This window comes from Oncorhynchus mykiss, chromosome 19, assembly GCF_013265735.2.
Source record: "Oncorhynchus mykiss isolate Arlee chromosome 19, USDA_OmykA_1.1, whole genome shotgun sequence".
NCBI lineage: Eukaryota > Metazoa > Chordata > Actinopteri > Salmoniformes > Salmonidae > Oncorhynchus > Oncorhynchus mykiss.
In genome coordinates, this window is record NC_048583.1 from 34,145,147 (window position 1) to 34,289,325 (window position 144,179).

Here is a 144,179-nt window from a genome sequence, read left to right on the forward strand (position 1 = left end):
CCAAAAGTAGTGCACTATATAAAGAATAAGGTGCCACTTGAGAAGCAGCCTCAGCTATCAATGATGATGCCTTCCAGACAAGGAAAATACAGGCTGGTACAATATTAGGTATAGACATTGGCATACTAACTTCTTTCTTTACTGTAATGTAGTTAAAGGAAGTAACGCTGTAAGCAGTTTTCATTGAAAACTATCACACGTGTAGCCCTTTAAGTGAAAATACACAAATGTGTTAGTAATGTTTAGTGTGGATGAAATACATGTATGTTTGAGATATGAAAGATTTAAGAGCGGGAGCAAAGAGCTGCATAGTTTGCCTGTCTGCTAAAGAATGTTTCTTTGTTCTGTTCGCTAGGTCTATAATACTAGTTTATGGAAATAGTGTTGCAGTCCCAACTTTATTCATCCCAGTCATTTTTAAACAAAGCATGACATATTATCCATCATGTTCTTTGTGTGCAGGTAGGAGCGCCAAGCTCAGAGCCACTGATGGGGCGGGTACTGAACCAATCATTAATCCTCCATCAATCACAACCTTTGATGTTTAGATGTAAGTGTGTAGGCAAGGCTTGATGGGTTTTTCCTTTTGTTTAAAACTATAAATCAAGTGCTGGAAATCAAAACTTTGTAAAATAAACATTTGTTTCACTTGCTGTATGTTCTATCTGCCTTATGAAGAGCTCCTAGCTCTCACATTTCCACAGTGAAGTTGTAGAGGCCTTGTCTGGTTGTCTTTGCTTAACAGAGGTGGGCAGTCCTCCCTAACAAATGTATTGGTATCAGGAATTTAATCAAAAGATCACTATGAAGTCAAGAAGTCTATATCTTTGACCTTTAGGTGAGGCAAATGAAAGTGACCGAATCATCACAAATGACTCTGGTTGAGTTACAGTACAGCTACGTCAGAGAGAGAACAGAACAGACCTGTGAAGAGAACAGAAAGAGAAAAAAATAAAGAAATCCAGGAATAAGTAGAGAACAGAGACAGGAACCTTAGTTTGAACTCTACAGTCGTGCCTGCCCTGCCTGACAACAAAGACCAGTCAGTCTGTACAGGGTGCTTATCCCTGGAGCAGTTTTACTGTTCAGTACTGACTGTACACTACAGCTACATGCCTCTATTAGCCCCTGAGCAGGGTACAATAAGCAGGCCCGGACAATTTAAATATTTTTACGCAATACTCCCAGGCCAACTTTTGGAAGTGCTGCCCTTCGTACATAAAGCAGACCAACCAGCCCCTGACGTCACCCTATGCTTTATGCCTGCATGCCTCCCTCCCTTCACTGGCTCTGGCTCTTGGAAGGGTGAGCAGAACAGAACCTCGACCCCCCCCCCCCCCCCCCCCCAAAAAAAAAAAACAACAACTCCTGAACCAACACTTGCAGTTGAGCCATTTTTACATTCATCATCACTCCATCAAGGGAAATATCTATTCTTTATATATAAAAATATATATATCTACATACGCTACAGAACACCCACTCATTCAAGGGTTTTTCTTTATTTTTCCTATTTTCTACATTGTGGAATAATAGTGAAGACATCAAAACTACGAATTAACACATTTGGAATCATGTAGTAACCAAAAATATTTTTTTAACAAATCAAAATATATTTTATATTTGAGATTCTTCAAACAGCCACCCTTTGCCTTGATGACAGCTTTGCACACGCTTGGCATTCTCGCAACCAGCTTCACCTTGAATGCTTTTCCTACAGTCTTGAAGGAGTTCCCACATATGCTGAGCACTTGGCTGCTTTTCCTTCACTCTGCGGTCCGACCATCTCAATCCCAAACCATCTCAATTTGGTTGAGGTTGGGGGATTGTGGAAGCCAGGTCATCTGATGCAGCACTCCATCACTCTCCTTTTTGGTAAAATAGCCCTTACACAGCCTGGAGGTGTGTTGGGTCATTGTCCTGTTGAAAAACAAATGACAGTCCCACTAAGTGCAAACCAGATGGAATGGCGTATCTCTGCAGAATGCTGTGGTAGACATGCTGGTTAAGTGTGCCTTGAATTCTAAATAAATCACAGACATTGTCAGCAGCAAAGCACCCCCACACCATCACACCTCCTCCTCCATGCTTTACGGTGGGAAATACACATGCGGAGATCATCCGTTCACACACACCACGTCTCACAGACACAGTGATTGGAATCAAAAATCTCCAATTTGGACTCCAGACCAAAGGACACATTTCCACAGGTCGATTGTCCATTGATCGTGTTTCTTGGCCCAAACAAGTCTCTTCCTCTTATTGGTGTCCTTTAGTAGTGGTTTCTTTGTAGCAATTTGACCACGATGGCCTGATTCACACAGTCTTCTCTGAACAGTTGATGTTGAGATGTGTCTGTTACTTGAACTGTGAAGCATTTATTTGGGCTGCAATTTCTGAGGCTCTAATGAACTTATACTTTGCAGCAGAGATAACTTTGTGTCTTCCATTCCTGTGGCGGTCCTCATGAGAGCCAGTTTCATCATAACACTTGATGGTTTTTGCGGCTGCAGTTGAAGAAACTTTAAAAGTTCTTGAAATGTTCCGTATTGACTGACTTTCATGTCTTACAGTAATGATGGACTGTTGTTTCTCTTTGCTTATTTGAGCTGTTCTTGCCATTATATGGATTCGGTCTTTTACCAAATAGTGCTATGTTCTGTTACCCCCCCCCCCACCTTGTCACAACACAACTGATTGGCTGAAACGCATTAAGAAGGAAATAAATTCCACAAATGTACTTTTAACAAGGCACACCTGTTAATTGAAATGCATTCCAGGTGACTACCTCATGAAGCTGGTTGAGAGAATGCCAAGCGTGTGCAAAGCTGTATTCAAGGTAAAGTGTGGTGTCAGGAGTGCGTAACTGGTGGCATGGAAGTCAAACGCAGGAGAGCAGAGCTTGGTAAATAGCCGGAGCCGTTTAATGTACATAACTACCGGCATACAAAAATAACAAAACACATGGCCAACAAAACCCGTATCGCACCAGTCACATAAAGCACACGTACTTACAAAAAACAATTCCCAACAAGGACATGGGGGAAACAGAGGGAACATATACAACATGTAATTAGGGAATTAAAACCAGGTGAGTGCGACAACCAGACAAAACAAATGGAACATGAAAAATAGATTGATGATGGCTAGACGTCCGGTGACCGCCGTCGTGACAGGTGGCTATTTGAAAATATAAAATATATTTTTGTTCAAGACTTTTTTGGTTACTACATGATTCCATGTGTGTTATTTCATAGTTTTGATGTCTTCACTATTATTCTATAATGTAAAAAATAGCACAAATAAAGAAAAACCCTTGAATGAGTAGGTGTTCTAACATTTTTGACCAGTAGTGTATATTTCAGGATAATGTGTATCCCTGGAAACAATCAGAATTCATGTAAACATTACAGTTTTGAAAATGGAGCTTGTCCAAAAAAGTGTCCTCTTGGCACAGTTTACCGGGTATGGTGTAAATTGAGCCAGGGAACAGGGTAAGTGATCTACTTTGGTTTATATACAAGCATCATGAAACTGCTAAGAATGCATAAGAATGGTGCCGGAGGAGATGGGTGCCGGAGGAAATGGCTGCCGTTTTACAGGCTCCTAACCAATTCTGCTACTTTGTGTTTTTTCAGGTTGTTTATATGTAACAAACTTATTTTGTACATAATGTTTCTGCCACCGTCTCTTATTACCGAAAGAGCTTCTGGATATCAGAACAGCGATTACTCACCTCGAACTGGACAAAGATTTTTCATTAATCAATCGGATGCAAAGAATTTACTCCAGATATCCGACCAGGCCCAAATCCCTGTCATTCGCATGAAGAGAAGATGCCGATACAGGGGACACAGGTCCGGGTTCCTTGTGAGAATTTGTCGGCGAGTGAGCAAACCCGCCTCTACCATCCGTCCTATTGGCCATTGTGCAATCATTGGAGAATAAACTGGATGAACTTCGTTCAAGACTATCCTACCAACAGCACATTAAAAACTGTAATATCTTCTGTTTCACCGAGTCGTGGCAGAACGATGACATGGATAACATACAGCTGGATGGATTTTCCGTGCATCAGCAAGATAGAACATGTGCCTCCAGTAAGACAAGGGGAGGCGGTATGTGTCTATTTGTCAATAACAAAATCAAATACAAACAAGTAAATGCTCATCCAGAGGCGGCACTCCTAGTGGCCCGGGGAGTTTAAAGCAGAGAAAACTTGAATCCGTTTTACCTAATTTCTACAAGCATGTTACATGTGTGACTAGCTTAATACGGAAGTGGTCAGATGACGCAGATGCTAAGATACAGGCATATTTTGCGAGCACAGACTGGAACATGTTCCGGGACTCATACGATGGCATTGAGGAGTTTACCACATTAGTAACCGGCTTCATCAATAAGTGCGTCGATGACGTTGTCCCCACAGTAACCGTACGTAATACCCCAACCAGAAGCCATGGATTACAGGTAACATCCGCACAGAGTTAAAGGGTAGAGCTGCCGCTTTCAAGGAGTGGGACTCTAACCCGGACGCGTATAAGAAATCCCGCTATGCCCTCAGACGAACCATCAAACAGGCAAAGCGTAAATACAGGACTAAGATTGAATGCTACTACATGACATGGCTTCTAAACTATTACGGACTACAAAGGGAAGCCCAGCTGCGAGCTGCCCTGTGACACAAGCCTACCAGATGAGCTAAATTACTTATATGCGTGCTTCGAGGCAAGCAACACTGAAGCATGCATGAGAGCATCAGCTGTTCCAGACGGCTGTGTGATCGTGCTCGCCGTAGCCGATGTGATTAAGACCTTTAAACAGGTCTACATTCACAAGGCCGCAGGGCCAGACGGATTCCCAGGACGTATACTCCAAGCATGCGCTGACCAACTGGCAAGTGTCTTCACTGACATTTTCAACCTGTCCCTGGACGAGTCTGTAATACTTACATGTTTCAAGCAGACCACCATAGTCCCCGTGCCCAAGAACACCAAGGTAACCTGACTACCGACCCCGTAGTACTCAAGTCTGTAGCCATGAAGTGCTTTGAAAGTCTGGTCATGGCTCACATCAACACCATCATCCCAGAAACCCTAGACCCATTCCAATTTGCATACCACCCCAACAAATCCACAGATGACGCAATCTCTATTGCACTCAACACTGCCCTTTCCCACATGGACAAAAGCAACACCTATATAAGAATGCTGTTAATTGACAACAGATAAGCATTCAAAACCATTGTGCCCTCAAAGCTCATCACTAACCTAGGGACCCTGGGACTGAAGACCTCCCTCTGCAACCGGATCCTGGACTTCCTGAAGGGCCGCCCATAGGTGGTAAGAGTAGGCAACAACACATCTGCCAAGCTAATCTTCAACACGGGGGCCCCTCAGGGCTGCGTTCTTAGTCCCCTCCTGTGATGTGTATGCCTTCCTCGGCATACACATCACAGACAAACTGAATTGGTCCACTCACACAGACAGCATCGTGAAGAAGGCGCAGCAGCGCCTCTTCAACCTCAGGAGGCTGAAGAAATTTGGCTTGTCACCAAAAGCACTCACAAACTTCTACAGATGCACAATCGAGAGCATCCTGGCGGGCTGTATCACCGCCTGGTATGGCAACTGCACCGCCCTCAACCGTAAGGCTCTCCAGAGGGTAGTGAGGTCTGCACAACGCATCACCGGGGGCAAACTACCTGCCCTCCAGGACACCTACACCACCCGATGTCACAGGAAGGCCATAAAGATCATCAAGGACATCAACCACCCGAGCCACTGCCTGTTCACCCCGCTATCATCCAGAAGGCGAGGTCAGTACAGGTGCATCAAAGCTGGGACCGAGAGACTGAAAAACAGCTTCTATCTCAAGGCCATCAGACTGTTAAACAGCCACCACTAACACTGAGTGGCTGCTGCCAACACACTGACACTGACTCAACTCCAGCCACTTTAATAATGGGAATTGATGGGAAATGATGTAAATATATCACTAGCCACTTTAAACAATGCTACCTTATATGTTACTTACCCTACATTATTCATCTCATATGTATATGTATATACTGTACTCTATATCATCAACTGCATCCTTATGTAATACATGTATCACTAGCCACTTTAACTATGCCACTTTGTTTACATACTCACCTCATGTATATACTGTACTCGATACCATCTACTGTATCCTGCCTATGCTGCTCTGTACCATCACTCATTCATATATCCTTATGTACATATTCTTTATCCCCTTACACTGTGTACAAGACAGTAGTTTTGGAATTGTTAGTTAGATTACTTGTTATTACTGCATTGTCGGAACTAGAAGCACAAGCATTTCGCTACACTCGCATTAACATCTGCTAACCATGTGTATGTGACAAATAAAATTTGATTTGATTTGATTTGATTTACTCTGTTCACCCATGACTGGGTGCCCAAGCACGACTCCAACACCATCATTAAGTTTGCCAATGACACAACGATGGCAGGCCTGATCAACAACGAGGCAGCTTATAGGGAGGTCAGAGACCTGGAAGTGTGGTGCCAGGACAACAACCTCTCCCTCAACATTTTTATTTATTTATTTTTTTATTTTACCTTTATTTAACCAGGTAGGCAAGTTGAGAACAAGTTCTCATTTACAATTGCGACCTGGCCAAGATAAAGCAAAGCAGTTCGACAGATACAACAACACAGAGTTACACATGGAGTAAAACAAACATACAGTCAATAATAAAGTATAAACAAGTCTATATACAATGTGAGCAAATGAGGTGAGAAGGGAGGTAAAGGCAAAAAAAGGCCTTGGTGGCAAGGTAAATACAATATAGAAAGTAAAACACTGGAATGGTAGTTTTGCAATGGAAGAATGTGCAAAGTAGAAATAAAAATAATGGGGTGCAAAGGAGCAAAATAAATAAATTAATTAAATACAGTTGGGAAAGAGGTAGTTGATAGGGCTAAATTATATGTGGGCTATGTACAGGTGCAGTAATCTGTGAGCTGCTCTGACAGTTGGTGCTTAAAGCTAGTGAGGGAGATAAGTGTTTCCAGTTTCAGAGATTTTTGTAGTTCGTTCCAGTCATTGGCAGCAGAGAACTGGAAAGAGAGGCGGCCAAAGAAAGAATTGGTTTTGGGGGTGACTAGAGAGATATACCTGCTGGAGCGTGTGCTACAGGTGGGAGATGCTATGGTGACCAGCGAGCTGAGATAAGGGGGGACTTTACCTAGCAGGGTCTTGTAGATGACATGGAGCCAGTGGGTTTGGCGACGAGTATGAAGCGAGGGCCAGCCAACGAGAGCGTACAGGTCGCAATGGTGGGTAGTGTATGGGGCTTTGGTGACAAAACGGATTGCACTGTGATAGACTGCATCCAGTTTGTTGAGTAGGGTATTGGAGGCTATTTTGTAAATTACATCGCCAAAGTCGAGGATTGGTAGGATGGTCAGTTTTACAAGGGTATGTTTGGCAGCATGAGTGAAGGATGCTTTGTTGCGAAATAGGAAGCCAATTCTAGATTTAACTTTGGATTGGAGATGTTTGATATGGGTCTGGAAGGAGAGTTTACAGTCTAACCAGACACCTAAGTATTTGTAGTTGTCCACGTATTCTAAGTCAGAGCCGTCCAGAGTAGTGATGTTGGACAGGCGGGTAGGTGCAGGTAGTGATCGGTTGAAGAGCATGCATTTAGTTTTACTTGTATTTAAGAGCAGTTGGAGGACCACGGAAGGAGAGTTGTATGGCATTGAAGCTTGCCTGGAGGGTTGTTAACACAGTGTCCAAAGAAGGGCCGGAAGTATACAGAATGGTGTCGTCTGCGTAGAGGTGGATCAGAGACTCACCAGCAGCAAGAGCAACCTCATTGATGTATACAGAGAAGAGAGTCGGTCCAAGAATTGAACCCTGTGGCACCCCCATAGAGACTGCCAGAGGTCCGGACAACAGACCCTCAGATTTGACACACTGAACTCTATCAGAGAAGTAGTTGGTGAACCAGGCGAGGCAATCATTTGAGAAACCAAGGCTGTTGAGTCTGCCGATGAGGATGTGGTGATTGACAGAGTCGAAAGCCTTGGCCAGATCAATGAATACGGCTGCACAGTAATGTTTCTTATCGATGGCGGTTAAGATATCGTTTAGGACCTTGAGCGTGGCTGAGGTGCACCCATGACCAGCTCTGAAACCAGATTGCATAGCAGAGAAGGTATGGTGAGATTCAAAATGGTCGGTAATCTGTTTGTTGACTTGGCTTTCGAAGACCTTAGAAAGGCATGGTAGGATAGATATAGGTCTGTAGCAGTTTGGGTCAAGAGTGTCCCCCCCTTTGAAGAGGGGGATGACCGCAGCTGCTTTCCAATCTTTGGGAATCTCAGACGACACGAAAGAGAGGTTGAACAGGCTAGTAATAGGGGTGGCAACAATTTCGGCAGATAATTTTAGAAAGAAAGGGTCCAGATTGTCTAGCCCGGCTGATTTGTAGGGGTCCAGATTTTGCAGCTCTTTCAGAACATCAGCTGAATGGATTTGGGAGAAGGAGAAATGGGGAAGGCTTGGGCGAGTTGCTGTTGGGGGTGCAGTGCTGTTGACAGGGGTAGGAGTAGCCAGGTGGAAAGCATGGCCAGCAGTAGAAAAATGCTTATTGAAATTTTCAATTATGGTGGATTTATCAGTGGTGACAGTGTTTCCTATCTTCAGTGCACTGGGCAGCTGGGAGGAGGTGTTCTTATTCTCCATGGACTTTACAGTGTCCCAGAACTTTTTTGAGTTAGTGTTGCAAGAAGCAAATTTCTGCTTGAAAAAGCTAGCCTTGGCTTTTCTAACTGCCTGTGTATAATGGTTTCTAGCTTCCCTGAACAGCTGCATATCACGGGGGCTGTTCGATGCTAATGCAGAACGCCATAGGACGTTTTTGTGTTGATTAAGGGCAGTCAGGTCTGGGGAGAACCAAGGGCTATATCTGTTCCTGGTTCTAAATTTCTTGAATGGGGCATGTTTATTTAAGATGGTTAGGAAGGCATTTTTAAAAAATATCCAGGCATCCTCTACTGACGGGATGAGGTCGATATCCTTCCAGGATACCCCGGCCAGGTCGATTAGAAAGGCCTGCTCGCTGAAGTGTTTCAGGGAGCGTTTTACAGTGATGAGAGGAGGTCGTTTGACCGCTGACCCATTACGGATGCAGGCAATGAGGCAGTGATCGCTGAGATCTTGGTTGAAGACAGCAGAGGTGTATTTAGAGGGGAAGTTGGTTAGGATGATATCTAAGAGGGTGCCCGTGTTTAAGGCTTTGGGGAGGTACCTGGTAGGTTCATTGATAATTTGTGTGAGATTGAGGGCATCAAGTTTAGATTGTAGGATGGCTGGGGTGTTAAGCATGTTCCAGTTTAGGTCGCCTAGCAGCACGAGCTCTGAAGATAGATGGGGGGCAATCAGTTCACATATGGTGTCCAGAGCACAGCTGGGGGCAGAGGGTGGTCTATAGCAGGCGGCAACGGTGAGAGACTTGTTTTTAGAAAGGTGGATTTTTAAAAGTAGAAGTTCAAATTGTTTGGGTACAGACCTGGATAGTAGGACAGAACTCTGCAGGCTATCTTTGCAGTAAATTGCAACACCGCCCCCTTTGGCAGTTCTATCTTGTCTGAAAATGTTGTAGTTTGGAATTAAAATGTCTGAATTTTTGGTGGTCTTCCTAAGCCAGGATTCAGACACAGCTAGACATGATAAAGACAAAGGAGATGATCATGGACAACAGGAAAAGGAGGGCTGAGCACGCCCACATTATCATCGACAGGGTAGTAGTGGAGCAGGTTGAGAGCTTCAAGTTCCTTGGTGTACACATCACCAACAAACTATCATGGTCCAAACACACCAAGGCAGGCGTGAAGAGGGCACAAAAACACCTATTCCCTCTCAGGAGAATGAAAAGATTTGGCATTGTCACGTTCTGACCTTTATTTCCTTTGTTTTGTCTTTATTTAGTATGGTCAGGGCGTGAGTTGGGGTGGGCAGTCTATGTTTGTTTTTCTAGGTTTGGTTTCTGTTTCGGCCTAATATGGTTCTCAATCAGAGGCAGGTGTCGTTAGTTGTCTCTGATTGAGAATCATACTTAGGTAGCCTGGGTTTCACTGTTGGTTTGTGGGTGTTTGAGCGTCAAGTCAAGGTTCAAAAGGCTTCTTAACAGCTTCTACCCCCAAGCCTTAAGATTGCTGAACAGCTAATCAAATGGCGACCGGACTATTTGCATTGACCCCCCCCCTTTTTTTACGCTGCTACTACTCACTGTTTATTATCACTATACTCCTACCTACAGTACATGTACATATTACCTCAATTACCTTGATTAACCTGTACTCCAGTACATTGACTCGGTACCGGTACCCCCTGTATATAGCCTCGTTATTGTTATATTATTGTTGTTCTTTTTTTTTTTTTTTTTTGTAAATATTTTTCATAACTCAAATTTTTCTTAAAACAGCATTGTTGGTTAAGGGCTTGTAAGTAAGCAATACACGGTAAGGTCTACTACACCTGTTGTATTCGGGCGCATGTGACAAATAAAATTTTATCTGATTTGAACACAATAAATGAATTTGACTTGTTGAAATAACCCAATTTGCTTACCACTTTTTCCATGTGGTTTCATCATTCACAGGCTCCATGAAATTATGACCTCTTCCTAAATATTTGGTCAAATTATACATTTTGTGTATGGCTTCCTATAAACAAGGGTGGTTCAATTTAGCCCACTCATCCTTACATAAAAGGAGCAAAAAAAACATTTAGGTCTAAAATGCTCCGCATGAACAACCAGCTACTGTCATGATTGTAATTCTGCCGCACAGTTCTCATTCCAACAGTATTCCTACAATACCCTGTAATTCTGTCTGTGTCCTGTTTTTGGCTAAATAAATCACGTTACCCTTCCCCAATAGCTCCCATCAGCGCTGCGAAACTTGAAACTCAACTTTGACATAGTTCTCCATGCATAACAGGTTTTCAAAGACTTTTCACATCACCTTTTAATTACCTCACTTTATTAACTGTAGCCACTAGCTACATCTAGATGTATTCTATTTTATTTTATAAACTGGGTGGTTCGAGCCCTGAATGCTGATTGGCTGACAGCCGTGGTATATCAGACCGTATACCACGGGCATGAAAAAACGTTTATTTTTACTGCTCTAATTACATTGGTAACCAGTTTATAATAACAATAAGGCACCTCAGGGCTTTGTGGTATATGGTCAATATACCATAGCTAAGGGCTGTGCCTAAGAACAGCCCTTAGCCGTGGTATATTGGCCATATACCACACCCCATCATGCCTTATTGCTTTAGTATACCACGGGTACGACAAAACATTTATTTTTACTGCTCTAAGTATATTGTTAACCAGTTTATAATAGCAAATCAAATCAATTCAAATTTTATTTGTCACATACACACGGTTAGCAGATGTTAATGCGAGTGTAGCGAAATGCTTGTGCTTCTAGTTCCGACAATGCAGTAATAACCAACGAGTAATCTAACCTAATAATTTCACAACAACTACCTTATACACACAAGTGTAAAGAGATGAAGAATATGTACATAAAAATATATGAATGAGTGATGGTACAGAACGGCATAGGCAAGATGCTGTAGATGGTATCGAGTACAGTATATACATATGAGATGAGTAATGTAGGGTATGTAAACATATAAAAGTGTAATTGTTTAAAGTGGCTAGTGATAGTATATACGCGTTGTATTGTGCCTAAGAACAGCCCTTAGCCGTGGTATATTGGCCATATACCACACCACCTCGTGCGTTATTGCTTAAGTATACCACGGGTATGACACAACATTTATTTTTACTGCTCTAAGTATGTTGGTAACCAGTTTATTAAAGCATTAAAGCACCTTTGGGGTTTATGGTATACACGTGTTGCGTCGTACCTAAGAACAGCCCTTAGCCATGGTATATTGGCCATATACCACACCTCCTCGGGCCTTATTGCTTAAATATATTGTAATGAAACAGCAGGGAGCAGGTCTCGAACCCTCGACCCGAGGTCCGGCGCGCTATCGACTGTGCCGCAAAAGCATGCTCGTGGGGCAGGGACGATTTCCGCGCTTATAAACCCAGGGTCGTTACACTATAATTCTATTATATTCTATACCATATATATGCCTGTCAGATGAAGATGTCATGTTGATTTGTCACATTGTCTTGTAATCTAGGCTCTCAATCAACCATTTACACATCTGCTTTTTTTCACCAAGTGATAGCGGCGCACCATTCCTCTGGAACGACATTTCCCATGAAAACATGAGCTTTGTAATTAATCGTTGGTCTGTGAGCGCTGACACCAAGACAGTACCAAAGACAGTACCAAAGACAGTACAGCAGAAACAGCTTCTCCATTAGAAATACCAGATCACGCTTGTAGGCGATGTCATGGTGACGTTAGCTGGCTGAAGTTATGCGCAGAAACACGTCTTCGGTCTAACGGGTCGTTTTGCACCGAACTGCGCATGTGCAAAGGCACTCGTTCGATATAAAGTTGTTTTGACAAAAATGTAAACGTGTCAGTTTGTCACTTTCACGAGGTTGGAGTAATAACATGTCCAAGTAGATAAGATATTGGCTCGAATCTAGATTGTGCCTTTAAAATTCGAGAAAATTAACATCTAAAGAAGAATTGTTCACTTCTCTAACTTCTCAATCCCAAAACCCCTACCTATCCTGCTTGGTCTGCTTCACAAGCATTCCCGGAAGCCTCGCGATCTTGAGCCTTGGGTTTAGACTCTGTGCTTACACAATGGCCTGTGCTGACACGGGCTAAAAGGGATGATGTCACCTGCAACAGCCCTATGATTATTGTGTTAAAGGGGAATACACAACCATAAAGCACCGATCGAACTGCTTCAATTATGGATTTGTTTACAAGGTAAGCTAAATCGATATTAGATAACTAGCACGATGACGGTGGTGTATTTTTTTCCCCCACATACAAATATATTCCAGATACATTTTTAACATATTTACGGCAACAGATCGACACAGATGAGACCCGATGACCGAGGATCAGCTAGATGGGTGGGACGAAGGGATAAAACATGCAAATTCGATTGCAAATGAAAGATCTATGTATACCGCCGCCACATTTTGGATGCAAAACTGCACAGTTAAAGGCGATTTGATTACCTCGGTATGTGAAGAATGTCTTTACGCGGTTTCGAGTGTCGTGTGTCTTTTGTATCAGTTCGTGTATTTATGCGGGCTTGTGGCGAAGAAGCCGGTGTTATATCTCTGGAACTGGTGTTCGCATGCGATGCAACTATAGTAGGCCTATACAAGTGAATGCTTTGATCTGTTGTAATTTTATTAATGCAGTGTAGCCTAAACCTGTTTTTTTGTTTTGCAATTAGGCCTACAGTGTGATTATGGTGTGAATGATCGAGATTGGGAACAAGTTAGATATATGCATTCACAACGTGTATTACTCTACTGTTCCAACTGTAATTTGCCTATGTATGTAATTTCCCTTGAACGTCAGTTAGAAGCTACACTACATTACCAAAAGTATGTGGACACATGCTCATAGGACATCTCATTCCCAAATCATGGGCATTAATATAGAGTTGCCCCCCCCCCCCCCCCCCCCCTTTGCTGCTTTAACAGCCTCCACTCTTCTGGGAAGGCTTTCCATTAGATGTTGGAACATTGCTGCGGGGACTTGCTTCTGTTCAGCCACAAGAGCATGAATGAAGTTGGGCAATTAGGCCTGGCTCACAGCCGAAGTTCCAATTCATCCCAAAGGTGTTTGATGAGGTTGAGGTCAGGGTTCTATGCAAACCAGTCAAGTTCTTCCACACCAATCTCAAAAAAATATGGACCTCGCTTTGTATGGACCTTGCTTTGAACGGGGGCATTGTCATGCTGAAACGGGAAATGGCCTTCCCCAAACTGTTGCCACATAGTTGGAAGCACATAATCGTCTAGAATGTCATTGTATGATGTAGTGTTAAGATTTCCCTTCACTGAAACTAAGGGGCCTAGCTCAAACCATGAAAAACATCCCCGGACCGTTATTCCTCCTCCACCAAACTTTACAGTTGGCACTATACATTCAGGCAGGTAGCGGTCTCCTGGCATCCCCCAAACCCAGATTTGTCTGTCAGAGTGCAAGATGGGAACGCGTCCAATGGACTGCTCCAGAGTCCAATGGACTGCTCCAGAGTCCAATGGACGCAAGCTTTACACCACTCCAGCTTGGCATTGCACATGGTGATGTTAAGCTTGTGTGCAGCTGCTCGGCCATGGAAACCCATTTCATGAAGCTCGCGACAAACAGTTATTGTGCTGACGTTGTTTCCAAAGGCAGTTTGGAACTCGGTAGTGAGTGTTACAACCAAAGGCAGATGATTTTTACGCGCTTCAGCAATCGGCGGTCCTGTACTGTGAGCTTGTGTGGCCTTCCACTTCGAGGCTGCTCATAGACATTGTCTTTTCACAATAACAGCACTTACAGTTGATCTTGGCAGATCTAACAGGGTAGACATGAACTGACTTGGAAAGGTGGCATCCTATGATGGTGCCATGTTGAAAGCCACTGAGCTCTTCAGTAAGGCTATTCTACTGCCAATGTTTGTCTATGGAGATTGCATGGCTGTGTGCTTGTTTTTATACATCTGTCAGCAATGGGTGTGGCTGAAAAAGCCGAATCCACTAATTTGAAGGGGCGTCCGCATACTTTTGTATATACTGTATGGTATATGTCATTCCTATTCCAATATTTGACCAAAGGAGCCTAAATTTACTCCGTGCAAGGATCTTACATGTTCTGTTTAAAGGGCGAATTGGCTCTGGAAGCCAAAACAGCAAAATACTCCATCTGAACTTGAATCGATTCTCAATTGCAGTGCGGTTCTAGAAACATAAATCCCTTTCCCTTATTTAACTAGGCAAGTCAGTTAAGAACAAATTCTTATTTTCAATGACAGCCTAGGAACACTGGGTTAACTGCCTGTTCAGGGGCAGAATGACAGATTTGTACCTTGTCAGCTTGATGATTTGAACTTGCAACCTTTCAGTTACTAGTCCAACACTCTAACCACTAGGCTACCCTGCCGCCCCTTTGACCTTGAGTTCATATCAAAATTATTACACAAATGCAAAATACACATTTAATCCACACTGTTTTTACCAGTTTTAATATGGCTGTGACAACATTTTTCAGTGACATGTTTGTGGCGTCTGTCTTCCGTGTACTCACAGGTGTTCAGAGACGCAGATAGCTAATTAGCACAGGTAGTTCACTGTCTTCTGTCTGTTTTCCGTAAACAAGCGCTGTATAACATGGAAATATGGCCGTGTGGGAACCCTAACCCTATAAAGGTGTGTATCTATTGAACCTTTTTGTTTTTTGAAAATGTATTTCTCCCCAATTTGAAAGATAAGATCCTTATGTTTCCAAAACTGTACGGCAAGCGACGCGTGTTAATTTTTCAGACCGAGAGTCTCGGCTCTTTAAGTTTTACCATCAACAAGCAAACAAGTTTCTCTCAATGATATATTGTTGTTAGGAAACTGTCTGTAGTTTGTATTCTATACTCTTGCCTTGGGGTCAGAGTAGCAGTGAGGGACACACAAGCAATTCCACAGTAACAGTGATGCTGAGACTCAGATTTTTCACTTTAAAATGCATGTTTGGTAGCAGAATGAGGGCACAATCCGTCATTCTGTCTGTTCTTTAGATCTGCACTGTTCAAGTAAATGTATTTTTGTCAAATTTTCTGTGGAGGTTATGAAAAGTAGTTATTGGTTTAACTTTGCTACCATTTGGTTTTTGTTTGACATAGATTTTAAAGTGAGAGTCTCAGCATCCCTCTTATCGTGGAAGTAAGCATTTCACTGTTAGTCCACACCTGTTGTTCACGAAGCATGTGACAAATCAACTTTCATTTTGATTAAAAAAGGGCCTAGAGGACATTACAACTTGTTTACATGCATCAGTTTTGCCCCTCTAATCCTATCATCAGGTGAGGCATTAAAAATAAAAGATTTAACCAATGTTTGCTGAACCGTCTTGAGCGCAATCCACCCCTAATTGCTGTGTGTAATGATGTAGAAGATGGGTGATGTCTTGTTTGCCTCCATGCACTGACGTCTGTGATGTTAGACATGCATAGGCTTGAATGTTCTATCATACGCAAAATAGTCTACATGCTACCCAGAGGTCTCCGATCAAGCCCAAGTCATGCTAATGACAACAAGCCTAGTAGCTCAGTGCTAAATTGTTCTCGTTCTGAAATATGACGGGTATTTTGTAGGGCTGACACAAATCACATGCCTCAGTCAGCCTCACGATCACTTAGATTACTACAGTGCTGTTAATCATCCATTCCAGACCAGGCCCCTCTGTGTGTGTTTTTGTGTCTGTGTGCGGCACTGGATTCTCAGCCTTTTTAATAAGTAATACCTCCGATACTTAACACGCTGAGCACCGGGCAGAAGCCCAAGTCTCTTCCAGGCATCATCAGACCATTCCGTTTAGATGGGTTCCTGTCTGGCTGCCTACGCTGCGCCCCCAGGCTGACATTCCCCCTGGTTCACCAGCCCTGAATCGCAGGTTCCTACTACTGACCTCTCTGCATTCCCCTGTCTGGGGGACTGACTGGGGCTCTAATAGCGTATAGAATCCCACCCTCCCCCTCTCTCTTGTGTGGGTGTGTGTGTATGCACACTTTGTGTGCGTGTCTGGCGTGTCTATTTTGTTATCCAGCAGACAGCCACAAGGGGATTTTATTTAGCTCAATTAGTGAGAGATCTGGAATCGCTGACATGAAGTGTGGGAGTAGCAGAAGCCTTAAATTAAAACCAATGAGGTCATACTGATAGAATACCATAAACACTGTACTGTAGGAGCTATCTCAACGTGAGGGAATGTCACAGCTATGCCAAGATGTGATACCAGAACTTCTTTCCACTACAAGTAACCGATACTGAGCAAGGAGGAGATCTGTGAGAGATGTTTGTGTTCCTCTGTGATGTTCCCACCCCCCCTCGAACTCATCTAAATCTCTGCTCACAGCAGCCCCAGTCCCAGACTCAGTCATGCACAATGACACCATGACGTATGGGTAAAGAGTCATTAATACCATTAGTATTTGAAACATATTAATAGAACTTAAGTGATGAATGAATGACTGACCTCTAGTCTACCTCTGTGGTGGCAGATGCAGTCTGAGGAGAAGTACAGATGAGCTAGATGGGTGGTAGAGAAATGAGGTAGAGCATTCACCTCTAACTGGGCTAGGTCTAGTTGTTCATAACACGTGCCGGTCTTGAGCTAACTCTATGGCAATTGGGAAAGCCTTTCAAAAGAGCAACATTGAAGCTCTTCCACTAAATGTGTGCAGGAGCTACCTCCGGATATATATATATATATATATATAGCGTTTGGCACAGTTCTGGTTGGCACTGTTCTTTCCTCCTAATTTAGTTATGATGATTTAGTTTTTGGAACAGTTTTGTTGCTATGTCAAAACATTGCTCAGGTGAGGTGAGGATAAATGAGGTAACTCACTCAGTGAAACCAAGCCAGTTGTTTTCCTTTCGGTGCTCGCTCAGCTTCCGCCTTTGCCTGTGAACTGCTCTGGAGAATGATTTACCAGTGTACTCTATGCTCTGCTAGACTTTATTGTGTGTGTTTGTGTTTTGCTTTGTGTGTGTTCTAGACTTGCATATTTGCATGTGGTGGAGACAGACATAGCATAAGACAGACATTGCATAAAGGTTGGTGGGTGGTAACACCCTTTGTACCACCCACATTAAAATTAGGCAGATAGAAGGAGCACCAGCATGTGCGGTCGGTGCACCGGGCACCATTTAGTTTTCTGCGTAGGACTAGTATGAAGTGGATGGGACTATCCCAGAGGCCTCTGTAGCCCTGCCCTGCCTGCCTTGCCCCACCCATTGAGCCCAGCCCTCTGTCCGGTGAGGCTCAACAATGGTCCAGTGTAGCTGTTTGAACAACTTCCCATTCTCTGCTTGTGTGCTTCATTGGGGCTGGACAATGGTGTGTCCCGGTGTTATTCATTCTCAGGCAGAGGCGCAGCCAGCCAGTCTGTCTGTCTGTCACCCCACCCCACTTCCTCAGTGAGCCTCAGCTCCCCCTAACTCTGGTCCTCTAGCCCAGCTCCCCCTAACTCTGGTCCTCTAGCCCAGCTCCTCCTAACTTAAACCCTCCAGAGGGCTGCCTCAGTGAGCCCAGCTCCCCTCGCTGCTCCCCTAGAGAAGGTTGTCAGCACCCACACAGCATACACAAACGAACACCCCAAAGATGGAGAAGCTTTGCAGACTGTGTTGATAGTACTTTATAGCCAACGGGCAGCTGGAAAGTGTGCCTAATGCATAAAAGGGTTTTTCTTCCTCTCTCTCTTTTTAACTTATGTTAGTCTTTGAGTGGTTGTGACAAGCAAGCAGCTTTGAAATGTTTTCTGCTTTGAGGCTTGTGTGTATGCTTTGAATAATCTTCCGTATTTGGCGAGTGTGTTACAATACTATGCTATGAATCGTCTTGTTTGGCAACAGGGCAGAGAGAGTGTGAACAGGCATTCATCTTAGAGGTACACATTACATCACCACACTCAGAAACAATGAGACCCTCACGTACAAACTAAGCCGGCTCCTACTCTTATCCCTAACCATGAAGTAACAAGTAAGAACTCTGAAAATCGTAGTTGGGGCAGGAGTGAAACTATGAGCCAGAATGGTTTTCCACAGGGGAAGGCCTAAATGGATTCATGTCTCGTTTGCGACATGCTAACAAAGAGCCCAGGCGGCATTCCACTGTGAATAAGCTTGAAGAGCGTCTCTTGTTTGTCATCAACATTCCACATCACTGACACTGTTGTTCCAAATGGCTGGAAGGGTTCCATGAGTTGAAGCAATGTGCCTTGTCATGTTGCAGTGATACGTGATCGGCATGAATGATTGCTACAGTGTTGCTTCAGTAATGTGACATGCAAAAGGTGACCAGATTTTAAAAAGCGGTGATGTTCATAGCTACCTGACGGCTACCGGTTTGAATGAACAAACTCCCATGCCTGCCTTAATGCTCCTCACTCCGTGGTTGCTGTTTTCACAGACGACTACAGCATTTGCTCACCTATCAATGTTATTGTGAGTGGGGCAGTTTCTGATATGGTGTGTGAGTGATTGTACTATAAATAGTGATGGGGTTTCCAGATGAAGCAAACCAATGGGATTGTTTTTGTAATGTTCACAATAAGAATTGATTTCCCATGGCACATCAAATGGAACCAAGTATTTTTTTTTAACCGTCTGACCATAGGCCTATATGGGCTGTAGGTTCTTTGTAGTGCTTCAAAGGACTCATAATATTGTGTAAGATCATTCAATATGGACATGCTGTGCTTTCTATGCCTCTCAGCCTCTCTGTTCCCTGAATAAGATGATTTATAAGAAATGTTTTCTGTCATATTGGTACTTCTTGTCTGTCTCCTTTGGCTAGATTTTAAACAGAAGGGGGGGGGGGGGCTGACCTTTCACCATAAAGCACAGGTCCTCCTCAAAGAAGATCATATCCTGCTGACTGAGGTCTGAGACATCCAAGCCTGGGTATCTTTCCAACATAAAACTTACTGTAGTTATAAATGTTCAAATCCTGGATCGGTGAGGAGGATGTCCGGTAGCTCTGATCCTTTCAACAGATGGAAGGAGAATTGATGGCTACTGTCTGGTCTCTGAGTCAATCAGAAGAACTGTCCATGTTGGTCAGGCGTATTGAAATCTTCAAAAGAAACTTGACCTCCTGAGAATTGAATTTTTAACTACCTCAAGGAGGACAATCTCTGTCTGATCTGTCTAAAGTGTACTGGGTACTAGCCAGCCTCCGCCCAGTACCCTGCCCTGAACTTTAGTCACTGTTACTAGCCAGCTACTACCCGATACTCAACTCTGCACCTTAAAGACTGCTGCCCTATGTACAGTCGTGGCCAAAAGTTTTGAGAATGACACAAATATTAATTTTCACAAAGTTTGCTGCTTCAGTGTCTTTAGATATTTTTGTTAGATGTTACTATGGAATACTGAAGTATAATTACAAGCATTTCATAAGTGTCAAAGGTTTTTATTGACAATTACATGAAGTTGATGCAAATAGTCAATATTTGCAGTGTTGACCCTTCTTTTTCAAGACCTCTGCAATCCGCCCTGGCATGATGTCGATTAACTTCTGGGCCACATCCTGACTGATATCAGCCCATTCTTGCATAATCAATGCTTAGACTTTGTCAGAATTTGTGGGGTTTTGTTTGTCCACCCGCCTCTTGAGAACCACAAGTTCTCAATGGGATTAAGGTCTGGGGAGTTTCCTGGCCATGTACCCAAAATATCGATGTTTTGTTCCCCGAGCCACTTAGTTATTATTTTTGCCTTATGGCAAGGTGCTCCATCATGCTTGAAAAGGCATTGCTCATCATCAAACTGTTCCTGGATGGTTGGGAGATGTTGCTCTCGGACTGATGTGTTGGTACCACTCTTTATTCATGGCTGTGTTCTTCGATTGTTCTTAAATTGTGAGTGAGCCCACTCCCTTGGCTGAGAAGCAACCCCACACATGAATGGTCTCAGGATGCTTTACTGTTGGCATGACACAGGACTGATTGGAGCGCTCACATTGTCTTCTCCGGACAAGCTTTTTTTCCGGATTCCCCAAACAATCGGAAAGGGGATTCTGCAGAGAAAATTACTTTACCCCAGTCCTCAGCGGTCCAATCCCCGTGCCTTTTGCAGAATATCAGTCTGTCCCTGATGTTTTTCCTGGAGAGAAGTGGCTTCTTTGCTGCCCTTCTTGACACCAGGCCATCCTCCAAAAGTCTTCACCTCACTGTGCGTGCAGATGCACTCACACCTGCCTGCTGCCATTCCTGAGCAAGCTCTGTACTGGTGGTGCCCCAATCCTGCAGCTGAATCAACTTTAGGAGACAGTCCTGGCACTTGCTGGACTTCCTTGGGTGCCCTGAAGCCTTCACAACAATTGAACCGCTCTCCTTGAATTTCTTGATGATCTGATAAATGGTTGATCTAGGCGCAATCTTACTGGCAGCAATGTCCTTGCCTGTGTAGCCCTTTTTGTGCAAAGCAATGATGACGGCACGTGTTTCCTTGCAGGTAACCATGGTTGATAGAGGAAGAATAATGATTCCAAGCACAACCCTCCTTTTGAAGCTTCCATTCTGTTATTTGAACTCTCCAGCCTTGTCCTCGTCAACACACACCTGTGTTAATGAAAGAATCACTGACATGTCAGCTGGTTCTTTTGTGTCAGGGCTGAAATGCAGTGCAAATGTTTTTTGGGGAAAGTTAATTTGCATGGCAAAGAGGGACTTTGCAATTAATTGCAATTCATCTGATCACTCTTCATAACATTCTGGAGTATATGCAAATTGCCATCATACAAACGGAGGCAGCAGACTTTGTGAAAATTAATATTTGTGTCATTCTCAAAACTTTTGGCCACGACTGTACATAGTAATTGAACACTGGTCATTTTAAGAATGTTTACATACTGTTTTACCAACTTCATATGTACTGTATACATATAGGCTCATCCTATATAACTACTGCCGTACACACATTTTCTATTCATATACTGTTTATAATGTCTATAACACTATCCTATACAGTGCGTTCGGAAAGTATTCAGACTACTTTACTTTTTCCACATTTTGTTACGTTACAGCCTTATTCTAAAATTGATTAAACAGGTTTTTATAAATTTGGGAAAATGTATAACAAAAAAACTATCACATTTACATAAGTATTCAGACCCTTTACTCAGTACTTTGTTGAAGCACCTTTGGCAGCGATTTCAGCCTAGAGTCTTCTTGGCTATAGCGTTACAAACTTGTCACACCTGTATTTGGGGAGTTTCTCCCATTCTTCTCTGCAGATCCTCTCAAGCTCTCAGGTTGGATGGGGAGCGTCGCTGCACTGGTATTTTCAGGTCTCTCCAGAGATGCTTGATCGGGTTTGGGCTCTGGCTGAGCCACTCTAGGACATTCAGAGACTTTTCCCGAAGCCACGCCTGCGTTGTCTTGGCTGTGTGCTTAGGGTTGTTGTCCTGTTGGAAGGTGATCCTTTGCCCCAGCCTGAGGTCCTGAGTGCTCTGGAGCAGGTCTTCATCAAGGATCCCTCTGTACTTTGCTCCGTTCAACTTTCTCTCCATCCTGACTAGTCTCCCAGTCCTTGCTGCTGAAAAACATCCCCACAGCATTACACTGCCACCAGCATGCTTCACCGTAGGGATGGTGCCAGGTTTCCTACAGATGTGACGCTTGGCATTCAGGCCATGGTCTGAGAGTCTTTAGGTGCCTTTTGGCAAACTCAAAGCAGCCTGTCATGTGCCTTTTACTGAGGAGTGGCTTCCATCTGGCCACTCTACCATAAAGGCCTGTTTGGTGGAGTGCTGCAGAGATAGCTGTCCTTCTGGAAGTTTCTCCCATCTCCACAGAGGACCTATGGAGCTCTGTCATATTGACCATTGGGTTCTTGGTCGCCTCCCTTCTCCCCCGATTGCTCAGTTTGGCTGGACGGCCAGCTCTAGGATGAGTCTTGGTGGTTCCAAACTTCTTCCATTTAGGAATGATGGAGACCACTGTGTTCTTGGGAACCTTCAATGCTGCAGAAATGTTTTGGTACCCTTCCCCAGATCTGTGCCTCGACACAATCCTGTCTTGGAGCTCTACTGACAATTCCTTCGACCTCATGGCTTGGTTTTTGCTCTGACATGCACTGTCAGCTGTGGGACCTTATATAGACAGGTGTGTGCCTTTCCAAATCATATCCAATCAATTGCATTTACCACAGGTGGACTCTAAGTTGTAGAAACATCTCAAGGATGATCAATGGAAACAGGATGCACCGGAGCTCAATTTTGAGTCTCGTAGCAATGGGTCTGAATGCTTACTTAAATAAGGTCTGCAAATGTATTCAAAATAACACATTTAAATACATTTCTAAACCTGTTTTTGCTTTGTCATCATGGGGTGTGTAGATTGATGAGGAAAAAATATAATTGAATCAATTTTAGAATAAGGCTGTAACATAACAAAAAGTGGAAAAAGTCAAGATTTGATTTGAACCAGGATTCAGACTTTGTTGATGCTACCATACATCATGTGTTTGCACTTTGTATCCTCAATGACACTGGTTTCACCCTCAGTCTGTAGCTTGATTTACTTACATTTACTTACAGTAAATAGGCTATATAAGGGAGCTTCTGAACAATAACAACATGGAGAGGTACAGAGGGAATCGTCAAGTTTGTCTCTTGCTGACTATCGCCAATCAGCTGAGAAATGGTGTGATCGGATGATCTATACATTCCTTTGAATGTTTGTATCCTGCGCACAAACAGGGACTGTGTCCCGATTCTCTACCCTTATGGTGCACTTGACCTCTTCCCATTAAAAGGAAATGACTGATGTGAAGACGTGGTGGAAACTCCCTATGGCCCATGCTTACACCAATCAAATGCTATTTACAGTAAATATGTGCTGAGTGCATAAGTGTACACATCCCAGAGAGTTGGATGCAGGAAGGCTAATAATATTTCTCAGTGGGAACAGTGTTGTTTGGTTATTTAAGATACTGTACAATGCCTTCAGAAGTATTCATACCCCTTGACTTTTTCCACATTTTGTTTTTATAGCCTGAATATATAAAATTGATAACATTTTGATTTTGTGTCACTGGCCTACACACAATACACCATTTAATGTCAAAGTGGAATTATGTTTTTAGAAATGTTTACAAATTAATACAAAATGAAAAGCTAAAACAAATAAGTATTTAACCCCTATGTTATGGCAAGCCTAAATAAGTTCTGGAGTAAAAATGTGCTTAACAAGTGTCATAATATGTTGCATGTACTCACCTTTGTTTGCAATAATAGTGTTTAACATGATTTAACATCTCTGTACCCCACACATAAACTCAGCAAAAAAAGAAACATCCTCTCACTGTCAATTGCATTTATTTTCAGCAAACTTAACATGTGTAAATATTCGTATGAACATAACAAGCTTCAACAACTGAGACATAAAGTGAACAAGTTCCACAGACATGTGACTAACAGAAATTGAATAATGTGTCCCTGAACAAAGGGGGTGTGAAAAGTACCAGTCAGTATTAATTCTGCAGTGCATCTCCTCATGGACTGCACCAGATTTGCCTGTTCTTGCTGTGAGATGTTACCCCGCTCTTCCACCAAGGCACCTGCATGTTCCCGGACATTTCTGGGGGGAATGGCCCTAGCCCTCACCCTTCGATCCAACAGGTCCCAGACGTGCTCAATGGGATTGAGATCTGGGCTCTTTGCTGGCCATGGCAGAACACTAACATTCCTGTCTTGCAGGAAATCACACACAGAACGAGTGGCATTGTCATGTCAGGATGAGCCTGCAGGAAGGGTACCACATGATGGAGGAGGATGTCTTCCCTGTAACGCACGGCTTTGAGATGGCCTGCAATGACAACAAGTTCTGTCCGATGATGCTGTGACACACTGCCCCAGATCATGATGGACCCTCCAAATCCGCTCCAGAGTACAGGCCTCGGTGTAACGCTCATTTCTTCGACGATAAACGCGAATCCGACCATCACCCCTGGTCAGACAAAGACGCGACTCGTCAGTGAAGAACACTTTTTGCCAGTCCTGTCTGGTCCAGTGACTGTGTGTTTGTGCCCAAAGGCAACGTTTGTTGCTGGTGATGTCTGGTGAGGACCTGCCTTACAACAGGCCTACAAGCCCTCAGTCCAGCCTCACTCAGCCTATTGCGGACAGTGTTTGCACTGATGGAGGGATTGTGCTTTCCTGGTGTAACTCGGGCAGTTGTTGTTGCCATCCTATACCTGTCCAGCAGGTGTGATATTTGGGTGTACTTGTGCGAGGACAATCAGCTGTCTGTCCTGTCTCCCTGTAGCACTGTCTTAGGTGTCTCACAGTACAGACATGCAATTTATTGCCCTGGCCACATCTGCATGCCTCCTTGCAGGACCCTGGGCATCTTTCTTTTGGTGTTTTTCAGAGTCAGTAGAAAGGCCTCTTTAGTGTCCTAAGTTTTCATAACTGTGACCTTAATTGCCTACCATCTGTAAGCTGTTAGTATCTTAACGGCCGTTCCACAGGTGCATGTTCATTAATTGTTTATGGTTCATTGAACAAGCATGGGAAACCGTGTTTAAACCCTTTACAATGAAGATCTGTGAAGATATCAGGATTTTTAACTTTTTGTCCTGAATACAAAGCATTATGTTTGGGACAAATCCAACACATCACTGAGTACCGCTCTTCATATTTTCAAGCATGGTGGTGGTTGCATCATGTTATGGGTATGCTAGTCATCGGCAAGGACAAGGGAGTTAAAAAAAAAAAAAAATGGAATAGAGCACAGGCAAAATCCTAACTGGTAACCTGGTTCAGTCTGCTTTCCAACAGACACTGGGAGACAAATTCACCTTTTGTCAGGATAATAACCTAAAACACAGGGTCAAATATACACTGGACTTGCTTATCAAGACGACATTGAATGCTACTGATTGGCCTAGGAACATTTTACACTGCAATTTTAGTTTTAATACTCTATGGCAAGACTTAAAAATGACTGTCTAGCAATGATTAACAACCAACTTGACAGAGCATGAAGAATTGTACAATGTATATTTAGTATTGTACAAAATCCAGGTGTGCAAAGCTCTTAGATTTACACAGAAAAACTCACAGCTGTAATCGCTGTCAAAGGTGATTCTAAAATGTATTGACTCGGGTGTGAATACTTATGTAAATGAGTCATATTTCATTTTCAATAAATTTGCAACAATTTCCAACAACATGTTTTCACTTTTCCATTATGGGGTGTTGTGTGTAGATGGGTGAGACAAAAGGTAGATTTAATACATTTTGAATTCAGGCTGTACCACAACAAGATGTGGAATAAGTCAAGGGGTATGAATACTTTCTGACGGCACTGTGTCTGACCGCTCACTTTAGCATGCTAATGAGGCAGCAGCCAACTGACCAAAGTGCCCTGCTGAGGACAGAGAAAGGGCACAGCCTGTCCCAGAGCACGACTGGGACCCAAACAAAAGCAGTGCCATGTGTTTCAGCCAACTGTAATTCTCACAGTGAGAGGGTTTTCATGTTCTGATGTTTCATGAAACTGTTGATGATTAGTGGTGACATCCTGGTGATGTTTTTCCACCATTTTAATTGATGTAATCCTATAACTAACCAAGCTCTATCCACCACAGCAGACGTGTGTCATCATGTTTGATACAGCTGAAAGTGTGTATGAGTGATTGTGACATTTAAGCGTTATTGAATGTGTCAGATCATGACTCTTAGTGAGATTCGTCTCCAGGGTGTGAAGGTACTCCAGAGTGGTATACTACGAAGCAAGCTAGATCTACTTAGGATTTTAGAAAGCTAGCCAGCTTCAGTTAACTTCACATTCCAGGTCAGGCTTCGTCCGTACTACGACGGTGGATATTGCTCGTCCGCCTGCTGATAACTCTAGCAGGCTTGTAACTGTGCGTGTATGTCGCACATGGCTAGTCGAACACCAGACTTTTATTTGAGACAATGCTTAAACATGAATCCAGTGCCACATTTTAGTTGGTGCCAAAATTTGAACCAAAGAAAAGTTATCTTGCAAATTCAGCAGGCTAAGGTGTGAAATAGGCTTTTAGATGTGCCGTCTTATTTTATTATTTATCGTTAAATGCAGTCTTTAAAAAATATATATTTTTAAATTAACTAGGCAAGTCAGCTAAGAACAAATTCTTATTTACAATGCCTACACCGGCCAAAGCTGGACGACGCTGGGCCAATTGTGCGCCGCCCTATGGGACTCCCAATCATGGTCGGTTGTGATACAGCCTGGATTCGAACCAGGGTGTCTGTAGTGACGCCTCTAGCACTGAGATGCAGTGCCTTAGACTGCTGCGCCACTCGGGAGTGCTTAGCAATGCAAAAACACTTTCCTACTTCTATCCCTACTTCTTCTGTGGAACAGCTTGTTGCGTTGTGGCCATAGACCTAATCAATAGGAGGGTTTTGCAACCTCTAACCCTGGCAAGTTGACTGTTAAACTCATGGGTACACTAGCAATGGCTGCCAGTCTCAACTTGAATGGGAACTGCCATCTATGGATTATACACTGAGTGTACAATACATTAGGATCACCTTCCTAATATTAAGTTTTGCCCTCTGAACAACCTCAATTCGTCAGGGTATGGACTCTACAAGGTGTCAAGCTTTCCTCAGGGATGCTGGCCCATGTTTACTCCAATGCTTCCCACAGTCAAGTTGGCTGGATGTCCTTTGGGTGTTGCACCTTTCTTGACACACGCGGGAAACTGTTGAGCGGTAAAAACCCAGCAACGTTGCAGTTCTTGACACACTCAAACGGGTGCACCTGGCATCTACTCCCATACCAAGTTCAAAGGCACTTAAATATTTTGTCTTGCCTATTCACCCTCTGAATGACACACACACAATCCATGTCTCAAGGCTTAAAAATCCTTCTTTAACCTGTCTCCTCCCCTTCATCTACACTGATTTGAAGTGGATTAAACAAGTGACATAAATAATAATACCTTTCACCTGGTCAGTCTGTCTTGGAAAGAGTTCATAATGCTTTGTACGCGCAGTGTATGTCTGGTTGGTTGCAGCTGTCAGTTTGTAAATTTCAAAATACAATCGCGTGAAAAACTTAGTTTGTAAAGCAAATGCTGTGATCGATATTTTAACATAAAAAAAACATTTTCACAGAACTTTGATATAATAAAATATTTAATCAGTCCTCAAATTTAAGGGGATTATGATGCAATCTTTGCGAGGGAGAGGGTATCCTATTTCATTGGTCCTCAACTTGTGGCTCAGACACATTTCAGGATAAATAGAGTTAGCCCTGAGTTAGCCTGCCCCGGAGCAGGTTAGTTCTGAAGGATTCATTGCCATAAAATGTACCTAGCTAAAAGGTGAGCAACTTTCGTGGTAACGGTTATCCAAAGTTGCCTTGCTAACTCCAGAAACTTGATTCGTAGTATAGGGCTCATGCAGGGTTACTGAGGTGAATGTGGCACACCTTCGATGGGTTAGCCTATTCTGTCCAGGCACGCCGAAAGGGAAAAACAAGACACTCCCTTCAAGGAATTGTTTGCAAAAACACAGCTTAGGTGGTTCCAAAACAATGTTGGAATGTCTGGGAGCATGCATAAATATGACTGTGCGCATTCGTCCATCAATGGCGTTCATCTACAGTCTCCACAGACATACTGTACACTGACAGTGTGTCAGTCAGTCCCAGAGAAGGGAATATATATCAAGGCTGGTTTGTTACATTACAACGGTGATGGTGGCCATGTTATTTACTAGGATCCTGGCAGAGAGCAGGCTGGGTGAATGAGACTGAGGGAGAGCTGTCCATAGCTGTCTGGCTATGGACAGGGGAATGTGAGTCTGTCTGACCACTGACCAGTTTGTATCAGCCAGCCACTGAGCCTCTGCAGAATGGGCAGGCAGCCTGAGATAGCCAGACCAGCCCAGGGTGGTGACTGCTGGCAAACACTGGTTCCCTCTCTGAGGCAGTCCAACCCTGCTCTGTGTCTCTATGATGTGGACATAGTCATTTTTCTAGAGGAGAGAGGGGTTTTGCTTAATCTATAGAATAGCTCATGGTTTGTTGATTGCTGACAAATGGCTCCAGTGCCTTTTGATATCATGGGCTACATTTCAATGTAATTACCTTTTTTTTATGTCCACATACTAGTGTAGGCTAGACCACCAGTTAGAAGAGAATGTTGCAAAAGTTATTAAACAGGAAGCCCTTCTTTTTGTGTACGACCACTAATAAATGCTTCGTTGCACAGTATGCGCAGACGAGGTTGCTCTCTGGTGGCCTAGTTAGTTGTCAATTATACGCTGTATTAGAGGTTGACCGACTATGATTTTAACGCCGATACCGATTATTGGAGGGCCAAAAAATCCGATACCGATTAATCGGCCGATTTCTAATAAAAAAACGAAGAGCTGCTGGCAAAATGCACGAAAGTGCTGTTTTAATGAATGTTTATGCGCCTGCTTCTGCCTACCACCGCTCAGTCAGATACTTGTATGCTTGTATGCTCAGTCAGATTATATGCAACGCAGAACACGCTAGATAATATCTAGTAATATCATCAACCATGTGTAGTTAACTAGTGATTATGGTTGATTGTTTTTTATAAGATAAGTTTAATGCTAGCTAGCAGCTTACCTTGGCTTACTGCATTCGCGTAACAGGCAGTCTCCTTGTGGAGTGCAATGAGAGAGAGGCAGGTCGTTACAGCGTTTGTCTAGTTAACTGTAAGGTTGCAAGATTGGATCCCCCGAGCTGACAAGGTGAAAATCTGTCGTTGTGCCACTGAACAAGGCAGTTTAAAATAAGAATGTGTTCTTAACTGACTTGCCTAGTTAAATAAAGGTGTATATATATATATATATATATATAAATAAAAAAATCGGCGCCCAAAAATACAGATTTCCGATTTGATATGAAACTTGAAATCGTCCCTAATTAATCGGCCATTCCGATTAATCGGTCGACCTCTACCCTGTATGTGTTGTGATCGAATTATACTGTATTTTTCAACAGCCTAATGAATGTGGCTTTGTACATCTAGAGGGCTTTGTAGAGAGAGAAAGAGAAGCATCTAAAATATTCTGGTAGCAGGAGAAACTCTTTTTTATTCCTTTACTTGGCAACTATCTGAGAAAATAAACATGAGTGTGAATGCTGCTGGGTATTATCTGGGCAAAGGTCTGTCATCCACAGAAACACTAGCATGCTGTTTACTGATTGGAGTGGATGGAGACTTCATGCCAAATGGCACCATATTCCCTATTTGGTGCACTACTTTTGACCAGGGCCCATAGGGCTTTGGTCAAAAGTAGTGCACTATATAGGGTGCCATTTGGGACAAACACAAAATTACTTACTAGGGCTGGGATGATACCAGTGTCGCGATACTTGGTAGGAAACAAAACACAAAGGGAATTTAACTTCCACAGGCAAACAGTCCTAATGTTGGAAAGAAACATCATTATGTTGTCATCCAGAATCACATTTATTTATTTTCCAAGTTATAGCACCCACTATTTTATGTAAAGAAGGTTTTTAAAGGTGCAATGATTTTGATCTGCTTCGTGTAAATTTTACTACTTGCTGAGTAGCCCCCCGACTTGCTGAGTAGCCCCACGACTGTATGTAGCCCACTGAGTAGCCCCCTACTTACTGAGTAGCCCCCTACTTACTGTCGCCCACTGAGTAGCCCACTGAGTAACCCCCTACTTACTGAGTAGCCCACTACTTACTGAGTAGCCCCCTACTTACTGAGTAGCCCCCTACTTACTGAGTAGCCCACTACTTACTGTAGCCCACTGAGTAGCCCACTACTTACTCAGTAGCCCACTACTTACTGTCGCCCACTACTTACTGAGTAGCCCACTACTTAATGAGTAGCCCACTACTTACTGTAGCCCACTGAGTAGCCCACTACTTACTCAGTAGCCCACTACTTACTGAGTAGCCCACTACTTACTGAGTAGCCCACTACTTACTGTAGCCCACTGAGTAGCCCACTACTTACTCAGTAGCCCACTACTTACTGAGTAGCCCCTTACTTACTGTAGCCCACTGAGTAGCCCCCTTACTTACTGAGTAGCCCCCTATAGTAATTATTGAGTAGCCCACTACAGTACTTACTGAGTAGACCCACTGAGTAGCCCACTACAGAACTTACTGAGTAGCCCCCTACAGTACTTACTGAGTAGACCACTACTTATTGTGGCCCACTGAGGAGCCCCCCTACTTACTGAGGAGCCCCCCTACTTACTGAGGAGCTCCATTTGCTTGCTGAGTAGCCCACTACTTACCTTGTAGTCAGTATAGTGGAGTACTCTACATTTACATTGATATGAGTCAAGTGGGTGAGGTACACCCATCTAGAATGATCCCAAAGGTGCTAGGTCTCAAACAAAGGAACTGTCCCTTTGTAGACATTTAAAATATTGTAATTTTTCTGATTTTATTTTTCTATTTTTATGTTAACAACCATCAGAATCAGATGCAGTGTTTCTTGACAGAGGACAGAGAAGAAACATCAACAACCAGAACTTCCCTCACCACACAACATCTATATAATGTGGTGTATAATTACAGGGTTAGATCAAATAATGTGAATACTGCCAAAGGAGGACAGAATTACAGCCATGGATGGAAAGAAACTCTGTCTGTGTATGAAATTTGAAATGATGAAATAAAATAAATGGTAATGGCTATGATTAGCCCAAAGTGATTAACCACTTGAATCATGATCTAAGTCAAAACATCAGTGGTGGTGGTTGGTTGGAAATGTAGTCTTGAAGCCACCTAATAGAAAGGATTACCTCAGAAGCAGATGTGTGTGTGTGTGTGTGTGTGTGTGTGTGTGTGTGTGTCAGACAGACTGGACGGGATGGTAATGTGATCTGTTCTTGGAGAGGAAAGCCCTCATCACTGCCTTGATGGGTAAGTATTCTGGGAAAATTATAGGACATGAACTCTCTGTCTGGTGGATGGAAGGCAAAGGCAGGACGACAGCCATTGTAGCACAATGTACAGTATGTTATGTACAGTAGGCCTAGTCTGTGAAATGATTAATTGTTGGTGATAGTATTGTAGCTCAATATACTTTAGACTGTAAAATGATTAATTGTCCATGATAGATGTACGTTATGGTGTGTGATTTCAACCTCTTACAAAATAGTTCCTGCTTAGTGAAACCCAATATGAACAGATGGATGATCCGTGTCACTAAGGGTATTGATCTTTCTCTCAGCAGAGTCAATCGAGTAGGAAATGGTTCAGACTCACAACACAACTGCCCTTGATTCTGGTTATAATACTGAATACACTGCATGGACTATCATCAGCTGTCTGTTTTGAACTGTCTGTTGTAAATATCCACATTCCTTCCCATTGTCTCATTTTAAAAGCCTAGTAGAAGTGTGTTATGTCAGTGAGGCCGTCCTTTTCAGTGATGGTCGTCAGTGGCATATGAATACAAATAATCTTGAAACTATTGGGATAAAAGCTTTATATTATCAGTGCACATCGGCTACCTTAATGTTATCCTCTCCAGGTGTTGTCCTAAGCTTCCGTTTGTAAACTCTCTTCATGAAACAGGGCTGTGCATGATGAGAACAATGAAATGACGCTGAGGAACACACACAGAAGCCTGTGGGAACATTGCATTTGGAGCTATCAGCTATCCTATATCACACAGACATGCAAACATACGCACACACACACACACACACACAACCTCTCTAAGATATCTCTCCCATGATCCAACATTCGTACTCACTCGGAACTCCACTTGGAACAGAAAGAAAGCTGAGAGCAGTGGGAGGAGCCCAGCTCTGACTCTCTCCAATAGAAATACGGCTGGTCACTGGGGGGTGTGGCAGGCCCGGGGAGGAGGGCTGGCTGACAGAAGCGGCAGCAGGAGCCAACATCTGTGTGTTTGTGTGTCTCTGTCCATAGTCTCAGACCAGTCTGGACTGGCTGCCTCTGTGCTCTGTGTAGCCAGTTCGACAGATTGTTTCACTGTGGAGACTTTACGGGATTGGAGTGAGACTTTTCTTGGATAGATTGATAGATCCCTGTGAGACAGTTCTGTGTGATGGATAGTTTGTGACTGATCGGGAGATCTTTTGGGAGCACACAAGGGTCCTGTAGCCTACAGTACGAGGCAATCTATCAGCAGGGAGAGGAGTTGGCTCGACTCTACAGCTACGTGACCACGCTTCACTGACTCAACCCATGGATGTCATAATGCTATGTCCAAGCTGAAGAGGTCTGTGTCTTTTCTGGATAAGGCTGGAGCTGGATGCGTTTCTCTCCTGTTCTGTGATGGTGTGATCTCACTGCTGGAGATGTAGGAAGCCCTATATTCAGCGCCTTTCACACTTTCTAGTCTCTACTATCTCTGTCTGCCTGCCTGTATAGAGCAGAGCAGGCCTCGCTCTGTACTGTGGAGCTTGCTTAACTGCCTGGACGGGACATTATATCATGGCTGTTTAATCATATAAGTGGATCTATTGCTGTAGGGTAAAAAGGTAAGATTGTTAACATCTTTCTAATTGAAAGAGAAACAAAACTCTCCTGGTTGTATCTTATTCTAGGCCAAACAACAAGGTAATAACAACCACTAGTAGCATAGTAATGGGTCACAGTGGAAATCTGTGGCTGCTTATGTTTCATTATGGACAACTAACTGTTAGGGAAGTATGAGTAGTAGGCTACAGGCACAGTGGAATTTAACTCCCTCTGTATTTAGGCAGGTTTGTGCTCAGAATGTGTGTGTCGTGTGACTCAATGGAAAACAACACTCCGTCTGTCTCTATGAGGTGTAAACTGTGAACCCTGAACAGAAAAACTATTATGAATGGAATGAGACTCGTATACATGACAGCCCAGGGTGCCCAACAAATGCACGCACACACACACAGCTTGCATGTCAGATTGTTTATCATAAGTGCACCACTGCACTGTTGATTATTACTGTTTTTAGGACATCTGGGTGTCATTGTGGTTTTCTAGGAGTTTTTAGCAGTGTTATGTTTGACTGGAACTCTGGTCTGGCAATTGCCATGACTTTGTGTGTTTAAATAGAAGGTGGAGTTTTTCATAACAGCAAAGTGAGTACTAGGGCTAGGCTGTGAGAAAGGTAATAAATGTCAAGTCAATGGGGCCAGGAACTTTGGCCTTGTTCTGGCCTGACTGTTCTGAGTTAGTAGTTGGCATATCCCTACTTTCCAAGGGCAAGGGCCAGCTGGCTGTGTCATGGTTGAATATATCCTCCTTAGTTGCTTAATAACACATCCGTTTCCATGTGGATGGACGGCTGAATGGATGTCGTTAGACGCTTAGCCCCTGTATGATTTTGCAGGAAGCAGCTACGGTCGGTCCCCCCCCCCCCACACACACAGCCCAGAGACTCCCACCCATCTCTGATTGGCAGCTGGGGGCCCCATGCATCCGAAAGCTTAGTCTGGAAAAACTCATTACTCACACTGGTCCCTGTTCAATCCCAGCGACTCATCCTGCTGGATTAGCACATGTAATGCAGGGCACTGAATCGGAAACAGCCCTGGCAACAAGGGAAGAGGGCGGGGGTTATCCAAGGTCCTGTGGAAGAGGATGAGCTCAGAAAATCGAATGAAATTAAATATTATTCATCACATGCTTCGTAAACAACAAATGTACACTAACAGTGAAATGCTTACTTATAGGCCCTTCCCAACAATGCAGAGAGAAAGAAAATAGAGAAATAATAGAAACGTAATAATAAATACACAATGAGTAACGACAGCTTGGCTATATACAGTTGAAGTCGGAAGTTTACATACACCTTAGCCAACTACATTTAAACTCAGTTTTTCCACAATTCCTGACATTTAATCTTAGTAAAATTCCCTGTTTTAGGTCAGTTAGGATCACCACTTTATTTTAAGAATGTGAAATGTCAGAATAATAGTAGAGATTTATTTCAGCTTTTATTACTTTCATCACATTCCCAGTGGGTCAGAAGTTTACATACACTCAATTAGTAGGTAGCAATGCCATTAAATTGTTTACCTTGGGTCAAACGTTTCGGGTAGCCTTCCACAAGCTTCCCACAATAAGTTGGGTGAATTTTGGCCCATTCCTCCTGACAGAGCTGGTGTAACTGAGTCAGGTTTGTAGGTCTCCTTGCTCGCACATGCTTTTTCAGCTTTGCCCACTAATTTTCTATAGGATTGAGGTCAGGGCTTTGTGATGGCCACTCCAAAACCTTGACTTTGTTGTCCTTAAGCCATTTTGCCACAACTTTGGAAGTATGCTTGGGGTCATTGTTCATTTGGAAGACCCATTTGCTTTAACTTCCTGACTGATGTCTTGAGATGTTGCTTCACATAATTTTCCTACCTCATGATGCCATCTATTTTGTGAAGTGCACCAGTCCCTCCTGCAGCACTGCACCCCCACAACATGATGCTGCCACCTCTGTGCTTCACAGTTGGGATGGTGTTCTTCGGCTTGCAAGCCTCCCCCTTTTTCCTCCAAACATAACGATGGTCATGATGGCCAAACAGTTATACATGGCTCAACAAAATAAAGGGAACACTAAAATAACACATCCTAGATCTGAATGAATTAAATATTTTTATTAAATACTTTTTTCTTGTCATAGTTGAATGTGCTGACAACAAAAGCACACAAAAATGATCAATGTATATCAAATTGATCAACCCATGGAGGTCTGGATTTGGAGTCACACTCAAAATTAAAGTGGAAAACCACATTACAGGCTGATCCAACTTTGATGTAATGTCCTTAAAACAAGTCAAAATGAGGCTCAGTAGTGTGTGTGGCCTCCGCGTGCCTGTATGACCTCCCTACAACGCCTGGGCATGCTCCTCCTGAGGGATCTCCTCCCAGACCTGGACTAAAGCATCCGCCAACTCCTGGACAGTCTGTGGTGCAACGTGGCGTTGGTGATGGAGCGAGACATGATGTCCCAGATGTGCTCAATTGGATTCGGGTCTGGGGAACGGGCGGGCCAGTCCATAGCATCAATGCCTTCCTCTTGCAGGAACTGCTGACACACTCCAGCCACATGAGGTCTAGCATTGTCTTGCATTAGGAGGAACCCAGGGCCAACCGCACCAGCATATGGTCTCACAAGGGGTCTGAGGATCTCATCTCTGTACCTAATGGCAGTCAGGCTACCTCTGGCGAGCACATGGAGGGCTGTGCTGCCCCCCAAAGAAATGCCATCCCACACCATGACTGACCCACTGCCAAACCGGTCATGCTGGAGAATGTTGCAGGCAGCAGAATGTTCTCCACGGTGTCTCCAGACTCTGTCACGTCTGTCACATGTGCTCAGTGTGAACCTGCTTTCATCTGTGAAGAGCACAGGGCGCCAGTGGCGAATTTGCCAATCTTGGTGTTCTCTGGCAAATGCCAAACGTCCTGCACGGTGTTGGGCTGTAAGCACAACCCCCAACTGTGGACGTCGGGCCCTCATACCAGCCTCATGGAGTCTGTTTCTGACCGTTTTTTGCAGACACATGCACATTTGTGGCCTGCTGGAGGTCATTTTGCAGGGTTCTGGCAGTGCTCCTCCTGCTCCTCCTTGCACAAAGGCGGAGGTAGCGGTCCTGCTGCTGGGTTGTTGCCCTCCTACGGCCTCCTCCACGTCTCCTGATGTACTGGCCTGTCTCCAGTTGGCGCCTCCATTCTCTGGATACTACGCTGACGGACACAGCAAACCTTCGTGCCACAGCTTGCATTGATGTGCCATCCTGGATGAGCTGCACTACCTGAGCCACTTGTGTGGGTTGTAAGACTCCGTCTCATGCTACCACTAGAGTGAAAGCACCGCCAGCATTCAAAAGTGACCAAAACATCAGCCAGGAAGCATAGGAACTGAGAAGTGGTCTGTAGTCACCACCTGCAGAACCACTCCTTTATTGGGGGTGTCTTGCTACTTGCCTATAATTTCCACCTGTTGTCTATTCCATTTGCACAACAGCATGTGAAATTTATTGTCAATCAGTGTTGCTTCCTAAGTGGACAGTTTGATTTCACAGAAGTGTGATTGACTTGGAGTTACATTGTGTTGTTTGTGTTCCCTTTATTTTTTTGAGCAGTGTATTTTGTTTCATCAGACCAGAGAACATTTCTCCAAACAGTACGATCCTTGTCCTCATGTGCAGTTGCAAACTGTATTCTGTTTTTTTTTACGGCTGTTTTGGAGCAGTGGCTTCTTCCTTGCTGAGCGGCCTTTCAGGTTACGTCGATATAGGACTCGTTTTACTATGGATATATATACTTTTGTACCTGTTTCCTCCAGCATCTTCACAAGGTCCTTTGCTGTTGTTCTGGGATTGATTTGCACTTTTCGCACCAAAGTATGTTCATCTCTAGGAGACAGAACGCGTCTCCTTCCTGAGCGGTATGGCGACTGCGTGGTCCCATGGTGTTTATACTTGCGTACTATTGTTTGTACAGATGAGTGGTACCTTCAGGCGTTTGGAAATTTCTACCAAGGATGAACTAGACTTGTGTAGGTCAACAATTTTAATTTCTGAGGTCTTGGCTGATTTATTTGGATTTTCCCATGATGTCAAACAGAGGCACTGAGTTTGAAGGTAGGCCTTGAAATACATCCACAGGTACACCTTCAATTGACTCAAATGATGTCAAATAGCCTATCCGAAGCTTTTAAAGCCATGACATTTTCTTGAATTTTCCAAGCTGTTTAACGCACAGTCAACTTTAGTGTATGTAAACCTCTGACTCACTGGAATTGTGATACAGTGAAATAATCTGTCTGTAAACGATTGTTGGAGAATATACTTGTGTCATGCACAAAGTAGATGTTCTAACCGACTTGGCAAAACTATAGTTAGTTAAAAAGAAATTTGTGGAGTGGTTGAAAAACGAGTTTTAATGACTCCAACATAAGTCTATGTAAACTTCCGACTTCAACTGTATCTATTGCAGTGGCATTCTGTATAACATTGGGAGTTAGCTAGGATATTGCTGAACAAGAGGGAGGGATCAGGTAGGTGTGTGTGTGTGTGTGTGTAACTGCATTCCTGCAGGGACCAGACTCTCTGCCTTTTTGGTTATTTAATGAGAAGGATGGAGGAGGGCTGGAGGCATCCCCCTAGGGGCTTTAAACTATGACCCCTTTAGCATTGCCCAGGGGAAATAAGGGCAGATTAGCCTGTCGGCACCCTGCTAATATTGATCTCAGCAACTCTCTAGACCTGGAGTGCTCCACTTTGTAGTCTGAGTGATCTGATCCCAATTGCATTCTGTCAGGAGAGCCCCCAAAACACCCCGATCAAAATCAATTCCAAATGGCCCCAACTCCAACCAAAATGTAACACACATGTCACTAGCTAGGCTATATGACTTGTATGTCTGCGTCCCAAATGGTACTCTATTCCCTATGGGCCCTGATCAAAACGAGTATACTACATAGGGAATAGGGTACAATTTGGGATGCTGCCCTGGTTTGTTTTCATATCCTGTGAATGGGAAATTGCCCCTTACCTCAGATACAGACACACACGTGTCTCTATTTCTGTCCTTGTTTCCTTTCCTCACCCAGTGGTTCCAATGTTGGTGTCCAGATCATCTCCATTATAATGGGATCTGACAATCAGATGAGCTAGTTTTCCATCCATGCAGTGAGTGAATGTGTCACATGGTAAAATGTGCGTGTTTTATAAATCTGGTATCTACTGTTGTGCCGAACTACGAGTACTAGGTAGACACACTTTGCTTCCATTTGATTACATATTGATGCCGGTTAAATCGTTTAGTGGATTTGCTGGGTTCATTAAGTAAAAACCCAGCCCATGGTGTGATTGACTAACCTCATTGAACTGTACTGGACAGCCTGACTCTCTCTTATGTGAACCTTAAAAGTTTGTCCTGGGTTTCGCAATGCTGCTGGATCATTGATTCCACTGAAACGTTCTGATTTCTAAGAGCCCTCATGTGCTGCGCTTAATGCTCTTACAGTACCCAGCTTATCATTCGATCCATGTTGGTGATGTTGACATGGAATCAGAGGGGTCTGAGCTTCAGATCTCTTTTCTCAGATGACAAGGATAAGTCTGTCGGGTAGGATTGATTAGATTAATTGCAAATGTAAATCATGTATATGTATGAATCACTATCAATCAGTGCACCTCCATCTCAACATAGATGAAGTGTGTCGGTGATGATAGCTAAGCACATCTTACATTTCTCCACTGAGGCAGGGCCAAAAAGACTGATGATGAAAGGAAGTAAAGCCCACACACATTATGTGTTTTATTCTCATCCGTTGGTATGGACTTCTAGCAGTGAAGTGCCTATGGTTGGATAGAGTTCAGTACATCATTGGGCTAGGAGTGCGAGCTTGGCTCTGGTTTGCCTGTCATTAGCAGACAGAGACAGGCATGTGACGGGGAAGCCCCAAGGGATAGGCTGCTCTCTGTATGGGTTAGCCCAGCCTAGTGAGCCTTTACTGTTAGCACGCTGCTTCACATATTTTGCATCCCAAATGGCACCCTTTTCCTTGTCTAGTACACTACTTTTGAACAGGGCCCATAGGTCAAATCAAATGTTATTGGTAGCATACACATATTTAGCAGATGTTATTGCGGGTGTAGAGAAATGCTTGTGTTCCTAGCTCCAACAGTGCAGTAGTATCTAACAATACACAACAATACACACACATCTAAAGTGAAATAAGAAATTCATAAATATTAGGACGAAGGTAGGAAGTTAGTGCACTATGTCGAGAATAGGGTGCCATTTGGGATGCAAACACTGGAACGTGTTCACAGTAGTATAATGGGATTCCTGTCTGTGCTATGATCTCATCAGTTTAAGTGTATTTTTTTTAAATGGTTGGTTGATTTTCCTCTTCCAGTTTTATATTTAGGTCAGAAGTTATATGTCCCAAATGGCACCCTATTCCCTATGTAGTGCACTACTTTTGACCAGGGCCTATAGGGAATAGGGTGCCATTTGGGACAGAACCATAGATCAGTATTTGACTTGGCGACGTCGAGGGAAATAATAAACACGCGGGCTGAGATAGATTAGGACTTGTTTCTACATTCCACATCATCATAATAAAGATACATCTACATGATTGCATTATATTGTCTGCTGTCTGGCTGTCATAACTTCAGGTCTTTGGCAACTCAACTTGGACTTCCTGTGCAAGGCGAAGGGGAGAACACGGGAGGAACTCATGTCTTGCTATCGGTAGAACACGCTTGAACAACTCAGCATTTTTCAGATGGTTGTGCACTTGTTGATGATTCTGAGAGAAGGAGTAGACTGTATGATGCATGTTTACTCCTTGTCATTATTCATCAGCCAAAGAAGCTTGTTTTCCTCTTTGTATATTAATCATACTGAAAGGGTTGAGGTTGTAACCTCTTCTACGTGACATTTAAGTTGTTGAAACTGATTGTTCTATAGCAGGGGTGTCAAACTCATTCCATGGAGGGCCTAGTGTCTGCAGATTTTAGTTTTATCTTTTCAATTAAACACTAGACAACCAGGTGTGGGAAGTTCCCCACTAATTAGGGACCTTAATTCATCAATCAAGTACGAGGGAGGAGCAAAAACCCGCAGACACTCGGTCCTCCGTGGAATGAGTTTGACACCTGTGTTCTATAGCTTTGTTTACCTACAGGGCATAAATGTTACGGAGGCAGAACATTGTTATTGTATTGTTGCCCTGAGTCTGACAGCCCTGAACTATCATAAGGTAAGGCCATGAGTTTCTAAGAATATTTTAATGCAGACTTTATTTAGGCAAAATGGATGCTCAGACCAAATGGTCCTCACACACTTGATGAACAGATATTCTTACTGAATGCAGTGTGTGCCTGGCTGTACAGTATATGTTGGTTTGGTCCAGCGGGTCAATGAGCAGCAGCAGGATGTGTAACATGTGGTTTACAGTCTGTCTCTAATGTCTAGATTAGAACTACACCCTCTTTGACTGACCGCTGGGCTGCTGAGCAATACACTTCTAAGTTACTTTATTTCCTTTCACACTTTCTCTGTCTGCAGTCCTCCTATGCTGCTGCTCATAGTGCAGTGAGTTTGTATTAGTGGTTATCAAGGCCAGTTGCCCAATCCCAGATTAAGCCTATTCCTGGACTAAACTGCTTGGTCAATGGCGACTCAATCAACTCCCTTGAAAGTGCTTGTTAGAACAGGAATACACTTAATCTGGGTCCAGGAAACCCGGCCCATACTGCAAGTGAACAATGCTCCAATCAGTCAGATATAAACATAACATAATCAGAAATGGGAGCAGAGGAGTGTCTGTATGTGTCTGCTTTTATCAGAAGCCCTAACTCGGTGCAATGGCAGAGAGAGCAAGTGAGTAATCTTTTAGTGTTGTGTGTACAGCAATCAGAAGTTTGACGCGGCTGAGCACTGGAGAGAATATCAAACTGTCCTGCCTGTCAGGAGACTGATAAAGATCACGAACATCCTGCGATTGTTCAGGACTTTTAATTGCCAGATGTTCTCAGATGTGTGCGTGTCTTTGGAAGAAAAAAAATGAAATGTTTTTTTTTGCAGAGGGGTTACAGTGCAACTCATGGCCCTGTATCCAATATGACATCTGTACCCAATATGTGTAAACAGCTCTAGCTACGAATAATCCAATAATTACTTCTTGAACACGTTGAGCGTATCTGGTTTTGCTTTAAGGGCAACAATCAGCCTGGTATGTTGTCTAAGTACACTTTGGGATCTCGAGATCACTTAATTTGATTCTGCACATCGTGAGTTGTATTTGTTCAAACATTGTTTTAGGGTTTGCCTCAACCCAGTGCTACGCAATTATAGCCTAGTAATACTCGTTGTTATTGGCATTGTTAGTTAGATGCCTGTCATAGGAATCAGCAATACCAGTCAAACTACAAGACACAATTCCACTTCAACTCAGTCAATTTCCTTTAATTGTTTGAATTTCAATGGAATTGATCCCAACCCTAATTTGAATGACTGTCAGCTCAGTCGCTGTGTTTTTTTCAGCTGGTACAGCGTAACCAGAAGGGCTGTTACAGTAGGAACATGTGTGGGTGTGAATGAGCGAGTCTATGAGAATCAACCAGTGGCACTGCACACATCCTGTTTTCTCCTGCTGACTCACCTTTGGTACAACAATCAGAACAGATGTGGCTTCCGAAGCTCAGTGTCTCAGAGGGAGGGAGGCACGTTGGTGTATCAGCATGTTTGTGTTGTGAATTGGGGATTATGAATTCATGGATGTGTAATGTATGGGACTGTGTGTTGGATCATGGAGGATCATGATTAAATTGAATTCATGTATAGCTCAGACATGCAAACATACAGGCTATACCCCCCACTCATGATAATCTCCCAAAATGCTCTCTGATTGCCTCTTTTGGATGTACAGTATACTCCCTTTGTCATATATCACGGATAAACAGGAAATAGGATATGAATGAGACTGCTAATAAAAGTAACTGCATCAGTTGGTATCGCTATCAGCATCCTGACTATTACAAGCTGCTCTTTGAAATGGAAGATATTAAAAATCCACATCCCTCAAAGTTTTCCAGTCGGACTCTTTGTGCTTAGTCTTTAATAAAAGTAAGGAAAAAAGAAAGGAATGAGAAAGAGAAAGGAGAGGAGAAACTCTGTGTTTATTGATGGCTGTGCTTCAAAGAGTATCGCTTCCCTGAAGTTGTCCTGTGTGTGTGTCTTTCCTGAAGCTGACCTGGGTAAGAGGTGGGAATGGTTTCTCCAAAGGGCTCTGATCCAGGTCTTAGTACAGCTCTTCTGCAGTACCTGCCCTCCTTTTCCTTTTCTTCTTTAGTTCCCTGGAACAGAACATCTCCCTTTCTAAAGATGGATCGTGTAAAGTTCACAAGGACATCATCTGCTGTTGTAGGAACCGACAGATTCACTGGAGTCCAGCACATGTGGAAAACACTCAGTTTGCGTCCCAAATGGCATCCTACTCCCTATATACTAGGGGCCCTGGTATAAAAAAAAAGAAGTAGTGCAGTAAAAAGGGTGCCATTTGGGACTCACTCTCTGTGCTGATGATGGTAGTCCATTCAGGAAGGACAAGGTTGCACATAAATAAACAGACCGCTTCATGTGTTTTTAAAATGACTGCCGGGGAGGGAGACTTATTTTAATTTGATTTCCTGGAGAGACATCTTGGTTTTATGTCATGTTTAGGTTAGGCATCTCTAGATGATGTGTGTTTGTTTTATACTTTGTCGGCAATTGTTTTTATTGCCATATAATGTTCAAACTATCTGCCTTTTGTACGCTGTTGATTCAGTGATGAAACAATTAAATTAGTAAATATTATACATATCATATCTTACAATATCCTATACTAGCAAATATACAACATACTGGATATAGGCCTACCTGCTGCAAAGAGTGGTCATTCACCTTTCTAGTCTTGTTTGGTCTGTTCACATTTGTCCATACCTACTGTAAGAATGTGGTAAAGTTGTTCTCTAATAGGCTACTCCAAGACTTCAATGGTGTGGATTGTATGAGTTATGTGTGTTCCACAACCACAGGATTTAGCCTAGCTACACAATCACATGATTTAGCTTAGTTACACAACCACAGGATTTAGCCTAGCTACACAACCACAGGATTTAGCCTAGCTACACAACCACAGGATTTAGCCTAGCTACTCAACCACAGGATTTAGCCTAGCTACTGTACAGATCCACAGGATTTAGCACACCCACACATTCTTAGTTCAAGAAAAGCCTCTTTATAGTAACTGAAGATGTTGAATGATGATGTTTGCTTAGTGCTTTGTGGAAGGTCAGAGTAGTGCTTCCTTGGGAGTTTTGGAAGCTGATCTTTCTCACTCTGGCCTTGTGTAAATCGACCTCTCAGAGGAGAAACATTGAGAGCATCTAACCTTGTGTAAATGATTCACTGAGATTTTTGTGAATGAACCCAAAACAGAGTAGACTGCCCTCAGTCTGACCTTAACCTCACTGGGGACCACACTGTCTGCTATCACAGACTGCTGGGTTTCACTTTCCTCTCCTGCGGTTGTTAGATTGGCTTCTCAGGCCAGTCCTGGTTTCTGTTAGCTAACCCCAGGACCTCATTTACAAGTTAATATTCATGTCACTTTTCAGTTTAGCAAAATTCTGAGGTGATATTGTTTTCTTTTGCTTTTCTCTTTTCATTTAGATTCTTAATCTTACTCTCTCAACAGGAGTTGAGTCTCTGGTTCCTGCTTAATCAAAGCTCATAGATACACTCATAACATCCACATCTCTCCCTCTTCAAAGACTAACATACTGCCATTTGTCTTACTGGCCCAGTCTGGAACTTAGAAATCACTTTGCTTAAACTCAGATTCAATCTGTGACTTTGCTGTGAAATGCTTACTTACAAGCCCTTTCCCAACAATGCAAAGTTAAAAGGTAAGAAATGTAGCAAATAAAAATAGTAAGACAAAAGACAACAACGAGGCGATATAAAAGTAGTACTGGTACCAAGTCAATGTATGAGGTATTAGAAGTAATATATACAAGTAGGTATGGGTTAAGGTAACTAGGCAATCAGGATAGATCATAAACAGAGTAGCAGCAGCGTATGTGAAGAGTGTAGAAGTGTGTGTGTGTGTGTCTATTGCCTGCTGCTAGTACATGAACATGAAAACCAGGAACCACAGTGAGTTGAGCTGAGAAGCAGCGGGTCTTCCCAGTCAGTGCACTAATCCCCACAGTGCCCGTGTTTGGATATAAATCCTGGTCCTGTTGTGTAGGGTCACTGAGAGGGATGCGGCAGGCTGAGGCCCCGCGGCATAATATCGCTTCCTCTCTGTCTCTCTCTCTGTGTGTGTGTTTTATAATCATCAAAAGCCACTGTAGCTAGGCCCCTAAACCAATCTGAGGATTGTGAGGGGAGACATGTTCTGGTCCGTGTGGTGAGGTAGCTATCTACCCATATATTTTAAAGCGGGTATGTTTGCTTTTATCTAATTCACTGAATTAATCAGACACTGCCGTTTTAACTGTCCCCACCAATAAATCCACTATAATGGAGAATTTCATAAGCATTTTTCTACGACTGGCCCATGCTTTCCACCTGGCTACCCCTACCCCGGTCAACAGTCCTGCACTCCCCACAGCAACTCGCCCAAGCCTCCCCCATTCCTCCTTCACCTACATCCAGATAGCTGATGTTCTGAAAGAGCTGCAAAATCTGGACCCCTACAAATCAGCCGGGCTAGACAATCTGGGCCCTCTCGTTCTAAAATGATCTGCCGAAATTGTTGCAACCCCTATCACTAGCCTGTTCAACCTCTTTCATATCGTCTGAGATTCCTAAAGATTGGGAAGCTGCCGCGGTCATCCACCTCTTCAAAGGGAGAGACACTCTAGACCCAAACTGCTACAGACCTATATCTATCCTACCCTACCCTTCTAAGGTTTTCAAAAGCCAAGTTAACAAACAGATTACCGACCATTTTGAATCCCACCGTACCTTCTCCTCTATGCAATCTGGTTTCAGAGCTGGTCATGGGTGCACCTCAGCCATGCTCAAGGTCCTAAATGATATCATAACCGCCATCGATAAGAGACATTACTGTGCAGGCGTATTCATAGACCTGGCCAAGGCTTTCGACTCTGCCAATCACCACATTCTTATTGGCAGACTCAACAGCCTTGGTTTCTCAAATGATTGCCTCGCCTGGTTCACCAACTACTTCTCAGATGGAGTTCAGTGTGTCAAATCGGAGGGCCTGTTGTCCGGGCCTCTGGCTGTCTTTATGGGGGTGCCACAGGGTTCAATTTTCGGGCCGAATCTCTTCTCTGTATAGATCAATGATGTCGCTCTTGCTGCTGGTGATTCTCTGATCCACCTCTACGTAGACAACACCATTCTATATACTTCTGGCCCTTCTTTGGACCCTGTGTTAACTAACTTCCAGACGAGCTTCAATGCCATACAACTCTCATTCCGTGGCCTCCAACTGCTCTTAAATAGAAGTAAAACTAAATGTATGCTCTTCAACCGATCACTGCCCGCACCTGCCCGCCCGTCCAGCATCACTACTCTGGACGGCTCCGACTTAGAATATGTGGATAACTAGAAATACCTAGGTGTCTGGTTTAGACTGTAAACTCTCCTTCCAGACTCACATTAAGCATCTCCAATCCAAAATTAAATCTAGAATCGGCTTCCTATTTTGCAAAAAGCATCCTTCACTCATGCTGCCATACATATCCTCGTAAAACTGACCATCCTACCGATCCTCGACTTCGGCAATGTCATTTATAAAATAGCCTCCAACACTCTACTCATCAAATTGGATGCAGTCTATTCTTTTCTTTTCTTTTTTTCCACTGTATTATTGACTATGTTTTGTTTATTCCATGTGTAACTCTGTGTTGTTGTATGTGTCGAACTGCTCTGCTTTATCTTGGCCAGGTCGCAGTTGCAAATGAGAACTTGTTCTCAACTAGCCTACCTAGTTAAATAAAGGTGAAATAAAAAAAATAAAAAAACAATCTGTAGTGTTGCACTGTGTTTTCTCTATACAGAAGACAATAATCCAGTAATGGCTCTCTCCCATTGACATACAGGACTCTCTGTCTCTTTATTTGGAGTCCTAGGATGTCTGGATGTATAACAGTACATTTAGGCCTCAGTTGTGGTTAGTGTCGTTTTAAGGTGAGGGAGAACACATTTATTTCTTAATGAGCATGGCCTTATTTCTATTAGAGCATGTTGGATGACGCTCATTCATAGTCCATTCACCCAGTTCAATGTAACAACGATAGGTTTAGGCTACTACATGATACTAACATTTTTCTTATAGCCAACCTGAGGTTGCTACAACCTAGCCTATGAATGAAAGTTTACAGCGTAGGTGACCACAGGTCGAGAGACATTTGAGGTGAGACATTGACATTCAATACCGCCTTGCACACTCTTGCCTGCATCTAGCTGATATAGGGTGTAATCATTAGTCCGAAGTTGCAAACACGAGTTTCTATTGGAAAAATTCAGGTATGTTTATCCTCGTTTTGTTCCGTTTACTTCAGTTTTAAGAAATGTTTTTTTTAACAGAATCGGAGGAATGAATACACCCCCTGATCACGCATAAACAGAGTTCACTCTCGTAACAGCCACGTTGTATTAATTCTCTTCCCTTCACTTGTGGACTTCAATGCACAACACAGCTGTATGTGACCAGGAGAAAAAACCTTTCCAAGCCAAACCGCTACACACATCGTTATCACCATATTAACTAAAGTAACGTCAAAGTCAGCATTGTTAATAGAGCTAACGCATTAGTAAACTTGCTACAATCATGCAGTAATGTTATTGTACAGTCAGTAAGCAGTTACACCGGCGGGCCATGATGGCAATAAATTAGTAATACCAAAAGCGTATCTTCCAGTGTTGTGTTGGAAACTCAGCTAGCTAACATAGCATCCCTCTGTTTGATCAGGGTGTTCAGTAGGCTAAACTACCTGGCTGCATTTGCTAGCTAAGTAAGTGAAACTGAAAGTTAACTTTTTGGGGGGCGAAGAAATGTGTTTGTTAAACTATTGTCTTTCTCTCTCACTTTGAGTCAACTACTCACCACATTTTATACACTGCAGTGCTAGGTGGCTGTAGCTGATGCTTTCAGTACTAGATTAATTCTCTGGTCCTTTGATTGGTTGGCCAACATATCAGTTCATGCCTCGAGCTCTGATAGGCTGGAGGACGTCCTCTGAAATATATAATTACAAGTCTATGGAAGGGGGTGAGTCTATGGAAGGGGGTGAGAACCACGAGACTCCTAGGTTTTGTATTGAGGTCAATGTACCCAGAGGAGTACAGAAACTAGCTGTCCACCGGCTACATCATGGTGCTACCCTACAGAGTGCTGTTGAGGCTACTGTAGACCTTTGCAAAATAGTGTTTTCAATCAGTTATTTGGTGACATGATTATGTTTAGTATATTTTTTTCTAAAAATGATAACTTTAAGTTTTACAATTTTTATTTTTTATGAAATTCACTGAGGAGGATGGTCCTCCACTGTTAGGCCTGTGTTTTAACTCAGCCACCTACATTTACTTTGAGAACAATGCAGATGCAAAGTTTGGTTGCAGAATGACCGTTTGTGCGATTTGTTCCGTCATTCTGCCCTGTTCAAGTAAATGTGTTTTTGTTAAATTTCCTGTGGAAATTGTTAAGTCATCCTAAATGTCATTAAAAGCTGTATGGTTTGTTTAACTTTGCAATCATTGGTTTTTGTTTGACATACATTTTTAAAGTGAAACATCTGTTACAGTGGGGCAAAAAAGTATTTAGACAGCCACCAAGTTCTCCCACTTAAAAAGATGAGAGAGGCCTGTAATTTTCATCATAGGTACACTTCAACTATGACAGACAAAATGAGAGAAAATATCCAGAAAATCACATTGTAGGATTTTTAATGAATTTATTTGCAAATTATGGTGGAAAATAAGTATTTGGTCACCTACAAACAAGATTTCTGGCTCTCACAGACCTGTAACTTCTTCTTTAAGAGGCTCTTCTTTAAGAGGCTCTTCTTCTCTTCACTCGTTACCTGTATTAATGGCACCTGTTTGAACTTGTTATCAGTATAAAAGACACCTGTCCACAACCTCAAACAGTCACACTCCAAACTCCACTATGGCCAAGACCAAAGAGCTGTCAAAGGACACCAGAAACAAAATTGTAGACCTGCACTAGACTGGGAAGACTGAATCTGCAATAGGTAAGCAGCTTGGTTTGAAGAAATCAACTGTGGGAGCAATTATTAGGAAATGGAAGACATACAAGACCACTGATAATCTCCCTCGATCTGGGGCTCCACGCAAGATCTCACCCCGCGGTGTCAAAATGATCACAAGAACGGTGAGCAAAAATCGCAGAACCACACGGGGGGACCTAGTGAATGACCTGCAGAGAGCTGGGACCAAAGTAACAAAGCCTACCATCAGTAACACACTACGCCGCCAGGGACTCAAATCCTGCAGTGCCAGATGTGTCCCCCTGCTTAAGCCAGTACATGTCCAGGTCCATCTGAAGTTTGCTAGAGAGCATTTGGATGATCCAGAAGAAGATTGGGAGAATGTCATATGGTCAGATTAAACCAAAATAGAACTTTTTGGTAAAAACTCAACTCGTCGTGTTTGGAGGACAAAGAATGCTGAGTTGCATCCAAAGAACACCATACCTACTGTGAAGCATGGGGGTGGAAACATCATGCTTTGGGGCTGTTTTTCTGCAAAGGGACAAGGACGACTGATCCGTGTAAAGGAAAGAATGAATGGGGCCATGTATCGTGAGATTTTGAGTGAAAACCTCCTTCCATCAGCAAGGGCATTGAAGTTGAAACGTGGCTGGGTCTTTCAGCATGAAAATGATCCCAAACACACCTCCCAGGCAACGTAGGAGTGGCTTCGTAAGAAGCATTTCAAGGTCCTGGAGATCTCAACCCATAGAAAATCTTTGGAGGGAGTTGAAAGTCCATGTTGCCCAGCAACAGCCCCAAAACATCACTGCTCTAGAGGAGATCTGCATGGAGGAATGGGCCAAAATACCAGCAACAGTGTGTGAAAACCTTGTGAAGACTTACAGAAAACGTTTGACCTCTGTCATTGCCAACAAAGGGTATATAACAAAGTATTGAGATAAACTTTTGTTATTGACCAAATACTTATTTTCCACCATAATTTGCAAATAAATTCATTAAAAATCCTACAATGTGATTTCCTGAATTTTCTTCCTCATTTTGTCTGTCATAGTTGAAGTGTAGCTATGATGAAAATTACAGGCCTCTCTAATCCTTTTAAGTGGGAGAACTTGCACAATTGGTGGCTGACAAAATACTTTTTTGCCCCACTGTACGTCTCATTCTGTGACTGTGGAATTGCCCATGGCATAGATCATGTGACATACGCCATGCTCTGGGAGTGACATAGACCACACCTTGGGGGGTGATATAGACCACACCCTCAGGGTTAGAATTTACATATATCACACCCTCAGAAGCCAAATGAATAACCTGGTTAAATGACTCCAACCATGTATTCCACTAACAATCTGTTTTGTCTCCTTCTACAGGGAGCCGTGGTGAAAAACGGTAACGTTCCCTAGAAAGGGCCCAAACCCTGGCCGCCATGGCCCCTCGCAAGCGTCCAGGGCGGGGCCTCTCCGATATTTTCTGCTGTTTTAAAGGGAGTGATCACCCGGAGATCACCTACCGCCTTCGCCATGACAGTAACTTCATCCTACAGACCATGGAGCCCTCCCTGCCCATGCCACTTGAAGAGGAGCTGGATGCCATGTTCTCTGAGCTGGTTGTACGTACTGTTCTTGGGCTGGGCTGGGCCCAATGCCATGCTGAACTGCTGTCTCATTCTATTGCTCTACTCTGTTTCTCTCGCCCATTCAAGTGATACTTTGGAATTTTGGCAATGAGGCCCTTTGTCTAGTTAGAGTTGGTTTGAGAAACTACTTCTAGCTTCCTTAATACTGAACACAGAGACATACACATGGTATCTACCATTTAATCTGACTCTGGGGAAGTAGACAAAATGCCTCATTGCCAAAATCCCAAAGTATCCTTTTAAGAGCTGCTGGTTGGTAGTTGGTTCAGTTCTACAGTATAGATAACTAAAGGGATCTGGCCATTTATGGCTTTCATTTATTACATGATTACACTCTAATCAAAATATTTCAGGACTGTGAAGTATTTAACTAGCTTAATCATATGTGGGGATACGTGGATGGCCATGTTTGAAGGCGAAGCGGCCAGGTCTGCACTTGCTTTTCTTCAACTCTGTTTTCAGTGCCTGGCTGTGTGATTTGGACTCATAAATACTCACTAAGGGAGGAGCTCGCTTTTGATATATTTCCTCTGAAATACTTTGTTAGCTTGTTTCCAGCATAATCAATGCTTCTTGACAGCAATATAAAGGCATAGCAGACACTCTTATCAAGAGCGACAATTAGTTTGGTGAAACAACCTCAATAATGTAGTTATCAGCAAAGTCAGTGCTAGTAGGAGAAGACATTACTTTTTTTGGGGCGCCATGGGATTCATTTAAGATACTCTGTAAAGAGGCAGGGTTTCAGACATTCTCGGAAGATTGGCAGGAACTGTGCTGATTTAGCGTCAGGAGGAAGCCATCTTTGGGGTGCCCTGACAGAGCATTGACTGGGCTGAGCGGGAGCTGACCCCCATAGGGGTGCGAGGGCCAAAAGACTAGAGGTGGCAGAATGGAGTGCTATGGTTGGGATGTAGGATTTGAGCATAGCCTGAAGGTAGGGAGGGCTAGTTTCCATTGCTATTCCGTAGGCAAACACCATGGTCTTGTAGTGGAGGAGGTGGTGGGCCGACATCTAAGCTGAGATGTCTGCCAGGCACACAGAGATGCGGGTTGCCATCTGGGTGTCAGAAGGGGGAAAGGTTGAGTAGTTGAGGAAGTAGTTGAGTGTCATCTGCATAGCAGTGATAGGAGAGATCATGTGAGGATATGACAGAGCCAAGTGGCCTAGTGTATAGAGAAAATAGGAGAGGGCCTGGAACCGGGCCCTGGGGGACACCAGTAGTGAGAGCATGTGGTGCAGACTCAGATCCTCTCCACATTACCTGGTAGGCGCAACCTACCAGGTAGGATGCAATCCAAGAGTGTGCAGTGCCTGAGATGGTGGAGAGGAGGATCTGATGGTTCACAATGTCGAGGGCAGCGGATAAATATAGGAGGATGAAAACAGAGAGTCAGCTTTGGCGGTGCGGAGAGTCTCCGTGACAGAGGAGAGCAGTCTCAGTTGAGTGAGCCGTCTTGAAGCCTGACTGGTTAGGGTCAAGAAGATCGTTCTGAGAGAGATAGAGAGAGAGTTGGTCAGAGACAGCATGCTCAAGTGTTTTGGAAAGAAAAGAAAGAAGGGATAACGGTCTGTAGTTTTTGACGTGAGAAGGGTCGAGTGTTTGTTTCTTGAGGAAGGGAGCGACTCTGGCCTTCTTGAAGTCCGAGGGGACGCAACCAGTAGTCAGGGATGAGTTGATGAGGGGAAGTGAGTAATGGGAGGTCTCCAGATGTGGTCTGGAGAAGGGAAGAGGGGATGGGGTTGAGCGGGCAGGTTGCCGGGTGGCGGGACATCACAAGTTGCAGGATTCCATCTGGAGAGAGTGGGGAGAAAGAGGTCAAGGCATAGGGAAGTTCTGTGAGAGTGGGACCAGTGGACTCAGTAGGCTGAGTGAATTGGGAAAGGACATCGTCAACCTTCTATTCAAAGTGGTTGACAGTTGTCCGCAGAGAGGTAGGTAGGAGGTGGAAGATTAAGGAGGGAGGAGAAGGTGGAAAAAAGTTTCCTAGGGTTAGAGGCAGAAGCTTGAAATGTAGAGTGATCGAAAGTAGCGTAATAGCGGATACAGAGGAAGAGAAGGTAGAGAGAAGGGATAGGTCCTCCGGAACTTTAGTTTTCCTGCGTTTCAGCTCAGCTGCACGCAGCCCTATTCTGTAAGCTTGCAGTGAGTCACTCAGCCACGGAGCAGGAGGTGAGGGCCAAGAGGAAAGGGGACAGTGAGAGTCATAGGATGCGGAAAGGGAGGTGAGTAGGGTTGAAAAGGCATAATCAGGAGACAGGAGAGAGAAGGATATAGCATATGGTAGAGATGATAGGATGGAAGAGGAGAGAGTAACGGGAGAGGGAGAGTAAAGATTGTTATGGTTGAGTGGGTAGGGTTGGAGGAGGGAGGGAGGGAGGGAGGGAGGGAGGGAGGGAGGGAGGGAGGGAGGGAGGGAGGGAGGGAGGGAGAAATTGTGATCAGAGACTTGGAGGGGGGTTGCAATAATAATGTTTCAGATGAAGGAAACTTCAGAAAACTCAGAGGCCAATGCTTCCTCTTTGTATGGTCATCACAGGGTCAACAAAGGCCCAGTGCTCATGCCTCTATAGGGATAGAGAATAGCTTCTTCCTAGTGCTCATCCTAATAATCCCAAGCTCTCTGTTATCCCCTTATTACTCTCACTATTGATCCATTAAAGGGTTAGCTACCATGAGTGAGACACGCTCATCCTCATTTAGCTCTGCAGACTCCATTGAGAAGGGGGCCAGTGAGTGTTTGTGCAGGCATTGGCTACCAGTTCATGATGGTGCCTGTCCTTGTCCCTACCCAGCAGCAGCAGCCGCCAGCAGTACAGTCTGGCCCTTCGACTTGCAGGGCTTCCACGCGCTCTGCCGACTGAGTCAGTTGTCCCAGGCACCGGCCAAACAAGACTCCTACAGAGAATCCATCTGCAGCCATTGTGTCCTGATTGGACCTCTCACAATGGGCCAAAACAGAGATGTCAAACAGTATCAGCTTAAACTCCAGCATGGTAAACACCCCAGCTCTATGCCTCTGGATGAGGGAAATTTGGCTTGGGTCATATTGAGTAGGCACGAAACGGAAGAAAACTGTCAAACGTGGAGGTGCCTTAATAGACGAGGGGATGTTGCCAACCATCCACTTGGTTCATATTTGAAAGAAGAAGAGTAATACAGGATACATAGAGAGAGCGGTGTTTTTTTTATTTTATTTTAAGTTATTTATATTACTTCAAAGGTCAGCAGAAAAATGATTTAGGAAGCTCTCTCGTTATCTCTAAGTTATTTCAGTCCTCCATTCCTTCCGTCTGTCCAGTGTTGTAGTGGTGCCTGGAAAAGTGGGTACTTCCTGTCTTATTTATTTAAGAAACAGTTACATACACTCTGAATGCCCTAAAATGATGAATCCCATATTGGTCTTTCCCAGTCAGGCCAACCCAAGCTGTACTGTGCAAGTATGCTAATAGTAGTTCTACTATTGAAACAGGTTTTCGCTCTCAAAGTAACACTTTTTTATTAGAAAAACAACTAAGTTGGATGTTCTCAGTCCATAACAATGCTTAAACCACATCGTGAGACTACTTTTATTTTTGAGAGTAGTTACCCTTTTAATTCAAGTGCACATGCACCTTGCACTGTGGTTTAGTTAGCAGTGTTTCTGTAGCACATGAGTTTGCAAAACAGATGGTCACTGGATTGATGCAAATCATGAAATCATTCTGCCAGGTAGGCATAAGCTACTTTGTAGCTACTTTTTGGGAAAGTCTCTCTATCTAGCAGACGACGGTTAGGCCTATCATTAGCATCGCTATGTCTTTCCTGTTCCTTAATTGTTTGAAACTTGGACTTTTTTACTTCATATTAATGTCTTGTCTTGTCTATAAGTAGCCTATAGCCAAAATCCCACTATAGAAATGTTGAGACAATTATTTTATAAATACTTCCTCATTATTTTGTAAAGAGTTCTCCTGTTCTATGGGTTTTCTATCAACTTTCTTTCATTGTCTAACAGCCAAATGCATTATCCTAGTCATATTCGCAACCCGTGATAGTTGTTGCATCTTTAGATCTCCCCTCTTTCTACATTTCTAACAGATATTTCCATTTCTGTCCATTAAACCGCTCGCATGTGTGGTGCGAATTTTAGAACTGTGTTCTCCAGCAAATTGCATTTTGGAACATTTGCGCAAAGGCCTACTGCAGTTTGCACAATTTTGCGCCTAAAATGTGAAGAAATAATAGTTGATCAACATTTTTAGGCTAAACATTCTGATCTGTTCCTGTTCCATCAACCTTATTAATTGATATGACATATACATCCTCGACACTACTTTTATATGTTTAAAAAGTGAGTATACGCAATGCCCACTGAAAATAAGTGGGTATACAGTGTATACCCTCCACTACACCACTGCGTCTGTCCGTTGATGCACCAGACATTTTTGTGTCTCTGACTTGGGGCTCCACACGTCTCGTCTGGATAAGATCAGGCCTGTAGCTTGGCAGACCTGGAGAAGAGCTGTGGCATCTGGCAGTGATGTTTTCTCTCTGGTATGCCTGTTGTTCACACTGAACTATCTGCTCTGCTTTAGCTACTCTGTTTTGATGGGTTTTATGTTAGCCACATTTCATGCTGTCTGTTGGTCAAAACATATTTTTTTGTGCCTTTTTTTCACTCCTTCTCCACGTCCTCCACAGTCACCACTGTGCTGTTATGGGGAGAGATAGTTGACCTGTAATAACTTACACATGAAGTTGATATATTTGCACCCAAACATATGGTTTGAGAATGAACTGAGAGGCGTTGCAGTGGATAGCAGCCGTTTTACTGGCTCCTGACCAATTCTGCTATTTTGTGTTACCGAAAACAGCATCTGGAGATCAGAACAGCGATCACTAACCGGTTTCTACTTCAACGAGTCAGCAGCTCTGTACGTTCTGCATACTCCGACACAAGGCCCTAATCACCGGGACTCAAAATTGGATGAGCTGGCGCGAAAGATGCAGATGAGCCAGCATCCAGGACCAAACTTTGTTGACAAGTAAATAAACCGCCTCTAGGTACAGTCACTAGAGAACAAACTGGACGAGCTCCGTTTGAGACTATCCTACCAACAGGACCTGAAGAATTGTAATGTTCTATGTTTCACAGAGTCGTGGCTGAACAAGGAGATGGATAATATACACCTTGTTGGCTTTTCCATACATCTTCAAGACCGGTTGGCAGCCTCGGGTAAGATGAGGGAGGGAGTGGTGTGTCTGTGTTAACTGCTGGGGCGCAATCTCGAATGTTAAGGAAGTCTCAAGTTTTTGCTCTCCTGAGTTTAGAATACCTTATGATAAGCTGCAGACCAACCATACTATTTACCTACATATTTTTCATAGCACTCTATTTATCAATGCAAACCAATGCTGGCACTAAGACCACACTCAATGAGCTGTTTAGGGCCATAAGCAAACAAGAAAGTGCCCACCCAGAGGCAGCTCTTCTCATGGCTGGTGATTTTAGGTGCAGGGAAACTGAAATATGTTTTATTTCATTTTTATCAAGATGTCATAAGTGAGACTACAGGCAAAAAATTCTAATCCTCTTTTCTCCACACACAAACGTATACAAGGCTCTCCCCTGCCCTCCCTATGGCAGATCTTACCATAACTCTATCCTCTTGTTTCCAGCTTACAAGCAAAAACTCAAACAGGAAGTACTAGTGGTCCGATGAAGTGGATGCTAAGCTACAGGACATTTGCACTGAGCTAAAGGCTAGATCTGTCACTTTCAAGGACTGGGACTCTAATCCGGAATGCTTATAAGAAATCCAGCTACGACCTCTGACAAGCTATCAAACAGGCAAAGCGTCAATACAAGAAAAAGATTGGATGAGATACTACAAATACAAATCATGACAAAAACAAAATGATTAACCAGTCATAACTAGCCAATGGCAATACAGATTACACAGTAAGCAACCAATCGATTAAACACAGGATATGACATCACATACTACGCCTGCGCTGATGCTCGTCAGACATGGCAAGGCTTGCAAACTAACACTGATTACAAAGGGAAACCGAGCAGCGAACTGCCCAGTGACACGAGCCTAGCAGACGAGCTAAATGCCTTATATGCTAGCTTTGAGACAAGCAACAATGAACCATTCATGAGAGCACAAGCAGTTCCAGACCATTCTCCGTAGCTGATGTGTTTCAAGCAGACCATAGCTTACCTTGGCGTTCTTGGGCACAGGGACTGTTTAAATTATTTTTGCCTCATAACCTTGAAAGGCTGGTAATCACTCACATCAACACCATCATCCCAGATGTCCTGGACCCACTCCAATTCACATACCGCCCCAACAGATCCACAGATGATGTAATCTTTATTGCACTCCACACTGCCCTCTCCCACGTGTACAAGAAGAACACTTATTTGAGAATGCTGTTTATTGACTACAGCTCAGCGTTAAACACCATAGTGCCCTCGAAGCTCATCACTAAGCCCTGAACCCTGGGACTGAACACTTCCATCTGCATCTGGATCCTGGATTTCCTGACGGGCCACCCCCAGGTAGTGAGGGTAGGCAACAACATATCCAACACACTGAGCATCATCACGGAGGCACCTCAAGGCTGCGTGCTTAATCCCTTCTTGTACTCCCCGTTCACCCACGACTTTGTGGCTGCCTACGACTCAAACGCCATCATTAAGTTTGCTGACAAAACAGGACAGTGGTAGACCTGATCACCAACGATGATGATAAGACAGCTTATAGGGAGGAGGTCAGTGACCTGGCAGTGTGGTGCCAGGACAACAACCTCTCCCTCAACGTTAGTAAGACCTGAACGTAGACTACAGGAAACGGAGGGCCGACGGGGCTGTAGTGGATTGGCTCGAGAGATTCAAGTTCCTTGGTGTCCACGACAACTAATACCGAGGCACCAAGTCTGGAACTAACAGGATCTAGAACAGCTTCTACCCCCAAGCCACAATACTTCTAAATAGCTACCCGGACTATTTATCTAACTATCTGCATTGACCCGCTTGACTTGACTCATGACTCATTAACTCTTGACTCATTACATACACCGGTGCTACGGTTTATTATCTCTCCTGTTGACAAGTCACTTTAGCCCCACCTATATGTGCATTCTGTATCTACTGGTGCCCTGTGCTTTTATATTTTGTATTTATTTAACCTTGATTTAACTAACGGAGGGCCAAGCAAGTAATTTAAGAACAAATTCTTATTTCCAATGACGGCCAGGAAAAAGGCCCCCCACGGGTACGGGAAAATATATCCAAGTTATCTTTACTCATGTTTTATTTATTCCTCGTTATTATTTTTTCTATGTTTTTTTCTACAGTGCCTTGCGAAAGTATTCGGCCCCCTTGAACTTTGCGACCTTTGCCACATTTCAGGCTTCAAACATAAAGATATAAAACTGTATTTTTTTGTGAAGAATCAACAACAAGTGGGACACAATCATGAAGTGGAACGACATTTATTGGATATTTCAAACTTTTTTAACAAATCAAAAACTGAAAAATTAATTATAGGTGTTGTCATAGAAATGGGGTGTTGTCTGGTCACGCGTAATGTAATAAATAATCCTTTGATATCCCACTTGGCAGCCATCCTGTCCTGTCTGGAATCTGTCCAATGGGATGTCAATAATGATGTGATATTGCAGGGATGTTTGGCTGTAAGTGATGATTGTTGACAAACATATAGAGGGACCAGACAGTGGATCAATGGCGCTGCAGGCTGGTTTAGATGTTGGGAACAGCAGACACATATGGATGGGGCATACAAACACACACACAGAGCATTCATAGCTGTCCTGTATGACTCAGCTGATAGAGCACGGCGCTTGCAAAGCCAGGATTGCATGTTCATTTCCTTGGGCCAGCCACCCATACGTAAAATATATGCACACATCAGTACATGACTTCATATAAAATCAACCTGCTAAATGGAGTGTGTGTGTGTGTGTGTGTGTGTATAAACTCAGCAAAAAGATAAACGTCCTCACTGTCAACTGCGTTTGTCAGCAAACTTCACGTGTAAATATTTGTATGAACATAAGATTCAACAACTGAGACATGAACTGAACAAGTTCCACACATGTGACTAAAATAAATGGAATAATGTGTCCCTGAACAAAATCAAAAGTAACAGTCAGTATCTGGTATGGCCACCGGCTGCATTAAGTACTCCAGTGCATCTCCTCCTCGTGGACTGCACCGGATTTGCCAGTTCTTGATGTGAGATGTTACCCCACTCTTCCACCAAGGCACCTGCAAGTTCCCGTTTATTTCTTGGGGGAATGGCCCTAGCCCTCACCCTCCGATCCAACAGGTCCCAGACATGCTTAATGGGATTGAGATCCGGGCTTTTTGCTGGCCATGGCAGAACACTAACATTAATGTGTTGTAGGAAATCACACACAGAACGAGCGGCATTGTCATGCTGGAGGGTCATGTCAGGATGAGCCTGCAGGAAGGGTACCACATGAGGGAGGAGAAAGATTTTTGTGCTCTCCTCTCCTGGGACCAGCTACTACCCCACATAAATGTTCTCAATCTGAGAAGTACCCCAGTCCTCCATGGGGTTTTCCCCTTTCGAACTCCTCTATGGGAGGAGGCTACGCGGCCTACTGGACCTCACCAAGAAGGTGTGGGAAGCCCAACCGACCCCCTTACGCAGCGTGGTAGAGCACGTTGAGACGATGAGGGAGCGGATGACAGCCATATGGCCAGTCGTGAGAGAACATATGGAGAAGGCCCAACGCGCCCAAGCCCAGGTCTACAATCGGGGAGCCCAGCCCTGAGAATTACAGGTGGGACACAGGGTGTTGGTCTTAATCCCCACGGCCGAAAGTAAGTTCCTGGCAATATGTCACGGGCCCTACGAGGTGAATGAGAAGCTGGGACCTGTCAATTATGTAAACCTCAGCAGGTTTACCACGTGAACCAGTTGAAGAAATGGCACGAGAGGACAGCCTTGGCCGTGTTATGGTCGGGGCCCAGAATGCCAACGGTACCAATGAGGACCTCGAGCCAGCCCAGAGGCATGAGCTCAGGGAGCTCGTCGATCGGAACATGGCGGTGTTCTCCAAGAAGCCCGGCTGCATGACCCTCATTGAACACCACATGCATACCCGGCCCAGGGAAACGGTACGAAAGAGGCCATATCGGATTCTGGAGGCCCGAAGGAAGGCCATGAAACAGGAAGTGGAGACTATGCTCCACTTCCACTCAAGATGAAGCTGGCTGAGAGAATGCCAAGAGTGTGCAAAGCTGTCATCAAGGCAAAGGGTGGCTACTTTGAATAATCTAAAATATATTTTGACTTGTTTAACACTTCTTTTGGTTACTACATGATTACATGTGTTATTCCATAGTTTTGATGTCTTCACTATTATTGTATAATTTGATCAATCTACTTCCCATCTTACTCACAAAACCAGTTTGAAGTCAGAAAGCTAAAAAATATATATATTTTGAGAAATCACAATGCCAAGATCATTCAAAAACACTATCAGCTTAAAATGATCGTAATACAGGTTTCACATTGATCAAGAAATATTTAATAGTCCCTCTTACAACAGGTTCGTGACAGTGTCAAGCACAGAGATGCCTAATAACCCTCTAACTCAGTACAATGTTCCTCTTTCACCTTGCAGGATGAGCTGGACCTGTCAGGGAAACACCGGGAAGTCATGTTTGCCCTGCCAGCTGAGAAGAAATGGCAGATGTACTGTAGCAAAAAGAAGGTAAGTTTAAGGCCCCTTGACTAGTAGTTAGTATTAATGTAACCATGTGTTTTGATTCTGTTTGTATTTTGTCTGAGTGTGAGAGAGGCCGTGTGTGCGTGTGTGTGCATCTCTCTTGCTCTCTGTGTATGTTAGCTACAGTATCCAGAGGGAATGTCTGCTGAGCGCTGCTAGTGTGTGGGAAATATTTTAAATTGAAACAAATGAGAGAGAGAGCGGGAGAGACTCAACACAAGCCCCCCTCTATTCCCCTTCCAATCCCCACCTCCTTGCCCCAATTCCGTTGAGTCAACACATCAAAGCCCTCCCCTAGTGTTCCAGCCCTCTAATAGAATATTAACCCTAACGTTGGAGTTGTGCTGTTCCTCATTAATGGATTGGATACATTTCCTCGAAGGACGCTCTCATCTGTCCTGGCCGACTAGCTGATAAATATGTGAAAACAGAATCCTGGCTGTCTTGCCAGATTAAAGTACACACAGAGGTCCAGCCTGAATTTAAAATGGTGAGAAAAAAATCTATTTAATCCAATCTATACCCAATAATAACAAAGTAAAAATATGTTTTTAGAAATGGCAAATGTGCTGAAAATAAAATACAGAAATATCTAGTTTGCGCAAGTACTCACTCCTGAGTCGATACATGTTAGAATCATCTTTAGCATCGATTTAAAGCAACGAGTCTTTCTGGGTAAGTCTCTAAGAGCTTTCAACACCTGGATTGTACAATATTTGCACATTATTCTTTAAAAAAATCTTCAAGTTCTTTCAAGTTGGTTGTTAATCATTGGTAGACAGCCGTTATCCAGTCTTGCTATAGGTTTTCATGCCAATTTAAGTCAAAACTGTAACTAGGCCACCAAGATGATGTCTTGGTAAGCAACTCCAGTGTATATTTGGCCTTGTGTTTTAGGTAATTGTCCTGATGAAAGGTGAATTAATCTCCTAGTGTCTGGTGGAATGAAGACAGAACCAGATTTTCCTCCAAGATTTTGCCTGTTTGCTCTATTTTGTTTATTTTTATCCCAAAAAACTCCCTAGTTTTTATACCCTTAACAGGATGCAGCCACCACCATGCTTGAAAATATGAAGAGTGGTACTCAGTGACGTGTTGTGTTGGATTCAGGATAAAGTTTTTTGCAGTTTTACTTTAGTGCCTTATTGAAAACAGGATGCATGTTTTGTAATATTTTTATTCTGTACAGGCCTCCTCCTTTCAACTCTGTCATTTAGGTTGGTATTGTGGCATAAGTGCAATGTTGTTGATCCATCCTCAGTTTTCTCTTATCCTAGCCATTAAACTCTGTAACTGTTTTAAAGTCAACATTGGCCTCATGAATAAATCCCTGAGCAGTTTTATTTTTCTCCGGAAACTGAGTTAGTAAGGAGGCCTGTATTTTGTAGTGACTGGGTGTATTGATACACTATCCAGTGTAATTTAATAATGGTCAAGGGGATATTCAGTGTCTGCTTCTTTTCTTTTTACCCATCTACCAATAGGTCCCCTTTTCTACGAGGCATTGGAAAACCTCCCTGGTCTTTGTGGTTAAATCTGTGTTTTGAAATTCACTGCTCGATTGAGGGACCTTACAATTTGATCTGTATGTGTGAGGTAGTCCATTCAACTTATGATGTGACTTGTTAAGCACATTTTTACTCCTGGACTTATTTAGGCTTGCCATAACGAACGTATTTAACACTTATTGACAGCTTTTCATTTATTTTTTATTTGTAAAGAATTCCACTTTGACATCATGGAGTTTTGTGTAGGCCAGTGACACAATATCTCTGTTTAATCCATTTTAAATTCAGGCTGTAACACAACTAAATTTGGAAAAAGTAAAGGTGTGAATACTTTATGAAGCCACTGTAAACTAGAGGGTTTTATCTAGAGAGGCGTTACATGGAATTGACTTAATAAAGGAGAGTGTTTGACTGAATGTGAGTTCCCCCTGGTCTGTAACAGCCCTGTAAGTGGTTGGTTTCTGTTGTCTGGCATGTCCTGCACTGTAAGACCTTGTTAAGAGAGCGAGAGAGTGCTGCCATAGAAACACCAATGCAGCTGCTGTCTGTTGATCAGTAGGCAGCTTTCTTCTCAATGGCGGGCGCTGAGTGGCATGGCCAGTAGCCAATAGCAGGTGCAGGGCCCTCTGACCCAGGTAGCCCTTATACACTTCCTGTTTTTTACATTCCATTTCCTGTCCAGCTTACGCTCCCTCATTGTTCCATTACCGGGGTCGACGTCTTGTCTCATTAACTGCGTGGATCGCACCTTGTCTGGGATCCAAATTGAACACGGCTCTGTTTTTCACTATTGTTGATCAGACAAGTGACACAATAGTGAAATTAAGCAATATTCAGTTGGGATTCCCGGGTAGATTTCATCGTCAGTTGGCCGGACCCTTCCAGCCATGATAACTGCCAAGGTGGTCAATGTGGGGTAGCAAGTGCGCTGTGGTCGCAGTGATGTCTTACTGACCTACAAAGCGAGCTCCAAGCTTACCAGTCTTCCAGTAAGTACTGGGAGATATAGCAGCACAGTGCTACATTTCACAAGTGGTCACTACTACTGTCCTCATTCCTGCTGACCCACTCCTTAAGTCGTCCACATGCTTCCCAGCCGAAACATTTCAGAAGAATTTGTGCATATATTATGACACCATTTTGTGATGTTTTTGACTTGGGTGAGGGTTTTTTCAGCTGTTCAGGCACACATTCTTTCTAAAGGCAAGCCCAAATTCTGAGCCAAAGTACCTTAATCTGTGATTAGACAACAGTAGGGATTCTTCAATAAAGTTTCCATGCACATTTTTTCTTTGAGAAATACTGCACCAAACATCTTAGATGTAAAATTGCACCTCTAAGATCTCATCGGCAAAAACATCAAAATGAATGACAGATTTCTTGAGTTATCTTGGATTAATACTGACTGTTTTGAGGAAGTGTATACTGGCTATGGCATCTCAAAAGGGGCAAACGGTACTATTTCTGCTTTTTTCTTGTTTTTCAAGCGAAGGTCTTTTAAGGGAATATGCGAGCACACTCATTCTGTTTGGCTGGTTGAGTACGGCTAGGCACCAACCAAACTGAAGCATACTTTTTTTTTTATAAAGATCTACTAAACCCAACTATTTTAATAAATTCTGCGGTCTGAAATATATAGCCACCAATATTTTCTGGTTTCATCCTTATCTCATTGCTCATGTGGTGAGGATAGATGGGAATCTGGGTAACTAACACCTCATCAGGGAGAGAGAGTGAGTGCTCCAGCTCCTTTGTTTTCACAGATTTCTAGACCCCTTTAAAGGGATATTGTGTTGACCATTGCTAAGCCTGTGAGAAAAGCCACACACTCATTTCACTAGCCCAGTCTTTGGTGTGCTGGTGTTAGTGTTTGTTTTTTTAGTTTGGGAAGCTTTGGGAAGTGTGGGTGGGCAGCTCACCCAGTAGCCCATTAAATCTGCTTACCTAACCACTCCTGTGGGGACTCAAAGGCTTCAATTATGAGGTGCCAGGGGACTGGACAGTATACGGAACTAGGACACTGAACAGGAAGAAAGAATGAAGAATAGAATAATTTCTCTTTTGAAATGATTGTGGAAGAATGTTTGAAAGAACGTGTGCATTGAAGGCTGGGCTTGATCCTGGTCAGTGTTGGCCAAACGTACGCTGTGATTTAAAGAGGAGCAGTAGCAGATTATAGCCTAAACATAGAAAATTACCCAATTGCAGTAAATGTACGATGGCATTATTTCAGATCATTAACCTTTTTATACAATACAAATACTACCATCTGTTGAGAACCCATAACTAAGGAGGGAAAAGGCATGTACTGGACATTACTCTAGACTGTTCATGCTCAGCCAAAACCTAAGACAAAATGGACGACTTGAGCCTGCGATACACAGGGGATTTATAAGAATCCATGAGATTAGGCTGCACAGCAACCTTATGCATTCTGTGAGACTGAGAGCCAGGTGAGAACCAGAGAGTACATATCTGGTGTGGTTTTTATGATCCCAAAGGGAGGCTAGGCTGGAAATTAATGAGGGCAGTCCAGCTCACACACTCCACTGTCACTGGAAGGAGTTGAGCTGCAATTACACGCTAGTGGGTCAGGTTATATAGGGGTCATAAGGCCTTGGAGGTATTCTCTGTTCTCAGGCTATGCACTGTACTTTTCAATACAGGGTTTGGGTTTTGTCTGGATGATGATATGATGGTCAAGGGAAATATATTAAACGTTTATGTGGTTTGGAAGGAATGTGTGTGTGTTTTATGTAACCCTTTGTCTGTCTGTCTTTTCTGTTTCAGGAGGGAGAAGAGAGCAAGGGTGCGACTAGCTGGCCAGAGTTCTATATCGACCAGTTGAATTCCATGGCTGCTGTAAGTACCCTTCTCCCCTCATCAAACACCCAACCTGTACTTGGCAAATATAGCTAACATTGCAGATGCAAAACAATAACACACAATAACCAACCATGCTGTAGTGTAGACAGAGCCATGTGATTTTGGTGTTGCACTAGCCACTATATAGAGTAGGCCCTCTATTTTATGGGTATCTCTCCTTGTAAAAGCTTATGGTCTGATGCTAAATCTGTGGAAAATTTGAGTAAATTAAGGGGGTAATATCAATTTGTTTTATAGTTTTGCCTGGAGGGTGGGGGTGGGGGGGGTCTGTGTGTGTGTGTCTCTTCTACATATTTCTCACATATGTAAATAACTGTGAAACCCTCACAGTTTATATTAGGCAAATATGCAGTATAATAGTGACCTTTTATTTAACCTGGTAAGTTATTGAGAACATATATTTTAAAAATATATGCGCTGAAAAGGCTTGTCCACCTGAACATGCACTATTTGACAAGCTGATGACGTTAATCTATGGTCCCTTAATGGAATCTCACACCCTGGAGTTGTGTGTTAAATCTCCACATGCTTCCTCTGGTTTGGAGGTAGTAGTCCTGGGGGGGATCCCTATAGGCTAATTTAGGATGTTTTCACAGGGCAGTGAAGTTACAGTAGCACTAGGGTTGGCAGGTGTGAGATTCTGGTTGGATCCCTAACTTCTAACTGTTACCACAGGGTGTAGCCTGCTCCAGGCCAAGTAAAGGAAATTACCTCCAGTCATGTATCAGTGAAGGAGCTGCTGGTGGTCTGCTGGGATAATAGGATAAGAGCTGCCTGCTGGTGGTCTACAGCCAGGGATAGTTACTGAGCAGGTTCCTTCCCAGCACTGTGAATCATAGGTCTGGTGGTCAAAGTTCTTATGGCCTGGAAAAAACAGAGAACCATAACGGTCCTAGAACAGAGCCTTGAAGGACACCATTTTGAGTTTTAGTGAGCACATTGTTATTGAGTCGTCTTGTCATCACCAGAGGAAGACCCTTATTGCTTTGGAAATGGAGGATGAGGAAGAGAGGAACAAGACAATAGAGAGCTTAAAGACAGCTCTAAGGACACAACCCATGAGGTAAGTGACACTCACACACTCATGCTCCAGTGACACTCACACACTCATGCTCCTTTTAATGCTTACATGTTCTCGTATGCATGCATTCAATTATGATGTGTGCTATGTATGTGTTTGTGAAACCGAAGGCTGAAATTGAAGAATTGGATAGCCTTAGATCACACGAGATCGAGTTTCCTTTTCTTTTATGAGATATTAGTTATGATAAACTCATATTCTATTTTGAGCATAAGTCATAACAGATTTTGGCCAAGAGTGATTTAGTGAGTCTGCTATTTTCACAAAGTAGGTTGAGTTAATTCACTGTTAATTCAGTCTCCGAGTCCATTCATCATCATTAGAGTGACCTAATATGATTAATCACCAGACTAGGCTTTGTGTTGAGAGCCATTCAGACTCAGTTCCAGTCCAAACATCACTGCATTAATATGATATTACAGCTCTATAGACCACACCGCGTAGACTAGTCTGACACACGCACACACACACGTGCACGTATGCAAGCACACACACGTGAGGTAAAATGTCTTCCCCTTAAGGTCCTCCAGAGGTTAGGTCTCCTTCTCACCTTTCACCTCTAACCCCTCCCAGGGGTCATGGTAGTTTATCACCAATGAGCTCTCTCTGTTTTCCTCCATGCCTGTTTTACTGTGCTAAATGGCGCTTGGCTGCTGGCTGAAGATGTTTATTTGTCCTCTGTTCTTGTTTTCATGGAATGAAAACTGCAATTCCACTTGCTTACATTGAACACATATGCACACCGAAAGCACATGCAAACACACGTGTGCAAACTCTTAGTTTTGTTAAACAAAGAGAAGTTACTGTAGAGGGCAACAAAGGGATCAAACTCTCTATAAATATAATTTAGTCAATTTTCATAGAACACATGGTCACCACATTATTTTACATTTTATTTATATATTTTTTTAATTTAACCTTTATTTAACTAGGCAAGTCAGTTAAGAACAAATTCTTATTTACAATGACAGCCTACCTCGGGCAAACCCAGACAACACTGGGCCAATTGTGAGCCGCCCATTGGGACTCCCAATCACGGCCGGATGTGATGCATTCTGGATACAAACCAGAGACTGCAGTGACGCCTCTTGCACTGAGATGTAGTGCCTTATACCGCTGTGCCACTCGGGAGTCTCAAAGGGCTCTGGTCTAAGGGCTCTGGTCAAAAATAGTGCACTACATGGGGAATAGGGTGCCATTTCAGATGCAACCTGTCTCTCTCCCTGACCTATACCCTCAATTCTCTTCCTTTAAAGGTTTGTGACGCGGTTCATCGACCTGGACGGTCTGACCTGCATCCTGAACTTCCTGAAGAGCATGGACTACGAGACCACCGAGTCCCAGATCCACACGTCCCTGATTGGCTGCATCAAGGCCCTGATGAACAACTCCCAGGGGCGCTCCCATGTGCTCTCCCACACAGAGAGCATCAACATCATTGCCCAGAGCCTGGCAACTGAGAACGTCAAGACCAAAGTGGCGGTGCTGGAGATCATGGGCGCTGTGTGTCTGGTGCCAGGAGGGCACAGGAAGATCTTGGAGGCAATGCTGCACTATCAGAAGTTCGCTTGCGAGAGGACTCGCTTCCAGGTGGGAAGACAGACACCTTAGCCTCATAGACACCACTGTAGCCAAGTGTTCAATTGGGCTTTTCACACTAATGTGTTAGCCCAAGGTTTTCCTTAACCGTGTGTTAAGGCTGTGCCAGAGATATTGCATGGTCTTATTCACTTAACATTTATAACTTTCAGATGTTTATCTAATTCGTGTTTACGACCACAGCAATTTTTTTCTTAAGATCATATTACTGATGCTTACTCCTTATTTCTCCTCGTTTTTCCTGTCTTAGACTCTGCTGAATGACCTGGACAGGAGTACGGGGCGCTACAGGGACGAGGTCAACCTGAAAACAGCCATCATGTCCTTCATCAATGCAGTGCTTAGTCAGGGAGCAGGGGAGGTGAGTACTCCTCTTCCTCAAAATCTTTGCCCTCTTATGGTCCTGTTGGTTGTCTTCAGAGAGTCTTAACTGCTATGTGTACTCCACAGTCGAGCTTTGAGTTCAGAATTCACCTGCGATACGAGTTCCTTATGTTGGGCATCCAGCCAGTCATCGATAAACTGAGGTCTCACGACAACTCAACGTTAGACAGGTGAGTGAAGTCATAAACTGCGTGATTGGTATAGTACATTTAAGATCTAGACCACACTGTCATACCCAACTGCAGTAGATTGTGTCTGACCATGAGATGTTGTCTTCCAGGCATTTGGACTTCTTTGAGATGCTGAGAAACGAGGATGAACTATCTTTGGCAAAACGCTTTGACACTGTGAGTAACATTGGTATTTACCTATACAGTACATGTAGTTTGTAATAGTCATTTCTCTGTCTACTAGTTCTAATATCAACGTTTGTTTTTTATTGTTGCAGGTGCACATTGACACAAAAAGTGCCACGCAAGTGTTTGAGCTCATAAAGAAGAAGATGAACCACACAGATGCACACCCGCACTTTATATCTGTCTTACAGCACTGTCTCCTTATGCCTTGTAAGTGCCACCTACCTCCCGTCCGCCATTTGTTTGAGTTTGCCAAGACTCTTCAGGCCTCAACTTTTACATCTTTGAGAACTAAACGGTTTGGTTTCTCAGAGGGATCCAAGGTGGTTATATATCAGTGTTTTTAGTGTATTTTAGAACAGCAGTAAAAATGATGTCCTCTCTAGGTAGTTTTAAATACCTGGAAATTATTGTTGGAGTTCTGCTTATGTAAGGGGTTTCTCTCTAGAGCGTGTTCTGCCGTTTGATAAGAACTTTCGACACTACAGCGGAAATGTTGTTCCTTCACAATGCTTTAGCTTTGTGTATGTTGTCCTGAGGGAGCTGACTTCAGCCTAATCTCTCCCCTTAGACTCTGTCCTTATTGTGTTGCTATGTGTATGGTAGGATTTCATGGGCATAGATTTAGCCTAGTCCTAGACTAAGAAGCATTCTCAATGGACAATCTCAATTAAACATGCTTTTTACTCCCGGACTAGACTTAGTTTGTGTCCAGAAGACTGGCCCTAGATGTTTCTTGTTGCATATGCATTGGCTGGCGCAATCAAATGTTCCCTTAGGGTATTGATAAAGCTCTCTCTTCTCTCAGACAAGCGTAGTGGGAACACAGTGCATTACTGGCTCCTCCTGGACCGCATCGTCCAGCAGATCGTCCTGCAGAACGACAAAGGTCATGACCCTGATGTCACCCCCCTGGAGAACTTCAACGTGAAGAACGTGGTGCGAATGTGAGTGAGGGGGGGGGGGGAATGTTTTGACATGCCTGAGTTATGTCTGAGTCGGTTTGACGTTCTCCGCACGGCAGAGGACTGACGGTCTTCATCATAAATCTCCATGTGTTATTTAACATGCCTCATTCCAGAAATGGCTTTAAACCCGAATATGGTGATCATGAATATAATCAATGCTGTATATTTATTAATGCGTTCATGTTATCCTGCGCTCAATACAGTGGCCATGATCAAAATCACTAATGGTCCAGGTACTGTACATCACAAATATTACATGTAAACTATGTATGTCCTATTATCACTTTCATTTTACAATCCTTTCACTGCTATTTGCTGATTTAGCATGAATACCCTGATCCCTTAATACTTGCTAAAAATCAGCAAGCAGATTTTACCAGGATTTTAATAATTCCCTTTTGAAAATATAATCCAGAATTAAAGTGCTTTGATCTGTTTTTTGGATGAGGAAATCTGTGAAACGTAGAATTCCAAACACACATACACAAACATCAGTCAACCCCTTCAGCTGCCTCTTGCAAATCTCAATCTGACTGGGTAGGTTTAGAAGAAGTTTACAGGTTCCCTGTTGTCAACTCTGATCACCAATGACTTGTCTAATGAACCCGTTTTTAAAAACTAAGCCTATGCCTAACCTCAGTGGCGGGGGGGGGGGGGGGGTAATGCCTAGTGGGATTTTGCTGCGATGTTTAATACGTTAGATTAACCTCTGTTCTTCTGCTCAGGCTGGTCAACGAGAATGAAGTCAAACAATGGAAAGAACAGGCCGAGAAAATGAGAAAAGGTACACACATTTCTGGTTTCTATTAGCGTTAGGAACTGTCGGAAGGCAGACCTTTCTGTACTGTGTATCATCATACTGACGACTGCTCCGGTCTCGCCTGTTCTGGTCTGGTTTCTCAGAGCACCATGAGCTGCAGCAGAAGTTTGATAAGAAGGAACGCGAGTGTGAGGCCAAGACCCAGGAGAAGGAGGACATGATGCAGACGCTGAATAAGATGAAGGAGAAGCTGGAGAAGGAGTCCAGCGAACACAAGCAGGTCAAGCAGCAGGTGGCTGACCTCTCAGCCCGGCTGCATGACCTCAGCACTGTACGTTTGTTTGTTTAGATCTCTGTTTTAGCTCACAATGGGGATATCTTCCAAAAGTCCAAGGAAAAACATAGAAAATAGCATCACAGAATGCATTGTAATTTTATGTTACACTATCACATCTTTACACCTTACTCCTTCTTTTAGCTTTTCCAATCAGGAATAAAGGCAGGATGCTTTGGTTATAGTACAGTTGTATATGAACAACAACATAGCCTGCTGTCTTGCGAATTCCTACGATAATTGCGTGCTAAACAACAACCATAGCAGTTGGCTACACAGCACAAACAGTTCTGGGGCCAGGCTAACGTCCTCTTTTCAAATCAAATCAAACTGTATTTGTCACATGCGCTGAATTCAACAAGTGTAGACCTTACCGTGAAATGCTTACTTACAAGCCCTTAACCAACAGAGCAGTTCAGGAAGAGTTAAGAATATATTGACCAAATAAACTAAAGTAAAAAGTAACACAATAACAATAACGAGGCTATATACAGGGGGTGCCGGTACCGAGTCAATTTGCGGGGGTACAGGTTAGTTGAGGTCATTTGTACATGACTATGCATAGTTAATAAACAGCGAGTAGCAGCAGTATACAAAACAAATGGTGGTCAATGTAAATAGTCCGGTGGACATTTGATGAATTGTTCAGCAGTCTTATGGCTTGGTGGTAGAAGCTCTTAAGGAGCCTTTTGGTCCTAGACTTAGCGCTCCGGTACCGCTTGCTGTTCATGACTGGTTGACTGGAGTCTCTGATAATTTCATGGTCTTTCCTCTGACTCCGCCTATTATATAGGTCATGGATGGCGGGAAGCTTGGCCCCAATGATGTACTGGGCCGTAAGCACTACACTCTGTAGCGCCTTACGGTCAGATGCCGAGTAGTTGCCATACCAGGCGGTGATGCAACCGGTCAGGATGCACTCGATGGTGCAGCTGTAAAAAAAATGTGAGGATCTGGGGACCCATGCCTAATCTTTTCATTCTCCTGAGGGGGAAAGGTTTGGATGTGCCCTCTTCACGACTGTCTTGGTGTGTTTGGACCATGATAGATCGTTGGTGATGTGGACACCAAGGACCTTGGAACTCTCGACCAGCTTCACTACAGCTCCGTCGATGTTAATGGGTGACTGTTCGGCCCGCCTTTTTCTGTAGTCCACGATCAGCTCCTTTGTCTTGCTCACATTGAGGGAGAGATTGTTGTCCTGGCACCACACTGCCAGTTCTCTGACCTCCTCCCTATAGGCTGTCTCATCGTTGTCGGTGATCAGGTCTACCATCGTTGTGACATCAGCAAACTTAATGATGGTGTTGGAGTCGTGTTTGGCCACGCAGTCGTGGGTGAACAGGGAGTTACAGGAGGGGACTAAGTACACACACCTGAGGGGCTAGAGTGTTGAGGATCAACGTGGCAAACGTGTTGTTGCCTACCCATACCACCTGGGGGCGGCCCGTCAGCAAGTCCAGGATCCAGTTGCAGAGGGAGGTGTTTAGTCCCAGGATCCTAAGCTTAGTGATGAGCTTCGTGGGCACTATGGTGTTGAATGCTGAGCTGTAGTCAATGAACAGCATTCTCACATAGGCGTTCCTTTTGTTCATGTGTGAAAGGGCAGTGGAGTGCGATTGAGATTCCCCTTAGCCGTTCAGTTTAGGAGTGGATACATAGGATGTTTGATTACTGCACAGTTAGACATGAACAACAACATTGCCTTGTGATGTTCTTCCAAATCAATAAATGTTGATTAGAACTGCTCTAGCTAGTACAGAGTGCTTCTATGATTTCCATTATGTAACAGAAATTATTGTAATACATCCAGTACTAATCGAATGTACATCCCAATGTGTCCCATATTTTTCAGAGGCCAAATCCAAGTGTTCCTGGTGGCCATCCACTCATACCTGGGGCCCCTGGAGGTCCCATACCACCCCCTCCCATGCATGCTGCCATGCCCCCACCCCCTCCACCACCCCCTGGGGGCATGCCTCCACCGCCACCCCCTCCACCCGGTGGCCCTCCTCCTCCTCCAGGCATGGGTCCCCCTCCTCCACCTGGAGCTCCCATGGGACCAGGGCTGAAAAAGAACATCCCCCAGCCCACCAACCCACTCAAGTCATTCAACTGGGCCAAGCTGGCTGAGGTCAGTGAGTTCTGCTTAGTCAGAACGTGATGGACTGCTTCCAAAATGGCACCCTATTCCCCATGAAGTGCACTAATTTCGACCAGAGCTCTATGGACCATGGTCAAAAGTAATGCACTTAATAGGGTGTCATTTTGGATAAAGCCAGTAATTACATTTTTTTTGTGCATGTCTGTCTAGTACAGAGGGAGTGAGTGCTGGCTGTGCTGACGAGGCAGACAGAACAGAGGTTTTTGTAGCTACATCTGACTGTCCAGGGGGAATGAAGGATAAGGATTGCCTTTTTACCCAATGCTTTATCTCTTGCATTGTTTGCACAATGGCATGAAATCAATATCGCCAACCAGCCCTAGACGTGTTTATATGTTGTTGTTGTAACTTTTACAGTCTTAGTTATGGATGGGGGCTGTTTTGTTGCAGAATAAGCTGGAGGGCACTGTGTGGACGGATGTCGATGACATCAAGGTTTTCAAAATCCTGGACCTTGAGGACATCGAGAAGACCTTCTCTGCATACCAGAGACAGCAGGTATAGTTTAACACCTAAATACCAAAGTATTACTGTAGGGAAAAGGCATTTCAGTATATAGCAATTCATCCTTAAGCACAGGACACAAGACCTCAAATCACTTCTTAACAATTTGCATGTAACTACTTTGAGTGTTTCCATGGCCACTGACCATGCTGTTCTAACAAACACTTCTAGCTAGTGATAAACACATGCATGCCATTGCACTTTGTAACTGAATCCTTTCAGCAGCACTTCTCAACACATTGTCTGGAACTGGCTTAAAGGGCAATCAGGCCATTACAGAGCATTTTACTGTAGCCTGGTCTCAGATCGGTTTGTGCTGTCTTGCCAACTCCTATGGTGACAATGACCTTAAGGCTTGGCAAGATAGCACAAACAGATCTGGGACCAGGCTAGCTTTTTTGTTTTTTGTAGGTCCGATCAATTGAATCATCTACTTTGTGAGTGTTCCCAGACGGAATTAATGTTTGGAACAGGAAGTAGCCATGCTGATAACATGGTCCTTGGATAGTTTACTGATGATGCTGCATGAGAAGGGTGGCATTTTTCATTAAGCCTTTATATGTCCACAATGTCTATTCTAGTTCAGTTGAAATCCTCCAGATATCACTTTTCCTATACCTTTTCCTTTAACCAACCTAAAAAGTCTGTGATTGGAAAGGTTAGACTAGGGCCCAATTCCCATTACTAACTACCCATTAAAAGTATAAATAAAGTTGCATCAAATTGAATTCCTTTTGTTGTATAAGGAATTTATGAATTTTAAGCCATGCTGTTTATGATGTGTCTGAACAAAGTTAATTTGCATCTCTGACTCATGATTCCGCTTTTCCTCACAAACAAATGCATAAATGGCCACTGAGCTGGCCCTGTATTTCACCATACATAGCCTACTGCACGCTTGTTCTGATTAATAATGAATGCCGAATCTTCCTTGCTTCCTGCCCACCTACCTGATTAGGACTTCTTAACAATGAACAATAACAAGGTGAGTGAACTCTGACCCCTCTGACGTTTACCCTACTCTGCTTCTGTGACGCTTCTGTCTTGATGCTCGCTACCGTCCTTCATCGTACGCTGCTCTCTTTCTCTCCTTGTCTCTGTCCTGTTTATGTCTATGGGGATCGTGTGTCTCTGTGTGTATGTGTGTCCGTAGAGGTGAAATACTTGTGAAAGCCATGTCTTCCTGCAGCCTCCATCTCTGCGTTTCTGTGGATTTATTCTTTCAATCAATACTTTTAGAATATACTGTACTTCTAAACACACCAACATGATGTTTGAATGAACTGTTTTATTGGTTATCATTTCAAGATGTTTCTGAACATAATTAGCCAAATTGGTTTTGTGGCACGCAGTCAATTCTGCAAACAGCTGGAGTCTTGCAACTATAAAAAAGTGCCAGATCTCCGTTTTCCAAAAACAAATCTCTCCTGTATTCTTGGGGTGAAGCAATTGATCGCCAAACACACTATTTCACACAGCCTGTTTCACAGCTGTCCTCCATTTGGCAGTTTCAAATACTGACCCATTCAAAGGAACAATTTGCTGTTTTATGTTCATACTGTGTGTCTCCTGTGCATCCTGGGCTTTTGTTAGGGTTTATGGTGGATGCATATGGGTATCGGGTCTAGTCTTTGTGTGTGTATGTGCGTGTGTGTGTGTCTGTTTTGTGGTCTGGTTACTATGTACCAGCAGGTGGTGAAATGGAAGAGGCCTTAAAAACACTTGTTCCTATTGCCGTTGATCAACAGCTAAACTGTATGCAGGTGTGAGTCAGCCACCTAGCATAGCATGGGGCACTGTTATTCCTGGATCTTATTCATTACGCACAAATGTGAATACTGACTGAGACAAGCAACGACTACTTGGGCTTGTACAATAGGAAACACACATTTTTTTGTTTTACGTTGCAAAATATTTTTCTACGTGTTCCCTAATGAATATAACCCTGGTGTATTAGGTGTGGCTCTTCCTCCCAGAGAGAGTATTATTTAAGGTCATGTAGTCACAAGCATTTGCTGTGTTCAGCAAATACTGCATCCAAAAGTGCTTCAGTATGATGAGTGATTTACAATTGGGTGTTTATTAAACAGTAAAGCTGTCTAAATCTAGCCTGATGGTAGAGAGTATAATTTAAGGTCATGTACAGTAGTACAAAAAGAATGAGCTGTTCTGCGTGCTAGCCTCCATCCCAAAGTGCCTTAGTGTGATAAATTATACAATATTCTGTTTACATGAACGGAATGTGAAGTTCAGCTAATTACGGTTCATGCTCAAACTCTTCCTTCCCTCCCAAATGTTCTCCTTCCAGAAAGAGTCCGAAGATGATACTGTGACCTCCAAGAAGGTCAAGGAGCTGTCAGTCATTGACGGTCGCAGAGCCCAGAACTGTAACATCCTCCTCTCTCGGTTAGTATTTGACCTTTCTACCCCATGACATCATTGCAGAAGTATGTCCTACTTATATTAGTGGAGATCGCTTATTGTGATCGTGTCCATCTGATGGGTGCTTGAAATGTATTTTTCCACACACATACATGTACGCGTACAAACACACACACACTTCATTTGTTAACGTACACAGCCAAGTGTGTACATTCAATTCGTATTTAATCTACCATTTGAGCAATTCTGTATTTACATCAACTTCGACTCAAGTTGAGAGATAATTTTTCATATTTGACAATGTGTTTAAACATCAAGTGCAGCCAAGAATAAAATATGTACTTTGTAACGGGATGATGTTGGCCAGGAACTATTTGCTGCTTCATTACTGTCATCCCTGGTCTCCATGGCAGCAACCACAAACAGAGGCTTGTGTCCTTTCTACTAAGTTAATTTCATGTAGCTATCCTTCTCAATTTAAACACTGTAAAAGAAACCTGAAAGTTTAAGGGATTCAGCTATTTTGATTGCTTCCTGTATTTAAAGTCTCATTCAATATTTGTGGTTTATGAACAGCGGTTCATTCCTTTTTTTGAACTTGCAGACTTGAAAATGTTTTATTTCTGCAAAGTGGTATCAATTATGCATTAACAAGCCTTTTCAGACCTAGCCAACACTTTGAATAAGGCTAATATGTACATTTATTTAAAAAAATTGACATGACTGAATCTTAATTGCTCTGTCATTAGTGTGTGCCTAAATCAGGTATTCGGACTGTGAGAAGTCCTGTCAGAAAGCACCGTGGTCTGCTGTGGTAGGCTAGGGCTTCAGGCTCAGATGATGAGGGTGTTTGTTTGCCAATGGAGCTTTTCAAAGAGCAGAACCACCAGGCTTTCTGCCACCTGCTCTCTCTGGCTGGCTGGCTCTTTCTAATAGCTGTGACTTGAAATATTGACTCTGTCTCTGCAACTGCTGAATGTGTGCGGCACACGATATTAAGTTCTGGACTTTACTTTCTTTTTAACTGACACTTAGTGCTTTTCAAAATGGATACTAACTGATAATTGTTTGAGGTGACACATGTAGAACAGTACATTACATAACACGAATGCATTTCACATTACTTTTGAAACAAAAAGTAAACACACCCATAATAAGGCATTAACTGGTACAACTGGTGTCCTCTCTTGTTGACCATTTAGAACTGGTGTACAGTAGTCCTCTGTGGTAATGCTGATGCTGTTGTGTTGCAGCCTGAAGCTGACCAATGAGGAGATCAAGAGGGCCATCCTGACTATGGACGAACAGGAGGATCTGCCCAAAGACATGCTGGAGCAGGTGGGCCCTCCTCTCTCAATCATACAGCATGTAGCCCTCCTCTCAACTGTAGCGGCTTAATGGCTTTATACCATATAGCAGGTCCCAATTCCATCCGATCCATCAAATCAAATGTATTTATAAAGCCCTTCTTACATCAGCTGATATCTCAAAGTGCTGTACAGAAACCCAGCCTAAAACCCCAAACAGCAAGCAATGCAGGTGTAGAAGCACGGTGGCTAGGAAAAACTCCCTAGAAAGGCCAGAACCTAGGAAGAAACCTAGAGGAACCAGGCTATGAGGGGTGGCCAGTCCTCTTCTGGCTGTGCCGGGTGAAGATCATAACAGAACATGGCCAAGATGTTAAAATGTTCATAGATGACCAGCAGGGTCAAGTAATAATAATCAGTGGTTGTCGAGGGTGCAACAGGTTAGCACCTTAGGAGTAAATGTCAGTTGGCTTTTCATAGCCAATCATTCAGAGTATCTCTACCGCTCCTGCTGTCTCTAGAGAGTTGAAAACCGCAGGTCTGGGACAGGTAGCACATCCGGTGAACACGTCAGGGTTCCATAGCCGCAGGCAGAACAGTTGAAACTGGAGCAGCAGCACAGCCAGGTGGACTTGGGACAGCAAGGAGTCATCAGGCCAGGTAGTCCTGAGGCATGGTCCTAGGGCTCAGGTCCTCTGAGAGAGAGAATTAGAGAGAGCATACTTAAATTCCCACAGGACACCGGATAAGACAGGAGAAGTACTCTAGATATAACAGACTGACCCTAGCCCCCGACACATAAACTACTGCAGCATAAATACTGGAGGCTGAGACAGGAGGGGTCGGGAGACACTGTGGCCCTGTCCGACGATACCCCCGGACAGGGCCAAACAGGCGGGATAGAACCCCACCCACTTTGCCAAAGCACAGCCCCCACTAGAGGGATATCTTCAACCACCAACTTACCATCTTGAGACAAGACCGAGTATAGCTCACAAAGATCTCCGCCATTGCACAACCCAAGGGGGGGGGGGGGGGGGGGGATACAGTTTGTCACGTTTTCTTCCTTCCTCATCCCCTGTTAAACTTTTCTCAAAACCACTGAGCCTTCATGTTTTTTGTCGCCCCATAATTATGATGGTTACTAGGTGAAATACTATAGTAATTTCAAATAGATGTGAGAGTACTTGAAGGATAATCCAGTTTTATAAGACTTTTTGTTGCTGTTGCTTTAGGGACCTAAATAAGGGGACTGGGTTAGTGACGGATTGGAGTATTTGTAGGGGTGGGGCATGGCCCTGCCCGGATGGCGTAGGTTATTTAGCAAGGGTTTAAAGGATCTGAATGCTGTCTTTACGTAGTAAGGTGGAAACTCGCCTTACCTTACATTTTGCGCCAGAAAGCTCACCAGACATTAGCTATCACAGTGAATCTATATGGGGATTAGCATGTGGATGTACAAGATCTCTCTTGGTAACAGTCTTCTCCCCCTGGTGTGTTCCTGTCCAGCTGCTAAAGTTTGTCCCAGAGAAGAGTGACGTGGATCTCCTGGAGGAGCACAAGCATGAGCTGGACCGCATGGCCAAAGCTGACCGCTTCCTCTACGAGATGAGCAGGTACGGACTTCGTTTCGGTATCATAATACAAAATTGGTACTATTACAATGTGTATCACTACATTCCCCATATTAGGCACTAGCCACAGGATGTTATTTTGTTGTTGGTATACTGGAAAATACTCAGGTGCTCTTGGATGACAAGGGAAGTTGACTTAAAAACTACTTAATTGTTAAAAAGTTGTCTTCATCAGGGACTGACTCCATTGTCGGTTTACTGTAACAACACATTCTGTGTTTATAGTATCACCCTGAAGAAGGCACAGTGATGCCGAAATGTTGGTGTTTTACCCAATAAATTACTGGGAGTTTATACATATGTGACTGTCTTTGTTTTATAGCTTACAGTTTATTCGCCGTTAGTCATCACCTCTACACTAAATCATTTTCTCTGGGTTTAGCGCCAGTTCATGCTTTTTATAGTATTGTAATAAAATGTCAGGAATCGAGACCGATCATTGGGCGGATTCGATAATGCTGGTCTATGGCCCATGACTTGAATGGTGAGGGAGGAGTGCCCTTCTCAAATGGAACAGTAATCTGCGCCTCTCGGTTATGTTGTCAACAAGGCAGAATGGTGCATCGTCCAGAAACATACAACATCTCTTTTCCATACCGTATGCTAGAATTTTGTTAGGCTTTGAATGGGCCACCTAGCTCATGCCCGGAGGCAGCCCGGTTCCATAACGAATGTAATCAACTTTCACCCAGTGCAAAGCACACCTACCTGGGCGCCCAGGCCAGATTAATCGAATCCCCTCATTGTTTTACAACACCAGGAGCATATGTATGACACACAGTGACACATGCTAGCTGGATGTGAACGTCTTTTTAACATAAATCTCTTTGGCATATCTAACTGCTGAGGGACATCACTCTAGACATTAAAAAGGTGCCAGTGTAGGCCATTGGGATCATTCTTTAGTAAATCAAATTAACAGCACTGTATTTGGACCTGTTTAGGTCAAATAGATGCTCTCCATTTAATTCACTATGGACTATACTTATGAGATTCAGCCCCCAAACGGTTTAGTTTTTTTTGTGGTGGCAGGTAGCCTAGTGGTTAGAGCATTGAGACAGTAACCGAAAGGTCACTAGTTCGAATTCCTGAGCCAACAAGGTGAAAAATCTTTCTGTACCCTTGAGCAAGGCACTTTATTGCTCAAGGGACTTAATTGCTCAATGTTCACTCTCCAAGGGTGTCTCAGGGGGAGTTGGGATATGCAAAAAACACATTTCCATTTCAAACCATGTGTAACAAGACAAATAAGCACCCACCAAATTATGATGATTATTAATATTATGTTTTAAGTATAATATGTGAGTGTGTAAATTCTTTCACTGTCACTGTCTACAAGCTAAGGGGGAGGTTGTGGTTGAGGGGGAGGCTGGTGTGTAGGTGGCGGCAGGCAGCTGAACTTTCCATGTACCTCATATTGTTCATGAATTAATATGAAGCCCCCATGGGGAGACATTCTCGGCTCGCGCAGCAACAAAGAACAAAACCCCAGGGATAGGGCTCACTGTTTTAATAGCTCTCGCTTTAATGAGCATTCTGTGTTACAAATGAAGATTGGATTACTAGATTACAGGAAGGGAAACAATGTGCAGGTTCTAATGTACAAGTGTAGCACCGGCACCATTTTTTCCATGATGTATCAAGCCGTTTACTATGGGAATAGAGACTTCCTTCCAGGATCTGGCGACGTTTGTGTTTTGGCTTCCTGAAAACATTGTAGCCATGGAAACAGCGTTTGGGCAGGGAGAAGGAAAGGAGCTTCTTTATTAAATGTGCTCTGAGTTTTCCATGTTGGGTATTTAATCCAGTAAGATCATTTGTAAAAGATGTTGCAAAGATGTTGTTTTTTTGTCACACAACCTCAGAATGAGGTCAAAGTCATTTAACCCCGATTGTTGATAAAATGTGTGAACAAAACCCCAAAAAACTGTCTTTCTATTAAAAAGTTAATGCCCTTCATTTAGGACGTCATACCATATTACACAAACCGTTTCAGTGGAGCGTTGTATCTATGTAAACTCCTAATTAACCTTTTCACTTCAAACTACAATACAGGATCAACCATTACCAGCAGAGGTTGCAGTCCCTCTACTTCAAAAAGAAGTTTGCTGAAAGAATCGTCGAAGTCAAACCTAAAGTTGAAGGTAGGATTTTCTTTACAATGTTCGATGCTCAAATGATCTACCTTTAAACCATTTGAATAACTGGTTGGACTGTGGAATCAAATGTAAACATACTCTAATGAGAGATGCTGGCAATAATCAAAGCCTGCAGATACAATGCTATCTAAGGTGTTAAAGGTACCCTATATACAAAAGTATGTGGACACACCTTCACATTAGTGGATTTGGCTATTTCAGCCACACATGTTGCTGACAGGTGTATAAAATCACACAGCCATGTGATCTCCGTTGACAAACATTGGCAGTAGAATGGCCTTACTGAGGAGCTCAGTGACTTCCAATGTGGCACCGTCGTAGGATGCCACCTTTCCAACAAGTCAGTTCGCCCAATTTCTGTCCAGTTAGAGCTGCCCCGCTCAACTGTAAGTGTTGTTATTGTGAAGTGGAAACGTCTAGGAGCAACAAAGGCTCAGCCGCGTAGTGGTAGACCACACAAGCTCATAGAATGGGACCCGCCGAGTGCTAATTTCCCTTAGTTCCAGTGAAGGGAAATCTTAACGCTACAGCATACAATAACATTGTAGGAGCATGACAATGCCCCGTGCACAAAGCAAGGTCCATACAGAAATGGTTTGTCGAGATCAGTGTGGAAGAACTTGACTGGCCTGCACAGAGCCCTGACCTCAACCCCATCAAACACCTTTTGGGATGAATTAGAACGCTTACTGCGAGCCAGGCTTTATCGACCAACATCAGTGTCCAACCTCACTAATGCTCTTGTGGCTGAATGGAAGCAAGTCCCCGCAACAATGTTCCAACATCTAGTGGAAAGCCTTCCCAGAAGAGGGGAGGCTGTTATAGCAGCAAAGGGGGGGACCAACTCCATATAAATGACCATGATTTTGGAATGAGATGTTCGACGAGCAGGTGTCCACATATACTTTTGGTCATGTAGTGTATGTATGAGTCTTTATAGGGACTAGGATGCCATTTGGGATTCAACCAATGTCTTTTGGGGCGGCAGGTAGCCTAGTGGTTAGAGCGTTGGGCCAGTAACTGAAAGGTTGCTAAATCAAATCTCCGAGCTGACAAGGTAAAATCTGTCGTTCTGCCCCTGAACAAGGCAGTTAACCCACTGTTCCCTGGTAGGCCGTCATTGTAAATAAGAATTTGTTCTTAACTGACTTACATTTTTATTTAACCTTTATTTAACTAGGCATCCTCGTAACTTCTTCCTCTCCCCAGCTCTAACCAGGGCCTCTAAAGAGATGCTGCAGAGCCGCAACCTCAAGCAGCTTCTGGAAGTGGTCCTGGCCTTTGGTAACTACATGAACAAGGGCCAGAGGGGAAACGCCTATGGCTTCAAAGTGTCCTCACTCAACAAGATCGCTGACACCAAGTCCAGCATTGACAAGTAAGAAATGGTCTGGTTTATATATCATATATATATATTCCATTGATATGAATTAATGAAACCTGTCCAAATGACACAACTCTAAGTTTAAAAGAGAATGACGTTGTGTGTGATGTATATGATGTTTGTGTTTATAGGAACATTACTCTGCTGCATTACCTGATCACCATCCTGGAGCAGAAGTATCCCAAAGTGGCTGTGTTCCAGGAGGAGCTTCAGAGTGTTCCAGAGGCAGCTAAAGTCAAGTAAGAACTGCTGCTAAGGATGACTGAATCAGAACCCCCCCTCCACCCCCATCACACACACACACACGCACTACCGATACTGTTTCATAAACCAAAGTTGCTTTCATGTCTGTGTAGCAATTGTGTGTAATTAACCTTGTAACAACAGTGTAAAAGTTGAGTCTTCCTCTCTAAGCTACATTTATGGTGCCTGACTTTAAGTGGAAAATGTGAAAGGTTAAGACCGTATTGCTGTGTGTGTTGCCTTACAAACCTTGTTTACATAGAGGGTCAAAGGTCATATTTATATTGTCTGGATTTGTCAGAGTCACAGGTTGTTCTTAATGCCCCTAATTCAAATGTGTGAAGTGTGAACCCTAGAACCTTTGGTAGGTCAAGGTGTTTCCTGTCTTACCAGAAGAAAGCAATATTATAGCAAACAGCATAATCCATAGATTTAAGGAAACCTAAAACGGTAAGAAAACATGTTGCAAATAAAGATCATCTAAGTTAGTTTCTGTTAAAACCTAGTGAACCCTGAATCTATTTATTTCCTGAGTGAGAAGGGAGGAAGTTGGGTTTTATTGTCTCACATTTCATGTCTCTAATTTATAGCTTGATTGGAGAACAGATGGTTTGTAATTGTTTCATGTGAATAAACTCCAGTCCCTCTCTTTCCCTTTCCTCTCCTCTTATCCACAGTATGACAGAGCTGGAGAAAGACATCAACAATCTACGCTCTGGTCTGAAGAGTGTGGAGCTGGTGAGTGGCCATTTTATGTTGGTTTCCCTTAATGAAGCCACACATGATATCTCAGGCAGTGTAATTAGGCTTACACTCCTCTACCAAGGGCATGGTACTGTACTCTTGTGTTGTGGGTTGTCTGATGGCAATCATGTAATTCTCCTGTAATGCTGTTCCCTGTAGGAGCTGGATTTCCAGAGAGGTCATCCTCAGGTTTCGGGGGATAAGTTTGTGTCTGTGGTGAGCCATTTCATCACTGTGGCCAGCTTCAGCTTTTCAGAGGTGGATGATTCTCTGACTGAGGCCAAGGAGCTGGTGAGAACGGGGGGTAGAGGGCTGGGGGCCATGCTGTCTGTCTGTCTGTCTGTCTGTCTGTCTGTCTGTCTGTCTGTCTGTCTGTCTGTCTGTCTGTCTGTCTGTATGTGAGGACAAAGCCCTTCAGACCACGGCAACTTGACAGGAACACTCATGGTTACACTCAAATGGGTGTTGGTTCACCCATCACAGAACACTGACTTGAATGGGAATGTACATTCTAGTAGTTATATTTCTATGGGGTTGGGGTCGTGTTGTCCATCTTTCCCCTCCTTTTCACAACTAGGAGCTCTAATAGAGCTATAAAAAATAATAGATGGGCATCGCAAATCCTGTAACATTATCCTTGGCCACATAACCAAGTAGGTAGCACACAGTCTTCTTACTGCAGCTTTGAAGTCACCTTTTAAAGATCGAACCAACTCATATATCTGGGAATGCTATGCCACGTGTTTCACTGTATTTCAGCGACATAGTAACTTAGTAAAGACATAGTAAAGTCTACCTGTGTGGACATTGGAACCTCTGAATATAGGCAGTTAGTGTTTAACTAAGATGGGTCAAGGCTATCAGTTTCAAAGGCGTGGTTTCCCCCAACCCCCCCCCCCCCCCCCCCCGTGCCATGTGGAATATATTTGATACATGTGCAGGGGATAGAGGGTTATGTATGTGTCAAATTACACTTTACAATGACAGGGAGGAAGACACTATCTCTGTTGGGATTAGACCCTGGTTCAAATACTATTCGAAATCTTTCAAATACTGAGTGTTTGCCCTCAGTTCACCTGTGCCAGGTGAACATTTGCAACAGTTCTGTTGGTTCCAATGTGCCAGACAAGCTCAATCAAGCCAAGATAATGTATTAGTTAGGATTTAAAATAGTATTTAAACCCAGGTGTGATGGGGGTAGGTTCTGATTTAAAGCTAGATTAATCAACCAGGCAACAAGGTCTCACACATTCATCCCTAGTGTATCACTGAAAGAATGTTCACCTACATTCACACTGAATCACCTGTGACACACAGACTGCATTTCATTACATCTTGATGAAGGATCACAGATACTCCTTTTTCTTTCCAGGAAAGGCAGTTTGACCATCTTGAAGTACTTGGTGACTAACTTTGTTTTCTCTCCAGTTTCTGAAGGCAGTGCAGCATTTTGGAGAGGATGCAACCCGTATGCAGCCTGACGAGTTCTTTGGAATCTTCGACCAATTCCTGCAGGCGTTCGCTGACGCTAAGCAGGAGAATGAGAACATGCGCAGACGCAAGGAGGAAGAGGAACGACGGGCCCGCATGGAAGCACAGGTTAGATTGTTAAGATTGTCTATCTCCAACCACAACACTAGAGAGAGTCACCTATGGTCACCATTTCACCACTCATTCATTATGTAACAATTATTACAAATGGGTATCAAACTAGTGTTTGTGAGATTACACAATACGCAAGCTACTCTTGACCTAGTCACACTCAAATGTAGGTCAAGAGTAGTGCTCATTTACTCAGTATTGTAAATGAGCACTACTCTTGTACTGCTGTACTGCTCATTTACTCAATACACCAAATACAATGCTACTGTAAGTGTGAGTCACTAAGTTCCTCCTGTTTTGTCCCCTCAGCTGAAGGAGCAGAGGGAGAAGGAGCGCAAGGCCAAGAAGGCAAAGGAGAACTGTGAGGAGGACGGTGAATTCGACGACCTCGTTTCAGCCCTGCGCTCCGGGGAGGTGTTCGATAAGGACTTGTCCAAGATGAAACGCAACCGCAAACGAGTCAACTCATCAGCTGAGACCAGCAGGGAGCGACCCGTCACCAAACTGAACCTCTGAAACAACTGATCCTGTCTTACTGGAGCTAAGCTATGCTGCCCTCTGGTGTCCTGGCATGAGCCTAGTGCCCCCAGTTTTGGGAGTGGACAGAATTCACTTCTAAAACGGAACTGAGCAGGAAAGGTGGTGGACAGACTTCTACTTACTCTTCTGCTACTCAAGCAACAATAACCCAGAGCTTGTGTCCATCTGGAAACAGACATATAAGATATTACCTCCTCTGAAAACCATGAACTATGGATAAGGAGTGACTCTCTAAGCTATTTGTGTTAATTGCCAAAACCTACACTTTTAAAATGCTGTGCTCTGAATGACAGTTTTTCTCCTGTTGTGGACGGGACACTTTTTTTTAATAGCATAGGGCTGTTGCCCTGGAGTAGGACACTCTTCTTGACCCTTCCTACCTGCAAAAATTAGCAGGAAGTGGAATGGAAAGCCAGGGGTCACACGCGCACACACCGGCTGCGACACATTTCCTCTTTTAAACGGGAGAAAGTGGAACTTCTTTCCTGCTATTGTGTTCAGTCAGTCAGACACCTCTCGAGAGTACAGTAGAGGATGCCAACCCCATGCAGAGAAACAGTGTCTCTTGAAGCACAATCCATCATGTATGAATTACGTTTTTGAGATGAGCAAAAAAGCATAACAAGAAACACATTTTAATACTGTTTTTATCACAATTTTGCAAAGACCTAATTTAGATATTTAAAACCAAATCAAAGATGCAATATTACCATTTTATTAGAGCCTATAACTTTCATCTATAAAATACTCCATTAGAACTGAAATATACAGTATTGTAGAAGAGTAGGATCTAATTTTAGGCCTGCTGACTTGAAAGGACAGTGTCACTGTTTCTATATTATTCGAAGAGTTACCAAAAATAATTGCTCTTCCTCTGGTCATCCTAACACACGGAGGATATCAGTCTGGAAACTATGCAGCCCAACATTTACTGCCATGTAACAGTCAAAAGTTTGGACACACCTACTCGTTCAAGGGCGTTTCTTTATGTGTACTATTTTCTACATTGTAGAATAATAGTGACGATGTCTAAACTATGAAATAACACAACCATGTAGTAAGAAAACATATGTTAAACAAATCTAAATATATTATACAGTTTTGATTCTTCAAAGTAGCTACCCTTTGCAGTGAATGACAGCTTTGCACACTCTTGGCATTCTCTCAACCAGCTTCATGAGGAATGCTTTTCCAGCTGCCTTGAAGGAGTTCCCACATATGCTGAGCACTTGTTGGCTGCTTTTCCTTCACTCTGCGGTCCAACTCATCCCGAACCATCTCAACCCTGTTGAGGTCAGGTGATTGTGGAGGCCAGGTCATCTGATGCAGCACTCCATCACTCTCCTTGGTCAAATAGCCCTTACACAGCGTGGAGGTGTGTTTTGATCATTGTCCTGTTGAAAAACAAATGATAGTCCCACTAAGACCAAACCAGATGAGATGGCGTATCGCTACAGAATGCTGTGGTAGCCATGCTGGTTAAGTGTGCCTTGAATTCTAAATAAATCACAGACAGTGTCACCAGCAAAGCACCCTGCACCATCACACCTCCTCCTCCATGCTTCACGGTGGGAACCACACATGCGGAGATCATCCGTTCACCTACTCTGCGTCTCACAACCAAAAATCTCAAATATGTACTCATCAGACCAAAGGACGGATTTCCACCGGTCTAATGTCCATTGCTCGTGTTTCTTGGCCCAAGCAAGTCTTTTCTTATTATTGGTGTCCTTTAGTAGTGGTTTCTTTGCAGCAATTCGACCATGAAGGCCTGATTCATGCAGTCTCTGAACAGTTGATGTTGAGATGTCTGTTACTTGAACTCTGAAGCATTTATTTGGGCTGCAATCTGAGGTGCAGTTAACTCTGACCTTATCTTCTGCAGCAGAGGTAACTCTGGGTCTTCCTTTCATGTGGCGGTCCTCATTCTACAATGTAGACAATAGTACAAATAAAGAAAAACCATGGAACAAGTAGCTGTGTCCAAACTTTTGACTGGTACTGTATGTTTATATTATGTACATACTGTATGCCCGTTCCAGTGTCACCTCACTTGACTCTCAAAAAATCTAGGTGGCAGTCTTCCTTCTCCCCACAGTTTTCAGCCATTAGCTTCGCCCACAAGTGGCTCATTTGAACTACAAACGTTAATCATTGCTTGCGATGCGGCTTTCGAAACATATGGCCCTTATCTTTCATCAGAAAGAATCCTTCAAATAAAAAATATACACTTACTGTAGCAGTTTTGCACAGATCCAGCTATGGGTGCCTTCATCTGACAAAACGACACTTCCCGAACACAGGTGTTACAAGCACCGTCTTCTGTAATTAGCACAGGTGGTTGCCTCTTCCGTCTGTTTTCTGAAAAACAAGCGCTGTAACATAGAGATATGGCCGTGTGGGAACCCTATCAAGGTCTGTATCAATTGAACCTTTTTTTGCTGATCTATAACATAAGGTCCTTATGCTACCAAAGCCGTACCGCAAGCGATGCGTTATTGTTCAGATTCAGCATCAGGGCTCTTAACAAAACTCCCCTGTACAGAAGACACCTTCATCCAATGTGTGGAATGGAATGGAACTGAGAGTCATGACCATGGGCTATTCCTCACTATAACATGTACAGCAGAAAGATTTCAGTTATTTAGTCTGCCCCCATTAGTAAAACCTTTTCTCAAACCTTTGGTCACATTTCTACCAACACCCTCCTTACTTAACTGTGTGATCGCATGTCTGATGTATGTGGATTCTTTCAATACAGCTTTATTATTATTTAAACAACTTTTTATTTCGAAACTAAAGTAATAAACTTGGATGTTAATTATCTGTTGAATCTGTTTTTTTATGTTTACAAGCCAAAACTACAACCAGTAATTCATCTCGGATTGTATTAAACTGTATTTCTGTTTTCCAGAAATAAAGACTGGTATTCATCTCAGAGTTATAGTAAGGAGCATCCTCTGGTGGCCAATGTGCAAAAGTATCTATTTTTTGGGTTCCATTTCCATGTTTTCAAGACATTCTTTGAGGACACAAATTTGCTTGTTAATTGTATTACTTTGGATACTCTTCAATTCAGAAAGCATTGTGAGTAGGGACTTGATCTCTAATAAAACCTCTGGCAACATAGACAGCAATAGTAATGACGTCTTTTTGTAGGCACTAACTCCGCCATGGCTCCTTGGCCAAAACCTATGGGGAAATGAATGAATGCCAAAAATAAAGGTCTGTGGTAAACACATGAGAGAATCTTCATCAGCTAACGTCACTTAGTACATTTTTAAGGATTTATGTAGTCAAAATCACATAAAGCACAAAAAGGCTTCATAATTCATAAAGGTCATGTTAACTGACTGATATTATCTCATAGAACAAAATGTATAAGTTGTCTTAAACCTGTGTTAACCTCAGACCTTATTTTCTGTTGAGTGTGAAAACCCCAGCAGCATTGCACCTACTACCATACCCCGTTCAAAGGCACTTAAATATTTTGTCATGCCCATTCACCCTCTGAATGGCACCCATACACAATCCATGTGTCAAGGTAAAATATTTTTTTATTGAACCTGTTCCCCCTTCATCTACACTGACTGAAGTGGATTTAACAAGTGACATCAATATAGGATCATAGCTTTCAATTGAATTCACCTGGTCAGTCTATGTCATGGAAAGAGCAGGTGCTCTAAATGTTTGAAAAGTCAAAATAGTATTAATCAACTGATTACCAATAAAACAAAATTCAACTCACAGCTTGTTTTGTACACTCTTAGGGAAAAAAGGTGCTAGAAACATATAGGGTTCTTCATTTTGTTGCCATAGGGTTACACTTTTCGGTGCTACACTATGTAGGGTACTTCATATAATCCCCTGATAATGGTTATCTCTCTATGAAGGGTTTTGCAGATAATTATTTTCTCTTTAAAGTGTTTTTCCTAGAACCCTCTATGAATGGTTCAAGCAGCCTTATTAGCCTTTAAAAAATATATTTGTATGACAATTTTGCACATATCATAAACTCCAGGTTTACAGGCCACATCAGGCCTGCAAGTCACATAATGCTGGTTTGCAAAGTGATATGTAATTCCTATTGGAATCCAGCCAGAGTGAGGATGTTCAACAATTGGTACTTTTAATCACCCGCTACCTGCATTCAGAATGTCTGCCATAGTATGGAAGATTGAATAATGGGACTACCTAAAGCTACTAAACTGGAACAAACATCTCGGTAACAGTAATGGGTACAAAATAAAGTCCAACTACTTACAGATTGGATTAGTTTAGAAAAATGTATGTTTGATCTTTGTGTAGCATCAGATTATACAACCAATCAATGTACAGTTGAAGTCGGAAGTTTACATACACTTAGGTTGGAGTCATTAACTCGTTTTTCAACCACTCCACAAATTGTTAACAAACTATAGTTTTGGCAAGTCGGTTAGGACATCTACTTTGTGCATGACACAAGTAATTTTTCCAACAATTGTTTACAGACACATTATTTCACTTAGAATTCACTGTATCACAATTCCAATGGGTCAGAAGTTTACATACACTATGTTGACTGTGCCTTAAACAGCTTGGATAATTCCAGAAAATGATGTCATGGCTTTAGAAGCTTCTGATAGACTAATTGACATCATTTGAGTCAATTGGAGGTGTACCTGGGGATGTATTTCAAGGCCTACCTTTAAACTCAGTGCCTCTTTCCTAGACATCAAAAGAAATCAGCCAAGACCTCAGAATTTTTTTTGTAGACCTCCATAAGTCTGGTTCATCCTTGGGAGCAATATCCAAACGCCTGAAGGTACCACGTTCATCTGTACAAACAATAGTACGCAAGTATAAACACCATGGGACCACACAGCCGTCATACCTCTCAGGAAGGAGACGTGTTCTGTCTCCTAGAGATGAACGTACTTTGGTGCGAAAAGTGCAAATCAATCCCAGAACAACAGCAAAGGACCTTGTGAAGTTGCTGGAGGAAATGGGTACAAAAGTATCTATATCCACAGTAAAACGAGTCCTATATCGTCGTAACCTGAAAGGCCGCTCAGCAAGGAAGAAGCCACTGCTCCAAAACCGCCATAAAAAAGCCAAACTACGGTTTGCAACTGCACATGGGGACAAAGATTGTACTTTTTGGAGAAATGTCCTCTGGTCTGATGAAACAAAATATAACTGTTTGGCCAGAATGACCATTGTTATGTTTGAAGGAAAAAGGGGGAGGCTTGCAAGCCAAAGAACACCATCCCAACCGTGAAGCACGGGGGTGGCAGCATCATGTTGTGGGGGTGCTTTCCTGCAGGAGGGACTGGTGCAATTCACAAAATAGATGGCATCATGAGGAAAGAAAATGATGTGGATATATTGAAGCAACATCTCAAGACATCAGTTAAAAGCTTGGTCGCAAATGGGTCTTTCCAAATGGACAATGACCCCAAGCATACTTCCAAAGTTGTGGCAAAATGGCTTAAGGACAACAAAGTCAAGGTATTGGAGTGGCCATCCCAAAGCCCTGACCTCAATCCTAGAGAAAATTTGTGGGCAGAACTGAAAAAGCGTGTGCGAGCAAGGAGGCCTACAAACCTGACTCAGTTACACCACCTCTGTCCGGAGGAATGGGCCAAAATTCACCCAACGTATTGTGGGAAGCTTGTGGAAGGCTACCCATAACGTTTGACCCAAGTTAAACAATTTAAAGGCAATGCTACCAAATACTTATTAAGTGTATGTAAACTTCTGACCCACTGAGAATGTGATGAAAGAAATACAAGCTGATATAAATCATTCTCTGTTATTATTCTGACATTTCACATTCTTAAAATAATGTGGTGATCGTAACTGACCTAAAACAGGGAATTGTTACTAGGGTTGAATGTCAGGAATTGTGAAAAACTGAGTTTAAATGTAGTTGGCTAAGGTGTATGTAAACTTTTGACTTCAACTGTACATGCAAAAACAAACATTTCTGAAAATCAACCTGCAATAGAGGATGGTTGTGGTTTTTTACTTTACACAAAGTAAAGATGACACAATCACACTCAACTCTAGTTATTTTACACCACTGAGTGTTAAGTTAATTTAACTCCTGAATCAACACTAGAAATGTTACACTGAAAACCAAGCTGGATAAAACTGTCCAATTTGCTGTGTTGAAGAACCCGTTGGCGACGCAAAAGCCGTCTCCAAATATCCACACACCATATTTGCTGAAGAGCATCATGAACGAGAACGGTAAAAAAAAAAAAAAAGAACGACCTTCAAGAAATCAGACCGTGAAAGGGACATGATGAAAGCATTGGTAACCGTTCTCAGCTGCCATGTTTGATTATGACAATCACCACCGCACAATTCCCTAAACTAGAGAGGAGGAAGATGGCCAGGAGCACAAAGGCTTGAGCTGCCACCGTGATGCCCTGGAGGACCGAGTTCCCTTCCTCTCTCTGTACTGGTGTGTGTTATTGGTACTCCTCGTCTCCACCCGTAAGGTTTTCGAGAGTGGCCTTTGTGAAAACACTGTGTAACCTCGGGACTATGGTGACTATTTCTAGCGTTAAACTCGTCCAAGAGCTGTTGTCCGGAGCAGTAAAGTTTTGGGTGTCCCATTCCCAGTAGACAAGTGCTCCTGTTAGCTGTTCTTGCCTGATCGTAATCCTGTAGCCTATCTCATATTCCCAGCCTTGCTTGTGTACAATCTGTAACTTTACCCGGGCGGCAGGTAGCCTAGTGGTTAGAGTGTTGGGCCAGTTCCCGAAAGGGAATCCCCGAGCTGACAAGGTACAAATCTGTTGTTCTGCCCCTGAACGAGGCAATTAACCCACTGTTCCCCGGTAGGCTGTCATTGTAAATAAGACTTTTTTCTTATCTGACTTCCCTAGTTAAATAAAGGTTAAATAAAAAAAACTTTGTGCCGTTTATACCCTGACTACACCGCTAGCGTTGCAAAATAAATGTAGGAATCTATGTTATTCAATTATTGCACCCACACAACTCGCGCGTGTTTGGCACCGTTATAGCGCAATTAATATAATGTTTTTTATGCACCACCAAGATTTACATGCTAAGATTGGCACTGTAACCATCCATGTAGTTTTAAGAAAAATAAGAGGTTCTTGTCCAGTTCTGGCATTTAGGTCAACACAGACTAGTACATATCCCTTGGCCTAGAAATTGTTGATCTTCTCCTGTAGGATGGAGAAACTGTCATTGTTAAAGTATGGGGACTCTATTACTGGAGGCAATATAGGTGGCACACAAGGAAATGTTTCTCTGTTTTGATAATTTCCTGATTAATTTCTAGCCAGATGTAAAATGTCCCTGTTTTGACTAATTTAATAGATTGGTTTAGGTATGCTCTATACTAAATTAACATACCCTCTGAGTCTCTTCCCTGTTTCACACCTGGTAGTTTGGTGGGTGGGACTACCAACTCTCTGTAACCTAGAGGGCAACCAGTGTCCATCTCCTCTATAACATATTTATTGTAGGATGACAATGTCTTTATTTCCGATTTCTTTCATGAAGTCTGTATTCCTAATCTTTAGGCCAAAGGCAGATGGATGACCTTATATATTCCAGGATGAGATAATAAAAGTTTTGTCTTCCATAACGTCTAGTGTTGTTTTCGTGTGGTTTAGGTTCGGACCATTACAGTAGGTGTGAGCAGAGCATGTTGAGCATCTGATACATACCTCTTAGGTCGCAGGATGGGGCTTGGGCGGGTGCATTAGTGGTGGTTGGGCCTGTTGCTCTGCTCATGGCCTGGGCATATGTACGGCTGTCATGTTGAGGTCCTTCCTGCAGGGACCTGCTGGGGCTGCGGTTGAGGGTGATGTCCTTCAGGTCCAGGCAAAAGTTGGGACTGCTGCCTTGTAGAGATGGATCTGGTCATAAAGGCTGTTCAATTCTCGAGTGGAGTGGTGGCCAGGTAGAAGTTAGGTTTTGAGGCACAATCCCAGGACATGCTTGCATTCACCCGTTGTATGGTGGCAGGGTGAAAGTATTTCTGTGGTAGCAGGGTGGAGATGACCACTCGTGTGTTAGGGAAAGTGGAAGAAGCTTTTTCAATCACTCCCTTGAGTGCTGTCCACCCTTTCCTGCTGGCCCCTTACGTCGTTTGTGCACGTATGAATCATGATGCGGCAGGGAGACTCTAGTCTGTCCTCTGACAACAGCTCCAAGGTAGCTTAGTAGGCTTATTAACTTAGCTTTATATACCAAAATTACCTAAACATTATTATATTTTACTTTTTGGCTTCAGAGGTAGCTTCAGACTGAACATTACTCACTCAGTTTTTGGTTGGATGGTATTTCCAGGTTTCTGCTGTGTTTCTTCTGCAGGTTTTGGTTTGCCAGTGTTTTCTTGATAGTCCTTAGTAGTAAGAATCATTCTGGGTAATTTTGTCCAAAATCAAGTTTTTAGGTTTAGAATTTGGATTTGGAGTGAAGGTTTTGTAGTAGAGGGTAGTATCCTGTATAAGTCCTTGTGAAAAAATCCAAGTTTATCTATGTTTATCCAACTCTGATTCAATATTTTTGCAGAAGAATTCAGGAGCTCATGACCTCTCTCTATCTACCCTACTCATGACACACATTTATCTTACCTTTTATATTATATGAACATATTGTGTGTCTGTAAAATAATTAAAATAAATACATTTTAATCATCATGTGTTTTAACATTTGATCAGCATTTGTCCACTGCTCGATTTGGGATCTCTAGCAGAAGCCTTCGGTACTGGGTGTAGTAGTGAGATTCTGCTGGGTCTACTTGGGAGTGAAATAGTAGACCAGGTAGCCCAAAGGGCTTTAAAACAAGATATAATTCATATTAGAGGTGATACGATGCGATATTAGAGACCATTATGATAGAAACGGTGCGACAGAGCCCAAGGACCTGCATTTATATGCCTTCCAAAGAAAGGTTGGTGGGCCAAGATTCAAGGGTCAGACAAGGAAGGAAAAGAGTCTGCTCAACTGCGTCTAGGACATTGTACATTGAACTCTTCATTATATCTGGTTGGCAAGCATGCAAATGGTTTGTGTATGGAGTGGTTGATGAAACAGTGAAGCATGTGTTGTTGTATTGTTGTAAGTACTGGTAGGCCTATGAGGAAGAGGATTGATGTGCAGGATTATTGAGGTTGGATGGGGATGAGGGGGTTGGAAGGGATTTGGGGAATGGGGGAGGGTTTGTTAGAAGGGCTCTTTTTTATTTTCTTAGTAGTACAGGACTAAGATAGGAGGGTTTAGTTTATTTTAACGTTTGTTTCTTTATGAATTTAGTCTGTAAACTGTGATGGACTACACACTCCAGTACAGTAGGTGGCGGCATGTACTTCTAACGTTTGTTTGCGGACTACCATTATATTATAATAGATGAAGAAGCAACTTCAGGCTGATCGCTTGATTTAGCAGAAATTAAATCGTTGGATACGTCATAAACATATTCTACTAAGTAATGTATTAACGCTTAATCGTATGGAGGTTGACTAATAACATGGGTATGTGGCTACATTGTCTGCACAATGATGGCTTTAACGTCCCGTTGCCTAAGCCAGACAAGCCACTACAGCTAGCTAGCTAACTATTAGCTAGCGTTACTTGTTAGTTGTTAGCTAGCTATTATGCTAAAGTACATATAGACGTCTGCAGTATTGTCAATAACTGTCTTGTTGTATTACTTACTCCTGGCTTCATTACAGCAGTAGCTATGAGTTCAACTTGTCCGGGACTGTATTGCGGCAAGACGTTAATAAATGGCTCCTTTGATGGAGAATGTGGGGTGAGTAGCTCCAGCTGAATGTTAACAAACGTCATCGATCTAGCAAGGCTGTTGAAATGGCATTCTACTGTAGCTACTGTAACACTAGCTATGTTTCCGTAACCTAGTAGTAGCCTATGCCCACACACTAAAATGTAGTTGAATGATCAGGTATGTCCCAGAGGAGAGAGGACTAGCATGCAGAAGATCTGTGAGAAGTGTACAGAATCCCCTGAACTTTATGACTGGCTGTACCTGGGCTTCATGGCAATGCTGCCACTGGTTCTACACTGGTTCTTCATTGAGTGGTATTCTGGAAAGAAAAGGTAATGCCTCACATTCAGGCCAAATTAACCAATTATGTATTTGGTCACCATAACCCATGGCCAATAGGCTGCATATTGTGACATTTACTTTTTTGAAAGGAGAATTTTAACATTGTCCTGTAGTAGCCTACTTGGTAACTCGCTTTAATGTTTCTGATATTATGTATATTTTTCTGCAGCTCCAGTGCCCTCTTCCAACACATAACTGCCCTGTTTGAGTGCAGCGCTGCGGCTGTGCTGACTCTACTGGTCAACGACCCAGTGGGTCTGCTGTCTATCAGGTCCTGCAGAGTCCAGATGCTGTCAGACTGGTACACCATGCTGTACAACCCCAGCCCAGACTATGTCACAACTCTACACTGCACGCAGGAAGCAGTCTTTCCCCTGTGAGTAGCCTATGCCTATGTGGTCCACGTCATGAATTGGACCTATACACTTTGCACTTGTAGGGCTGCTTTCACAGCTAGTCCTGGACCAAAAGCATGTTGAAATAGCTTTTTAGTCCAGTATTAAGTTCAATCTCTGTCTCAACTGTCTCCTAATGAACTGATATGAATTGGCAATGAGTTGAACATGTAAGAGATAATCAGCAAGGGGCTATGCCTTCTATTGAAAATAATGAACGACGTGGAAGGTGTATTCCACAACGCGCTAGCAAAGTGGAACTAACCTTAAACGGAGTTGCATTATTTTCCAGAGAAAGCATAGAGCCCTAAGTTGATTGTCCTTTTTATACCATGGCTATAAATTAACACATTTGCCACTAGAAATGTGTTCATTTGCAGGTAGAAATGTGTTCAACGTCCACTGAAGTAGCTAGCAAGTTTACTCGATAGCTACAGTAGTTGCCGTAGTTTAGCTAACCAAACCATCAGTCCTAGCTTGCTATTATGAAAGTCGATTTCAACATGGCAATAATTTTTTCAATGTGACTTTCTCTTTCAAAAGCTATAGCCATTAAATTCTACCGTGATGATATACCGTGCGTTTTAGAGAAATAATGCACGCTCTAGAATGCTCTTCAAGCCATTCAGAAACGAGTATTCAACAATACCATGGTATAAATGAAATTGGTTGGTATGTTCAGAGCATTGTGCACACCATCAAGCATAGTGTGATGTGAGCTGTTTTGTTAATTGAATAACATGGTTTATCATATTGTGTTCGCAGGTACACTATGGTTTTGATCTACTACGCCTTCTGTCTGGTTTTCATGATGCTCCTGCGTCCACTCCTGGTCAAAAAGATTGCCTGTGGTCTGGGGAAATCTGACCGCTTCAAGAGCATCTACGCTGCTCTCTACTTCTTCCCTATCCTGACAGTCCTGCAAGCTGTGGGAGGCGGCCTCCTCTGTGAGTATGCTTTCAGATGAGGGTCCAGTCAGGTTCGGTCTAGTCAGGTTAAGTCCAGTTTGCATTTATATAGTATTGCTTGTTACATAATTGATTTATGTGAAATGCATTCTTTTAAAGAGCGACTGCCTTTAAAAAGCAACAAATCCCTTTTAAAATGTCATCAGTCAGTCAGAAATGGTGTAAATAGGATCATTTTGGTCATAAAGTCAGTCTCGTCTATAACAGAGTTTGGAACATCCGTGCGTCACAACTGGTAAATTAAGGTTGGGTTTTGATTTATGTCATTTTCCCACTGACATGGGGAGAAAAACTGCAGTGGTTGCACTCTATCCAATAGCATAGACAGTGAGAAGGACATGCCCAGCAGCTCTGAATTTGTTTATATAAGACAACACGTTGCAAATTTTTTTTACACACCTCCAAGACTGAAATCTTAAATGTCTAATTAGCAACAGAAAAACACACTTGCCAATCGGCATGTTCAGTCGCTCTTGAAGGCCAGAGGTCTTGTGGCCTTGGAAGCCCAGGATTCTTATGTTCTGTTTGAAGGACTGAGGAAGTTCTCTTCAGGACGACTATAAATATTTATGGAGTACGGTGGAGTATGCATGGAAACTAGTGACACGTTAGAGTAGCTGAACCAGGCATACATGGATGCCAGAGTCGACCTGGGTTCAAATCCAGCGAATTGGCGGATTTGAACCCAGGGGTTTTGGCGGCGGCAGGTAGCCTAGTGGGGCAGCAGGTAGCCTAGTGGGGCAGCAGGTAGCCTAGTGGGGCAGCAGGTAGCCTAGTGGTTAGAGCGTCGGCCCGAGCTGACGAGGTAAAAATCTGTCGTTTTGCCCCTAAACAAGGCAGTTAACCCACAGTTCCCTGGTAGGCCGTCGTTGTAAATAAGAATTTGTTCTTAACTGGGTTCAAATTGTTCTCAACCTTGCCTAGTTAAATAAAGGTTAAATATTTATATTTAAATGATTGCCCTTTGACTCACCAGACTATCTTTCCAGTCTTTCTAATACTTTACTAGCCCTTCAAAAATTAAGAAATGCAAAACTAGTAAAAATTTTAAGAAATGCAAAACTAGTCCTTTTATAATTTAAACAAAAATAAGTCCAATAATTTGCATGGGTTGAACACCAAAGAGGTTGTTTCTGAATTCTTCTGCCTTGCAACAAGCTAGTGGTAGGAAAATACACGGACAAAACATGGAAAAAAAACTAATACGGGAATGCCTCCAGAGGGGAAACATAATTTTTGCTCAGAGCAAATCAAATGTGAGTGTTAACAGCCAGCGCTCCCATTCAAAAGCAAAATCCAAAACTGAAGTTCTCCAGACTTCCAATGACTTTGGTATTTTCTGTTTATTTCAGATTATGCTTTTCCATACATTATTTTGGTGTTGTCCCTGGTTACCCTGGCAGTGTACATGTCAGCCTCAGAAATACAGGTAAGAAACTCCTTATTTTATATTTACTTAACATTTGTGATCAATCAGTCAACATCATTGTATTAGAACATATCCAATTTCCTATTTGTTTACTCCTATCCATAGTCTTTCAAGAATCTCATTGCCAAGAAGAAGAGGTTGGTGGTGCTCTTCAGTCATTGGCTCCTTCATGCTTATGGCATCATCTCCATCTCCCGATTGGATAAACTGGAGCAGGACCTGCCTCTATTGGCCCTGGTACCTGGACCTGCCCTCTTCTACCTTCTCACTGCCAGGTTCACTGAACCTAGCCGGATTCTGTCAGAAGGCGGCAACGGCCACTAGAAGTATTATAGAGGGATGTGGGGATTAATATCCACCTATCAATTCAGAAGTTGTTGTGCAATAGACATATGGACAATAGTCTTTACTGACTCCTCTGAGTATGGTAGTATGATGACTGCTGCATGCAGGGTTGATGGTGTGAGTTCATCTCACAGGGAGAAGGAAGATTTTATTATATTTATGCAACTAAGGTGGAAAACAATCACCCTATGCACATACAGTATGTCTATAATCTATAAAGCTCCATATATGTGTTGTAAATTATTGAATGTTATTGTGTTGATGCTTGTGTACACTTGAATGTTGTTGTCTAAGGCCTAAGATGTACTGTTCCTCATTGAGGCTGTTATACATGTTGTGTATAAACATATTCACTCTTTAATATTTTATGCTCAACTTCCTTGATTGCTTTAATCGCCGATATCCTTGGTTGTTGTTTTGAAATCGATTGAGGTCTCTGGATTGTCCAATATTTTAAGTTAAGTTTTCTTGAGCTAAATCTAATGTGCCAAAAACTCTGAACACGTGCATATGCCCAGAGGCACATACAATGGTTCACTATAACCTAATAGTAATCGTTACAAGTGGATGCATTTAAATGATTTTGCTTGTAAGTTTTTTAAATGGAAATTATATTGCCTTTTCCCCATAAATTCTGTTGTGGAAATACACTGTTGAATAGTAAGCAAGTGAAATCGTGAATTTGTTTCATGCATGCTCATAGAATGCCTGTAAATGTATAACAATGAAAGTGTTGATTAGATCTATATAATTTTATTGCACTGTAATTTTAAAACATACAAAACAAGGACTTGACTAGCTAGATTTGACTATTGTGAAAACTCAGAAGTGTTGTTCAACTTTTCTGAAATAAAAATTACAAGTGTGTACCATCTGATATGACTTTCATTTGTTTTTAGTTTTTCTAACAACAGTTGTGTTGATGTAATTCTTTGTCTCACTTTAGTTGCTCTCTACTTTAAGTGTAATGTTTGATTTAGTTCTGGCCAACAGGAAACTCATGCCCTTCAGTTCTTCCTGTAGTATATTTTTGAGGTCCCCCAGTTGGAACTTCCTGATGTGGATCTTGGTCATGCGTCTGTGGATAACCTCCAAAATCTTGTGGTCTCTCTGAAGATTCCTGAAGTGTTGAATTAGTCATTAGATTTTATCAATAATAGCCAATACCATGACGGCCCTCGAACTTCACTGGACTTTATGGAAACCGTATATCCTGAGGCTGCATTTATTGTAGTTGGGGATTTTAACAAAGCAAATTTGAGGAAAGGCTCCCAAAATTCTATCAACATAGTGATTGTTGTACTTGCTCTGCTAAAACTCTCGACCATTGTTATACTACTTTCCGGAATGCAAAAAGGCCCTCCATTCGGCAAATCGAACCACGATTCCATCTTGCTCCTCCCCTCCTATAGGCAGAAACTCAAACCGGAAGCACTGGTAAGGGCCATTCAAAGCTGGTTTGACCAATCGGAATCCACACTTCAAGATTGTTTTGATCACGTGGACTGGGATATGTTCAGAGTAGCTTCAGCAAATAATTTTCGACACATATACCAATACGGTGAATGAGTTTATCAGGAAGTACATAGGAGATGTTGTACAGTGCCTTGCAAAAGTATTAATTCACCTTTACGTTTTTCCTATTTTGTTGCATTACAAAATGTAATTTAAATGGATTTTTATTGGATTTCATGTAATGGACATACACAAAATAGTCCAAATTGGTGAAGTGAAAAAAAAGTTTTTTTTCAAAAATGTAAAAAAATAAATCAAATGGAAAAGTGGTGCGTGCATATGTATTTACCCCCTTTGCTATGAAGCCCCTAAATAAGATCTGGTGCAACCAATTACCTTCAGAAGTCACATAATTAGTTAAATAAAGTCCACCTGTGTGCAATCTAAGTGTCACATGATCTCAGTATATACAGTTCAAGGGCCAAAATTCACCCAACTTATTGTGGGAAGCTTGTGGAGGGCTAACCAAAACATTTGACCCAAGTTAAAAAAAAATGTAAAGGCAAGGCTACCAAATACTAATTGAGTGTATGTAAACTTCTGACCCACTAGGAATGTGATGAAAGAAATAAAAGCTGAAATAAATCATTCTCTCTACTATTATTCTGACATTTCACATGCTTAAAATACAGTGGTGATCCTAACTGACCTAAAACAGGGAATTTTTACTTTGATTAAATGTCAGGAATTGTGAAAAACATATTAATTGTATTTGGCTAAGGTGTATGTAAACTGCCGACTTCAACTGTTCTGAAAGGCCCAGAGTCTGGAACACCACTAAGCAAGGGGTACCACCAAGCAAGAGGCACCATGAAGACAAAGGAGCTCTCCAAACAGGTCAGGGACGAAGTTGTAGAGAAGCACAACATGCCTACATGGTAGGCATGTTGTTAAAATCAAATGATAAAACCCCCCAAAATCTATTTTATTTCCAGGTTGTCAGGCAACAAAATAGGAAAAATGCCAAGCGGTGTGAATAATTTTGCAGCCACTGTAATGCTTGTCTTTATACAACATTTTCAGATCGAAAATGAACAAATTACACTCCTTCTGCACATCTACAGTGGGGCAAAAAAGTATTTAGTCAGCCACCAATTGTGCAAGTTCTGCCACTTAAAAAGATGTGAGAGGCCTGTAATTTTCATCATAGGTACACTTCAACTATGACAGACAAAATGAGAAAAAAAAATCCAGAAAATCACATTGTAGGATTTTTTATGAATTTATTTGCTACTACAGCGATGCGTCGCTGTAGTAGCATGCTACTGACATATCACCATCTCTCTGGGGTTAGGCTTCTCTTCTTTTATACAGGCTATACATACACTATATATACAAAAGTACGCCTTCAACATTAGTGGATTTTGGTATTTCAGCCACACCCGTTGCTGACAGGTGTATACAATCGAGCACACAGCCATGCAATCTCCATAGACAAACATTGACAGTAGAATGGCCTGTACTGAAGAGCTCAGTGACTTTCAACGCAGCACCGTTGTAGGATGCCACCTTTCCGACAAGTCAGTTCGTTAAATTTCTGCCCTGTTAGAGCTGCCACAGTCAACTTTAACTGCTGTTATTGTGAAGTGGAAACGCCTTGGAGGCTCAGCGGCAAGTGTTAGGCAACACAAGCTCACAGAACAGGACAGCCGTGCTGAAGTGCTGAAGCGCATAGCATGTAAAAATCATCTGTCCTCGGTTAAAACACTCACCACCATGTTCCAAACTGCCTCTGGAAGCAACGTCAGCACAATAACTGTTAGCGGGGAGCAGCCTCAAATATCTAAAGAGTAAGCTACAAGCCAAACAAGCTTGTAACAATTGTACTTTAACTCCATCATACTCTTCTGATAGTTGAGCATTTTTTTACTCTATCTTTGCAATGTGTCTGTATCTATGTAATTATATATGTAGTAAAGTAAAACATAGGGACCACAATGGAAATAAGTCTCTGACTTTATTGTGCAATCCCTGTCACTTAATTAAAAAAAATATATATATATATATATATATATATATAAACTCAGCAAAAAAAGAAACGGCTCTTTTTCAGGACCCTGTCTTTCAAAGATAATTTGTAAAAATCCAAATAACTTCACAGATCTTCATTGTAAAGGGTTTAAACACTGTTTCCCATGCTTGTTCAATGAACCATAAACAATTAATGAACATTCACCTGTGGAACGGTCATTAAGACACTAACAGCTTACAGGCGGTAGGAAATTATGGTCACAGTTATGAAAACTTAGGACACTAAAAGAGGCCTTTCTACTGACTCTGAAAAACACCAAAAAGAAAGATGCCCAGGGTTCCTGCTCATCTGCGTGAACGTGCCTTAGGCATGCTGCAAGGAGGAATGAGGACTGCAGATGTGGCCAGGGCAATAAATTGCAATGTCCGTACTGTGGGACGCCTAAGACAGTGCTACAGGGAGACAGGATGGACAGATGATTGTCCTCGCAGTGGCAGACCACGTGCAACAACACCTGCACAGGATCGGTACATCCGAACATTACACCTGCGGGATGATCCAGTGCACGAAGCCTCCAGTGATGATCCATGGCAGAAAGCCTCCATTGATGATCAATAGCCCGGAGCCTGCAGTGAGGATCCATGGCACGGAGCCTCCAGCTTTGATCCGCGGTCTGGAGCCTCCAGCGACGGTCCCCGGTCTGGAGCCTCCAGCGACAGTCTCCGGTCTGGAGCCTCCAGCGACGGTCTCCGGTCCGGAGCCTCCAGCGACGGTCTCCGGTCCGGAGCCTCCAGCGACGGTCTTCGGTCCGGAGCCCCCAGCGAGGGTCCCTGGCCCGGGGCCGCCAGCGAAACTGTCCCCAGTCCAGAGGCGCCACCAAAGTGGGGGGAGCCAGAGGTGGAGCTGGGTCTGCAGCCGCCTTTATTTCTATGTTTTCTGTTTCTATGTTTTGGCCGGGTATGGTTCTCAATCAGGGACATCTGTCTATATTTGTCTCTGATTGGGAATCATACTTAGGCAGCCTGTTTTTCCACCTTAGTTGTGGGTGGTTGACTTTGTTAGTGGCCTGTATAGCCCTAGTAAGCTTCACGCTAGTTTTGTTGTTTCTTGTTTTTGTTGGTGACAATCGTAATAAAAATAAATGTACGCTCACCACGCTGCACCTTGGTCCGGTCATTTCCCTGACGACGTTCGTGACAGGTGGTGCATTTTATATGACACATTGAGTCGCACCAACCACTCCCACCAGTTAATTTTGATATGTCCCTAAGTATTCCACCTCTTCCACCCCAGCCTAAATAAATTCAGGAGAAAAAATGTGCTTAACAAGTCACATAATACATTTCATGGACTCACTCTGTGTGCAATAATAGTGTTTCAAATTATTTTTGAACGAGTGCCTCATCTCTGTACCCCACACATACAATTATCTGTAAGGTCCCTCTATTGAGTAGTGAATTTCAAGCACAGATTCAACCACAAAGACCTCTCATAGTAGGGCCCCAATTGGTAGATGTGTAAAAAAAAACAAGCAGATGCTGAATATCCCTTTGAACATGGTGAAGTTATTATGGATGGTGTATCAATACACCCAGTCACTACAAAGATAGACGTTCTTCCTAACTCAGTTGCCTCAGAGAAATGAAACTACTCAGGGATTGTGCCTGGAAAACATTGTGCCTGGAAAACTTACGGAGCTGGGGCTTGCGCGGGATATCCTACGAGCAAGAGAGCCTGTCTTGACGACGGGGTGGATTTGGAAACGGCAGGATGTATAAACCTATAACCGGGCCCTTTATCTGTAAGAAAGGAATAGTAAAATTGTTTAATTAATTATAGCATGTTTTAAAATGTATGTACTAAAAATGTAGAATTAAATACATGTTTTTAAAATTGTATCTCACCCTTTAACGAACGGGAATCTCTCGTTTTCGTTCTCGCCACGGTCTGTCGCGGGAAAATGGGCATGTGCGTTTCAAAACAATGTCTTATTTTTATACGAATACAGTCTTTACTACAACAGACAGTTATAAACATAAACATTTAAAGGTTATTAAAAGTGTAGTACTGTGTCTAGTAATGATGTATAACTGTTGTACAACAATGTTTATACATAAAAACATTATTGCATGTTTCAATGTTGGGCAGTAAAATTGGTTAATTAATTATATAGTGTTTTAAAAGGTCTGTACTAAAGATTTAGAATTAAATAAATGGCTTTAAAATTGTATCTCACCTTTTAACGAATAGGAATATGTATTTTCGCTCTATCACCAAGCATGACCTGGAGAAAAAAGGCGTGTGCGTGTGCGTGCTTGCGTGCGCATGCGGGCATGTATGTGTGTGTGTTTCAAAACAAAGGGTTTTCGGTCTCTTCAATTGGGCGTTTGAAACTAACTTGGGCACTAACGTGCACAGAATCCTCTCTATTCAGAATGTATTTCCCCCAGAGGATGTGTGGGGGATGCATAAGTCAAACAGAAGGTGTTTTATCCGCAAGGTTGTAGGAAATCAAAAGGCAATACAGCCTTTTCACACACACAGGGCTGTGTGTGTGAATGATGATCTATCATTTAAGTGTGTAATATTACTCTCTCTCAATGTATACCCTTTCACTCAATGTATACCATAGTAACAAATATTATTTAACAACGTTTCAACATTCGGTATTGCAACATTTATGAAAGACAATGACATACAATTTTAGGCAATTATCAATATAATGTGCTCCATAGTGTGCAGCTGTGATAACTAGGTAATATATTCTCTCTCTCTCTCAGGCTATGAAAAAGACAAAAGACAGGACTCATGAGTGCTGAACTTATGCCCACTCTACAGCCACTCTGGTTATTATATGACCCTGAGGGTAATCTACGAACGTTGGAACATCTTGAAAAAACAATAAGGGGCACACGTACTCTTAAATGTCCACTCAGAGCATAATTAGGTCGGGTGGAAATGTACACCGGATCTCATCCCATAAAATGAAGAAATAGCCATAGCCAGATCTCGCTGCTTTCTCTTCAGTACCCCGTCTAATCCAGAAGATCTGTGCGTCCAGGAATCCATGTAAGTCCAACGAATCGGGAACCTTTCATAGGAACACCATAGTACCCTCCAAGCTCATCATCAAGCTCGAGGCCCGGGGTCTGAACCACACACTGTGCAACTGGGGTCCTGGATTCCTGATGGGTCGCCCCCAGGTGGTGAAGGTAGGAAACAACACCTCCCCTTCGCTAATCCTCAACACTGGAGCCGCTCAGGGGTACGTGCTCAGTCCCCTCCTGTACTCCCTGTTCACCGACGACTGTATAGCCAGGCACAACAACACCACCATTAATTTGCAGACAACACAACAGTGGTAGGCCTGATCACCAACAACGATGAGACAGTCTATAGGGAGGTCAGAGACCTGGCCGGGTGGTGGCAGAATAACAACCTATTCCTCAATGTAACCAAGACTAAGGAGATGATTGTGGACAACAGGAAAAGGAGGACCGAGCACGCCCCCATTCTCATCGATGGGGCTGTAGTGGAGCAGGTTGAGTGCTTCAAGTTCCTTCAACAACAAACTAGAATGGTCCAAACACACCAAGACAGTCGTGAAGAGAAACTACAAAGCCTATTCCCCCTCAGGAAAATAAAAATATTTGACATGGGTCCTCAGATCCTCAAAAGGTTCTACAGCTGCAACATGGAGAGCATCCTGACTGGTTGCATCACTGCCTGGTACGGCAATTGCTCGGCCTCCGACCGCAAGGCACTACAGAGGGTAGTGCGTACGGCCCAGTACATCACTAGGGCTAAGCTGCCTGCCATCCAGGACCACTACACCAGGCGGAGGAAGGCCCTAAAAATGGTCAAAAACCCCAGCCACCCCAGTCATAGACTGTTCTCTCTACTACCTCATGGCAAGCGGTACCAGAGTGCCAAGTCTAGGACCCAAAGGCTTCTCAACAGTTTTTACCCCCAAGCCATAAGACTCCTGAACAGATAATCAATGGCTACCCGGACTATTTGCATTCCCCCCCCCCAACCCCTCTTTTACACTGCTGCTACTCTCTGTTTATCATATATGCATAGTCACTTTAACTATACATTCATGGACATACTACCTCAATTGGCCCGACCAACCAGTGCCCCCGCACATTGGCTAACCGGGCTATCTGCCCGGCTAACCGGGCTATCTTTTCCCAGCCTCTCTTTCTCACCCTCCTGGTTTTTGACCCTTGCTTGTCCTGAACCTGACCACTCTGCCTGACCCTGATTCTGCCTGCCGACCTGTACGTTTGCCCAGTCTGGATTTTTGACCTCTGACTGACCTGAGCCTGGCTGCCGTCCTGTTGCTGTAGTAAATGTTGTTACTTCGACACGGTCTGCATCTGGGTCTTACCTTATTTGCACTGTTAAGTTGATAAGTTGTCTATCTGAAGAGGACCTTGCTTACATGCTCTTCTGTTCTTTATTGAGCTGTCCATGCAGATCGTCCGTATTCCTTTCAAACAGGTCGTGAAATAACTATGAGAAACGGAGTGCAAACTATCTAAGAGACTATTCTCACTATTCTACATGCCATTCTCTTTATGATCAGTACATAAAAACTAAACTATGAGATAAAAGCTCTGAGAAAAGTTTTCAACATAATTATTTTGCCTTTTCAAACTTTATATTTTTAACTAAGTCAGATGGTTAATGCTGTCCATAGTGAAATAATTTACTTTGATACTACACAAACCTCATGATGGAGATTATAGCCTAATATGATCAAATGGACCATATTACTTACATATTATTTTCATGGAGTTGTTTGATCTTTCTCCATTTCTCTGTTCTCAATTTTATGTTTAGGGATCAATGTAATGTGCTCCTCAAGTCTAAGTTTGGATTTTTCTAACCTGAAAATGAAACAGACAGACAAACAAACATAAAACATAAGTAAATATGACTGTTAGCCAAAGTAACGGGAAAGCAGAGTTGCAGGGTGACTCGTCTTGAGACACTGAGGTGTTCATCCATGACGTCTCCCTCCTCATTCCACTGAGCTTTGAAGCTGTCAGACAGCTTAGCAATAGACTCCAGGTGGATGGCCTTCACTATCTGGCCCTCCTTCATCTCACCATCTACCTGCACACATAACAGAAGAGCCCATCTACACAACGCCTTATCTACTAATGCATGAGAATCCTGACTTGAACCAAAACATTTGATCATATTACTCCAGTGCTAGCCTCCCTACACTGGCTTCCTGTCAAGGCAAGGACTGATTTCAAGGTTTTATTGCTCACCTACAAAGCATTACATGGGCTTGCTCCTACCTATCTCTCTGATTTGGTCCTGCCGTACATACCTACACGTACGCTACGGTCACAAGACGCAGGCCTCCTAATTGTCCCTAGAATTTCTAAGCAAACAGCTGGAGGCAGGGCATTCTCCTATGAGCTCCATTTTTATGGAATGGTCTGCCTGCCCATGTGAGAGACGCAAACTCAGTCACAACCTTTAATTCTTTACTGAAGACTCATCTCTTCAGTGGGTCATATGATTGAGTGTAGTCTGGCCCAGGAGTGTGAAGGTGAACGGAAAGGCTCTTGCTGTCTCTGCCTGGCCGGTTCCCCTCTTTCCACTGGGATTCTCTGCCTCTAACCCTATTACAGGGGCTGAGTCACTGGCTTACTGGTGCTCTTTCATGTCGTCCCTAGGAGGGGTGCGTCACTTGAGTGGGTTGAGTCACTGATGTGATCTTCCTGTCTGGGTTGGAGATCTTTGTGGGATATACTCAGCCTTGTCTCAGGATGGTAAGTTGGTGGTTGAACATATCCCTCTCGTGGTGTGGGGGCTGTGCTTTGGCAAAGTGGGTGGGGTTATATCCTTCCTGTTTGGCCCTGTCCGGGGGTATCATCGGATGGGGCCACAGTGTCTCCTGACCCCTCCTGTCTCAGCCTCCAACAGCTAGGGTCAGTTTGTTATATCTGGAGTTCTTCTCCTGTCTTATCCGGTGTCCTGTGTGAATTTAAGTATGCTCTCTCTGATTCTCTCTTTCTCTCTTTCTTTCTCTCTCTCTCTCTCGGAGGACCTGGGCCCTAGGACCATGCCTCAGGACTACCTGGCATGATGACTCCTTGCTGTCCCCAGTCCACCTGGCCGTGCTGCTGCTCCAGTTTCAACTGTTCTGCCTGTGATTATTATTATTTGAACATGCTGGTCATTTATGAACATTTGAACATCTTGGCCATGTTCTGTTATAATCTCCACCCGGCACAGCCAGAAAACCCCTCATAGCCTGGTTCCTCTCTAGGTTTCTTCCTGGGTTTTGGCCTTTCTAGGGAGTTTTTCCTAGCCACCGTGCTTCTACACCTGCATTGCTTGCTGTTGTTTCTGTGACATCGTCAAGTTCACCCCCCCCCCCCCCCCCCCACCTGGTTGCGCCTGTTGGCCAATATGGATGACAATACCCTTAAAGCCGAGAGTCTGCACTATAACCTCACAGTCATTGTATTATTTAAAATCCAAAGTTCTGGCGTACAGAGCCAAAACAACAACAAATTGTCATTGACCTTTATCAGTGTTTAGCAGCGCAGCACGACACACCTGACCACTGGGTTGGCATGGTAACTAACAGGCACGAGATTAAATAGTCGAACTTGCACTGAAAGGTGGTGCATTTGGAATCGGATGTAGCCCAAAAGCCGGCAGATGGCTATACTGAGTTGTTCCATCTTAAAGAGAATGCATGCAGCAGTCTATACACTTGTATCCCCCGTGGACCATTTTGTACATAAAACATTTTCCACTCAGGCCGCTTCGTCGATTTCCTCCTTAACTGGATTTAATAGTGAGAAGGCAGGGGAAAATGGGGAAAGTATGTGGACTTTTGTTATGAAACACCATTTTCCACCATCATGCTACAGTGGCTAATGCCTACAGGAATTCTAGTCCCGGATGTTGCATATCGCGTTCAGCCAACCAAGGTTGCAGCAGTCTATTGTTTAATCCTGGCTGAATCACGGGGCGCAACATCAACAAGTAGCATTAGGACTAGTAGCAGAAGTCCCCTCCCCACACACAAAACGTTTTTGGAGGGGGAAAATGGCTAACTTCCTGCAATTTTACACAATTTGCAATATACACTGCTCAAAAAAATAAAGGGAACACTTGAACAACACAATGTAACTCCAAGTCAATCACACTTCTGGGAAATCAAACTGTCCACTTAGGAAGCAACACTGATTGACAATACATTTCACATGCTGTTGTGCAAATGTAATAGACAACAGGTGGAAATTATAGGCAATTAGCAAGACACCCCCAATAAAGGAGTGGTTCTGCAGGTGATAACCACAGACCACTTCTCAGTTCCTATGCTTCCTGGCTGATGTTTTGGTCACTTTTGAATGCTGGCGGTGCTTTCACTCTAGTGGTAGCATGAGACGGAGTCTACAACCCACACAAGTGGCTCAGGTAGTGCAGCTCATCCAGGATGGCACATCAATGTGAGCTCTGGCAAGAAGGTTTGCTGTGTCTGTCAGCGTAGTGTCCAGAGCATGGAGACGCTACCAGGAGACAGGCCAGTACATCAGGAGACGTGGAGGAGGCCGTAGGAGGGCAACAACCCAGCAGCAGGACCGCTACCTCCGCCTTTGTGCAAGGAGGAGGTAGCAGGAGGAGCACTGCCAGAACCCTGCAAAATTACCTCCAGCAGGCCACAAATGTGCCTGTGTCTGCTCAAACGGTCAGAAACAGACTCCATGAGGCTGGTATGAGGGCCCGACGTCCACAGGTGGGGGTTGTGCTTACAGCCCAACACCGTGCAGGACGTTTGGCATTTGCCAGAGAACACCAATATTGGCAAATTCGCCACTGGCACCCTGTGCTCTTCACAGATGAAAGCAGGTTCACACTGAGCACATGTGACAGACGTGACAGTCTGGAGACGCCGTGGAGAACGTTCTGCTGCCTGCAACATCCTCCAGCATGACCGGTTTGGCGGTGGGTCAGTAATGGTGTGGGGTGGCATTTCTTTGGGGGGGCGCACAGCCCTCCATGTGCTCGCCAGAGGTAGCCTGACTGCCGTTAGGTACCGAGATGAGATCCTCAGACCCCTTGTGAGACCATATGCTGGTGCGGTTGGCCCTGGGTTCCTCCTAATGCAAGACAATGCTAGACCTCATGTGGCTAGAGTGGGTCAGCAGTTCCTGCAAGAGGAAGGCATTGATGCTATGGACTGGCCCGCCCGTTCCCCAGACCTGAATCCAATTAAGCACATCTGGGACGTCATGTCTCGCTCCATCCACCACAGACTGTCCAGGAGTTGGTGGATGCTTTAGTCCAGGTCTGGGAGGAGATCCCTCAGGAGACCATCCGCTACCTCATCAGGAGCATGCCCAGGCGTTGTAGGGAGGTCATACAGGCACGTGGAGGCCACACACACTACTGAGCCTCATTTTGACTTGTTTTAAGGATCAGCCTGTAGTGTGGTTTTCCACTTTAATTTTGAGTGTGACTCCAAATCCAGACATCCATGGGTTGATAAATTTGATTTCCATTGATATTTTTGTGTGATTTTGTTGTCAGCACATTCAACTATGTAAAGAAAAAAGTATTTAATAAAAATATTTCATTCATTCAGATCTAGGATGTGTTACTTTAGTGTTCCCTTTATTTTTTGAGCAGTGTATATACATATATAACCTTTATTTAACCAGGAAGGGCTCATTGAGATTTGAAATCTCTTTTTCAAGAGAGTCCTAGCCAAGATAGGCAGCATCAAGTCATTACAAAAATTACAGACAAACAACATGAAAAACTACAGAATTCACAAGAGTAAGGTACAGAATTCACAAGAGTATTTTGTAAGGCGTTCCAAGACAATGGCGCAGAGTACATTAAATGGGGCAAAGAGAGAAAAAAATACTTCTTATAGCTAATCCCATACTGTTCTACACATTTTGCCATGCAGCTGAGAAACAATGTTGCTGTTTTAAAGCACATTCCCTGTAATTTTCTACACATAAAACAGAAACATGGGGCGTTGTTTTATAGCTAATCTCATGCTATTCTACACATTTTGCCATGAGGCTGAGGGAAAATGTTGCTGTTTTAAGGCTGGTATGCCAGTGAAATAACATGGATATCACTCTAACATTTTGAAACTATTGTAGGCATTATACTGTATATGGTATGTTCAGATTATTATTATTTTTTTACAATCCAGAATAACATTATCCACCATCATTTACATAAAATTCCTTTAGAATTGTTGATGATATACAGAGCAATCAGAAAGTATTCAGACTCCTTGACTTTTTCCACATTTTGTTATGTTACAGCCTTATTCTAAAATGTATTCAATAGTATTTTCCCTCAGCAATCTAAACACAATACCCCATAACGACAAATCAAAAACTGGTTTTAGAAATGTTTGCTAATTTATTAAAAATGAAACTGAAATATCACATTTACATAAGTATTCAGACCATCACTCAGTACTTCGTTGAATTACCTTTGGCAGTGATTACAGCCCTGAGTCTTCTTTGGTATGACGCTACAAGCTTGCCACACGTGTATTTGGAGAGTTTCTCCTATTCTTCTCTGCAGATCCTCTCCAGCTCTGTGAGGTTGGATGGGGAGCGTTTCTGCATAGCTATTTTCAAGTTTCTCCATAGATGTTCGATCGGGTTCAAGTCCAGGCTCTGGCTTGGCCACTCAAGGACATTCAGAGATTTGTCCTGAAGCCACTCCTGCTTTGCCTTGGCTGTGTGCTTAGGGTCGTTGTCCCGTTGGAAGGTGAACCTTCACCCCAGTCTGAGGTCCTGAACGCTCCGGAGCAGATGTCCATCAAGGATCTCTCTGTACTTTGCTCCGTTCATCTTTGCCTCAATCCTGACTAGTCTCCCAGTCCCTGCCACCACTGTGCTTCACTGTAGGGATAGTGCCAGGTTTCCTCCAGACAAAATGCTTGGCATACAGGCCAAGAATTCAATATTGGTTTCATCAGACCAGAGAATTTTGTTTCTCATGGTTTGAGAGTCTTTAGGTGCCTTTTGGCAAACTCCAAGCGGGCTGTCATGTGCCTTTTACAGAGGAGTGGCATCCATCTGTCTACTCTACCATAAAGGCCTGATTGGTAGAGTGCTGTAAAGAGGTTGTCCTTTTGGAATGTTCTGCCATCTCTACAGGGGAACTCTAGAGCTCTGTCAGAGTGACCATCAGGTTCTCGGTCACCTCCCTGACCAAGGCCCTTCTCCCTGATTGCTCAGTTTGGCTGGGCGTCCAGCTTTAGAAAGAATCTTGGTGGTTCCAAGATTCTTCCATTTTAGAATGATGGAATGATGGAGGCCACTGTGTTCTTGGGGACCTTTAATGCTGCAGAAATGTTGTGATACCCTTCCCCAGATCTGTGCATCGACACAATCCTGTCTCTGAGCTCTATAGACAATTCCTTCAACCTCATGGCTTTGGTTTTTGCTCTGACTTGCACTGTCAACTGTGGGACCTTATATAGACAGCCTTTCCAAATCATGTCCAATCAATTGCATTTACCACAGGTGGACTCCAATCAAGTTGTTGAAACATCTCAAGGATGATACATGAAAACATAATGCACCTGAGCTCAATTTCAAGAGTCATAGCAAAGAGACTGAATACTATGTAAAATAAGTTTTAATTTTTTTTTTTTTTAATAAATTTGCTAAAATGTCTAAAAACCTGTTTTCGGTTTGTCATTATGGGGTATTGTGTGTAGATGTCTGAGGATGTTTTTTCATTTAATCCATTTTAGAATAAGGTTGTAATGTAACAAAATGTAGAAAGAGTATATGGGTCTGAATATTTTTCGAAGGCTCTGTACACTAGATGGCAGTGTAGGACCAGACATAGACCAATGCCCAGAACAAGACTGTCCAGTTTCCACCAGAAGTGATACCCACTGAAGTCTGGAATGCATAGGTATTTCTGCTTAGAGAAATTGTCACCTGTCATCTATGGCAATGTACATGTCATGGTCGTTGGAAACATGTGACACGCATGGATCAAGACAGGTTCTATATGTCAGTAGTTCTCAAGAGTGGCTTTAAAGTTTAAAGTTGTATTAGTCGTATGTACTCATGGTATACATCGTCCAACGAAATGCTTGCTTGCAGGATCCTTCTCAACAATGCAACAACAATAAGAAATAAAATATAATATATAAGAACATGAACATAAAGTAAATGTCTCAGTAGAATAGAATAAAGATTTTTAGCATAGGTATAATATAGGAATGCACGATTTATAGTCCAATATTTACACAAGCCTGTGCGTTTTTCCATTGTGCCCACTGACCTCAAAGTGTCCATGTGCTGGCAATATGTTGGCATGCCCTTGACCAACCCTAGCCCGTTCTCATGTCATTGAACCCTATCTTGTCCTTTCACCTGTGCTTTCACCTAGATGGTGTTTTGTTGTAGCTTACATGAGAATAGACCGTCCAGATATCTATGTCTAGCAGCAGCAGCAATGCTCCTATTATAATTCCATACATCTTTTTACAAGAAGGGGGCACTGTGGATCTGTCTGTATCACTAGGACCGATGGCTCTGATCCACAATGTTTGAGAGGAAATTAGATGGATTTGAGCTGCATTACATTTTTTGGCATTGATCCCCCCCCCCCCCCCCACCCCCATCAGCAATGGCCTATATTAGCCAATGACAGTGGAGAGCAGCTTCCTCAATGTCCTCTGTCCTAACAGCAATCTTAAGTTATGAGTCTATAACCTTGGAAAGGAGTGTCAGCAAACTGCAGTGCAAACCTGGGCGAATCACCGGCCTCCCAAAACAAACAGCTATGGTAGGGTGTGGTCGGCTGACAATACTTTAGGTCTCAGGGCAGGTGAAGTCACTGTATGATGCCAACATGCGTTCACTAGCTGTTGTATTTGATTCACATCAGCTAAGATCACCCCCTTTTGACTTCCTGCAACCCCTGAAAACCTCATATAAGATGCACATTATTGCTATTGTGCTTTCAGTTTCCTTACAGAGCAAATGTTATACCACACATACCGTACAACGCAATGGCATAATAGTTCTGTGGAATATTACTCATGCTACCAAATTGAATGTATACCACTGGCACTGACCTTCAGATGACTATTTATTTATCTACAGAGGGTAATTAGCCTTTTAAAGTAGTGATAAAATAGGCCAGCAGCCATAGACACTCCCCACAAGGGACCTTGGCTAAGCACCACACACCAGCATAGTAGAGCGAGACCGAGAGGGATGGTTATCTTCTAGTTGAGGTTGTGAAGGAGTTATCTCCCGGACTCTTATACTACACAGTTCTCTCTGAGGGCAAAGACATTCTCACAGACATATTTTCTCAGGGATCACTGTAGGCTAAGCACAGCTCGCTAAAACAGACCGAGACCCAAAATCATAGCTCTTATAAAAAAGTGGCGAGGGTGAGATGGAGACCTGAGAGATGTACCTGTGAAATAGATGTCAGGATGATGTCTCAAACCAAAACCTATGATTTTATACAGAAGAACTATGCAATCATGCTCGCTGTGTGTGTGTGCAGGTGTGTGTTGATGTGTTTGTCTGTGTGTATGTTCTTCCCCTGTGCACACTGACTCCCTGCCTGATCGCCTGAAATTACAGTAGTCGTTAAGAAGAGAAGCTACTTCTGTCACTGGCCCCTGTGTTCCTCTGACTCCTCACTGTGATGAAAAGACGGGCAGTATTTTCCTCCTTTGTTTACAGGAACTGGGATACAAGCCGCCACTTTGGTCTTGAGGGCTGGGTGTATCTGGTGTCAAACATAGCATGGCTGTAGGTTAATTAAGGGCAGGCAACTAGATTTAGCCACGGGCCGATTTCTGTCAAAGCACATGGTTGGGGGCCCGAAGCATAATTGTAATCATTTGTACACTGCAAATTGACCACAACTAAGACCAAAAATAGATAATTTCATACCTTGATTACAATGAGACAGGATCACGTCTCTTTTTTTAATGTAATCATTTTCATGGGAATATTTGACTAACAGATTTCCTAAATGAAAGTCATGTTCAGCTGAATTCCTGTCATTTTTTTGACCCAAAACTAAAATCTCCACCCACCCCAACAAAATGTTAGTATTTGGGCCTAAAAAGTTTTTGAGGGGCAAAAATGTTTTGCTTGAGGGACGATTTTGACCCGCGGGCCGCCTGTCGCCAACCCCTGATTTAGGTATTCTGTTTTGTGTGCGTGTGTTATGGGGCTTGATCATTGTAATGAAACAGGTGGAAGGATGTTTAAGCACATGGCAGGCAGGTCCTAGGATCACTCAGGTGTTCTGTTACAACTCATGTGCATAATTGATCTCTAATTCAAGGTCAAGTACAACAGGCCAGGGGTTATTCACTATCTACTCAATGTCAAACAGCTCCAGTGTTGCCTGTACTGTAGTTAGCTATGTCATTTCAACATGAAGTTGTTCAATGTCTCCTTGAATATCACTTATGAAGATGAAGTGTAAAATAAACCTTTTTGAGTAGAATATTGGACAGAATGAGCCAGGAAAGGACCTGTGAGGATGCACAATCAGTAGCGGTGCGTCTGTAAAATCACTGGGGAAGCCCCCCCCCCCCCCCCAAAAGCCTTATTACAACCTATTGTTGTGATAAATCTGTTGTTTGCTCTATAACCTGTTAATTCATATGCCTTGCGACCGTGATATATAGGCCTAAAAATAAAAATCAAATAAAATTTGATTTGATTTGATTTAAAAATGCAGAGACAAAAGGAAGACAGTGGCCGAATAAATTCAACCACAACTTTGTTTTTTCACAACTGGATAGCAACCTCTGTCTGGTTTAGTCCTCAAAGCATATTGCATGTACAGTAACAGACCGTTCGCTACATGACCTACAGCTTGGTCAAGAAAGTTAATGTTTCCGACATTTTCGGACCAGTAAAAAACGATTGATTTAGAACCACAGAGAGTTACCTCAAGTCGCAAAGAAAACAGGAGCTGCCTCCACTATTCCAGCACCATTTCAACTTCAACATTTCAACATCATCAAATCACCTCTGCTTAGTCTAATACAGAGACAACTAAAAGATACCAAAAACAATTTAGCCCATTCAACATAAGCAAAATATGTAGCTGTCCATGGTTCTGATTTATGTGTGGCATGTGCGTGTGTGTGTGTGTGTGCATGTGTGTTGTGCAAGTAGGAAACATTTTGACTCACCCTACTTGCAGAGAAATACCATCCTCCTCTCCTTCATGTTGACATATGGTCTACCGCTATGTCATACAGTTCCCACTTAAATGTTTTGTTGTCTAAGGCTACCTGGCTAGAATTCTTGCCCGCTAGCCTAACTTCCATTCATGGGCAATGTTAACTAGTTAACATTGGCCTTCTACATCTAGCTACATATTGAACTTCCATCCTCTTAGGCCAGGTGCACAACAATGTATGAATTAATCTTTGGATCATAATTGCCATTATAATCATTGGCAAGTACAGAGAATTAAGGAAAATCACAAATCCAAATCCTTATCTCCATTCATGGCTAATTTAGGAAAGGGCCATTTTAGGTCACTAGCTTGCTAGCCACTGTAGGACAACGAGATGCTACAATTCCAAGTTTTTCTGTCAATGACTTGTATGCTCTCAATGGGATTTGATAGGAGTGATGCCAAAATCCAAGCTGGCTTCCCTTAACACTTTTTTTTGGTGCTCCAGGGCCATTCACAGTTGAGCTTGCTCAGTTTAGCTCAATGCAGATTGGCTAATTTGTTATACTTTTTTTCATCAAGGGAGGCCAAATGCTTGCTGGCTTCCCTTGCCTTCAGTGCTATGAGCGGCAACAATGGCATACTCACAGCATCATACAGATGGCTTATGGGTAGAGACAGAGGGGCGCTGTTTTGCTCGCCTGGATGCTTTCTCCTGTGAGATACATTCTGCCTCTTGCAATTTGAAGAACAATTATGAAACACTGAGAGAAGAAAGGTACATTCTTTTATGTTTCTAAAAACAATATATATATATATATATTTACATACACCACTGTGTACAATGTGTCAGTATTGTAAGGTTGAGAGTCTCTCTCGCTGGTGTTGACAACTCCCACATTGTAGCTTTCAAAATGGTCATGCTGCTACTGTTATGCAACTGACTTTGAGTAAAGGATTGAAGTTGGTATTGTAAACTGTATAACTTTGTGATAGAACATTTCTACAGCCTTGTAATTCACATCTGAGGGAATATAACCCTTTACTGTGCTGACATCAAGGCCCAAGTCATATTATGATCTACTGGGGACTCATTTATAACCTCTGCGTACATTTCACACAAACTTTCTGCGTGCGCCATTTCTGAAAAATACATACGCATGTTTCCCGTTGTAAATCAGACCTGTCATAAAACTGTGCGCGTGTGAACGAGCATTAAAACTCCACCTGTAAAACGCCTCCATTCCCCTTTTATGGTGACAGTAACGCCCTTAATTTGCTGTATAATTTGGAACTACTGGCATTATGCCACGGCATAATACGAGTTGTTGTTCAATATTCAGTTTATCAATAGATCATTGGGTTTATATGTCCTGCCTTGGTATAGGCTCTAAGATTAAATAGCCAATGATGTCGCGCTCTTATCGAACAGCAATAATGTAGCCTACCCATACTGTCGAATATTTTAATGGTATATTTACTGTGTTGGCAGAATATTTTCATCTTTAGCAGTAATTTATACTGTATCTGGAAAAGGACTGTGGCAGTTTTGGAACGAGAAAGAAATGGCAAATTGTCATGGACCTGTCAGCAGAACGTTTGAATTCAACAATGTTTTATGACTATTTCACCAACCTAAAGATGATGACCTTCCCGCGAGCTCTGAAACGTAGGGCAGGCTACTCTTTAAAAAATATATATATATTGTACAGTACTACTGATATTCATTACTGCATTGTTGGGAAAGAGCAAGCAATAAATACATTTCACTGTAGCATAGTTGTTCACATGACAATACAAACCTTAAACTTGATACATACAAATAGGCTATCTATTTACTAGGCTACTAGGTCCAATTAAACGAGAGATGCGCATTAGTGATGGTCATTCGGCTCTTTTCAGTGAGCCGGCTCATCGGCTCAGCTCACCAAAGAGCCGGCTCTTTTGGCTCCCAAACGGCTCTAAAAAAATATATGTTTTGTATTTTTTCAAGTCAAATACAGTGGGGCAAAAAAGTATTTAGTCAGCCACCAATTGTGCAAGTTCTCCCACTTAAAAAGATGAGAGAGGCCTGTAATAATCCTCATAGGTACACTTCAACTATGACAGACAAAATGAGGAAAAAAAATCCAGAAAATCACATTGTAGGATTTTTAATGAATTTATTTGCAAATTATGGTGGAAAATAAGTATTTGGTCACCTACAAACAAGCAAGATTTCTGGCTCTCACAGACCAGTAACTTCTTCTTGAAGAGGCTCCTCTGTCCTCCACTCGTTACCTGTATTAATGGCACCTGTTTGAACTTGTTATCAGTATAAAAGACACCTGTCCACAACATCAAATAGTCACACTCCAAACTCCACTATGGCCAAGACCAAAGAGCTGTCAAAGGACACCAGAAACAAAATTGTAGACCTGCACCAGGCTGGGAAGACTGAATCTGCAATAGGTAAGCAGCTTGGTTTGAAGAAATCAACTGTGGGAGCAATTATTAGGAAATGGAAGACATACAAGACCACTGATAATCTCCCTCAATCTGGGGCTACACGCAAGATCTCACCCCGTGGGGTCAAAATGATCACAAGAACGGTGAGCAAAAATCCCAGAACCATACGGGGGGACCTAGTGAATGACCTGCAGAGAGCTGTGACCAAAGTAACAAAGCCTACCATCAGTAACACACTACGCCGCCAGGGACTCAAATCCTGCAGTGCCAGACGTGTCCCCCTGCTTAAGCCAGTACATGTCCATACCCGTCTGAAGTTTGCTAGAGAGCATTTGGATGATCCAGAAGAAGATTGGGAGAATGTCATATGGTCAGATGAAACCAAAATATAACTTTTTGGTAAAAACTCAACTCGTCGTGTTTGGAGGACAAAGAATGCGGAGTTGCATCCAAAGAACACCATACCTACTGTGAAGCATGGGGGTAGAAACATCATGCTTTGGGGCTGTTTTTCTGCAAAGGGACCAGGACGACTGATCCGTGTAAAGGAAAGAATGAATGGGGCCAAGTATCGTGAGATTTTGAATGAAAACCTTCTTCCATCAGCAAGGGCATTGAAGATGAAACGTGGCTGGGTCTTTCAGCATGACAATGATCCCAAACACACTGCCCGGGCAACGAAGGAGTGGCTTCGTAAGAAGAATTTCAAGGTCCTGGAGTGGCCTAGCCAGTCTCCAGATCTCAACCCCATAGAAAATCTTTGGAGGGAGTTGAAAGTCTGTGCTGCCCAGCAACAGCCACAAAACATCACTGCTCTAGAGGATATCTCTATGGAGGAATGGGCCTAAATACCAGCAACAGTGTGTGAAAACCTTGTGAAGACTTACAGAAAACGTTTGACCTCTGTCATTGCCAACAAAGGGTATATAACAAAGTCTTGAGATAAACTTTTGTTATTGACCAAATACTTATTTTCCACCATAATTTGCAAATAAATTCATAAAGAAATCCTACAATGTGATTTTCTGGATTTTTTTCTCATTTTGTCTGTCATAGTTGAAGTGTACCTATGATGAAAATTACAGGCCTCTCTCATCTTTTTAAGTGGGAGAACTTGCACAATTGGTGGCTGACTAAATACTTTTTTGCTCCACTGTAGTTTGCGATAGTTTGACTATGATTGGTGTTAAATGAATTCTAATTAAATTATTAAATGAAATCATACTCTACCTTAACCACAATGTATTTGCAAATGCATTGGTTTGCTATGAAAAATAATGCTATTAAACATTTGCATTTAAAGTATAACCTTTTAATGTATATAAACAAAGTGCATATAAATCTGCAGCATCCCACGTAAAATATTAAACCGGTCCCTCTTTTCTCTCTCTTCTTTATTGCCATGTTATAACCAGCAGCACACAGCAATGCTGACCATGTTTAGCTTTTATGAGAGATTTGCATTCAGAAATGCAAACTGCCTCACTTTCGAGGGGCTGATGCAGTTTCTTCTCTCAGTAATTATTTGTCCCGTTTTCAGGAACGGATGTGGGAACGATGTGGCCGCTATGCAGTCTCCCTTTCATGACTTTAGTAAGCCATGGGTAGACAAAGGCCTTGGTCTTCCTACAGCTCAGAGGATCTGCAGATCTTTGGAGGAGGGGCTCCTCCTAATAGGATCGGACCTGGTACTGCTGGTGCTTCTGACCCATCTGCTCCCTCTTCTTCCTTTTGCCCTGATGCCTGAGCCAGCTGACTGCTGGGGTTGTCCCTCCCTGCTGAAGAGGTTATTCTTTGAAGAGCCTCATCATTCACTCTGGCATCACTGAAGATTAACTTCTTAAACATTGGGTCAAGTGCAGCGGTTTATGATAACACGTGATTATATTCAATTATGTGGAACTTTCTGTCCGTTAATGAACATAGGGTGTCCATCAACTCTGTCACATATCTCCCATTTGCCCAAAATACCTCTACTTGCCATCTCGCAATAGAATCTTTCAACCACTAGCAGATGTGCGTACTCATGGTCTAAAGTTTGCGGGGAGGTGAGCACATCTCACGTGAAGTTCCATTTTTATAAATGCCAACTTTTGTGTGGAAACTGGCGCATGCACATTTTGGGGGTATATTTTGTGAATACTCACGGTTTATAAATTAGGCATCTGGAGAGGAACCAAAGATAATATAACTCACAAAAAAATAAACTCACAAAACATAATACATTCTGTATTCCACAACATTTGGCACCTTTACTTTCTGTCTATATGTCTAACAGCACAGTTCGATGTACTCTACTCTGGATGTGCACGTATTGCACCAATGACCCCGGGCCAACGCCAGAACGAATCAGTTGGAAGGGCATTTGATTTCTATAGGCGGGCCCATTTTTTCACATGCCCTTGCACGAAGACCATAGGCAACTCATGAGTTTCATGTCCAGGGAGGCTTACAATTTATCCTACAATTTCTACCTGTCTGTGTGCCAGTAATTATGTTAATTTGCGCGTTTTCGTGGAGCAGTTTCACTACAATAAAAACGTTTATGTTTCTCAAAATTATTGTCAAATGGCTAATCATAACAATACAAATTCGATTCATAAAAGCCTAAAAGTTACAATTCAACTAATGCAAAAGCACCATCTTTTGCCATATGGACACATTGATACACAGTGATCCATTGGCGGCTAAAGATCTCAGATATAGCCTATAGGCCAATGCAGCCGTAGGCCTAACTTCCATCGTCAACTAAGTAAAATACATAGGCCTAAAGCTGACAATCAGGACAGAGAAATCACACACATGCTCATTGTTCACATGGAGCACTCCAAACCAAAAATAATGAAAAAATGGACCAAACTCCAAATTGATGCTTAAAATAAAATAAACCAAAACTTGTTTCTCACAATTGTAGCAGGTTGTGAACTCTGCAAACAACGTTTCCACTCCGAGAATGAGAACGTACATGCATATACATGTATACAATACATGCATTAACAGAAATTCATGTAATGTGACCAAATGAAAGGGGTTAACAGTACTTCTTCTAGGCCTACTGGTTACATATGTAGTGGTGAATTGATAAAAATAAACAATCAAAGGCGAACAATTTACACAACGAAACAACAAAGGTGCAAGAATTGGTGGGAGACATTGCAGCACATTCTGGAGAGCTGAGTGCAGCACATTCTGGAGAGCTGAGTGCAGCACGTTCTGGAGAGCTGAGTGCAGCACATTCTGGAGAGCTGAGTGCAGCACATTCTGGAGAGCTGAGTGCAGCACATTCTGGAGAGAGATACCCATATCTTCGCCAGACACTTCTCCCCTTCTTCTTGTCTCAACATTTTAAATTATACTCAAGACACATTATCTTCACACATTTGCTTTTCACTGAGAGCTGCAACTCAATAATCAGCAAGAAATATTGCCACACACTCTGCCCAAATTGATGGCTTCGCAAATAGGCATAGGCCTATTGTGATTTGAAACAATCCACAGCTAGTTATTTTTTCAAATAAGCTAATGATCCTCTGTGCCCAGTCAGGCTCTGGTAAAGTATTTCTATTGACTTTATATAGACAGGCATACTTATATATTTTTGGCAAAACAGTAATTTACTTTAGGGGATGCCAGCATCCAAAAGGTTCACCCGCCAACTTTTATTTTCTAATTCTCAAGTGGCTGTAACCAGAGATTTGTATATACGGTGCCTTGCGAAAGTATTCGGCCCCCTTGAACTTTGCGACCTTTTGCCACATTTCAGGCTTCAAACATAAAGATATAAAACTGTATTTTTTTGGGAAGAATCAACAACAAGTGGAACACAATCATGAAGTGGAACGACATTTATTGGATATTTCAAACTTTTTTAACAAATCAAAAACGGAAAAATTGGGCGTGCAAAATTATTCAGCCCCCTTAAGCTAATACTTTGTAGCGCCACCTTTTGCTGCGATTACAGCTGTAAGTCGCTTGGGGTATGTCTCTATCAGTTTTGCACACCGAGAGACTGACATTTTTTCCCATTCCTCCTTGCAAAACAGCTCGAGCTCAGTGAGGTTGGATGGAGAGCATTTGTGAACAGCAGTTTTCAGTTCTTTCCACAGATTCTCGATTGGATTCAGGTCTGGACTTTGACTTGGCCATTCTAACACCTGGATATGTTTATTTTTGAACCATTCCATTGTAGATTTTGCTTTATGTTTTGGATCATTGTCTTGTTGGAAGACAAATCTCCGTCCCAGTCTCAGGTCTTTTGCAGACTCCATCAGGTTTTCTTCCAGAATGGTCCTGTATTTGGCTCCATCCATCTTCCCATCAATTTTAACCATCTTCCCTGTCCCTGCTGAAGAAAAGCAGGCCCAAACCATGATGCTGCCACCACCATGTTTGACAGTGGGGATGGTGTGTTCAGCTGTGTTGCTTTTACGCCAAACATAACGTTTTGCATTGTTGCCAAAAAGTTCAATTTTGGTTTCATCTGACCAGAGCACCTTTTTCCACATGTTTGGTGTGTCTCCCAGGTGGCTTGTGGCAAACTTTAAACAACACTTTTTATGGATATCTTTAAGAAATGGCTTTCTTCTTGCCACTCTTCCATAAAGGCCAGATTTCAAGGGGTTCAAAGTTCAAGGGGGCCGAATACTTTCACAAGGCACTGTAATGATGAGATGCTCATGTTTCCGCCCTAACAATGCGAGTCGTTGTCCCAAAGCTGGGAATGCAGGCAACAAGCTTAGGTCTGCATATTGTGCAAATAGAAAAGCATTGGGTTTATTCAGGACAGATTTTTGGCGAGAGTGAGCCCCCCCTCTGTCTTACTATATTTATCCCATGTATCTGATACTGTCTGGACAGAAAAGGTATGACATGCCGTACTCCTTTTGTCCAGACAGTGTCAGATACATGGTCCACATGTACGGAGACAGAGGGACGCTGTTTCCCTCGCTCGGATGCTTTATCTGAGATTGATGCATCTTTCTGTTGGCGTGCATCTCCGTCCCAAAAAATTATCAATATTTCAATATTTTGGGGGGATGGGCAAGAAGGTACAGGCCCCCTAGGGCCGGCCCATAATGCCAGCCTTGCATCGACCCCTCTAGTTATTCATTCCCAGTGTGCATTGCAGCTGACATTTTCTGGGTGTCTGTGTGATTGATCTGAATAAAAGCAGACCTGGGTTCAAATACTATCTGAAATCTTTCAGACACTAAGCGTTTGGCTTTAGCCTACCTGGAGTGCCAGGTGGACGAGGTTTGACCTTGCGGGACTTTTCTGTTAGTTCTTTTGCAGCAGGCAAACTCAATCAGCAGCTAAATCATTTGAACCCATGTAGGTCTGAATAAAATATTAAAAAGGAGCATCTGTGAGGCAGGCAGAGGCAGCCAGTCAGACAGCACAGCGGAGCCACAGTCAGTGTGGCGTGCCTGGAGCCCAAGCTGTCATCTCTACTGTTCCCCATCTGCTGTCATACACAATAAAATAATCTCTAAACTAGCAATTACACCACACCACCACTGCAGCCTGCAATCATATTAGGACATCCAAGCCTCCTCTCTCTCTTTGTCTCTCTCTCTCGCTCTCTCTCTCTCTTGAGCGACTGAAACCTTTAAGTATTCATCCTTGTCACAGAGCTACCAATTAATGAGATCAATGGAAGCAGTGCGGAGAAAAGGCTGAGCTGGAAACATTGATTATGAAAACATTAAGAATGGGCTAATGAGCATGGCCACAAGGATTTCGATTCTCATAACACCATACATGTGAAGGAAAAGGTACGTTTAGGAAGGAAAATATTAAACCAGTAGATCATCTCTTTAATGTAATGTAATGTTCTCCTTTTTACTTTTGTGTGATCCTCTACAACGCAGAAAAAGCTTTTTGCAGCACAGATAAATATCAATGGAACAATTGTAATCATTATGCTTTTTTTGGGAAGAAACCATCCCTTTAGGCTTATAAATGGCCACAATCATTATTTTCTGGGTTTCAGGTAGACTTGCCCATGAACTAACCTACCAATAGGAAACCAACATTACAAACATCACTCCTCCAACAATTGTTGTCTTCTATCAAAAAAAGTTAACTATTGTTTTGTTGGTCCTGGAGCATGCATCTGTTGTTTGTTGCTGTAACATATGTCTATTGGTATCTCACCCGTAACGGTTCTAAAAACAAGTCTTGTTGAAGGGTGTGGAGGTGTGGAGGATTCACATGCTTGATAGCTTGATCCAATCACCTGGAAATAAACACAACAGGCAGTGTGGGATGCCACCACTTGATGAACAATATAGACAAGATACTCGATTTTCAGGATATTAAAATATTGCTATTTAATCTCATGGCTATGTTTTTTTTTTAACTAGGCAAGTCAGTTAAGAACATTCTTATTTTCAATGACGGCCTAGGAACAGTGGGGCAGAAACCTTTTGGTTACTAGTCCAACACAAGACACTAACCACTAGGCTACCCTGCCGCCCCAGCTGGATAATATAATGTTAGAGTGATGCATGTTTTAAATCAAGAAAGATGAGATGAAGAGGCAGCAACCAAACTACAGTGATGTATGGTTCTCATGGTTGTAGTTTAGTGGGTTGATAGGTGGATCAAACCACGCTATAATGTTATAAGATGTTACAACCAACCAGATCAGAGTTGGTCCCTTCAATCTCTTTCCCCCTCTCTTCTTATTGATTGATTTCCACTTCCTTACACGTCAGTATAGAGAATTAATAAATGCGTCCTGACTCCTGCCTCTCCTCTCCTCTCTGATAATGGAGGCCTTTCTTCTCTTCTTTGTGATTGCAGGCCCAGATTACTGTGTGGCCTTCCTTCCCCTGCTCTTAGCCACTGAGGTGCTCAGCTCATGAAGTAATCCTACTTAAGCCTGGTCACTGGATATGGGCCACATGCTTAACATCAGATATCCTATTTATCTGATACATTATTGAGCCTTTTACCAGGAGTGGGCCTTGAATAATACATGATGGGGGATAAACTGCAGCACAGATAAACTACAGTTTCCTTGCTAGGGAGTCACTTAGGGACTGAATGTGTTTATATGTGTGTGTGTGTGTGTGTGTATGTGTGTGTGTGTATGACCATGTTTGCGAACTTTGAGGTTTATCACTTACCTGTGATATTGAGGCAGTAAAGGAGCAGACCCCCTGCTGAAGGCATTCAAGAACCATCTCTAAACTGTACTGTTATAGGTGCTGGAAGTGGTGTGTGAGTGTGTGGAGAGCAGCTTGATGGCTTCAGCCAATGAACTCCAGGCGGGCAGCTGGGGTAATATATCACAATGTCTCTTGCTTGGCTGCAGAGGCAGAGCTTATGTGGATAAGGGCTCTCATTCGACAGCTCTGACCAGTAACACGATGATCCTGGCCGCTTTCCCCCACTTGACATGGCAATAATACACATTTAAGTACCTTCTCAATCTCTCCAGCATCCACCCCCTCTGGAGAGGTACCCAGATAGCTGTGATATATACCACAAAAACACAACTCAAATTCCTGCTTAACAAGTTTGTTTGGAGGCACTTTTCAGGGCTGAGAGGCAACAGGGCTGAGATTTATTGAACAGCTTTCAATGGGAGGTAGGAGTGCTGACACAGAGGTTTGGGGGTCCCCTGTGTATAAATTCTCAATGTTTTAGAGTTTTTTTTCTATTTTCTATCGAAATATCCTTTCATACTTCTTGGCACTAAAATGACCCGCTCTAAGTTCTGGAGTGCTCTCAAGCTGGAGCTCTCTTGAATTTTGTGTGCAGGTGCTTGAGATGACTCTATCTCCTCTGCCTGCCTTCCTTACCTTGACCACTCACAGTGCCCAGACTGATTCGCTGACTCAGGGGATATGTTCGCCTAGTGAGAAATTCATCACAGCCGGCTTTGCACCCTGTATGCTGTCCCCTCCTGTCCATTCAGATCCATGTCTCTGGCTCTGGCATCCTCAGGAGGCCTGGCTGCCTGGCTGGCAGGTTCTGTGAGCTACTAACCACTACAAACCCTCTGATGGCCTTTAGATAACCTGCACTCAACTGGTTTATTCCACTTGTTTATTTCTTCTTTCATTAAATTCCCTTGTTATGGCCTTGTGTGGATATTGAGCATCCCCTATGCACATACAAAATGGAAGAGTTCATGTCTGTCGGCCGATGGCATTTCAGAAAAATCCCACTCTAATTACTCAGATAGCGCTCTGACAGCACTCTGACAAGGGTGGCACAAAATCAGATCGCATTGATTTTTCTGAGAGATAGTAGACAGAGAGAAAAAGGCAGCTTGTCAGCTGTGAACTGACAATGGGCGAATGATTGGAGAGAGAGGGCTCACAGGCCATAATGGATGTCTTACAGGCACTACCGGCAGGCCTGAAAGCCTGTTAAAAGCAAACAATAGCACTCCCCGACCGAGAGGCTGGCCTGTCAGAAGTAAAATGAAAGAAGAGAAGCGTCAGAATGCCCTGCCTTCAGCAGGGTATAGGTCTCAGCATCCCTGGCATCCATCTTGAATCCTGTTTTTAAATCAAATCCAATTTTATTTGTCACATGCGCCAAATACAACCGGTGTAGACCTTACCGTGAACTTACAGTAACGAGGCTATATACAGGGGGTACCGGTACCGAGTCAATCTGCGGGGGTACAGTTTAGTCAAGGAAATGTGTACATGTAGGTAGGGGTAAAGGGACAATGCATAGATAATAAGCAGTGCATATCAGCAGTGTAAAAATAATGGGGGGGGGGGGGGGGGGGTCAATGTAAATAGTCTGGGTGTGTAACTTCCGGCGCCGACAGAGATGGCCGCCTCGCTTCGCGTTCCTAGGAAACTATGCAGTTTTTTGTTTTTTTTACGTGTTATTTCTTACATTAGTATCCCAGGTCATCTTAGGTTTCATTACATACAGTCGAGAAGAACTACTGAATATAAGATCAGCGTCAACTCACCATCAGTACGACCAAGAATATGTTTTTCGCGACGCGGATCCTGTGTTCTGCCTTACAAACAGGACAACGGAGTGGATCCTATGCAGCGACCCAAAAAAACGACTCCGAAAGAGAGGGAAACGAGGCGGTCTTCTGGTCAGACTCCGGAGACGGGCACACTGTGCACCACTCCCTAGCATTCTTCTTGCCAATGTCCAGTCTCTTGACAACAAGGTTGATGAAATCCGAGCAAGGGTAGCATTCCAGAGGGACATCAGAGACTGTAACGTCCTTTGCTTCACTGAAACATGGCTCACTGGAGAGACTCTATCCGAAGCGGTGCAGCCAACGGGTTTCTCCACGCATTGCGCTGACAGAAACAAACATCTTTCTGGTAAGAAGAGGGGCGGGGGCGTATGCCTCATGGCCAACGTGACATGGTGTGATAAAAGAAACATACAGGAACTCAAATCCTTCTGTTCACCTGATTTAGAATTCCTCACAATCAAATGTAGACCGCATTATCTACCAAGATAATTCTCTTCGATTATAATCACAGCCGTATATATCCCCCCCCCCCAAGCAGAGACATCGATGGCTCTGAACAAACTTTAACTCTCTGCAAACTGGAAACGATTTATCCGGAGGCTGCATTCATTGTAGCTGGGGATTTTAACAAGGCTAATCTGAAAACAAGACTCCCTAAATTTTATCAGCATATCGATTGCGCAACCAGGGGTGGAAAGACCTTGGATCATTGTTACTCTAACTTCCGCGACGCATATAAGGCCCTGCCCCGCCCCCCTTTCGGAAAAGCTGACCACGACTCCATTTTGTTGATCCCTGCCTACAGACAGAAACTAAAACAAGAGGCTCCCACGCTGAGGTCTGTCCAACGCTGGTCCGACCAAGCTGACTCCACACTCCAAGACTGCTTCCATCACGTGGACTGGGAGATGTTTCGTATTGCGTCAGATAACAACATTGACGAATACGCTGATTCAGTGTGCGAGTTCATTAGAACGTGCGTTGAAGATGTCGTTCCCATAGCAACGATTAAAACATTCCCTAACCAGAAACCGTGGATTGATGGCAGCATTCGCGTGAAACTGAAAGCACGAACCACTGCTTTTAATCAGGGCAAGGTGTCTGGTAACATGACCGAATACAAACAGTGCAGCTATTCCCTCCGCAAGGCTATCAAACAAGCTAAGCGCCAGTACAGAGACAAAGTAGAATCTCAATTCAACGGCTCAGACACAAGAGGCATGTGGCAGGGTCTACAGTCAATCACGGACTACAGGAAGAAATCCAGCCCAGTCACGGACCAGGATGTCTTGCTCCCAGGCAGACTAAATAACTTTTTTGCCCGCTTTGAGGACAATACAGTACCACTGACACGGCCTGCAACGAAAACATGCGGACTCTCCTTCACAGCAGCCGAGGTGAGTAAGACATTTAAACGTGTTAACCCTCGCAAGGCTGCAGGCCCAGACGGCATCCCCAGCCGCGCCCTCAGAGCATGCGCAGACCAGCTGGCCGGTGTGTTTACGGACATATTCAATCAATCCCTATACCAGTCTGCTGTTCCCACATGCTTCAAGAGGGCCACCATTGTTCCTGTTCCCAAGAAAGCTAAGGTAACTGAGCTAAACGACTACCGCCCCGTAGCACTCACATCCGTCATCATGAAGTGCTTTGAGAGACTAGTCAAGGACCATATCACCTCCACCCTACCTGACACCCTAGACCCACTCCAATTTGCTTACCGCCCAAATAGGTCCACAGACGATGCAATCTCAACCACACTGCACACTGCCCTAACCCATCTGGACAAGAGGAATACCTATGTGAGAATGCTGTTCATCGACTACAGCTCGGCATTCAACACCATAGTACCCTCCAAGCTCGTCATCAAGCTTGAGACCCTGGGTCTCGACCCCGCCCTGTGCAACTGGGTACTGGACTTCCTGACGGGCCGCCCCCAGGTGGTGAGGGTAGACAACAACATCTCCTCCCCGCTGATCCTCAACACTGGGGCCCCACAAGGGTGCGTTCTGAGCCCTCTCCTGTACTCCCTGTTCACCCACGACTGCGTGGCCACGCACGCCTCCAACTCAATCATCAAGTTTGCGGACGACACAACAGTGGTAGGCTTGATTACCAACAACGACGAGACGGCCTACAGGGAGGAGGTGAGGGCCCTCGGAGTGTGGTGTCAGGAAAATAACCTCACACTCAACGTCAACAAAACTAAGGAGATGATTGTGGACTTCAGGAAACAGCAGAGGGAACACCCCCCTATCCACATCGATGGAACAGTAGTGGAGAGGGTAGCAAGTTTTAAGTTCCTCGGCATACACATCACAGACGAACTGAATTGGTCCACTCACACAGACAGCATTGTGAAGAAGGCGCAGCAACGCCTCTTCAACCTCAGGAGGCTGAAGAAATTCGGCTTGTCACCAAAAGCACTCACAAACTTCTACAGATGCACAATCGAGAGCATCCTGGCGGGCTGTATCACCGCCTGGTATGGCAACTGCACCGCCCTCAACTGTAAGGCTCTCCAGAGGGTAGTGAGGTCTGCACAACGCATCACCGGGGGCAAACTACCTGCCCTCCAGGACACCTACACCACCCGATGTCACAGGAAGGCCATAAAGATCATCAAGGACATCAACCACCCGAGCCACTGCCTGTTCACCCCGCTATCATCCAGAAGGCGAGGTCAGTACAGGTGCATCAAAGCTGGGACCGAGAGACTGAAAAACAGCTTCTATCTCAAGGCCATCAGACTGTTAAACAGCCACCACTAACACTGAGTGGCTGCTGCCAACACACTGACACTGACTCAACTCCAGCCACTTTAATAATGGGAATTGATGGGAAATGATGTAAATATATCACTAGCCACTTTAAACAATGCTACCTTACATAATGTTACTTACCCTACATTATTCATCTCATATGCATACGTATATACTGTACTCTATATCATCGACTGTATCCTTATGTAATACATGTATCACTAGCCACTTTAAACTATGCCACTTTGTTTACATACTCATCTCATTTGTACATACTGTACTCGATACCATCTACTGTATCTTGCCTATGCTGCTCTGTACCATCACTCATTCATATATCCTTATGTACATATTCTTTATCCCCTTACACTGTGTACAAGACAGTAGTTTTGGAATTGTTAGTTAGATTACTTGTTATTACTGCATTGTCGGAACTAGAAGCACAAGCATTTCGCTACACTCGCATTAACATCTGCTAACCATGTGTATGTGACAAATAAAATTTGATTTGATTTGATTTGATTTGGGTGGCCATTTGATTAATTGTTCAGAAGTCTTTGGGGTCAAAGCTTTTGAACCTAAATCTGGCGCTCCGTTACCGCTTGCCGTGTGGTAGCAGAGAGAACAGACTGTGACTGGAGCCTTTGAACATTTTTTGGGCCTTCCTCTGACACCGCCTAATATATAGGTCCTGGATGGAAGGAAGCTTGGCCACAGTGATGTACTGGGTCGTACGTAGTACCCTCTGTAGCGTCTTACGGTCAGATGCCGAGTAGTTGCCATACCAGGCGGTGATGCTCTCGATAGTGCAGCTGTATAACTTTGAGGATCTGGGGACCAATGCCAAATCTTTTCAGTATCCTGAGGGGGGAAAGGTGTTGTTGTTCCCTCTTCACAACTGTCTTGGTGTATTTGGACCATGATAGTTTGTTGGTGATGTGAACACCAAGGAACTTGAAAGTCTCGACCCGCTCCACTACAGCCCCGTCGATGTTAATGGAGGCCTGTCCGGCCCTCCTTTTTTCCTACAGTTCACTATCAGCTCCTTTGTCTTGCTCACATTGAGGGAGAGGTTGTTGTCCTGGCACCACACTTCTAGGTTTCTGACCTCCTCCCTATAGGTTGGCTCATTATTGTCGGTGATCATGCTGTTGTCGTCAGCAAACTTAATGATGGTGTTGGAGTCGTGATTGGCCACGCAGTCATGGGTGAACAGGGAGTACAGGAGGGGACTAAGCACGCACCCCTGAGGGGCCCCAGTGTTGAGGATCAGCGTGGTAGATGTGTTGTTACCTACCCTTACCACCTGGGGGTGGCCAGTGAGGCAGTCCAGGATCCAGTTGCAGAGGGAGGTGTTTAGTCCCAAGGTCCCTAGCTTAGCGATGAGCTTTGTTGGCACTATGGTGTTGAACGCTGAGCTGTGGTCATTGAACTGCTTAATCACATACAGTGGGGCAAACAAGTATTTAGTCAGCCACCAATTGTGCAAGTTATCCCACTTAAAAAGATGAGAGAGGCCTGTAATTTCCATCATAGGTACACTTCAACTATGACAGACAAAATGAGAAGAAAAAAAAATCCAGAAAATCACAATGTAGGATTTTTTATGAATTTATTTGCAAATTATGGTGGAAAATAAGTATTTGGTCACCTACAAACAAGCAAGATTTCTGTCTCTCACAGACCTGTAACTTCTTCTTTAAGAGGCTCCTCTGTCAGTAGGAATGGGCCCAACTTATTGTGGGAAGGTTGTGGAAGGCTACACGAAACATTTGACCCAAGTTAAACAATTTAAAGGCAATGCTACGAAATACAGCCTTATATGGCCTTATACAGCTCGTTGAGTGTGGTCTTATTGCCAGGACTCTCTTGGTAGATAGTGTAGATAGTGTAACTCTCTTGGTACAGGTTTTCTACCTCAGTTGAGCAATACCTCGAGACTTCTTTAATATTAGACATTGCACACCAGCAGTTATTGACAAATAGACACACACCCCCATCCCTCATCTTACCAGACGTAGATGCTCTGTCCTATCGATGCACAGAAAACCCAGCCAGCTCTTTATTATCCGTGTTGTCGCTCAGCAACGTCTCTGTGAAACACAAGATATTACAGTTTTTAATGTCACGTTGGTAGTGTCGTGTCTTTGGCTATGCCGGATTAAGTGATTTGACATGCTGTTCTTTAAAATCATTTATCCGTAATTAATATTATCTGATTAAGCTAATCATGTAAATGTAATTAACTAGAGAGTCGGGCAACACAAAATAATATTTATAGAGCTGTTATCTTCCGAATAAACTCTAAAAGACCTAGTAATATTTTACATCAATAGCAGTCAATATCAATTGTCATCTTAATTCAGTCTCATCTGAAAGTTGTAAATTCTTTTATCTGCACAAACCCTGGCCAACAAGTTGAATCAGCAATACAAAACTGGGTTTAATTATTTACTTACTAAATACCTAACTAATCACACAGACTTACACATACACACAATTAATCATAACTTGATTACAAATTACGTCATAAAGGAAAACGTCCCTAGCGGGCGGAACAGATATGACAGCTTGTTACACAAAAGAAAAGGAGCTGGGTTTGCGTGAAAGAGCGGGAAGACTGAGGAACAATGGGAAGAAGCTGTGCTATCGTAAATACAGTATCTTATGCATTCTAAATTACCGCCCATTTGGAAAAGGAAATGCAATAAGTTTTTACTCTAAGCTGCGCTTCGGAAGGTTGGTGGTAGATGGAAGGCCATGTTGCCCAACCGAGTCCTTTGAAGAATGTCTCTGGTGGTCAATTGGATACATTGTAGTAACGTTGTTGGGTGCTAGACGGAATACTCTGTCTGTTCCTTCCTAACCTGCGTTTGCAGCTGCGGTTGCTAACTCAACGGCTAGGAGGTATCACTTCTGTAGTGAATAAGAGTTCAAAGTTCATACCATTTACAACCAAAGCTCACGCTGATGTTGGCTTCGTTCTGTAGTTATTATCTGAACCATTCTGACATAGGACCGTCGTCCTACATCCCCGGACCAGGAAGTTCTATTGTCGTCAAGGGCTTATATAGGAAGGGAGAGGAGGGCGTGTTTGAAAAGTTTTATAGCCCATGTCCCTTCACAGGGCGGGCCACTGATTGAGCAGCCCTATCTTATGAAAACTCACATCTCACATTTTAGAATCTAAAATCACATTTTAGAATCTAAAATCACATTTCATCCCATCACAAATAATTTCATATTTAAATTGAACAACAATTCCATGTGAATCTGATAACTCTGATGTGTAGACTTTCCACTGTAAAGTTTATGTCATCTTATCATTGATGAGAATGTCTCAGATGACAACCGAACTGACATCATATTCATTAAGTACTACCGCATATGTTCAATTGTTCGGATTACCAGAATATAGTTAATTTCCCCCCACCTACTGATGTTCACAGAATCTCTATGTTAACCAAGGGTTTTGCAAATGTAACCTCAGTAGGGTAGAGAGAGGAAAAAGGGGGTAGAGGTATTTATGACTGTCATAAACCTACCCAGGCCAACGTCATGACAGTAGGATAGTCTTAATCGTAGATCGTCCAATTTATTTTCCAATGATTGCATGTTGGCCATTTGGGCCTGTTCCCGAAAAAGCAGTATTTCCTTCGCATCGGACTAATTAATGAAACAATCTTTGTCCAGTTTGAGGTCAGTAATCGCTGTTCTGATGTCCAGAAGCTCTTTTCGGTCGTAAGAGACGGTAGCAGAAACATTATGTACAAAATGAGTTACAAACATTGTGAAAAAACAAACAAAATAGCACAGTTGGCTAGGAGACCATAAAACGGCGCCATTATCCAGTTAGGTTTTACCTGCAGGCGTTAATGGTACAAGCTGTGATATTTACCTGTAATGCCCGGGGTGTAGCGGAGGAAGGAGTCAGACGCAGGAGACAGAGAGTTCAGAGTAGCGCTTATTCTTTATTCACCAACCAGGTGAAAACAGACGCCACTCAAAACAAATGCCCCAAAACACAGGGGAACTAAACAGTCCCGAAAATAACTCACGTACATGAACAACCGCGACTTACAGGCGTGTACACGAGTACACATAAAACAATCTCGTACACCCAGCAGGCGGGCCGGCTGGCTAATAAAGCCCAACTAATAAACCTAATTAACAACAGGTGTAACTAATAAACAGACAAGGAGGGGGAGGAAAAGATCCGTGGCAGCTAGTAGGCCGGTGACGACGACCGCCGAGCGCCACCTGAACGGGAAGGGGAGCCACCTTCGGTAGGAGTCGTGACATAACCTATGTTTATGGTCATTTCAATTAATTATATACCCATTAATTCTTGAAGAATATAACTAATTTTGGCTACTGTTTGACTGAAAAAAATAATAAAAAATGGTGGTATTAGTACAAACCTGGACATTGTTTCCTTGTTGTACTAGCTAGCTAACAGCATCTGTACGTCACAGTTGGTTGGCTGAGAGAGGGCGTGAGAGAGACAACAGAACAGGTGTTGGTAAAATAGCAGTGCTGTGAGGATGGATCCTTTCTGTAGCATGTTGCCAGATGACTCCGTTCCTATGCGTACCATCCGCTAGCTATTCATTTATTCATTTACTGTCTGCAGTTTTTCACACCATGTTATTGATCATTCACTGCTCTGGTCTGCACACTAAAAAACTGTCTGAAACAAGAATAGAACCACAGTAGATTAAATATTCCTTCTAGGCAGTGTTTTTGAAATACTTCGTATTGTACTTTTTCAGCATAATCCTTTAGAGTTTGGCCTGGGTTTGATGGAAACACAGGTTGGGCCATTTTATCTCAAATAATTTAGATTCAGAGATTGATTTGGTTTGGATTCCAAACGCCATAGAATGGACAAGTTTTCAAAGACGGAGAAGGAGAATCTGTATAACACTGACATTAAATATTTGGCTTGTTCCTAGAAATTAATATGTAATTTGACCATCACTCATCACATCACATATGAAAACAATGAATAAAAAAGGTAAACATGAAATATTATTTGGTAACAAAAGTAAATGGGAATCTTACTGATCAGGGAACAAGCTCTTATCCGACTGATCAAATTGAGCATAGATGCTATTGAGCAGAGCACATCTTTTTAGCGTAGGTTGGAGCATGTTTTTGATATTGTAGCTAAATATCTTTGATAAATTTAATTATTTGAGCTTGAGTATAAATATGTTTGACAAATGGAGTTCATGGAGCTTTTGTCCCATTCTGCAGATTTAGTTATTCTCTGTTTGTTGCTGTGTCATAGCTGTAGCTGTGTGTTCTATACTGCTTATATAATACGACTAAGATTTCTACTCATGAAGCCACCCTCTCTCTGCAGTCCACTTCTCTAATGAAGTATTGTCACTGTGGAAACCAGGCAGTCAGTCAGGCTCTCCATACAGGAACATGAAAACTACAGGAAAGATGATGAGTGGCTGGTAAATGGTCCCAAATGGTTCCCTTTTCGAATGTAGTGCCCTATATAGGGAATAGGATGCCTTTGGACACATCACATGTATTTTGTGTTCACTGGATTGACCTGACTGATTACCCTTTTCATACATGTCATTCATACATGTACCTTTCTGTCAGAACATTTAGAATTTGCTGTTGACTGAGAGTCCTGGTCCTAGTTTGTTATTACTGTGTATTACTTGTGCCTATTATGTAAACCATTCACTGACAGTTGTCACACTTACACTCTTGCTTCTTGGAGACAATGAGAAAGGAGTCTGTCAGGTTGTTGATCTTATTAGGTTAGGCAATAAGCACCCAACATAATTGTGATGATACCGCAGTCCTTGACGATGATGACAACCTAGCAGACACTTCCATGCGATTGGAATCTAGACCAGGAACAATACCTTACCACATTAGATTAAATAGTAACTCATAGAGATGTGTGTTCTAACACTCACATGATGTAACTCCACAATTAGTGCCATGTTATTATGTTGTGTGTGTGTGTGTGTGTGTGTGTGTGTGTGTGTGTGTGTGTGTGTGTGTGTGTGTGTGTGTGTGTGTGTGTGTGTGTGTGTGTGCACGCCTGAGTGACAGTAATAAATACTGAGGGTTGGGAAACGCTCCTTTCAACTTACTGCCTATCTGTTTACTTAAACTGAAGGTCTCATTCCATTTTTGTTCACTTATGTCTCTGAGATGTCCTGACATTGTCTATGATAGAAATTGATAACTACTTACTGTAGAGGAGGCCTGGCTGCAGCTTCTAGCTGCTCTCAAATATTTTACTCTAGAACCACCAGGCTTTTCAACATACCTATTCCAACCAAGAGAATCCCGCCAGGCATCACCTCTAGTCAACACTAAACCTTAGATAGTTGAGAACCATCTTGCTTCTGATAGAAGTCTCTATGGCACAGGGCCTTAATTTGTTTCAAACTAACATTGTCGGCAGCACCGTCTTGCACTAACAAAAAACATGATGCTCCACAGAGATCCATTTCTCCCAGAAACACATGGGCTCCTCTGTTTACCCAGAGATAACAATCTTATTTACAAAGGTGCCCTGGGTGCTAGCTGGCAAGCTAATGATCTAGTTTCTCAGTTGGATTTCAAACACTTCAGCTGTGAAAGCTGGCATAAAGTCCCCATAATTGAAAATATTTTTTCCATTGCAGTGCCAAAAAACTTGTTGAAAAATGTAAATTATTATTTATCAGTTAAGTTGACTGAAAACACATTCTCATTTGCAGCAACAACCTGGGGAATAGTTACAGGGGATGAAAGAGCCAATTGTAAACTGGGGATTATTAGGTGACCGTGATGGTTTGAGGGACAGATAGAGAATTTAGCCAGGACACCAGGGTTAAAACACCTACGATAAGTGCCATTGGATCTTTAATGACCTCAGAGAGTCAGGACACCCGTTTAACATCCCATCCGAAAGACGGCACCCTACACAAGGCAGTGTCCCCAATCACTGCCCTGGGGCATTGGAATATTGTTTTTAGACCAAAGGAAACACTGCCTCCTACTGGCCCTCCAACACCACTTCCAGCAGCATCTGGTCTCCCATCCAGGAACTGACCAGGACCAACCCTGCTTAGCTTCAGAAGAAAGCCAGCAGTGGTATGCAGGGTGGTATGCTGCTGGCATGTGAACTGATAAATGCCACTCAGAAACCAAATCAGATGAATGACAATTGTCTAATTTATGATAATGCATGGATAAAAGAAGCCTGGCTTGGAAAATAATGTCCTTTCCCTTAATTCCTTATCTATTGTCGCAGTAAGACAGAAACACTTACATGTAGCTTGGCAAAAAGGTATTTAATCAACAGTATTTTGTGATGATTGTCACAAATCCATTTTACTCCCACTTCTACAGAAATATAGTTCAATGACAAAAACATATATGTGACCGACCGGCTGGATTCAGTCTTATGTAGCAAAATTAGAAATGTTTTTTTTTTTTACATTGGATAAAAGTAGAGACTCAGAGCCAGAATATGGTATATACACTACAGTTGAGGAACAATAGGAAATTACCTTTGGTGCAGGTAATGTTGTTCTTCACGTTATCGTCTCTGGTAAACACTCACTATATCAAATAAAATCAAAGTTTATTTGTCACATGCACAGGATACAGAAGGTGTAAACGATACAGTGAAATGGTACCTTGCATAGTGGAGTATTTTGTTTAGACATGTGAACCATAATCCCAACTCATAATGTTATTACCCTTCATGAACCTGCAGGTAGCTAACCAGCTAGATTCAATGTTAGCTAGCTAGCTGACATTAGTCTATAACTAGCTATGCAAATGTCGCTGAGATATGAATAATAGTACTACACAGATCATACACGTAATGTTAGCTAGCGAGCCAGCCAGCTAACATTAGCTAGCTAACAGTATGCTTTAACTTGCAATGAAAATGACTTTTTCACTAAATAAAAAATTGTAATATCTGAAAATGTAGCTAGCTATACTCTTACCTGTATACATGGATGGACGCTTCTCCCTCCTAGTCACGGATGCCATGGTTGCTCTTAGTTTGAAGATGTAATCCAGAGACAGGTGTTTTATACAACAGCCTGTGTTGTTCTCTTTTCAACTCACTCTACCTATTTGCAATCAAACGCCTGAATTTTCTCCATGTCCTTAGCTATTATACTCCGCTTCCCCCGGGCATTCCACTGATTTAAAAACTCAGTCCTCCAGAAAGTGGAGGGCAACGATTTTGCAGTTATTCGTGAGATCTTAAAAAAAGCAGCTTTAGAAAGTATTACCTACACATACTGAGCAGCCCATTGTTATAGACAGAAGAGTGTTACTTGGCAGACCAATCTGAATTTATCTCTTGGCATGTCCAGCCCATCCATTATCCCAGCCAATCATGGCTGGCGGGAAGGTTCCTGTCTTTTTTGCATGGCAAAACCAACTAGACTTTGTATTTACAGATGGCATACCAATTTGTTAATAAGTGAAATAAAAGATTACATGTTCCAGAAGGCAGTTCTGCCAAAAAACACATTCTGATAAAAAAATATATGTTTACGTTCAAATGCCTCTCCTGTGAAGTAGTGGCGCATTGTCTTGCATTAGGAGGAACCCAGGGCCAACCGCACCAGCATATGGTCTCACAAGGGGTCTGAGGATCACATCTCGGTACCTAATGGCAGTCAGGCTACCTCTGGCGAGCATATGGAGGGCTGTGCGGCCCCCCAAAGAAATGCCACCCCACACCATGACTGACCCAAACCGGTCATGCTAGAGGATGTTGCAGGCAGCAGAATGTTCTACCACGGCGTCTCCAGACTCTGTCACGTATGTCACATGTGCTCAGTGTGAACCTGCTTTCATCTGTGAAGAGCACAGGGCGCCAGTGGCGAATTTGCCAATCTTGGTGTTCTCTGGCAAATGCCAAACGTCCTGCACGGTGTTGGGCTGTAAGCACAACCCCCACCTGTGGACGTCGGGCCCTCATACCACCCTCATGGAGTCTGTTTCTGTCCGTTTGAGCAGACACATGCACATTTGTGGCCTGCTGGAGGTCATTCTGCAGGGCTCTGGCAGTGCTCCTCCTGCTCCTCCTTGCACAAAGGAGGAGGTTGCGGTCCTGCTGCTGGGTTGTTGCCCTCCTACGGCCTCCTCCACGTCTCCTGATGTACTGGCCTGTCTCCTGGTAGTGCCTCCATGCTCTGGACACTACGCTGACAGACACAGCAAACCTTCTTGCCACAGCTCGCATTGATGTGCCATCCTGGATGAGCTGCACTACCTGAGCCACTTGTGTGGGTTGTAGACTCATGCTACCACTAGAGTGAAAGCACCGCCAGCATTCAAAAGTGACCAAAACATCAGCCAGGAAGCATAGGAACTGAAAAGTGGTCTGTGGTGGTCTGTGGTAACCACCTGCAGAACCACTCCTTTATTGGGGGTGTCTTGCTAATTGCCTATAATTTCCACCTGTTGTCTATTCCATATGCACAACATCATGTGAAATGTATTGTCAATCAGTGTTGCTTCCTAAGTGGACAGTTTGATTTCACAGAAGTGTGATTGACTTGGAGTTACATTGTGTTGTTTAAGTGTTCCCTTAATTTTTTTGAGCAGTGTATATTAGTTGGCATGCCTGCTGGCAAGGTTGGCAGACTTTAGAAAAGCAAGAAATAACTAAATGTACTGAATAAGACTCACATTCCTTTCAATGTTTTACCCAGATTTTAGCAGAGATGCAGAGAAGCATATGTAGTTTCTTTAAAAAAAGAACCACCAGTCAGGAGGATACAGACAGTTCAAGAGGTATGCTTAGATAGGCAGAAAAATAATGATTATGGCTCTAGATTGCAGAAAAAGGCTGTTTCAGATGTTTGAAAAAATGCAAATTTCTCAAATTTACGGACAGGGGCCTCTGGAACCCCCCCCCAGCCATCCTCACGTAATCCACCCCCCCCCCCCCCCCCCTTTAACAGGCTCAGATAAAAATAACTTCACCCTTTCATGACCCATAGAATATTCTGAAAATAACATTCTGAACAGAATGTTGGGGGGAGCGGGGGGGCATTCTGATTTAAACCACCAGGTGGCAGAATAAGATTGACAGACTAGGCCAATCAATTAAATCAAATCAAATTGTATTTGTCACACAACAGGTGTAGAGTAAACAGGCCCCTCTGTTGTTTACAGGGCCCTGTTTACAGGCCCCTCTCAACAATGCAGAGAGAAAAAATCTAACTTTTAGTTATTTTTTACGCACATCAGTCAGGAGCAAAACGTTATTTCCCAAATCAAACATTGTGTTCCACCCAACTTCAGCCCGTATAGAGTTGATCAGTGGTTGTGTGTGTCTGTCTGTATTGCAGACTTTTACAAAATGGCGTTCAAACTAGAATTGCTATGGGATTGCATCGTCATGCTAGCTAATGAATTCAGAATTTGACACCTGCAAAGATTCCTTGACCCATTTAATTATATGCCAGTGGTAATACCCTGTTGCATTCTGTTTAGAGGCTTGATGCACATGCAGGTCCTTGCTTAATTCAGATGACTGTTTTGGAATGATGTATTATTCCCAGAAATATGTATTATTCCCAGATTATAGATGCAGATCATCACCGAAATGTCAGAGACAATTTAAAATGTAAAAACATTCTACCAGAGTACTTTACCCTAATGCATAATGTATCCATTTTGTACACAATTATGTTTGCATGCAGATTATAGGCCGTTACAAGCTCAACTGAACCCTAAACAACCTGAATGAATAGTCTGATTTCTGTTTAGTAATGTATTTGAGACGAGGAGGAACTGGCTCTCTTGCACATCTTCTTTCCAAGCTCCATTTAGAAAACACCTCATCTGAAAATAGGCTACATGAAAATATGCATGCAAACACGTAAATAGAAGTGCTTACCTTGCAAGGTGTCTATAACTCAGACAAGAGATCTCCAGAGAGAGACAGTAATTTTTCAAATACTAAAACATCTCCCTTTCCCACTGAAGGGGAAAGAGCGAAGCAAACATATTATATTTGTTTGATGAGGCACAGCACAGCAAGGCATTGTCCTAAACATAATAGTTTGATTATGTTCAGCAATGTACCGAACACAATTATTTACCAATGTGAACAAAGTATGAATGTAATCGTGAGACATAGGAGCCAACTGCAGACCTGTCTTCGTATTGTCTGCACTGCTTTGCCCGGGCTTAGTTTATTTTACAGCTCCTGTAAAGAAAATGTCTTTCTCTGCCCACGAAGTTGGCAGGTCTCATACATTATATTTCTGGATTGTATGTGTATTGTTTATTTTTTTATTGTTAGGTATTACAGCACTGTTGGAGCTAGAAACACAAGCATTTCGCTGCACCTGCGATAACATCTGCAAATCTATTTACCTGACCAATAAACTTTGATTTGATTTATTTACCATTGAGCAATATTCTAGCTGTTGTTTCATTACTGCCCAATGAAGAGTGCATATCTATATCTTCATATTGCCTTATTCATTTGTTGCTTGTGGTAGAATTATTGTGTTGGTATGTGTATATGTTCATGTTTTGTATGTTCTGGCTGGCACAATCCAATTTCCCCTTGGAGGATTATTGAAGTACTATCTTATCCTATCTGATCTTATTCCCTGCATTTTGTCATGTAGAGTGGGGAAGGTTTTTGGTTTGTGCCAACACCATTTGGGAGGGGTTGGTTGTTGGATGATACAATCTTTCAGAGAACATTGTGAACCCCGTTCTTCCCTCCTCCTCTTCCTCCTCATCACCTGGCTGGGTCTCCAGCTGTGTCTTGTGTTGTCGGCCATGTCACCTTGGATAAAAGCATCAGCTGGCTCAGATGAATAATGAGTGTTATATCAGCTGTGTTCCCTGTCACTGAACACCTGTGTGCTGTCTGTGCTCTGTGATTGCACTGTCACTCTGCGAGAGAGAGATACCAGTTCCATCTCTGATCAGCTCTTACCATGGCCAGGAGGGGGTAAAAGAGCCACCGAGGGGTCTGGCCGTGGGGGGGGGGGGGGGGGGGGGGGGGTTGGTGTGTGTGTTTGGCATGCCTGTCATTACTCGGTAGAATAAAGGGGTAACGGTAACCTGTACACGGGCTCTGGCGACTTTTTAGTCTGGCCAACACAGCATTCTGGTTGTAATGCATTTGATTTCACACAGAAATGATTTGTATTTGATGCACTGTTCTGCACTGCACTATGAAGAAATGGCAGGCAATTGTACAGTGTTATAGCAATCCCAGACATCATTACAACCAATTGTACATTCATTATGATGTCATGTCAACCACTGGGAAAAGACAGGAAGTATGGTAATACCTGTGCATTGATGTAATTGATTTCACTCCAAATGGGCCTGTTAGAAGTTGTCGGCTGACTGTTTGTTTCATACTGTTTATGTACAATACATTTAGGTGAATATAAGAAGCATAAATTCACACTCTCAGCTGGATATTTACACTGTTTACAGCTAACTGCCAAAATAATGGAAACACTTGAGTAAAGGGATGCAAAGTATATTGAAAGCAGGTGCTTTCACACATTTGTGGTTCCTGAGTTATTTAAGCAATTAAAATGTCTTTTTTTAATGTAATTTTAGCAGATGCTCTTATCTAGAGCAACTTACAGTAGTGAGTGCATACATTTTCCAAAAACATAATTGTACTGGTCCCCCCCATGGGAATCAAACCCACAGCTCTGGCATTGCAAGCACCATGCTCTACCAACAGATCCACACAGTACCACATCCCATAATGCTTAGGGTCATACTGGGCAGGCCATTATTTTGGCTGCCATGGCTATGCTCCCATAGGATGATAATTCCCCCATCAACAGGGCACGAGAGGTTCACTCACTGAATAGTTTGATGAGCATGAAAACGATATTAACCAGGGATGGGCAACTTTGAATGGGGGTGGGAGACAAAAAAATCTGAACTCATCATGAGGGGCCGCAGTTGCTTGCAGGTCTGACATAACAAGATAGAAACTGCTGATGCACAATCAAATTTAGAATGACATCTTGTGAATTTAGTGAAATTCTAACTTGCAACAGTAAATTGAGACCCCTCTGAATGGTGTTGCATCCCACTTATAGAATCCATGCCAAGGTGCATTGAAGCTGGTCTGTCTCGTGGTGGCCCAACACACAATTTAGACACTTTATGTTGGTTTCTTTTATTTTGTCAGTTACCTGTACCTCTTCATCTGGATGCAAACACCCACAATGAAGGGGGTTTATGTGTTCCCGTATGACAGTAACGCCTTTCTGCTTTAAAACCCATCTCAAAGCTTGAATCTGTGGAAGACAGCGGTGTGGTAAAAAGAACAATGGAAAACAGAAAGGAAAATGCCGCACACTGCTGCTCATGCTCCCAGGTGATATTTATTTACAACGTTGCGACCCTTACATCATCATCAGGCATCCATATTCCATGGTGGAGGTGGAAGGTCCTATATTTTGGGCAGTACTCAGTGACATCACTTCCTAAAATAGGAATTAAAAATGCATAACATAGTTTCGCAATATTAACATTCAATTTATCAAAATATATGATCATGCAGAGAGAATGTAATCAATATTTATAGTAATATACATACGCATACAATATTCAATTAGGATAAAAAAAAACATAATTTTGAATTATTGAAACTATAAGAACAGTTTCAAGTCAAACTCCTCGTTAAGTCCAAGAGGAGACAGTGTGTTCAGCCTGAGGATCCAGAAAGATTCCCTTCGAAGACATTTCCTCTCAATGTCCCCTCTCCTGCATGACATCTTGACCATTTCTATTCTAATGTATCTCAGAGAACTAATAGGATGTCCAGCTTGTACAAATTGAGCAGCAACCAGATTTTTTTTGTCTCCCCTGTCCTTATATTGCTGTGGTGCTCACTGATCCGTGTCTTAAGGCTTCTACAGGTTTTCCCTCCAAGACAGACCACAAGGACATTTCAACATGGAAATAACATTGGTGGACATGCAAGTAATCAGGCCCTTTATCTTAAATTTGTAATGTAAATGAGCATTTGTACGTAAAGCTGCATTGAGCACGTTGGCCACATTTGTAATTACCCTCCGGAACCTTGTCCAAAAAAGTTTCCCTTTTCAACTTGCAGACTTGTTTTCGAGTTGCTGTGCCAACCTGTTTTGCTACCTGACAAATGTACGGTTTTTACTTTTTAATTACAGTTTATATATATATATATTTTTTTTTCCTCAACTTTTTCACTCCGGACGCTTTATCTGGACACGATTCGTCAGGACCTCCAACAGCCGAAGCTAAGTAGTAACATTAGCATGATGCCTTCTAATTGCAGTCGCTGTACTCGCCTTACGGCGAGGATAGCTGTGCTACAAGCCCAGCTTCAGACGCAATCGTTAGGCAAGGGTAATTTCAGTGTAGGAAAGGATGAAACAGCGTCTGTGCCACCAGTAAGTACAGATAGTAGTATAAATCCCCTGGCGCAGTCCCCGCAGCCGGACAACTTTCTCACGGTTTCTGGAAGGAAATGCTGTAGGAATGCTCAACCGGTGTCGCTCATTCAGCCAACAGAAACTTTCAACCAGTTTTCCCCATTAAGCAGCGAGTCGGAGTCAGAGGCCGAGTCTTCTCTGGTCTCTACTCCTCCCGTTACGGGGTCTGAGACGCCGAAGCTTC

General features: G+C 43.0%; 2 protein-coding genes across 8 annotated transcripts; both read left to right on the top strand.

Annotated features, from left to right (window-relative positions):
* The first annotated feature begins 12,729 nt into the window (after nucleotides 1-12,729).
* Nucleotides 12,730-85,592, top strand: LOC110497719 (disheveled-associated activator of morphogenesis 1). Of its 4 annotated transcripts, none has more exons than XM_021574027.2 (26): nucleotides 12,730-12,941; nucleotides 49,817-50,055; nucleotides 59,754-59,843; nucleotides 64,157-64,228; nucleotides 65,221-65,315; nucleotides 66,590-66,923; nucleotides 67,183-67,293; nucleotides 67,383-67,486; nucleotides 67,597-67,663; nucleotides 67,765-67,882; nucleotides 68,481-68,619; nucleotides 69,366-69,424; nucleotides 69,544-69,731; nucleotides 71,590-71,868; nucleotides 72,289-72,396; nucleotides 73,361-73,387; nucleotides 74,711-74,808; nucleotides 76,038-76,122; nucleotides 77,601-77,707; nucleotides 79,781-79,869; nucleotides 81,094-81,262; nucleotides 81,400-81,507; nucleotides 82,189-82,249; nucleotides 82,415-82,546; nucleotides 83,684-83,854; nucleotides 84,167-85,592. In XM_021574027.2, the coding sequence occupies exons 2-26, from the start codon at nucleotides 49,873-49,875 to the stop codon at nucleotides 84,371-84,373; spliced, it is 3,201 nt and encodes a 1,066-aa protein (XP_021429702.2). In that variant the 5' UTR covers nucleotides 12,730-12,941; nucleotides 49,817-49,872; the 3' UTR covers nucleotides 84,374-85,592. The 4 variants fall into 4 exon arrangements, with proteins under 4 accessions (XP_021429702.2, XP_021429701.2, XP_021429703.2 ...); XM_021574026.2 differs by lacking the exon at nucleotides 12,730-12,941 and adding an exon at nucleotides 32,619-33,227; XM_021574028.2 differs by lacking the exon at nucleotides 12,730-12,941 and adding an exon at nucleotides 32,619-32,965.
* An 8,158-nt stretch (nucleotides 85,593-93,750) lies between these two features.
* On the top strand, nucleotides 93,751-98,510 carry LOC110497720 (JNK1/MAPK8-associated membrane protein). Of its 4 annotated transcripts, none has more exons than XM_021574031.2 (7): nucleotides 93,751-93,900; nucleotides 94,102-94,181; nucleotides 94,332-94,486; nucleotides 94,666-94,872; nucleotides 95,657-95,838; nucleotides 97,212-97,288; nucleotides 97,394-98,510. In XM_021574031.2, the coding sequence occupies exons 1-7, from the start codon at nucleotides 93,897-93,899 to the stop codon at nucleotides 97,610-97,612; spliced, it is 924 nt and encodes a 307-aa protein (XP_021429706.1). In that variant the 5' UTR covers nucleotides 93,751-93,896; the 3' UTR covers nucleotides 97,613-98,510. The 4 variants fall into 4 exon arrangements, with proteins under 4 accessions (XP_021429706.1, XP_021429707.1, XP_021429708.1 ...); XM_021574032.2 differs by having other exon boundaries at nucleotides 93,759-93,900; nucleotides 94,105-94,181; XM_021574033.2 differs by having other exon boundaries at nucleotides 93,765-93,854.
* The last annotated feature ends 45,669 nt before the right edge of the window (nucleotides 98,511-144,179 follow it).

What these genes read in the sequence shown, in the direction of transcription:
- LOC110497719 (XM_021574027.2), top strand. Translation starts at nt 49,873, where the DNA reads ATGGCCCCTCGCAAGCGTCCAGGGCGGGGCCTCTCCGATATTTTCTGC. An exon ending in ACCAAGTCCAGCATTGACAA is followed by an intron (nt 81,263 to 81,399) that starts GTAAGAAATGGT and finishes TTGTGTTTATAG; the next exon opens with GAACATTACTCTGCTGCATT. An exon ending in GGGCCCGCATGGAAGCACAG is followed by an intron (nt 83,855 to 84,166) that starts GTTAGATTGTTA and finishes TTGTCCCCTCAG; the next exon opens with CTGAAGGAGCAGAGGGAGAA.
- LOC110497720 (XM_021574031.2), top strand. An exon ending in CCTTTGATGGAGAATGTGGG is followed by an intron (nt 94,182 to 94,331) that starts GTGAGTAGCTCC and finishes TTGAATGATCAG; the next exon opens with GTATGTCCCAGAGGAGAGAG. An exon ending in CAGGAAGCAGTCTTTCCCCT is followed by an intron (nt 94,873 to 95,656) that starts GTGAGTAGCCTA and finishes TTGTGTTCGCAG; the next exon opens with GTACACTATGGTTTTGATCT.